The 144,179-nt window shown below is 42.7% G+C and overlaps 1 protein-coding gene and 1 pseudogene across 4 annotated transcripts; one reads left to right on the forward strand and one right to left on the reverse strand.

The window, feature by feature from the left end:
* Positions 1 to 500: 500 nt before the first annotated feature.
* On the forward strand, positions 501 to 118,979 carry PAX3 (paired box 3). 4 transcript variants are annotated; one of them, XM_002712497.6, is made up of 10 exons: positions 13,600 to 14,151; positions 15,316 to 15,551; positions 16,832 to 16,961; positions 18,050 to 18,184; positions 85,239 to 85,444; positions 97,146 to 97,311; positions 98,153 to 98,367; positions 116,740 to 116,986; positions 117,480 to 117,510; positions 117,666 to 117,752. In XM_002712497.6, the coding sequence occupies exons 1-10, from the start codon at positions 14,067 to 14,069 to the stop codon at positions 117,730 to 117,732; spliced, it is 1,518 nt and encodes a 505-aa protein (XP_002712543.2). In that variant the 5' UTR covers positions 13,600 to 14,066; the 3' UTR covers positions 117,733 to 117,752. The 4 variants fall into 4 exon arrangements, with proteins under 4 accessions (XP_089185104.1, XP_002712543.2, XP_017198643.1 ...); XM_089328978.1 differs by lacking the exon at positions 13,600 to 14,151 and adding an exon at positions 501 to 670 and having other exon boundaries at positions 117,480 to 118,979; XM_017343154.4 differs by having other exon boundaries at positions 117,480 to 118,979.
* Positions 118,980 to 138,411: 19,432 nt separating this feature from the next.
* Positions 138,412 to 139,136, reverse strand: LOC100353168 (SIN3-HDAC complex-associated factor pseudogene; annotated as a pseudogene).
* Between the last annotated feature and the right edge of the window lie 5,043 nt (positions 139,137 to 144,179).

A 144,179-nucleotide genomic window follows, 5' to 3' on the forward strand; every position in this document is an offset into this window, starting at 1 on the left:
TAACTAATTATTTGTATCCCTCTTTAATTTTTTAAATTTTTTTGAAAATTTTTAATTGTACATATTTGTGGGGTACAGTATGATAACTCAATACACATACTCAGTGTGGAAGATCAAACCAAGTTAGCTTTTCTATCTCCTCAACCACTAAAAAAGTTATTTTATTACCATTTAATAATCGTGCATGTTCACGGGGTACAGGGTAATCTTCCATACATGCATGCAGTATGTCTGACCTCATTTGGCAAGCTCTGATCTTTTCTGTCATGGGCAGGGTGAGGCTGCGCCTTCCCCATCCTAAGCCATTTCTGAGGGCTTTCCTAGCCCCTGCAAAAGAGGTGTTTTCCATGTTCGAAGAATCTGATCAAAATCTGGTGACAACGTGGGGATTTGCTGGCAGTCATGTGAGTAAACACGAAAGTTTGGAGGTTAAATGAACAAAGGGTCGCCCCTGGCAGCCGAAGAGGAACTCCCAACTAGTTTGCAGGTCGCCAACAGGTGCGCGCGCGAGAGCAGATCCAGCGCGCATTGTCGTGTTCTCAAACGCTCCCTAGGAGAGCCGTTAAATGCTTTTAAAAGACCCTTCGGAGTAGCCGTTCAGCGTGCAAATTAATTCCATGCTCTCGGATCCAGGTGTCAATGGATTTGCTGGGAGGCGGAGCTGCCTGCGGTGAGTGTGCGACTGGAGTTCGCCTGGATTTCTGTCGGTTTGGGCGCGGGTGCGTGGCGTCCGCTGAGCTCAGGGATTCTGCGGGGAACACGGGGCGCATGGGACCACAACGACGGCCGGGGGCTGGGGGCAGGACAGCCTCTGGAACCCTGGGCGCGGCTCTGAGGTCGACTTCGTGGAACCCTCAGCCTGGGTTGGCGCCGGCTCCCTCAACCTCGCGGCCTTCCACGCTGGTCACAACCCAGGGTATGTTCAGCGATCTCCTCTCCCTTGGGCCGATGACTCTTAGATTGTCCCCTTCGTCCCATTTCCCAGCCCAGTTAACTGTGGGCTTGAGACCAGAAAGGCAGGGAGAAATCTAAGGACAAGGACACGGGCCGCAGCGCACCTGGCTGGTGCGCAGGGCGGGAAAAGGCAGTCCCGGTATCCACCCGATCAACATCTCTGCTTAGCTTATTTGTTTTTGTTTCGTCTTTGTACGGAATCTGATCCTCATCCTCCTGATTTCAGGGTGTGACGGGCGTTATGTTAGACCAAATGGTGATTTTACACCCCTGCCTGCCCCACGGGCGGCTGCCAGCGCCCACCTGCCACCTTCGCGCTCCGGTCTGCTGTTAAAAGCGGTACAGGTGCCCCAAATAAGTAGGTTAGGAGCAGCGCGGCGGCCGCAGCGGCACGCACGCCGCAGGCAGTCGCGTTCAAGGCCGCCGAGGTGTGTCCCGAGCTTTGGGCCCCGCAGCAGGGATTCGCAAATCCCAGCCCCCAGCGGCTCCCTAAAACGCTCCCTGAACCCAGAGTTTCCCATTCCCCATCCCCCCCGCCCACCCCCCCACCCCCCCTCCCCCGCTCCCGGAGGTGTGGAGGGGCCAGACGAGTCGGTGTGCCCCTGACACCACCAAGCGTGGGGTTTCTATTGCAAACACCCTGGGAGTCTTGGGGGTTCCGTTTGTAAATTCCTCCCAGCTCGTACCAAAGAGCCGCGCTTGCATGCTCCCGCCCAGGGTCCCAAAACCGGCTTCCGCAGTCGCTCTGTCCTTACCCTAGACCTTCCACGACATCTCCAGGAGGCAGGCGCACTCCACAGAGGTTCCTCGGGACGCCGGGAGGATTCCGCCTTGCAGACCTAGAGCGTAACCGCTACAGCTAGGGGACTACGCGAAGCTGGAGTTCTCTTTGCAAATATTCCCCGCCTACCATGGCTTGTCCCGCCCAAATTAGCATCAGGGATGATGCTAAAGTGTTTCAGGTTCTTCAACCGGAAAATAGAGACCAATGAATCTCCCTGGGAGAAAAACAAAAAACAAACATTTAAAAGTAGGATTATATAATTGAATGTGTTTCAAAGGGGAATTGAGGCAGAATTCAATTCCAAATTCTTTTCTGTCAGAACAAGGTAGGTCGGTGCCTAGCAGAAAAATTAAAGGTAACCAAGTGCTGTTGAAATTTACTTAGAGTTGGAACAAGGCAAACAGTGAGAGGTGGAGAATTTAGGTAGGTTTCAAATGTTATTCCTACTGGGTCTGATCTCAATGATGAAAATTAGGGCTTTCTGCTGAACCCACTGACAACATGACTTAGACCTGAATTTAAATCCTAGCACTGAGGCAGGCTTTGACCCTGTGATACTTGCTATTGACAACTGCATCTCCTATTTCCATATCCGAGTGCCAGGGTTCAATTCTGATCTCCCTCAACTCATGATTTCAGCTTCATGTTCATGTATACCTTGGGAGGCAGCAGGTGATGGCTTAGCAGTTGAATCCCTGCCACCCACTTAGGACACCTGGATTTAGTTCTTGGCTGGAGGTGGGAGACTTAGTGGGTGTTTGGGAGAATGAACCAGTGAATGGGAGCCCTCTCTCACTCTCAAAACTCAGTTGTTGGAATAAGTGAATCTTTATAATATACTGAGAACAGTGCCAACATGAACTAAGCATTCAATAAATATATGCTACTAGTAGTATAATTCACCACCATTGTTAAGCACTGTCACCACATCCTAATTTCCACAAGACTCCTGAGACAGTTTGTTCAGCTTGCTGGGTGGAGAACCCATACCACTGGACCTAGGAAAACCAGGCTCTCTGAGCTCTCAATGTGCCAATTCTAGGACATTGACTACCTTGATGAAGTCAGATAGAATGGTCTGATTCACAGGACAGAGACCAGGACAGCTGCCATGTGAGAGTGTTTGGCAGCTTGGTGCAAAGGGAGTGCTCCTTTCTTCGAGCCTTCTGCCCTAACACGTCCATAGCCTCTATTTTTTTAGAGGATTTTTTCAAGTGTTCACTTTGTTCACAACCACACTTACTCTCATGACTTTGTTGTCTACAATGTTTGTGCTGGCAAGGTCCAATCTCCACATTATTTTTAAAATAAATAAATTTTAAAACCTTGGTAGCAAACCAAACAGAATTATTCTTAAGGCAATATGAGGTACAAGGGTCTAGCACATAGTAGGACTGTAACTATAGTATTTTCCCATCTAATATCTTCTTCCTAATTTCAATACCCTAGCTCTTGCTTCCTCCAAATATACAAGTATCTCCTTGACATATTCTAGAAGAGTAAAAGGTTTAGATTTCTTCTCTCAGTGCAAATGTGTTCTTCAAATCAAAAGGACTCACCCAAGGCTGCCCAGTATCAACTCACCTTGATTTATGAGGCATCAGTTAGGGTTCAAATCATCAGAAATATCGTAGAGGGGTGTTCTAGTATTTGAAGTCTGTCCCTTTTCAGTTTGGAGAAATCCTTTCTCTGAGTTTTCTTTTTCTTTTTTCTTATTCTATCTCTAAACCCAAACATTCTGAGACTATTTCCCTGCCTTTTTAAGCTCAGAAAACTTCTTTAATTTCTGCCTATCAATGTGACTAGCTCCTTGGCTCCTCAGTGTCCCAGGGTCTGGTCCCTGTCCTCCTTGTCATCCTCCCCCAGAGAAACCACAATTCACTCTTCTGAAATTGAGGCTTCTTCCACAACTTGAAAAGTGGAGCATACACACACTGATCAACAAATGAGACCTTGTTCAAAGGTGGATCTCTGGTGTCTGTTATCACGGTGGGGGAGGGGGTTTCTGCTTTGGAGATAGACAGCATGAGTCTGGAGATGTCATGGTGATTTTCTTTCCATATAGACCCTCTCCCCTTCTTCTATAGCTACACTTTTCTGTTTCAATCCCCTCCTAAACTGCTCTGAGGTATGTTGGGGCTTTGTTTGATCAACAGTTTCTGAAACAAGAAACAATCACTCTCTAGCTGAGCAGTGTTTCTGCATAGTGATCTGTTGCCTCTACATCCATTCCATATCTTGGTCCCAAATGTTGAAGTTATTCAAACATATTCTCAAAGCCTTCATATCAATAACTTGTGAAGATATTCTCTCCTGAATGTCCTTGCTGGTTCCATTTCTATTTATCTCACAAAACCACCAGCCAATGAAAGATGTTTCTTCAGGATCTTGGGCACTTCTGGATGCTCTGGGAGGAAGAGTCCCCCTCACTCTGCCACCTCCCATGATAACAGGTGTCAGGAATAACCCAGAAGGAATAAACACAGTGCCTTCAACTTGCCCAACAGTTCCCCAGCCTTGGAGGGAGTCTCCTCCTTTGGGGACTAACAAGGCAGATCCAGGAGAGGATGGACATGGATTGAAGGCAAGCCTTCATTTTCTATCCAATAAAAATGCTATTTTCAGCCCTGGATTTTTAAGCTATAACCACAGGAAAGGAGGAAATTTGGTAGCCTCAAGCCTCTGACTGGCCAACAATGACATCTACTTTACTCCAGGAGGCTGAGGGAGGGACAGAGCTCAAGAAAGCATAAGTTTGTTGGAAGGAGTGTTCAGTACTCCTGTCTGCCCTCCACTAGCCAGAGCGGAAGATAGGGAGGAATCTTGGGAGGAATATCTGGCCCCAAAAGGACCCAGCAGCCACCTCTTTCCATGCAAAACATATCGGTGTGTTTTGGTACCCAGAGCCCACCCAATTTGCCAGCACCTCAGGCTGCTGGGTGCATAGTACAGGGGTTGCAGGTGTCGGAGAAACTTGGCTCCTTCACTCCCTTCTTTTGCTCTTGTCCTGCCTTTAGGGAATGCTGCTTTCCACTCCCTTCTTTGCAAGAAACTATCTCTGCAGAGCCTGTGCACACCTCCCTGGCTAAATAAGAACGCCCTCACCCATACCCCAGCCATACATACCAGTCCACCTCTGACTGCCACCCAGAGTTGAGTCCAAGTCCTACAACCCTTCTCCTGGTAACAATCATTGATGGATGGTTTTCTGCCACTATGGTTTATTTGGTTTACTGACTTAGCAATGTAGCCGCAGCACTTGGAATAGCACTTAATCGAAGCCCATATGTTTCAGTGGACAGAATGAAAAACCATGAGCCAGCACTGCAGTCGACTTAGGGGAGAAGCCTGGAGACAGGTCAGTCTGACCACCTAGCAGGGGAGGAGGAGTTAGATAAAGTAATCAGGTGACCTGAGAGCAGATGAGCCTGAGCCCTTGATGAAAACTTAGAGAGGTGGTGAAGGAATGAATGAATGCTTGACGAAGAACTCTGGGCACTGGGGTGTGCTGAGCTGTGGCAACAGGGAAGGGTAGGGAAGAGGGCGGTGCTTCCGACGCTGCCAGAGCCCTGAGGGTGTTGGTTTCAGGCTAGCCCACGCACCTGTCTGCTCTGTGCCCAATGCAGCACAGCAACGCAGGCTTCTCCATAGGCCGCCGGGTCTTCAAGGCTGCACGACAGGGCTCAGCAGTTCTGGAGAGAGCTCAGCTTTCGAGACTCGACTTTCCGCCTCTTGGGGACGCTCCATAGGCCCTCCAGTCAAGCGCACATAAGACGCAAGGGGCAGTCCTTTATGGCAGCGATGGCGGAGGACGCAACCTCCGACGCCAGACTTGACTCCGCTATTACAATTGCGTTTAAATTCAGGACAGTCAGCCAGAAGGCGGCTCAGTGTCCTTCGGGATCTGATTCTCGCTCACTTGCGCAGCTCCCACCTGCTCTGCTACGGTCTGAGACGGCACTGCCCTGTTGGGCTTGGGCCCTGAAATGAGTTTCCCCCATCTCCCCCCACTTTGTTTGCCTTTCTTAAATCCGGTAGAATATCCTTTAGGGGTTCGAGTGGAGGATTCTCAGATGGGTCAGGCTCTGGTCACAGAGAACCCACGATCTGCCAGGGTAATTTTGGGTGAGTGAGGTAGGGGTAGAGAGGAAGCTCAGGATGAGAGGCCAGACCTTGTCGGGTTGGAAAGGGTAGTGCCTGGGACATCCGCTCCGGGTCCCTGCCTCCCGCAGATGAGAGGACGGAGGGGGTGCCCGCTGCAAACTGCATTTACACTCCCCCTTACCTCCAGCAGCTTTCCCTCTCGCAACACCGAGGCTCTCCGCCCAAAACTGAACGTGTGCCCCGACCCCCAACACACGCACCTGCGCAGTGCGCTGGTGCGCTGTGCCGTTGGCGACTGGGAGGAGGCCGCCTGGACAGCTTCTAAGATCTGCCGCACCGCAGAACCCTTTGGGCAGTTTTCCGGGTAGTCCTCGGCCGACTGGACTAGGTTTTCAGCCTCCGCCGGCCGCCTCGCCCCAGGGATAAATTCAATCTCCCCAGATGGCTGCTCAGCCGGGATTTGAGCCTCCACTTTGGAGCGTTCCAAGGGGAAGCAAGGGGGCTGGAGCTGTGTGGGCCCGGAGAGGGACAAGCGGAGGGAATACACTGTGGGATGTGTTCGCACAGGGTGCGAGTTTCTCTCTTTCTCTCTCTCTCTCTCTCTGGGTGTGTGTGTAAACGTACGCGTGCCCAAATAGGGGATTGCGTGAGTGGGGGGACATTTGCAGGTGCGTTAGAGGCTCTCAGCGCTGGCGGGAGGACGCGCTGCAGAGGCCTCCACGAGCAGTCCCGCGAGCTGCGTCTCCTCTGACCGCCTCTACACCGAGAGCCAGAAAGAAAAAAGCCGGCACCTTGGCTCCTTTTGCAAACGCACTCTGGGAAAAGATTAGGCGCCCCCGTTCCCCCCCACCCCAGTCCCCGCCCTTGCACTTTCCGCTTTGGGCGTGATGGATGCGAACGGCGCCGCACTGAGGGCTGCGTAATTAATAAAGATTACGCCCGTTTTGTCGAAACGTCCTTCTTAATTAATGGAGGAGGGGGAGCGCGAATGGTGATTTATTTGCATTTGGAAAATTCCCTCGGCATCTCGGGCTCCGCGGTGGAGGCAGCCACTGGGACCCAAGACTAATTGGCAATCCACAGGCTGCTGCGTTCTCCTTTGGTTCACATGTACCTCTCCCGGCTCCTTCGCCCCGCAGTCTACCAGGCTCATCCCCTCCCCGGCTCTCCTGCATCCACCCCTCTCGGCGGGCCTACTCCTCACAACGGATACTTCTGGGTCTGGCGGGTGTCCACTCTCCAGCTCGCACGCTTCCACCCGCGCCCCCGGTTCTGCTAACCGTTGACGCTTATGGAGGAGCCCAGATCACCGATCCCGGGTTTGGCCAGAGCTTCCGTCCGTGCCCCGTGGGGAGATGAAAAGCATAGCAGGCTCTGAGTCCACAAGGCCAGGCACCTTCCGAGAAGGCTGAAAATCTACTCCCGGGCCCGTTCATGTCTGTATTTCTGAATATCCGGGAGTGGTACCTTTTTGACAAAACATCACTCTCTCTTCCCGCCTCACCATCCACCTGCTGCCCAGGTCGGGGCGGGGTGGGGGGGGGGGAGTGGAGCGCAGCCTCTCCGTTGAGCCTCCGCGGGGTACTGAAATAGACCCCAGTTTCAACCGTAGACTCCCCCACCAAGGAGAAGAGCGAGTGCCTTCGGCCCAGCAGGGGCTGGTGGTCGGGAGGTGGGGGCGGCCCGGTGGAGGGCCCGAGAACCGGGCCGCGGCTTCAAAGGTTTCGGTAACGACTCTTTGGCCTTTATTTATGTCCCTATTAATACAATATCCATCATGCAGATATCGATCTTTATCCTTTAAACTGATACGCTGGGAATCAATTAGCCATGCAGATTACGTTTCCTGCATATCCAAATGTTAATCTTTCAGACTCAAGGCCGGTGATATATATTTTTGCAGCCAGATAGTATTAGATTTCGTTTAGAAAAGAAGAAAGGCTCTCTGAAGCTCGTTCCTCTTGGGGCTACTTGTCTTAACTCCTGGCCCCGACTGGGTGCTGGGGTCCTGGGGGGCGGGGATGCCCCGTACGGGGTCTTCCGGGGCAAAGGGGCCAGAACCGAAGGTTGCGCCGTGCGCTGGCTGTCCAAGGGGCTTTCGGCGAGACTGCTCCGGGCCCGCGGTCGGTTAGGGCATTTCCGCCCGGTGCTCCCTCCAACCACATCGCTGTACCTCGCCGGCTCCTTCAGATAGGTTTCGGCGTCCTAGAATTTTTCGTGTTTTTAAGGTTTCTCCTCACGATTCTGCCATTTCCAAGCTTCCAAACCAAAGTCATCCCCTTGCCCCAAAACCTACAACTGGCTTATATGTTCATCTGGGGAAAAGAAACTATTTAACCGACTGATTTCCTGGTGGAGACAAAGAATAAAGTTTAAGGTCTTCCTAGGAGGGAACTCAATGCCAGTTATGTCTAGAGATTCAAAGGGCTGAGGCGTCCTGTTTTGGTAGAGATCTTGCCTCCAGTCTCCCCCCCCCCCCTTCTTTTTTTCTCTTTCTTCTCCACCCCACCCACTAACACACACACACACACACCGCTTTTAGAAGGGTGAAGGGTCAGGAGAGCATGTGTCCCAAGTCGGGCCCCTTGCCTGTTCCCCGGTTTGTGCGTGAGGCGCTCTCCGGGCCGCCTTGCTAGGGACCAAGGTCTCCAGGGGGCAGGTGGGCGCACCAAGGCTCCTAAAGTCTTCCTCCAGCCCCCCGCCCGCGCCCTCCAGGGTTGCGGCCAGATCGCGCCTGGCTTGGCTCCTGGAAATCCCGGCCTCTTCCACCTGTTGCCTTTACTCCGCTCGGTTGGCTGCGCAGCCTCTGGCTCCAGGCGCGTTTTTAAATAGGACCGCGGATGCTGGGCGCACTTGCCGTCCGCCGCCTCGGGCTTGCGCGACTCCACGGTGCCCCGGCTCCAAGCTCAGCGGGAAAAGCCTAAGTTTGAACCCTCGTCTCCCAGTTGTTCTCGATCCTTGCGGAACCCCCTCCCCAGTCCCTCCTGCTGAAATCTAGCTCCGGAAGAAACTTCCTGCGGGGCTGGGAAGGGATCCAGGCTGAGAAACGCAGGCAGCACGCACTATGCGGCTCCGGCGCTAGGGCCCCGTGGAGCCGCAGCAGAGGCCTGGGCTGATTCTACCCGAAGACCGGTTGGCGCAGCGACCCGCTCCTTCCCCGGGAGGCTGCCCAAACAGTCGCCATCCCGGTTTCGTGTGCTCAGATTCCCCGGGGAAGTGGTTATTTGCCTACCTTTTGCTCGCAGGATAAACAGACCCCTCTCCGCTTTCTTCATTCTGTTCCCCAGCTCTGCTGTCGCCCCACCTCAGACTCTCCGGCCTTTGCACAAATCAATTTTCCCACCTCCCCAAAGGCCAAGCTGCTCCATGACCAGTCAGTCCTCTGGCTAGGGCCCCTTACCTTTGCCCACCTGCACACACACACACACACACACACACACACATACTGAGCGACTGCCCAGGCACGTGCGTGCGTACGCACAGGCACCGCAGATGCAGGTTTCTCTTTCAAATATCAAATTCCTCCCGAGTTAGCCAGAACATTATTTTAACAATATAGAGGACTTATTCTATTTTTCAAAGAGGTCTTTCCTCTTGCAGAACCGGGCTCTGGCATCTTGCTTGCCTTGTTTGCTTACAAATGATTTTTAGACACAAACATCCACAGAAGGCAAGTTTCTATATTTCGTTCTCTCCCTCCCTCACTGCCTTTCAAATATTTTTTTCTTACATATTTCTTCTTCCTCTCCCTTCTCTCTCCCTTTGCTTTTTTCTTCCTCCTTCCTTTCTTCCCACAAACCATATGTTTTTTATTGGGAACCGGCTCGCACGTTCCCTGGCGGCTGCCTCCGTCACAGGGGCACGGCAGGGGCAAACCCATTGAGGCTGACCCGCACCGCATTTCAATGCAGCGTCCAGATCCTCATCCACTCCCAAATCCGAGCTCATCCCGACTGATTTTCCGTCCGGGAGAATAGCGGCGCCAATGCTTTTGACAAATAACTGCGGGGGGCCTGGTGACGGTCGCCGAGGCGTTGGCTGCGCTGGGCCACGGGTTTAACCCGCGCATTCACCAACCCGTTATCTTCGCTTCCGGCCAGGAGGCTTGGGATCCGGAACCTCCCCGCCAGCGAGGCACCCTGGTTGTGGGATGGTGGGGTTCTCAGCGCTGCCCAACCTGCAACTACATCTGTGTCAAGTCCATACCCGACCACGCCAACCTGTCAGAGCTCGGCCTTCCTGCGGGGGTGGTGGGGGAAAGGCCTGGGTGGCAGACACCACCACCTCTCCCCACCACACACAGACAGACAGACACACAGACACACACACACACACAAGGTCAGAGACATTATTTTGCATGGATCATGGTTTGTTTTTAAGACTAGTGTCTGGCTGGAAGTGAGGTCATTTCTCAGGGGCACCATCAGCTCAGGGGCCATGAAAGGCGCTGGCCAGAGTTGTGGAACTCTGGCAGAAGCCCACCTAACTGGGTTTACAGATGCTTACGTGGAAACCAGCTGGAGGACGTGCCTTCCATTGAGGCGTGCTCCACCCAGGCCTGCATAGCCAGATAGATCGTGATCTAGTTTACCTGAGATGTCACAGCAACTGGGAGCAGAGGAGGAGAGGGGGCAGCACCAAGTTTCCTTCCTTCCTTCCTTCCTTCCTTCCTTCCTTCCTTCCTTCCTTCCTTCCTTCCTTCCTTCCTTCTCTCTCTCTTTTCTCTTTTTTCTTTCTTTCCTTCTTTCCTTCTTATCTTAATTTCCTTATTTCTTAATTTCTTTATTTATTTATTCCTTCCTTCCTCCCTCCCTTCCTTCCTTTGTCAAAAGTGTCTGTTGCTCTCAAAGCTCCGGTTTCATTTTGCATGTCCACCGATAAAGCAGGTGGATGCCCTGCTGGTTCACAAAAACTGTCTTAGGGACTTTCAGGGATGCTGTCTGGGTAATTTGTCAGCCCGTGGAAATCACGCTTCCTCCCAAACGTGGGTCTAGGGCTGCATGCCTCTGGCCCTTGCCTTGCAAGCATGGTCGCTGCCAATTAGTGTCTGCATTGCAGCCAGATTCGGCGCAGGACCTCAAGGGTTACTCAGGCTCCTGACAGGAAAAGTGGACAGGGTGGAGACCTCCAGCTGCAGAGAATTGGAGGCAGAGTGGTTTCTGCTTCCTCAGAGACTTTGGCGAGAATTAAGGGTGGGTGAGCACGCCTCAGAGGCAAAGGGACAGCTGAGAGTATGGAACCAGGCTGTGTCGTCCTTCAAAACCAGTCTGTGAAGTCAGGAATTAGCTGATCCTCTGGCAATCTGTTGCATGTAGTTCTTCAGAGTCCCAGGCTCTGGGGTCTGGTTTGATCTGGCAGTGGGTTGGTGCTATTGATGGGTAGCCTCGACCAACAGTGTACGTAGGACTTAGGAGATACCAGCCACAGGGATCTTGAACTCCCAGGGCATTTAGAAATGCAAATGGACCAGCAGTGCAGATCCCAAGGGTGCCCACCAGTCTCTCCTTGGAGTCTGGGAGTCCATATAGACCTCAGAGAACTGGGCAGTGGAGAGGCCCTGGAAAGACACAAAAATAGGTCACCTTCTGACCTTGGAGCTTCAGGCTCCCAAGCTGCCAAGGTGCTGGTGGCCAACATTTGTACCATTTCATAGCAAGTGGCACGAGTTTGTGAGTGCTACTGCACCAGCACTCATAGGCACTGGAGACACAACTCAAGCAGTAGAATCTCCGTTCCAGGGTCCAGCCGGCTCTCCTGCCTGTGGTCTGCAGTAAGCACATCTCTTCCCAGATCTGCCGGCTTCCAAGGCAAAGAGGAGCTGGCGGGAAAGCTCCGGGATACCCATCCTTGGTTCAAGAACAAATAAGACTCAGCCCCAGACGTTCTTCAGCCACTCACACACACACACACACACACACACACACACACTGAGCGACTGCCCAGGCACGTGCAGGTCTGGGGTTCTTTTCAGCTGAGAGGTAAGCCTACATTTGCCTCTTAACAAGTTCTGGAAATACCTCCCTTCCCCAACAGTACTGGGAACCCCAGCCAGTGCTCTGTGGGCTCCATTCAACCCTTGGGAGGCAGAAAACTTGGGAAAAGCCTAGCATCCAAAATGCTGTATTTGGTGATCCCCAGTCCTCAGGAAGGAAATGAGAACTTTTTTCCCCCTTGACAGTTGAATAATTTCATGTAAAACCAGGTTAAACAGAGCTTCATTTTAAGCAACTTCTTGACTTTGTACAATGAATGCGAATTGCCTCCCCCTTCTCTGCACTCCCTCCCCAGCAATGGGTGGGAGGGAAGGTTTCAGGCATTTTCTGAAGTCTCCAGGGGCCTGTCTCAGCTGCTCCGAGAGCCAACCAAGCCTTTTGACGTCAGGGGAGCGGACCAACGCTGGTCTGTTTGCTCCACTTGGAGAGGGTTTTTAAATGACTAACGTGTGACCTGTTGAGCAGTTCCACTCTCCCCACCCCCCTCCTCCGCGCGCGCGCGCGCGCACACACACACACACCATCTTCTGAGTTTGCCTTAATTAGGAGTTGGAGAAGTAGGGTTGGGGGCCCGAGTTCATGTCAAAACTGTCAAGGGAGGAGGGGGAAGGAGGGACAGAGAGAGGGGTGGAGAACTCCGCAAAAGGGGGAACTTGAAGCCCAGAAGTCATTGTTTCCTTTATTTCAAAGGGAAAAACCTGCCCGATTCTCATCCTTTTGATTGATTAAGGCCCTGAATACCTCCCGGCCCCAGAGTGACAGTCCCTGAATAGACTCAAGCGAATAAAGCGCAGTGCAGAGCGCGGGGCTGGCACTCGGGGGTGTCAAGGAGGCCAGTTCGCTGGCACTTACCAAGTTATAAATAAAAGGCTATGCACAATGCTACCTTCTCTGAGGACAGACAGTCTTTACAACACTCCTGGCGTCACATCCTGCTGGGGACACTTCAGCTCCTAGCCAAGACCCCCGCTCCTTTTATTTTTCCAGCAGTTTCGTCTGAATGCCATAATAAATTCCTGAGAACAAACGCTGCAGCCGGGCAAAACTTTAACATATAGGCGCATCTCTGCATCGGAGATGTGCGTTGCGAACCCCGGGCTTCCCAGAGCAGTTTTCAAATCAGGGAGAGGAGAACGATTTTCTCCCCGCCCCCCCCCCCCCAATCCATCCCTAACCTTCAACTAACACATCCTGGGGCCTAGCCCCTGGTTCTCTGCGCCAACCCGCCCTCAAAGTAAGAAGACAAAAGCAGGTTAGTAATAGTCCCGGGACTCCTCCTGAGAGGAACCCCACTGGGAGAACCCGTGACCGGCCTAGGCTGCCGGACGCTGAGCCCGGGAAGGAAAGCCGGTGCCATCTCATTGGAACTGTGTTTCCTCCAGCGGCTGCAAGCCACGAAAATGAAAAACGAGGGAGCGAGAGAGAAGCAGACACAGAGACAGAATGAGGAGTAGAGTAAGAGAAAGACACACGCAGAGACACGGAAAGAGACCGATAAATAGCAAGTCAAGGAGAGAGAGGGACATTCGCAGAAGGAGGCGGACAGAGATCCCCTCTCCACCCGCCCAGACTGCCGTCACCCTCGGGCTGCCTCTCCCGGTTTGCACGGGTCCACCCTTCTCTCCCGGGGAAGGGGCGCAGCGCAGGTTCCTCTCCGGGCCGGTGCAGGCCTCGGCACCGCCAGGGATGGGAAGAGAAAGTGGCCGCTGTCGCCCAATCAGCGCGTGTCTCCGCCACCCGGGACGGTCTCCCCGTCGGCCAATCGCAGCTCAGGGCTCCTGACCAAGCTTTGGGTGAAAGAACTAATAAATGCTCCCGAGCCCGAATCCCCGCACTCGGTGTCACGACGGGAGGAGACTCAGGCCGCGCTCCTGCCTCACCCCCACCCCACCCCTCTCCGACTCCTCGTGGAGCTCTGAGCCCCCTTTCCAGCGCCCCCAGCCGCGGGGCCGTTCGCCCTGACTCTCAGCAAACTTTTCCGCCCTGGGCTCGGGATCCTGGACTCTGGGGCCTCGCCGCCCGCCCCTTTCCCGGGTTCCATCCCGAGCCTCTGGACCAAGAGCGAGCAGCCGCCCACCTCCCCGCGTCCCTCCCTCTCTCTCTCTCTCTCCAGCCTTTTTTGGGGAGGGGCTTTTCACGCTGCGGAGAGTTCCCGAGGGTCACCCGCGCTCCGCTCGCCTTGCTGTTTCGTCTTCACCTGGATATAATTTCCGAGCGAAGCTGCCCCCAGGATGACCACACTGGCCGGCGCTGTGCCCAGGATGATGCGGCCCGGGCCGGGGCAGAACTACCCGCGCAGCGGGTTCCCGCTGGAAGGTAAGGGAGGGCCCGTGCGCCGGCCGGATCCCGGCCTGGGATCAACCGCTCCATCCCTTCTAGGTCTCCACCGGCCCCCGCGGCGCGCCCAGGGCGCCAGGGCCCCGGACACTCCCCACCCCAAGAAGTGGTAGCACTGCGGGCGCTTTTCTCTCTGCGAACCCCGCGCGGGGCTGCCCTCGGCCAAGCCCTGCGGAGCTTGGCGGCCAGGCCTGCACCAGGCCGGGTCCACTTTGCAGCGTTGTTTTGGAAATGTCGTGGTGGGGAAGGAGTGAAACGGCTTCTGGGCCCTAGAAGCGACTTCTATGCCTTCTGTCCAGCCAGAGTCGCCTCAAAATTGTCCCGGCTGCACCCGCTTTCGTGAAACTCTGGTTAGTGCGGGAAGAATTTCTTCGCCGTGCAAAGTTGGGATTGGCTAATGCTCTGCCGGCCGTTGACACTGGCATTTTTAGTATTCACGAATCAGTCAGAGTTCGGTTTATCCCAAGTGGCATCGTGAAGTTTCTGTCCCTTGACTGGGAACCAACTTTCAGTCGGCCGCGGATTTCTGGGACTCGCGGGCGGAGGGGCAGAAAGCTTTGCAAGTCGGAGCTCTTCCGAGCCGCTCCCGAGGTTTGCGCGCCGGAGCGGGGATTCTGGCTGTACCCTTGGCCCTCGGTCCAGAGTAGCAGGTCACACCCAGAGCGCGCCTGGAGGCCTGCCCGGCGCAGTCTCTGTGGTAAGGCGTAACAGGTGATTGCGCTCTCTGGAGTCCCTCTGGGACTCTGGGCTGCAGCAGCCGAAATCCCCAAGGGCTGTCAGCGGGCCCCAGTGCCTCAGGGAGCGGAGGCCACCAAAGCTAGGGCCTGCAGGAGCCTCTCTCGGCCACGGAGGTTTCTGGATCGACACCTAGCAGCCTCGGGGTCTTGCTCTAAAATGCCAAGACCCTTTGGACCCAAAGGAAAGACAGGTTCTCCGGGGAGTTATCTTGTCCCGATTGCTGTCTTCACACAAGATTCTGCCTAATTATTTGAACACGTGTGATTTTAGGAAGGTCTGAGGCTGGGAGTCTGCGCCAGGCTGTAACGTGCGGATTGGCCGGGAGAGTGAGAAACGAAGTGAGTTTGTCTTTCTGGCTGCCTCCTCTTCTCCCAGAATGATTTTCTTGCCTCTCTTTTCTCCCAGTGTCCACCCCGCTGGGCCAGGGACGAGTCAACCAGCTCGGTGGTGTATTTATCAACGGCAGGCCGCTGCCCAACCACATCCGCCACAAAATCGTGGAGATGGCCCACCACGGCATCCGGCCCTGCGTCATCTCGCGCCAGCTGCGCGTGTCCCACGGCTGCGTCTCGAAGATCCTGTGCAGGTACCAGGAGACCGGCTCCATCCGTCCGGGCGCCATCGGTGGCAGCAAGCCCAAGGTGAGGGCGTGGGCCCGGCCCTGCCGCCTCCCGGTCCCCTGCGTTGGGGAAAAGCGGACTGGGAGCAAGGGTTGCTCTGTGGGCTTTCTTTTTCCAAGTCTGTAGAGCGGCGGCTGTGTGCGCCCGTGCGTACGCGTGAGGAATTGGGGTGGGGGTGCGGGGGATTCGGTTGCTCCCAGAGCCCGAAAATCCTTGACACACGCTAATGCCTTTCTGCAAAGGGGAGAACGCATTTTTAAAACTACCCGGGAACCTTGGAATCCTCATCAAATTATGCTAACAGACGAACCCCTAAAGCCTGCAATCTGCATGCGTCCACCTGTTGCGTATTTCTTCTCAGAGTGTATTCCCAGCCCTGGCCCATCGCACACTCCTGTTCCGAAGGATTCCGAGGAGCCCGCTTTTGGTTTTCTGATAGTTTCTCTCCCAACTTCCGCCCTCGGCTCCGGGAGTGCAAATCGTTTTCCTGGAGTTTTCTTGGTGATGAACCTATGACTTCGTTTTTAAAAAGCAGTTTTTTGCTACCCTTAAATTATTCTGGCTCCCTTTTAAAAAGCCAAGTCAACCCTGGCTCACCGTTGAATGGGAGGAGACAGCATAGGGTCTGTCTTTTCTTCTGAATTTAGGGAAAGGTCTACGTGACTCTCTAATTGCCACAGGGCAAAATCTAAAGGGTTCTGGTAAACCTGCTGTTTCCAAACGCCCTCCCCTTTTCTCCTCCCTGCCGAGACACCCTCGCAACCTCCCTAAAGGTCTTTGGAAATTCTTTGGGGGAGGGAGAAATCTCTGAAATTATCCACACGTGTTATCCTCTCTTTTTTTTCCCCCAAAAGATACTTAGCTCTGACATTTTATTCTGCTGTTCACTTGAGCTAAGAATCTTGTGCCTCTTTAGAGAGACACAAGTTGCAGACCTAACTTGATTTTTCAGTTTCCCTTTCAAGCACTCCTTTTTTAGTTTCGTTTTCCTACGGATTCTCTGTAAGGCGTTGTCTTAATTTCCAAGGATGGGACAGTACAATCTCCATACCCAAGATGTTATGATCATTCTTAATTTATCCTAATTCTCCAACTTCTGTGGGGAGGTGAAGGGGAGGTGGTTGGAGTGTTTTCCTGTCTGGCCCTTTCTAAAGTCAAACACCTCAGAGAGTTGGGGTCCTTTTGTTAACGAAGGGGAACCTTCCCAGAGGATGCAGGATGAGCATTCCAACAGGCGGGGAGGCGACCGAGCGCGGCTGGCCCAGACTACCGGGTACCAACGCCCGCCTGTTCTCTTAAAGCAGGTGACAACGCCTGACGTGGAGAAGAAAATCGAGGAATACAAAAGAGAGAACCCGGGCATGTTCAGCTGGGAAATCCGAGACAAACTGCTCAAAGACGCGGTCTGTGATCGGAACACCGTGCCCTCAGGTACCAGGCCCGTTAGCTTCTGCCCCAGGCGTGACCGTCAGTCCACTTTAATCGCGGCGGGTCCGCGGAGCCATTATCACCCCAACTATCTACCCAAGCCGTGAAGAGGTGGCCCCTGCCAAGGCCCTGACATAGTTACAAACCAGGCATCCTTGGCGTTTTTTTGCAGCGAGGGGTGAGCTGCTTGTCCCAGAGGGCGAAGGCTGCGATCTCCCCAAAGAGCGTTTCTGTTGAGGAGGCAACAGCGTTGATTAATATTGATGTTTCCTTATAAAGAGAAGCAACCGCTTTGGTAGCCCCAACTGAAGGAGACGGGGCAGAGCCGTTTGCGCCCCGGGAGGGAAGCTTCGGTAAACAGCCTCGATTTTCCCAGAGAGTCCCCGGGATCATGCGGCGCCCCCCAGCAGCCTGGAGGAGGCGGAAGGAAAAGGCGGCGAGCGCAGGGCCAGCGCGCGGGCGCGCGGGCGAGTTTGTTTTTAATTAAAAGGAAACTCCCTTTTTCCCTCTTCGAGAACGATATATTTCAGAACTTGGATTTGTTTACCAGACTGGGATCTGGAAAAAATAAATGGGGGAGAGTGCATTTTTCCTTTTGATTTTTTTTTTTTTTTTTTTTTACAATAGGAAACGATCCTGCTGTTGAAACTGAAACCCTTTTAGAGCCTCCAAAGAAGTTGGGTTGTAGGGAACAGGTCCGCTGGGGTCTCCTTCCCTTGTTGCGACCCGCGGGGCCGGGGCCTCAGGTGCAGAGGCAGAGGGCACACACCGGCGCAGTGGGGGCTGGCACATTCGCTGCGATTGGAGACCTACAGTCCGCCGGATCTGTGGAGTCAGGAGGGAAAACTCTTCTGCCAGGAGGAGAGAGGTGTTTTCTGGCCCTTGGGGCTTTTCAGGCTCCGCCATTCTGAACCCAAATGAAGATGATGTGGCAAGGGTTTGAGCGGGAGGGTGGACAGGTGGTGCAGGATCAGACAGAAGAGAGGTGTCCAGGGCAGCCATTCTCGCGCCCCGGCTGCGGGTTTGAGGGTTTCTTCCTACACACCCCCGCGTCTCAGTCCTGTGCTCTCCTTTGCCCCTCCCATCCCCAGTGAGTTCCATCAGCCGCATCCTGCGGAGTAAATTCGGGAAAGGCGAAGAGGAGGAGGCCGACCTAGAGAGGAAGGAGGCAGAGGAAAGCGAGAAGAAGGCCAAACACAGCATCGACGGCATCCTGAGCGAGCGAGGTAAGCGGCGGCGGCGGCGCGTTGGGCCGCGCGCTCCAGGCCTTGGCAGGCATCAGCTCCCCGACGTTGGGGGCCGGATCGCGGCCCAGCCCTCTTCACTCACGCAGCCACCGCGTCTGGCTAAGGGCATTCAAGGGAAAGACCGGAGAGACGCACGGAATTAAAGCAAAAGTCTCTATTCTGTTTGATTTCTACTTCGCACATCTTTCTTCCGCACTACTTTCCAGCCCTGCGGAGCCTAGAACGGTGAATTATGCTCTAAGTGGAGAGGCTGCCCCTTTTGCCCCTTTGCCCTTAGGTATAGGAGGGGACTGAATATCTCTGATCCACTGGGGGGCTGGGGATCAGAGTATTTGAGCCTCCTGAGGTTGGAGTAGCTTCTGTAACCTCAGGAAAGATTCAATTTCCGAGGGAGAGAGACAGAGAGAGAGAGAGAGAATTTTAGGCAGTGGGCCCCCAAAGTGGCCCCGTATCTCTGCTGTTATATATGTGTATGTAGGTTTGCAGACTGTTTTTGATTTGTTCTAAATTGGTTTTCAGATGTGATGGGGTTTAACCTGTGTGCTCCTGGGACTCCAAGCTCTGGGTTACAAATCAAAGAGATCTGGGTTCGAGCCTCATAGTGCTGACACCTTCTGTACCCCAGGGTGCAGACCACCCCCACTCCATGTTGGCTATGGCCTATTTGCTCTTAGAGTAAAATTTCCCCTCAGGGGAACCAGAAATGCAGTGTGCTTCCCTTTTACCTGATGGGAGTCATCTTCAAACTTGAGAAAGAGAAAGGGGTGGGGAAAGAAAAAGTGGGGGAGATGGGTCAGCGTGGGATCACAGCTGAAGGAGAGTAGGATTGTTCACAGAGGTTCAGCCTTGGACAGAGTTACAGCTGTTCACAGGTTCGATGACTGGGAGGAGCCAAGCACCCCACCCACACCTGGAGTTCCCTCACCTGCAGTGTGGACTTTGCTTCGCTCAGTAGAATTTTGTCTCTCCATGTGGGCTTGGAGGGGTTACCTAGTGTGACCAGCTGGGTCTAGCCCCTCACCAGAGTGACTGTGGGTCCAAGTGGGACTGTGGGTCCAGCAGCTGGCGCTTCTTTCCCCTTCATTGTCCAGCCCTGGAGCAGCTGCTTTACCAACCAACACAGAATAGGGGCACAACCTCAAAGGCACTTTGATATTTGGATGCTACAAATCCAAATGCCTTAGTTAAGGCATGCACACAATCAAGGAAAGACACCCCAAACCATAGCAGGTTGCACAGGGAGGTAATGTTAGGCTATTGCCTTCCCTCCCCTAGGCCCTTGGCCCTTTACGGCAGGCGTTTCACAGGGACTCAGTGCAAATCCCTCACTTTTGGAGGGATGTGTTTCTTTCCTCACCTCTAAGAAGATACCCCAGCTTTTAGCCCAGCCTTAGCTGCAGCCGGGAGGTGTTGGGGAAGGAGGAAGGCAAGGAGCTGTACAACTCCAAGTCCCTCCTGGGCTCCTGCAGACAGTGAGGAGAGGAGCCTGAAGTGCTTAGAGGGGCTCAGGAGGCCCACGGCTTTGCTACTTGTTACTGGAGGCTCTGGCAGGGCTGATCGGCTGCTCCCTCACAGCACAGGCAACAGAGGCCCAGGAGACAAAACGTCCCAAATGAGCTGGTCAAACATTTGTACAACTTTTCCAGCTTTTACAAAGAAGGCCTTCTCTACACAATCTACACTTGGAGATGAACTTGGGAGACAAAGCCTGGAGAGTCCATTGAAACTCACACTTTAGCTTGGGCCAGACAAAGCTCCAGCTCGGAGCAGCTTGATGTGAACAAAGGAAGGCAACCTTTTTATAATTCAAGGAGAAAAGAAGAGAAAACAGCCCCACAAAGGGCTGAGAATAGACATTATGGGCTTGCAATGAGGGATGAATTATTCAATGAGCCCCAATAGCTGCTGCGCCAGGAAGTTTTATGGACTCTCCAGCGTGGAAAAAGTGGCCATTTCACCTACAAAATGTTTCTAGTCTTTGGGCCCTCTAGCTGGGCTGGCTTCCATTCAAAGGCAATTGCTACCATTTTTAAAATCAGAGTATTCTCCCCAGTGGGGGCTGTACCCTTGAAAACACAAACACACACACACACACACACACACACACCTCCAAGGCTGAAGCCTAATTTAATTTGGGGTTGTCAAGGAAGATACAGCGGCATCTCTCCAGTGCCTCTGGCTCCTTTTCCGGATGAGCCCTGCAGGGCAAGAGTGGTCCAGAGAAAAGGACGCAGTGAGATGTAATTTGAAGTCTAGAAACCTCAAAAATTCCCTTTGCGTTGTTTAGGCATCCAAAGTCGCAGGCTGCCCCGCTTGCACTGTGGGGTGAATGTTGATCAACAGCTCAGAGCGCCCGGCGGAGGGGGAGGAGAAATCTGACGGAGGAGGGACTTTGGAGTGTCCTGACCACTGCAGCGTGCCCTCGCCGGATGTGCCCGCTGGTGGGCCTGGCGGGTGCTGCTAGGGCTGGCTTTCCAAGGGAATCTTCTTTGGCCCAGGGTCTGCTTACGCTATACACAGGAGGCTAGGCACCCTGAAAGAGGTCGGAACCACCCCTGTTCTTCTCTCCAGGGCCTTGCCATTTCTGCTGGATGGCCCCCTTTACCTCCCCAATTTCCTATTTATTCTCTCCCAACCCAAGAGCAGCGTGCTGGCCTGGTGCGCTCTGGCCCGTGCGTCCCGGCGCTGTGCGCTCCTATTGGAAAACCAGCCCCTCTCTTGCCGGGGTGAATGAAGGAGGCTGGGCAGCCCGGGAACACCCAAGTCCGGTTTTCTTGTTCCCCAGCCTCCGACCCGCATTGACATCGGAGCAACTGCAGGAGCAGCGGGAGAAGCCAATCCCCGGCCGAGGCTTCGGGGGCTGTGGGCACAGCCTGCGCTGCGGCTGCTCAATGGGCGCCTCTGTTCCTCCCCCGGCGCGGCGGAGCGGGCCCGCGGGCGCCGCCACAATGGGCTGGGCCCCCTCTCCTGCGCCCAGCGCCAAAGCACCGCGCCGCGCCGCCCCCTCTTCTGCGCTCCGGCCGGCTCGAAGCTTAGCTCGCCGGGCTGCAGCCGACTCAATTGCCTCCTTTATGTCCTTCTCACTTTCATCTAGACACAGCCCGCCTCCCCCCTTCTTCTCCTCTTTTTTTTTTCCCCCTCTCTTGCCCGAGGCTCACATTAGTGAAATTTCTGCAACCTCCCCCCCCCATTTTTTTTCTTATTTTAAAGAAAGCCCTTAACACAAAAGCGGTGACTAATCAATAGAAACTGCTCCTTCATCGTCATCTCCTCCTCCTCCTACTTCACTCCCTCCTCCTCCTCCTACTTCACTCCCTCCTCCTCCTCCTCCTCCTCCTCCTCCTCCTCTTCTTCCAGCAGGGTGACGCTTTTCCTGTTTGTGAGTTTTGGGAAGCATTTTTGCTTTGTGCCGTAATGGAATTGGAGGACAGATGAGGACTGTAAATGGACACGCGACTGCAAGACTCTCGCTTAAACATTTAGATGCAACGCTACAATTACTGACTTGTTGTAGCGGCTTTGAAGTGGCGACTGGGGAGTGCAAAGGGAGAGAGGCCAGATTGCCAAACTGATGTTTTGATTGGGACTGGAGATACACTTTCACAGGACTTTACCCCCCCCCCCCCTTTAAAATCAGAAAGTGAGCGTGGGAGGTTTGCAACAATTTCAAAGATTCAACTAAGAGACCTCAAGCATAAGGTCGGCCTGGGGCTTCTGTTTCTTTAACTTCCCTCCCTGCCAACTTGAGGGTTGTGGAAGAGTGCCGCCTGTATTATTGTTGTTGTTGTTCTTGTTCTTGTTATTTGAGAAAGCAGAAGAGACAAAATTTTGCTTGTGTCTCCATTTTGTTTGTAAGCTTATGAGCTTTTCTAGAATTCACAAGGACAAATGACTTCAGCTTTTAGGGTGGGCAGAAGATAAAGCAGTTGAAAGTGCAGAGAAAGTTTTAAAAGTCCTGGGAGTATTTCGTCTACCGTGGAACGGTGAAAAGAGCAGTTTTATCACCAAGGGAGTGATGCTGTGGAGGGAACCCAGGGCCGTTTCTCTACACCCCCCCCCCAAGTTAGCAAAGAAGGACATTTTTGCATTGGAGTGGGGAGGGCAACGAAGGCCCAACTTTCCCACAGATGAAAATAACAGGGAACAGGCTGTGTCCTCCGAACTTTTATTAAAGTGGACAGTCCAGCCCATTCTCCAGGTCCACTTATTAGGGTCAGGAATTGGACCTCCACTTCGGCTCCAGTCTTCAGAGTACATTTCCTCTCTTCTCAAGTCCTTGAGGCACTCAAGGAAAGGTTTTTTTTTTTTTTTTTTTTTTTTTCCCTTAAGGATTGGAACTATCACAACTTGAAATAAACTAGAGCATCATGCTGTACTTCTTTGCTCCAGCGTGGCTGTAACGATTTTCCTGCTGGACCAATTTGAAAGGGAACACGGGAGTTCTGCCCGTAGCCTTTTCTTTTTCTCTTGTTTATTTGGTTGACTGCTGCATGCATACTCTCTAGCCTTATTGAAAACATGCAGATTTTCTAATTAATGCTTGAAATCATATGTTTATTTTAGGGTTTGATTTGATTGTTGATACTCCTCCCGAACAGGAGGTAGGGGCTCCAAGTGTGTAATAATTACTGAAGGGTCATTTAAGAGTCCCCAGGGCTGAGCAATAAAACCCACCGGGGCGGTGAGGCGGAACCGGCAAGTTGCATGGACCTCGGTTCAGATGAGTGGAATAGGCTGAAATCAATCAGGTGCATGGGACCACTGCCTCTGAACCAGGGTGGCTTAACAGATGTACTTTGAGGGCAAAACAAAAATCTTCCCTGCTTGTGAGATGTAATGCTTAAGTTGTACATAAATAAATTAAAGTTAAAAGCTGCAACAACAGTCACAAACAGAGGGGGAGGAAATTTGGCCTGGGCCGGGAGTAGAGAAAGTTTAAATTCAGTGGGATTCTAAGTCAAGCTACTTCTTTATGCAGGTAAATAAAGATTAAAGAACCATTAGGAATTTACATTTATAACTAACAAGACACTAAAAGGCAATTAAGCAGTCAGTTTAATGTCTTATCTCCCTGGCTGCTCTGGAGTTGTTTTACAACCAGGAATTAAAATCTGAAAAGGAAGTTTTCAGCAGCTCTGGCCAAATATTGATTAAGTAGCTGTTTGTTGATACCATTGTTACGCATTAAAAGGCCGGGAGAGCGGCCCCTCAGTGGCCATCTTCCATTGTGCGGGATTCTTAACCACCGAGATCAAAGCGGGATCATTTCAATTTATCTGTCTTGGAAAATCCTCCTTTTCCTCTGAAGGCTCTCAGGAGGACTTTTAAGAAATAGGAACTGGAAGCAGTTACATGTTGTAGGTTTGTACAGAAGACTCTTGGGGTGTTTTTAATTATCCGATAGTGATTTCTTGTTTAGAGCTGCGGCTAAGATGGTGAATTTATCATCAAACTGATTCTCATTTTCGGAGGGGAGGCATGGAAGCGACTATGCTCCTCCTTGTTGCTAAATTTCTCAATAAGGAAGTTCCACTATGGTTGCTTCTAAGTTGGGAGTGATGTAAAGAAAAAAAAAGTTAGATTTTTATGTAAAACTAGATGGGTAGTAATTAAATACACAGGAACTTTGGAGTTATTGACAACATCTTTCTGCATTGTTTCCATATTTTTTTGTTTATAGATGATTAGATGATTTGCCTGTAGATTTTTAAATGCTACAGTATAGGAACAGATATCTGTGTGTTTGTACAGTATGTGCATCGTTAGAGTTTATATGTAAGTTGGTCACTAAGAATTATTTTGGCACTGAACTATATCCAATTGCACTAAATACAGGTTTATTTGTCCTGTAGATTGCATTTTCTATAGTCGGAAGAATATGAGGCAATAGCACAGCCTACCAATTCATACTCTAAATCATCTTATGACTTTTCTTTTTTTAGCTGTTGACTTAGATGAAATATTAAACTATTGTTTGCTTATTTTTAAGAGTATGATATATTAACATACATTTTTCTTTTATTATGAAAGCGAAAATTCCTGCATGGGCCTTTTGGAAATACCATCCGTGTGCTTGATTTGTGAAATCCAAAAAATAATCCTAATCGAGGTTCTAAAATTTGTGCCAGATTACTATGTATCATGGATCTTTCTCAGCGTAGAATGTTTTGAATCCCCTTCTCTCTACATTTCAGTACTAAATAATAGTCCTCGTACAGTTTATTTTGATTTTGTTTGTTACTCTTTCTTGTTTGCTCTTGAACAAGATCAGTCTTCACACACATGGCAGACTCATTAGTGGATATTTTCTAACACATTGTGTTATAATAGCCCAATTAATTAATAACCCATCTCTGCTCAGATACTCTGTTACAAAATGCATAGTACGGGGGGTTACAGTGTAGAAAGACCACCTGAAATAGATTAAACTAGAAGTTAAGAGCTCAGATCTGTTATGATTCTTCTGTCTTGGATCCAGGGATAGCATTAGAGAGCTCTTTGTTGCGTGTTTCACGTGTACATGTATATTTCATATACACCTGTAGTTAAAGTGACTTTTCCGCCTCTGGTTTTAGGTCATCTGTTTATGTACTGCCAGGAGAACAAGCAGAATCCGGCTCCAATTTAGGCCTGTTCTTAGCATCAAGATAAAATTGCTGGCCCAAGGACTGACTACTTTTTGCTAGGGAGCTGTGATCTGGAAGGGTGCAGAGAAAGTGAAGGGAGTTTTAGATGTTACCATTATCCTTAAAGATGGCTGCCAACTGGAAACAGAATTTCCCTATGGCCAAACACACACACACACACACACACACACAAAGATATTTTTTGCCCATTCATACCGGTCTTCAGTAAAACAAGACACAGCTCAGCTTTTAGTTCAGTCCTGTGATGTTACACCAAGCCCTGAGTTCCCATGGCATGTAAGTTTTTACTGGAATCAGAACACCTCTCTTCTAAGGAAGCTTCCCTCAAAGTAACTGTGTTCTGAAAAAGAAAAAAATATGTTTCCAGTTTTTAGTTGGGACATGCACAGTTAAAAAATGCTCATTAATATTATAAAACCCCATTCAAACAAGATGAGTTTGAATGTTCACTGTTGTCCAAGTCAGATATGAAAATCATGGATTGTAGTTGTTCAGGACATTTGAGAAATAATAGGTTTTAGGAATTCTTACCTTCGATTTCTGCCTTCTTTCCTTCCTTCCTTTCTGATAAAAACTAACACCGAAATAATTTCTGCTGTGGAAGTGGTCACTTCACTTTTTTAAAAATTACATTTTTGTGAAAGATAGCAGTGTAAAATTTAGAATTTGATTTACATTTCTCCGAGAAAGGAAACACTTGAGAAAGTATTTTCCCATGCACATTGCATAAAATATAGCAAAGTTTATAGTATTTAAAATTTTTCCTGCAGGATTTTAAATAAAGCAAAAACAAAATACTTCTTTGGGGTAAACCAACTTGGTCAAAGTAGTCTTAATTTTTATATCCTCTTACTTCTGTGATTGAAAGATGACTTTCCCTGTTAAAACAGACCAGAACTCATGACAAGCAATGTAAAAATAGTTGTATGTGTGTTTTCTTAAGCCCACTCAGTAATTTCTTGACTGAATTTTCTTTTGTACTTTTATTTGGCCAGATACATTGCATCAACCAGTAAATAGTGTACAAATATCAATGCTGGATGCTAGGAGTCAATTCCTCACTCATCTTGGACTCAGTCCAACAGATTACATTTAAAAATAATTGACCAAAATGCTTTGTGACAAAAATGGGAGACTCTTGTTGGTTGATCAACACCGTATTAAGGGAGAGGAAATACTACTGATTTTCAGCATGTAAAAATTTACAGAATTATGTTGAAAATTCAAAAGTACATAGTCTCAAAATTTTCATAATTGGATAGTAGGCCTATTTCTGGAAACAAGTGCAAACTGAAATACCCCAGGTCTTATGCCATTAAACAGAATGAGTAAGTTAGGGTGTAATAAAGGAAAATTAATTGCTCTGTGTTACAACATGGAATTAATTAGCTTATTTGTTGTGTACTTTCATAGTAATTACTGATATTGTCACATACACATTTGCATTTTTAACAGAAAACCTACATCTGTATTTTGTGATTTTTTAAAATAGGTCCACAGATATGCTAAAGTATAGCCACCAACCATATCCCTATTAATTATGCAAACCCTAGTGTAGGCATAATTTACCCTGTTAAGCATTTGGGCATTGCATGTGGGTACTAATATCTTCATTACTTCCTTTATAGGCTCTGTATTCTTTTTTAACATTTTACTTTAAAGTAATTATAGACCCATAGACTCTTTCCTCAAACACATATTTTTAAATTTTTCCAGTATTTAAATACATTTTCATAAATAGGAACACCTTGGCCAAAGGGTATGTGCATGTATGTGTCTCAATTATCATGGTTGAGCTTAACCTGAACTAAAGAAAATTAGTTGGTCCAATTCATTTTATTATAAGAAAAGCAATAGGTTTCTTCTTTCTGAATCCCCACTTGCCCAGTTTCCCCATTGAGGGGCACTAAAGCAATTGAATGTTTCTTGTCTGCTCTGATTTAGACACACTCTAAAGTACTTGTTGTGTCTTTTTGTCCCTTATAAGAACACAGTATCCTAGGTAAAAGTGGCTTGCTCTTGCGTTACCAGTTTTACTCTGAGATCTAGCACATTTCAGGTGTGACCTGTTGAATTTCAGTTTCAACATCTGTAAGATGTTGATCATCATACCAACACTTCGGGGTTCTGTGAGAATAAAACGAGAAGATCTGTGTTATGTGCAAATTACACCTATCGTAGCAAAACTCAAGTCTTAGGGGGAAAAAACTGGACATGAAGAAACTGACCAGCCTACACGTTAGCAGATGGGCTCTGCCCAAGGGCAGATAAAAGCTTAATTCAGGGCTTAGAAGCAACAATGAAGATCAAACACACACACACACACACACACACACGTTCACTTTCACTACACCAAAAACATTGTTTGTAAGTATTTATTTAATGTAGGAGACTTCACTGATTTAACAGGGATAAAAAATGAAAAATCTACAGTTGTAAAACCATTCAATGAGATGTCAAAAGATATTTCTTAATTACTTTTCTTCCCAGTTTATCAAGTTTACTTTCCTTTCTTTGATTAATCTGGATTTTCAAAACTCTTCCAAATCTAACTTTTCTTTCTTTCTTTCTTTTTATTATTTTTTTTTGTGTGTGTGCAAGTTCATTTCGCTGGATTAGAGATGGATAGGCAAGTTGTTTTGTGAAAATGGGTCTCATACATACGTTTTTACTCCTGAAACTCTGTTGTTGACTTTCATTTTGTGGGATCGTTTTTTTCAGTTTTCTCTGCAGCTCGTTTCGCTGTTCTTAAACATATTCGCCCCTGTGTGTGTGAGATTGTGTAAATTCTTCTTTCTTTGTGCGTGTAATTCTTAATTTCTTCTCCTTTATACCAGAGTTCAGACATAAGGAAATTTTCTAAAGTGTCATTCTTTAAACGGGAGGATACATTTCAATGGCCTTTCTATTTGATTTTCCTCCATTTAGTAAAGGTTGCGGGCTCCTGTGTTATTGGGGTACAATAACAGAATGAAAAAAAGTAGTCTGGCTTATAGGGCTCTTGGGGCCTTCAGAACTCCTGCCCCCCATGTTTCGCCCGTTTGGAGCAGCTTGACAGTGCAGCCCCTGGCTGCAAGGAAAGTTGTTTTCTTATCCCCGCTTGCACTGGTCTGACCTGTCTCCGAAATAGGTCAGGCTGGGGCACAGCCAGTTTATGCAGCTGTTGCGGCTTAGGCGTCACAGCAGGCAGCCCGAGTTCCTTGGCCGGCAGGCCCCCAGTGAACTGATAAAAATTCGTTGGCGAGCTGTGGATCTATGGAGCCTTCCTTCTGGATGGTCCTGGCCCCCTCAAGGCTTTTAGATGCAAGGGGACTCCTGGATTATGTGGGCCAACTATCAGGCTCCAAAGGGAACCATTCTTTTATTTGGAGGATTGCATTCTTGTCCATCGAAGCACTCACGTGAAATGGATGTGTTGTCAGATTTTTTTTAAAATGGTTATTTATTTTTGACTGGGTAAAACATTCACTTAATACAAAATTCAAAAGCTATGACAGATCTTCAGAGAGTTCATGGAAAATGAGTATTATGAGAACTATACATGGATTTCAAATTTTTTTTGTACCAAAATACACTTACCTCTTATTTCATTTCCTGTCAGCTTTTTGAAGTATCCTCCTGGAAATGGATGTAAATTGATACATCTTCTTCCGACTTCTGTTCACAAGTTGTTAATACCTTGTCAGTGTTTCCATAAATGATTACATTGCTCTCTCATTTAAATACTATCTCCCCACATTGTGCAGAAGCAATACCCTACCATGTGAACTATTCTGTACCTTGATTTTTTTTTCCTTTCACAGTAGAATATATCTCAGCAATTATTCAACATCAGTGTCTGATGTTTTTCCTCCACCTTGTTTGGAAATCTGCATAGTATTCCACTGGATTGGCAAATGATGATTTTTAAACAACATTCAGATTCTTGCCAATCTAACAGCACCATTTGGCAAGTGTGTGGTGTGGGTTTATTTGTCAAATAAGGGAATGACATTTGTGATTTGATAGCTTTGGTGGAATTTGGGTTCTGCTTTGGGAACAAATGGTGAAAGAGTTCTTAAAAAGTGCAGAGTAAGGGTTTGTTTGCCTATGAAGCAACACTTGCAGTAGAAAAGTGAGACGGTTTCCTCTATCACTGTATACCAGTATAGAGGTATATTGAAATATACCTGCTTAAAGTTGTTCCACTGACAGTGACCACCCTCAGGAAATTCCTCCAATATTCTATTCTGCCTGCAAATGAAGAACTCTAGAAGCTCAAGGAAAATTTTGCCTTGTACCTACTGATTGCTTAAAAAATTTTTTTTGGTGTTTACTATTTAATTTCACGAACCTCATCAAAAATAGCCTCTGCATGTTAAAAACTCTTTACTGGTTTTTCTTTTTGTGCTGGAAAAATTATGGATCATTTCACAACAAATTTAGAGGCAGCTCATTCTGATTGTTCAGTTACAAAGGAGAAATTGTCTTCCAAGATCCGCAAATGAGTTTTGAACTAGTAGGGAACAGAGTCTGAATAATCAAAAGTGGTCTTGTGCTGTTCCTCACTCTTTGCAGCTGCTGACCTGATGCTTTGGGGGTTTCTCGATTTTTCTAAGGGCTGATTTTCGATTTTACGAATTTTGGGGAGAAGGTATCCATTCCCTTCTATGCACAAAAGACTTTTTATGCTTTTTCACATACCTGGCCTCCCTCAAATCATTTCAGCCTATTTTCCCTTAAATCTGATGCTTGGGAGTTCAGTTGTTGATGCTGCTGGTACCTGGCCTACTAAGCTAGAAGTCAGAGTCTGTGAAATGAGCCAGAAAGCTCTGCTCCAGCTACATGAGAAAAACAACCCTCTCCAAACTCTCCAGAGAAAACTCCAGAGGTAAATGCCAATCAATATGAAACAGTGAAGGTTTCAAGCCATTCCCCCTTCGGAATGGGCCTTTCAGAAGAAACCGGAGACCAAGTTAGGGACTATGAATTTATTTTGAAAAATCAAAATCTTGATTTGGTTTATAAAAATAACAGACAAACAACACAACAAGTCTTCTTTGTGGACCGTTCTTACCCAAAATATGCTGCTCACTGTGTCCCAGGCGGGAGGCTGGGAGGTGATGGAACTTTTTCCTTTGTGATGGGACTTTGGTTTGTACTGAGATGGGAGGCTGCTGGGTGGGTGCTGTGGCGGCCTTCCTACGCTCCCTGGACCCACTTCTGCAAACCCAAAGAAGTCAGTCAGAGGATGTAAACAGGCCTGGTGTTAACTAGCTTCTGCAAATAGCTAAGAAGAATTAAAAAAAAAAAAAAAGCTTTCCCTCCCCCAGCTCTGTGCATAATTTGGAAGGAATCAGGCCCGTAATTTGTGGCATCTGATTACTACCTGTACAAGTCTGCAGTAATCCACGTAGGAAGAAAGGCTAGGGAGGGTTAATCCCAAAGAGGAGGAGTTTTGTTTGTCATGTCGTTGTGGTGTTCTGCACAGACATTTAAGCCATATAAATAAAGTAAGCTGCCTGCGCTGGCAGAGTGTGCAGACTTTAGATTCGTGATTGGGCATCACATTGTTATTATCTGTACAGGTAAAAGGAAGTGGTAAGCAGAGTTGTTCTCCAGGAAGCTGGCTTACGGTTGGCCAGCAGCGTTTTGTTGAGGGAGCTGCCCCTTCACCTCCAGTGTGTAAACTTGAAATCTCTCAAAATAGGAAGGGACCCATGAATTCATCTGGGGGAAATGCTTCAATTTTCCATTTCACGACTGTCAAGTCGACGGGATCTCGGTGTCTGGAATTGGTGGTTGTATTTTGAAAAGTTTGAGGCCTTCTAACTTTTCTGCTCAGACCATTTCTAAAGGAGGCTAGGAGTCCATTTCAGGGCATTGAGCAAATAAATAGTGGTCTCCTCATGGTGCTGTTGGCGGAGCAGCAATGTACCAGGGCAAAATATGATTTGGGAATCTATCCAGTGTGGAAACTTTCCAGGTGGTAGATTCGCTTGGTTTTCATGCAGACGGGGCACATCCGCCACATGTGTGTGTGCAACACACATTTATCAGAGGGCAGTAGAAAAGCAACTTCTATAGTTTCTTACTAGAAGCCAATGTCTGCTTGCGGTCACTGGCTCTGCCAAGCTCTGAATACTTGTTGAATTTGTGTCTAAAAGAAGGCAAATGTAAGACTGGGGACATAGCATCAGATCAGAAATTTCAAAGAGCCAGGCTTAAGAAGGCAAGGGCTAGGGGGATGCCTGGGTGGTGGGCCAGTCCCTGTTACATAGGGGATTGGCTCCAGGTAGAAAAACAGGGTGGGAGCTTAAGGCCTGTTTTATTTGGCATTTAGTTTCTGGGCTTTTTTCAGTGACATTTTTGGGCCTTAACTTATCTGTGTCTTTTCCTAGCCTACAGAAGTTTTCAACTGGTCTTTTCTAGGACATTCTGGAACACAGAACGAGTTGGTAGCTGAGATGGTCACCTTGTGTTCGTACAGGCTTAGTGGTCAGGAGAGAGCAGGTTAGTGCAGCTCTCACGGTGGTCAGAGCAGATACTCCCTATCTGGCATGGCTTTGCCTCATATTGGCTGTCCTTTTTAGAAAACTTGGAACTAGACTAGGTCATTGCACAAGTTTCTATTTCTAATGAGTATATATATTGGTCAGATAAGGAGAGAGACAATTTCTTTATTACAAAATACAATTGACATAGACAACCAAATTTGGTCTGAATCCTTGTTGGCTAACCTTCATTATTTTATTGAATTACTATAATTTAATGTTACTAGTTTAAGCTAACAATTTTTCCCCTGAAATGAATCCTTTCTATTTTTTTAAATGAAAATCCAAATTAAATTCATTAGGAAAGACAATGACTATCTTTCACATTGAAGTTTCTGGCGCTTGGAAATTCCTTTTGGAAGAACTTTAGGAAAAACAGAGCTGTCACTCAGACTGTGATTTATAGGAGATGATGTTACCAGCCCAAGATTAGCCTTTTTCACAGGCATGTTTGGAAGTTGCTCTGTGTCCTAACTCTACTTCCCCAAACCCTTTGAACATCTTTTCCTCCATTTTTCCATGAAAACCTTGTGGGCTGAGCTTAGGTGAAAAGGGAGAAGTCAGGCTCAAGGCTGCTCCCTCTCCTTTCCAGCCTTGTTTCCATCTGCTGTGCACACCACTCCACACACACACACATTTGTGCAGGCATAGGCAGACATATGTGCACACATGAGTACCCCCCAACCACCATTGTATTTCCATCTAGTTCTGCCTCATTACAGAGACACTTGCCAATCTCAGAGATGTATGCACTTTTCAAACAACCCTCGAAGTAGACAACTTAGCATAGAGGAGTGGATCCCTGGTGGTGGGACTTTATTCATGGAGGAAAGCTCTTGCTAGGAGTAAGGAATAGCTTTTAAAAAGGTTTATGAGGCCGGCGCCTCGGCTCACTAGGCTAATCCTCTGCCTTGCGGCACCGGCACACTGGGTCCTAGCTCCAGTCGGGGCGCCGGATTCTGTCCCGGTTGCCCCTCTTCCAGGCCAGCTCTCTGCTATGGCCAGGGAGTGCAGTGGAGGATGGCCCAAGTGCTTGGGCCCTGCACCCCATGGGAGACCAGGAGAAGCACCTGGCTCCTGCCATTGGATCAGCGTGGTGCGCCGGCCACGGAGGCCATTGGAGGGTGAACTAACGGCAAAGGAAGACCTTTCTCTCTGTCTCTCTCTCTCACTGTCCACTCTGCCTGTCAAAAAAAAAAAAAATGGTTCATGAGGCAGAGTTTTGCCACCATGGGTTGAGCTGCTGCTTTTGATGCCAATGTCCCATATGAGAGTACTGGTTCAAGGCCTGGGTATACCATTTCTTCCCTTCCTTCCTTCCTTCCTTCCTTCCTTCCTTCCAGAAAGCTTTTATTTAATAAATATAAATTTCATAGGTACAGCTTTTGGAATATAGCAGTTCTTCCCCCCATAACCACCCTCCCACCCACAAATCATCCCATCTCCTATTCCCTCTCCCATCCCATTCTTAGTTAAGATTAATTTTTAATTATCTTTATATACAGAAGACCAACTTTATACTAAATAAAAATGTCAACAGTTTGCACCCACACAGACACACAAAGTATAAAGTACTGTTTGAAGACAAGTTTTACTGTTAATGCTCATAGTACAACACATTAAGGACGGAGGTCCTACATGGGGAATAGTTGCACAGAGACTCCTATTGTTGATGTAACAATTGACACTCTTATGATGTCAACGATCACCTGAGGCTCTTGTCATGAGCTGCCAAGGCTATGGAAGCCTTTTGAGTACACAAATTCCACCAGCTGGCTATACCATTTCCAATCCAGCTCCCTGCTGATGTACCTAGAAAGGAAGCAGAGGATGGCCCAAGTGCCCCTGCCACCCATACGGGAGACTTGGATGAAGCTCCAGGCTATTGTCTTCAGCCTAGTCAAATCCCAGTCATTGTAGCCATTTTCTGAGTGAACTAGAGGATGGAAGACCTCTCTCTCTCTCTCTCTCTCTCTGATTTTCAAATAAATAAATCTCTCTTTTTTAAAAAAATAAAAGATTTATTTATTTATTTATTTGAAAGCCAGAGTTAGAGAGAGAGAGAGAGAGAGAGAGATGTCTTCCATTCTCTCGTTCACTTCCCAAATGCCTGCAACAGCTGAGTCTGAACCAGGCTGAAGCTAGGAGCCTGGACCTCCACCTAGGTCTCCCATATAGATGGCAGGGCCTCAAGCACTCGAGCCATCATCTACTACCTCCTAATATGTGCATTAGCAGGAAACTCAATCAGATGCAAATTAGCCTGGACTTGAACCATGCACTTGGATATAGGATGTGGGTGTCCCAAGGAGTGGCTTAACTTACTGCTGAGAATAGCTTTTTGATACCCCTCACTTCACACCCCAGAAGAGTCTAGTCTTGCTGTGAGCAGATAGGATCAGTTCTGCCATGAGTCAGCTCCTTGCTGGTGAGCAAGACCTGCCAGGGCATGGTGCTTCACTGAACTAGCCAGATGGTTGCAAGGCCAGGTTAGGCCAAGGGCATCCTCCACCATAGGCAAGTTTACCCACTTCCTTTGTGCCAGGGAAGAGCCTTGGCTTGTGTCCTTTGGGCTCCTTGGCAAAGATGAAGCCCAAAGTCATATGGCCTAGAGACCTAGAACAGGAAAACACAGTGGTGAGGTTACTCAGTAACCCCTGGAAGCAGAGCTCTGATCTGAGCTCTAACACTTCCAGTGGTTCCCGGATGGTTGTCAAAGTTCTGAAGAAATGAGACTCCCGTCCTCAAAAGGGCTAGGGTCCAAGGGGAGTCCACGATGGACCCACCAGCTGGCTTCTGGCAATGCAAGGCAGAGGTTTAAGTCCCCAGAGACTCCTAGACTTCCAATTCTTGGGCCCCAATTCTTGGAGCACATAAGCCAGTAGGGTCTGAGTGGAAGAGCTGGAATTTATCCCACCAATCATGTGGTAGAAATGGTTGTGTTTGTGAACTATTTAAATAATCTTGGGTTCCTAGTGTTCCAAACTTAACAGGTGTTTTATATATATTAGGTCATTAGAGTGAATGCAAGCACCTAGAAATAGCTTACATTCCCCCAGGCAGGGAGTCTGTTGGAAGGAGTTTCTCCATAGAGCTAATGAACCTATGGGACCTTAAATCCAGGCCCTAGGAGGGGCCTTAATGATAATTTCATTGAGTTTTTATAAACATCGCAACATTGAGAAGTTAGTATTTATTTCTCAAGAAGATCCCCCTAAATTGGAAAAGCATCAGGTCTCACAAAACAGTATCTACCCTTGTCCTTGTCAGCAGAGGTGAGGCACAATGGCTCATTCCTGTGGGCAGAGTGTGAGTCTGTGAGTCTGGCATAACCCTGTGTAAGAGTAAAATAATGACCCCAGTGCTTAGGCACTCTCATGCCTGCATGTCTGGAACTTCAGAGCTGCCAGGATGCTTCTCCATTCCTTACACCTTGTCTTGTTCACTCAAGGAGTCAATATGTGGGTCTGGCAATTCACTCATGTGGTCCTTACATGGCATAGCAACCCTGCGCTCCCAGGGAGACTCTTAGAGGGATCTTGGATGGGCTCCTCACAACAGAAGCATCCGCTCACTGGATTAGGGCAGGGGACAAAACCCTTAATTTGGGGTGGGGGACTCTTAGTTCCCTTGGCTATAAAGATTATATCGGGCCGGCGCCGTGGTTCAATAGGCTAATCCTCCGCCTTGTGGCACCGGCACACTGGGTTCTAGTCCTGGTCGGGGCGCCGGATTCTGTCCCGGTTGCCCCTCTTCCAGGCCAGCTCTCTGCTGTGGCCCGGGAGTGCGGTGGAGGATGGCCCAAGTGCTTGGGCCCTGCACCCCATGGGAGACCAGGAGAAGCACCAGGCTCCTGCCTTCGGATCAGCGCAGTGCGCCGGCCACAGCGTGCCGGCCACAGCGGCCATTGGAGGGTGAACCAACGGCAAAGGAAGACCTTACTCCCTGTCTCTCTCTCTCACTGTCCACTGCCTGTCAAAAAAAAAAAAAAAAAAAAAAAAAAAGATTATATTGGACAACATGTAGGTGCTTCTTGTGGGTCTTTGAAGCTGTTGTTGTGACAAGGTTGCTTTCAGTCTCTGGACCTCATTCTCCCCTCCTGTACAGAATGGAAGCTCTGCCCCAGATGAAAGCTATGGTTTCTCCCAGGACTAGCAGCCTGTGGGAGCTGTGGCCATGTCCTGCTCTCAGCAGACCTTGACAAGCTCCAGGTAACTCTCCAGGCAGCCAGGAAAGCAGGTTAAGCCTAGAGGTCCATGGTCCTTTGATGTCCTAGGAGGTGAGCAGCTCCTACTTTGTCTTGACTTTGGGAAAAAGGATGTTTTTGGTGCTGGAAAGAAGTAGAAACAAAACGGCAGGGTTTCTGTGCGGCTGCGCAGGTGCACATGTGGGCTGTAGCCCATCCATGCTGGGGAATGCATGTTCTCCTGCACCTCCTGTCAAAGCTCTGGCTTCCAATAGAAGTGGGAATGGCCTGAGGGTATTGTTTAGGGAGCTTTCCTTTTAAGAGATTGCATGATTTTGTTGAGAAAAAGTTAAGAATTTCTTAGCCATGATGGTTGTGTACCGTCTTTTAAACAATGTGTGCATAGACAGTTTTTTTCTGGGGCCAAAGAGACACGTGGGATTTCTGGTTGCTGAACAAGCCAAAGCTAGAAACTATCTGGGCTTGAGGAGACAGTAGGACAATGGTGTATCCACTTCAGCTGATTCTCAGTGGTGTCTTAGACTTCAGTGAGCTCCCTCGTGTCTCACACTTAGTAGTTGTCAGAAACAGCACTGGGCACCAAGATTATTTTTTTCTTATGTTGTCTCTGAGTTAAATACACACATATACACTCATTAATAAGACATTGTTATTTGAGTCAATGAAAAATTTCCAGACAAAAAAGAATTTGGGAGAAAATTAATAAGGATTAAACAGGAGATCATTTGAAATAAAAAAAAACTTTTATTTTTTTTTAAAAAACTTGGCCATCAGGCACTTAAAGAATGTAAGAAATAATTCTTGTTAGGTTGCAGACAATTCAAGGCCAAATGTCATAGCCTTTCAAGAGGAGATTTTACTGAGTGTCCCCTCCCCCCACCTTTTACCATTTTATTTGTGCAGAGGGAAATTATTTCAAAAGTCAACATCTACCATGTATTGACTTTTTAGCTATAAATTCTGAAAACAGACAATGATTCATTCAGATGCTGCAACCGTAAATTGCAGAGAGTAAATGATGAAATTGACAAAGTAAATAAAATGCATTTTGAAAATGTTTTCTTTGCTTGAGAAGTTTTTTAGTGCATATAAAATATCCAACAAATATTTGCACAAATAACTTTTCTCTAGCTTTGCTGTTTTCTTTATCTTATGGAAATATATATATATGTATATATGATTATGGAAATACACATAAGCAAATATTGCTGTAAAACACTTACTAATCTTTTAAAAAGAGAGGCCAAGCATTATAGAATGAAAACATTAGGAAGAGGAGCTCTATTTCTTTATACTTTCAGAATAATAAATGCTACTGTTTCTCATAGGAAAGAATTTATTTCCATTTTTCTTAGTGATTATCCTATACTCAGATCAAGTATGTTTCAATCTTGAACTTTCAATTGCAAATTAAAATTTTCGTTTGATAAGAGTCAGTCAGTACTTGACCTTCAGATTAGAGAAGAAATCTGATATTCGCTCCTTTTAGGCAACATTAGAATTTTTGTTGAGTAATTCCACACGCATCAAAACAATTCAAATTTTTGACTAACCTTTTTGAATTCATAAACAAATCTCTGATGCTGCCATGTGAATTGGGTTCCAAAAAGGTCTAAGATGTTACATTAGTGAGAGTTTGGGCATAAATTTGTTTAATATAGTTTGAATAGTGAGATAAGCATATAACTTTTAAAACAGCAGGCATTTATAATGCTTTGCTAAGTTTGGGGTGGTGAACAGTACTTGATCTCCGTATTTGATTTCCTCAACTTATTTTTTTTCCATGTTTTCTTAGGGAAGTGCTAGTTGAGATTCGAAGAAGAGTTGTTATTCTGTTTAACTATATAAAAACATTAAAACATTTTAGGGAATGCAAAAATACATGTGCTTCAGGTTAAAATATTGAGACTTCTTGGATATTTTAATAACATTTCCACTCTAAAGTATCGAAAGCAGACTTTTAAAAAAAACTTCCTTTATAAAGAAGGTTACATTTGCTGATTAAAGTAATTTGAACACTTTAGAACACTTGAACTCTACTGTGGTGAGACACTGACTGTTTTCCATGCTATGAAAAGAGGTATTTTTTATTTATAGGCAAAATACTACTATGATCATTTTTGCAGTTGTTCAGAGAGATTTTTAAAGTTAATGTGAGTATAAATTTATACTCATTAAATAAATTAAAATTAACAAATGTTAAAGTGAAACTGTGGAATTGCATTCTATAAAATAAAACAAATATGCATTTCATTGAAAATGTTTATACTGATAAGTAATAATTAAATTCAAAGGTTTTGTTATATACTTCTGTTTGGAATTAAAACTATCCCATTGGGATTTGAAGAAAATGAAACTGTCGCTATTTGGAAAGGATGAGACCAGGACAGCAGAAGGAAGTGGAAAGAACTTAATCTAAATACTCCTCAAACACTGAGGATTCTGTAGGTTTAATTTTGCAAGTCCTTCATGAAGCTGATTTCTCACATATAGGCTTTGAAAGGTAATTTCCACAGGAACCAAATAAATACCAAACGCCAAATTCACTAGCAGGGCAGATTAAAATTGAGACCTGCTTTTATTAGAATGATGGGAATTTTCTAATGAAGGAAATGAAGTAAAAATTACAGCACCTACTCTGTTATGTCATACTTTAATTTTTATTCAATTATAATCTTAAGAGCTGTCAAATTCCTAGAGGGAACAATTATTTTCTCAAAAGGAAAAAAAAAGAAGAAATTATCCAGAAATGCTGCAAGTACAAAGCAATCGTCCCTGCTAAGCTTTGTGTGACTTTGAATACAATGCGATATTAATTCCGTCAGACCTAGTTGACTTAAAAGCTAGGATGGACCAGGAGCTGATTTTTGGCATTCCTTCATTTTTCTATTCTTTTGTTCACTTGACGCACAGCTTTTATACCCTGGCTTTGCGGGAACTACTGGCGTGATCTCTGGACAATCTGTGTGAGGAGCGAAGGGCTCCTCCAACCAGCAGGCAGAGTTTTAATTAAATACTGTCCATCCGGCCTACCTCAAACAGCTGCAGAAATAGCTGTTGGCGTAAAGGTACCAATAAGCTTATGTTTTCTGGTGTTAATAGAGCAAAGAATGTTCTTGGTGGTTAAAAAAAAAAAAAACCCACACTTCAAAATCATGTGATCATTATTATTATTTTTTTTTAAGCTAAGAGAGGAATCCCCATGAAGCAAAAGTCCTGCTCTGTGGCACTAGACGTACCATGTTGGAAGAGACATGCAGGTTGAAGAAATTATTTTGTTTATGAATTCAGCTTCCGCGTGCTGCCAGGCAGGCTGGAGGAGAAGGAAAGCAAGGTGTAACTTTAAGCACACACTGATTTGTTCTTATTATATAACAAAAGTCTATTTCTTTATCATGTTATCATTCAGTTAATAAAAATTAGCTACAATAACAGCATCAACTTAAAAACCCCTCAAAGTCCAGGGGATTTTCTTTCACAATGAACATGAATACTGTTCAGAAATACAAACAGTCAAAGGATAACTTTAGGTCTGAAAGAGAAACCTGGCAAGGGTAATTGAATAAGCCTGGGTCCCCTGACTGTGTCATGGTGAGGGCAGTCAACATGTCATAATTAGGTTTATTGAGGGCCATTCCAACAATCTGCTTCTATTCTTCCTGCCTTATTGTCCACAGCTAGGCAAATAGCCAAGGGACAAAAGGAATCAAGTGCTGACAAAACATGAAAGAGGAAAAAGATTTAGCTGCTTTTATCAAAGAAACTGAGAAGGACTTTGTGTAAATAAAATAAGTGGCTGGCCATCCTGCATTTAGGCAATGCCGTTTTCATTAGAATTAATTCTTGACATATTGGAAGAGTTCCAAGGGAAGGATTTCTACTTCTGACAAGTTTAATTTGTAAATTAAAAACAGTTGGTTAAACATGAGCCTCCATCAACAAAACTTAACCAAAGCCATACACAGTAAAGGCCTAAGCAGGTGAAAAAGAGAATTACTTTGAAAACAAAGTCTTCCCCAAAATTATGCAAATTCTTATTGCTTCATAGCAAATGTTACCCACTGAAGCTTACAGCAGGATGTCTGCTCCTAGAGGTTTGTTTAGATCACATTTTCTTCCCCTTTAAGCCTCTTTAGTTGACATAAGACTCCATTCTTGGGCAACTTGCTGGTGCGTGGGAGAAGTGGCTCCAAGATTAGAAGAGGTGCACTTTCGCTTTTAAAGGAGTAATGCTCAGACAGCATTTCTAACTCTGCAGATTTCAGGGCGATGTGCTCTGCTTTTTTTTTTCCTCCCCCATTGAAAGCAAGAGCTTCTCCTCAGCGTGCCCTTGATTTCTAAGTGGCATAAACAGTGGCGGCTATTGCACAGTGTTACTACATATTCATCAGGTCTCAGGTCAATGGTGTCTGGTAGGACAGTTGCAGGCAATGCGGGCAGCTTTGTGGTCCTGACTTGGGGACACAGAGAAAGTGAGAACCTTCAGGAGAGAGGTCCAGCCACATCTGGACAAGGTGCTCATTTCCTTTTGGGGAAATCCTTTAAGCACATGCTCCTTGTGATCTTGGAACACCTTGTTACATTTTTGCAGCTTGCAGGTTAAGTCTTGGAGGGGAGTCTTTCCCATGGAGCTGAAGGTCAGAAGCACCTCTTTCCTGTTGCAAATGAGAATTGGCTGGACGAGAGAACGCCATCAGGGGTTGATTTATCTCATGGGAATATAAATTTTACTCAGCTATTAAACACCCCTCCATTTTATTGAGAGTTATATGGGAAACCTATGGCTTGAGTAGCTCCAATGAGCCAGGCTGTTTAGGTTTTTTAAACTTCAAATTGCTTTACTTTCCTTGATGATAAGGCACATTACCTTATTCCTTGGCACTTGAAATGAAAGTGAGAAATATCAACTCAAAAATACAATGACATCACGGAGTGGGTGTGAAACATTCTTGAAGAGGTATAAAGCCATAGACAAACGCAAGATTGGAGCACAACCTGTCAGCACGAGCATTACCTCCACCAGCGTGTCATCAATCCCATCACCATGTTGCTGTGTTTGGGATTAAATTTATCAATTGCTGCATACGTACAATCATAGCATCCTGTGCAAGACTGAAATACATGCTCCAGACCATTTTTTATTTTAGTGTTTTGGTAAGCTGGATTTGTCATGCCTTGATGTTGATTCTACTTGTGGATTTTGGTAAAGCAACCACAACACGCGGGGTTCAGCATGCTGAAGTCTAAGTCTGTACCAGAAATAACCACGGCTTTATGAAAGGTTTTGGGATTAAGAGACTTTGGTTTCTGTCCCAGTTCACTCTTTGACTACCTTTGGGACCATGAGTCACTGTCTTGAGCTGGATTGCTTGGAAACGGAGGTGATAATACTTGCTCCACTACTTGTTAATATATGTGAGTGACCATGAACCCAGTAAACGTTGTGACCAAATATAAAATGTGATTTACTTACAACCTACTGTTGGCTTCTGTACTCAGTGAAACAAGATTGGGCAGCTGATAGGTTTTCTTTTATGCATCCTTAGAGTACGGTGCAACAGGGATTCAGCAGCTCTTCCTGTGGTCAGTTGGAAATATACTCTAGACCAGAATTTTGTAAATATGAAGTAAATAAATGTACTTCCAGGCCACACAAGACCTGGTTGCTGGGATAACATTGTTTTATGGCAAAGCACTATGGTGGTGTGTATCTAGTGGAAAACCCATGTGAGAGAAACTGCCCTTAAAGGTTTGGATTTGGGCAAAATAGGTCTTTTGATTTTCATGTAGTTCTGATGCCTGTTGGCTCACGTCACAAGACTGGAAGTCCCAGCAGGCCAGGAAGGAGTTTCTCTGGAAGGAGCTGGAGATTTATGCAGTTTGGCTGGCTCTCTGACATTTATGTGCTGCCCTTCTCTCACTCCGTTTTGGCAACTCCGAACCAGATGGATAAGCTCACGGAAAATAAGGCCAGTGAGGAGACAGGCGATGCTTTTGAGTTCCCCAAAGATAGCAGAGACCTCTCTTTCTATTAGCATAGCAGTGGCAATTTTATAAAAACTCAACTATGTGAAGCATCTGAACCAGAGCCTCTGTCTGTGTCACTGAGAGTACCATAAACTCAGTGTACCAGGGTGTCCAGTGAAGAGATAGAAGTCTAGCGGTCCAGGCCATGGTCCACATGTTGCATCAACCAAAAGCCGCATCATCCAGTTTGTAGCAGGGCACAAAGGTTGCCAGTTGGGGCTTTAGCTAAGATGATAATTCACCAGGACTGAACGCTTTCTTTAGTCATCAGTTGTTCCAAAAGGAGAATGATGGCTAGAGGAAGCGGGGCTTATGGTTTCACTCTGTAATCATTGATGGTTTGAGCTGTATTTTACCTTACGTTGACCTCTGGGGCCGTGGACTTGCTTATTCTCATAGCTGCAGCTACAGCGTTACTGGGGACAATGAAGACAGTAGTTGCTAACTGGTGATTTCTTTGGGAGAAATGTAAGATATGGCCTCAAAATGTAGATACAGATATATAAAATGTTACTATCTGGGGCTCCAACTAAATTCTGTGTTCGGCAAGACTCAAGAAGCACACAATGTTCCTATCAAAAGTAAAAGTATTTATATCTCAAGCAGTGGGATTTTTTTTTTTTAATGAAAGCTGCATTTTAAAGTCAATAACATTTTTCCTCTGTGATATCCATGGTGCAGAATTTCAGACTGAAACTGCTTTATCTCAGCCATGTTGCTGAACTCAGTCTTTGGCATTTCAATGTTGAAATATGGGATTAAAAATAGTGAATGGATTTGCTAATGAAGTGCAGCTTTTTTCCTTTTTAAATGGCAGTGTGAGGGATGTGTGTGTGTGTGAGACAGTGAGCAAGCAGGCGAGCGAGCAAGTGAGAGTATAGCTTTTGAATTTAGCCTTATTATTTATTTTATGTTGTCGCTGTTTGTAGACTTTTTTTTTATTTGTTTACTCTTGTTTGTTTGAACTAATCACTACTTAAGGAGAAGTCCGCTCAGGCCAGCCTCCCCTTCACGAAGCCTTTAGCTACGGTGACCACTGGGGCATAAAGACGTGGTTATCTGCAAATGAATGGCAGCTCTTGGCTTCATTAAAGCCCCTTTCTCTTTTGGCACTCGCATTGTGACCCTTTGATATTAATTCAAAGGGCAATTAAAGAATGCGGTGCATCTTTGAAGTAAGGCATTCAGGGCCAGGCTAGGGAGGAACCTGGGCCTCTGATGGACTGTACGCATTCAACAGGCCTTTTCAAGGCAGTCTGAAGTGAGTCAAAGAAAATGGGCAGGAGAAGGTCAAAGAGAAAAAAGGGGCTAAAGAAACAGTCTGTATTTGTTCGGAGTATTAGCCAAGCAAACTGCAAATAGCAACAAAATGAAACAGTTAATAGAGCAGCCAGACACAGCCATGTCAATCACTTAACTTCAACAGCATTAGGCTTACCAAGGCTCCCTCCACTGTGTTACCTAATTATCTTGGGAAAGGCAGTAACTGGAAGTAATGGTATTGTATTTCTTTCTGCTTACTGCCCAGAAAAGGTGATAAATACTCACTGCTCCATAATTATGCAACATATATACATAAAGGAATGGGGGGGGGGGTGGCGGGGGCCTGGGGGGTACCAGGGCTGCATTGAAGATGCGTTCCTAGCAAAAGGCTGGAATATGGCACAAACATGGCATTTTCAAACATTAGCGTGCTGGAGAATCGCTTAACTCGTTTCATCTGGAGCTGGCTAAAATATGCATGCTCTCTCCTAGAACAACCCTTAAAGACAAACACGTTTGCCCATTCTAGGAAAGTTTTTTTTTCTTTTTTCCGAAAAAAAAAAAAAAACCAACCAAAAAACCCAGCCTGCAAAAGTTGCTGTACTCAAAGAATATGAAGGATTTGGTGAACACTCCTCTCTGCTCCCGCGGGAAAGAAGAGATTCAGAGCGAGTGGGAGTGGAAACCGGGCTCTTTGCTTTGGCCCATTGTGCCTGGCCATTCAGACACCCTTAGGGAGAGGCACCAGATCGTCCACCTTGGTAACCACTGCGGCTGCTCAGCCCAGAGCGCCTGTGTTACCTGAAGCAGGGCGGAGGGGTGGGTGGGGAGGAGGTAGGGCTAGGGGACTGATTGGACAACTGATCGCTTTCTATTGGTGTGGTTCGGAAGGGTATATGGGGATTCTGCTTTCATTGGTCATTATAAAAAACAAAAGGGCATCAACCCGGCACTTCTTTGAAAGTGTGAGTAAACTGATTTTTAAAAGATTTCCAAACGCCCTTGGGAGTGCATGGTAAGAGAGGGGGGAAGCCTGCGCACCACACCCCTGTCTGCAGATTCGTGGGACCTGCCTCTCTAAGTGCCAAGCCCGGCGGCCTTTCCAGGGCCCCTACGGACTCTGTTCAGATTACTTGCAACATGCGCTGTTACAGATTTTTGTTTGATGTTGCATTTGTGCATAATGGGTTTTGTTTGGAGAGACAGTTATAGATCTGAAGGGTCTGTTAGGCAGCTTTTGACATACTGTTCCAGAATGTAACTATTATAAAAGTTACTGCCTTTGTGAAAAGTCCATTACCCAGCAAAGTACTCGTTTGCTCTGAATTGCAGCACACACTCATGTATGCTCCTGCTTGAAAACTTTCCTTTTCTTAAAAGGAAACATCTATTTTGGGACACCCAGGGTGAATTGTTTATAAAACTGTAAAAACAAATGATATGATTTTAACAATGTTCTTGAAACATTTACAAAAAACCATTTAATTGAAAGGCAGAGCAAGGGATAGAAAGACGCTTCTGTCTGCTGGTTCACTCCCCAGATGCCTACAACTTCCAGGGCAGGACCAGGTGAAGCCAGGAGCCAGGAACTCCTGGTCTCCCACATAGATATTAGGGACTCAAGTATTTGAGTCATCATCTGCTACATACAAGGGTGTCTATTAGCAGAAAGTTGGATTGGATGTGGAGGCAGGACTCTGTCCCACATTTTGTGATATGGGATATGGGTTTCCCAAGAGGTAGCTTAACCTGTACCACAAAACCTTCCCAAAATGATATGATTTTTAAAAAAAGTAACTCCAACTATTGGGTAGGACAGCTAATCCATTCTCTCTGGTGTCCAGTTTAATGCTACAGCAGAACAACCGGAGTGGGGTTACAGGTATTGCCACCATAGAAAGAATTAACAGAGTAGCTACTTACTAAATAAGAAGCATCTTTGCAACATTGTAGATTTGCTTGGGTGTTTTTTTTTTTTAGGGAGAAAAACATCACAAAATATCCCAAATAATAAATTTAAACAGTAAATTGTTAAACAAAAGGAAACTAGATGCACAATAAGCTAGGATAATGTCATCAACAGTAACTAAGGAAAATTTTCCACAATGTACATTATTTTTCTTGCAGTAACTTGGAAAATTGTTTTAGTTTTAGAAATACAGAGCTCATCTTGTTGTCTTTTTAAAAAGGTGGCTAAAAAATCATAACATCTGGAAATGTTAAGAAATAGCCATCAACATAGAGTATTGAGAAACTTTTCATATGCAATCAGAAATGAGAAGAAAGATGTACAGCATTTTGCTTTTAATTATGCCTACTGCTTCTTCCTATACTGCTTCTAGGAATACCTACTTTTACCCTACTAATCTTATTTTCATATCCCTTTATTCACACAAGTTCCCCTCACCCGCTTTTTTCCCAAAGAGTGAAGGATATGGAACAGTGGTTAAGAAGAACAATTTGGGTTCCTTTTTGGGTATCATTTTAACTTTGTACACCTTCCTGAACTGTTGGTTAGAATCATAGGTTAAGACAAATTTATCATTTGTTTTACCTTTACTTTGGTGAATTTGGATGTAAGTAGCAAAATCTAGCTTGAAGAGTAGACTTACACTTACCGCATGTAGCTCCTGCTCCATACAAGGTCAATGTGCTCTCACAGGCTTCCAATGCAACAAATCAATTTTGTTCTCTATCTTCCACTTCCCTTCATACATTTCGTTTTGAATCTAACAGGCATTCCTTCAAGGGACAGAGAGATAAGCATAAAGCAGCAATAATGTTGTATTTCTTTTTTTATCAGATGTTTATTTATTTAGTTTTACTTATTTGAAAGGCAGAGAGAGAGAGAGAGAGAGAGAGAAGAAGCTATGAAGCCAGGAACCTGGAACTCAATCTGGGTCTGCCACATGGGTGGCAGGAACCCAAGTACTAGAACCATCACTTGCTGCCTCTCAGGGTGTACATTAGTAGGACACTGGAATCAGAAGTGTAGTTGAGACTCAAAACCAGGCTCTCTGACATGGGATCTGGGTGTACCAAGCAGTTCCTTCATTACTGCACCAAATGCCTGCCTGTGCTTTGTATTTAAAAAAAAAAATTTTTTTTTTTTTTTGACAGACAGAGTGGACAGTGAGAGAGAGAGACAGAGAGAAAGGTCTTCCTTTTTTGCCGTTGGTTCACCCTCCAATGGCCGCTGCGGCCGGTGTGCTGTGGCCGGCGCACCACACTGATCCGATGGCAGGAGCCAGGTACTTCTCCTGGTCTCCCATGGGGTGCAGGGCCCAAGCACTTGGGCCATCCTCCACTGCACTCCCTGGCCACAGCAGAGAGTTGGCCTGGAAGAGGGGCAACCGGGACAGAATCCGGCGCCCCGACTGGGACTAGAACCCGGTGTGCCGGCGCAGTAGGCGGAGGATTAGCCTAGTGAGCCACGGCGCCGGCCATGTGCTTCGTATTCTGTTGCTGGGGATACAGAGATGTCGAGAGGCTGAGTCACTCAGCCAGCTAAGGGCAGAGTTGGACCGAGAATGTTGGTTTGCTTGACGACAGAAGTTGGATTCTTCTCTGCCACTCTAGGTAACAGGTTTGTGGCATTGAGGAAAACAAGTGCCATTCAAAGACTGAGGAGGGGGTGATTTTGACTTCTTCAGTTCACACACATGAACTTGACAGTAGAGCCAGAATTCTCAGTTGATGACTGTGAATGAATCAAACCCTCTACCAAACCATGAATAAAGTAACCTACTTTCTACCTTGTGCCAGAACCCGGCTCAACCAATGCTGAGCTCCCCTTCTGTGTGTAAATCCTGAGACAATTTACTTGGAATGTTTACACAGAAGTACACCTTGCTGCACATTGGTTTCTCCTTCCCACCTGTCTCTCAGAGGGAGGGCAGAGGTCTGCCTGTAAGATACTCCCGGGGCCAGTACTGTGGCATAGCAGGTAAAGCTGCCACCTGCAGTGCTGGCATCCCATCTGGGCAGTGGTTCAAGTCCCGGCTGCCCCACTTCTGATCCAGTTCTCTGTTATGGCCTGGGAAAGCAGGTGAAGATGGCCCAAGTCCTTGGGCCCCTGCACCCACACGGGAGACCTGGAAGAAGCTCCTGGCTCTTGGCTTCAGATCGGCTCAGCTCCAGCCATTGAGGCCATTTGGGGAGTGAACACCCTCCTCTTCTGGAATTGATAGAAGTCTGGCTTGCTAAGTATCCTTATTGAAAAAAAAATTAATTAATTGGAGGGACAGAGACAGATAAGCACTGCCAATCTGCTGGTTCACTCATCAAATGTTGACAATCACTGGGGAGAGGCTGGGGCTTCCACAAGGACCAGGTTTCCCATGTAGGTGGCAGGAGCCAGATTACTTGACCCATCACAGCTATGGATTAGGATCTGTGTTAGCACAAAACTGGAGTCAGGCATTGGAGCTAGCAGTCAAACCCAGGCACTCTGATGTGAGATATGGGCATTTTAGTCATCAGCCTCAACACCTGCTCCTGGCTTGCTACCTGTTCTCTCAATATCCTGAAGGAGTTGGAAGAAAACTCATGCTTCAAGTATAAAGTATCCATGGGAGTCTAACTTAGAGAATTTGTCAGAAAGCAAAGAACCCAAGGAATCAGAATTTATTTTAAATCAAGGATAACACTACCTGTGTAAATGTAGGAGAGATTAGGCTTTGTCCATAAAAATGTTCAGAATGTTTTGTAAGTGTACAACAAAATCCACATAAGCCAGCTATGCTCATATGATAGTTATTCAACAGTGATGGAAAAGCTGTGTCCTCTTCTTTCTCAAAGTCCATAGCTTGGAGGGGTAGACACTTGCCTGAGCCAATCATGTGTTTGGTGTAAGGGAGGATCCTCTGGTTGTCCCTTGGTTCAGGGAATGTTTCCCTGGAAGAGAAGCTCTCAGAACTGAGTGTTAGAGGACGACTCAGAGTTAACCATCACAAGGACTAAGGAGGAAAGACATTACAGGTAGAAGGAATCATACAGGCAAAGGCAAGGAGCAGGCAAACACACAGTGTGTGTGGGAATGGCTAAAAGCTGAAGACAACAAAGGGTACTGTGACCGGTTTTTTAGTCTTTAAAGAAAGCATAGGCCCCTTTTTGATTTTTTTTTTTGTTTCATGATATGTTCTAAAACACAACCACATTTTCAAACTACTAGGTAGGTAACTTTAAGTATTTGCAATCAAGCAAAGAAAATGAAATTCCATGTGCTTGTTTTTTTTTTTTATTGATTGGGAAGAGGAATTTTCCCACTATGTGGAGATGATGTTGCTGAAATATTTGGGGAAGAACAGAGTCTGATGCTCAGACATGTGAAGTCCTCTCATATTTACCAACTTAACTTTAACCCTTCCTTCTTGCTTTATTTGAAGAGTTATTCCAAGTGTAGAGTTATAAGCTGTTATTAATTTTTTCTAATTTCCTTCTTTTTGAAGCTTTAAATTAGTTTTTTAAAAAAGATTTATTTATTCATTTGAAAGGTAGAGTTACAGAGAGGCAGAGGCAGAGGCAGTAAGAGGGAGGGAGGGAGGGAGAGAGAGAGAGAATCTTCCACTGGTTCACTCCCCAGATGGCCACAACTGCCAGAGCTGAACCAATCCGAAGCCAGGAGCTCCCTCTGGGTCTCCCATGTGGCTGCAGGGACCCAAAACTTGGACCATCTTCTACTGTTTTCCCAGGCCATAGCAGACAGCTAGAGCAGAAGTGGAGCAGCTGGGACTCGAACTGGTGCCCATATGGGATGTGGGCACTGCAGATGGAGGCTTTACCTGCTACACCACAGTGTTGGCCCTTGAATTAGTTTTTGGAGTTAGTACAGTGAAACTGTTTTGGATTATTTTTTATTGAAGTGGAATTCATATAACAAAATAAGGCATTTTAAAGTGGTAATTCAGTGGTGACTGGCAAAATCACAATGTAGTATAGTCGGCACCAGTTCTATGAGTTCTATGTAGTTCTAAAACATTCTCAAATGGAAACCCTATACCCATTAAGCAATTGTTCCCCAATCTGTCATCCATTCCCTGCCAACCACCAGTCTACATTCTCTCTCTATGTATTTAACAAGTCTAGTTATGTAATCGAAATATAATCATGCAGTATGTGCTCTCTATGTCTGTCTCCTTTTACGTATTATATTTTAGAGGTTTATTACTTTTTATGGCTAAATAATATTTCCTGGTATTTCTGTCCCCTACTTTGTTTATCCATTCATTCATTAGTGGTCATTTAAGCTATTTCTACATGTTGGCTATTATGAATCATGCTTCTGTGAATATGTGTGTACATGTACATGTATAAATGTTAATTCCTGTAGCCACTATCACAGTCAGGATAGAGAAGAGTCCCTTAACTCCAGAAACCCCCCCCCCACTTTTTTTTTTCTTAAAGATTTATTTACTTATTTGAAAGAAGGAGAGGCAGAAAGGGGGGGAGGATGTCTTCCATCCACTAGTTCACTCCCTAATTGGCCACAATGGCTGGAGCTGTGCAGATCGGAGCCAGTAGCCAGTAGCCAGGATCCAGGATCCAGGAGCTTCCTCTGGTTCTTCCCACATCGGTGCGGGGGCCCAAGGACTTGGGCCATCTTCTACTGCTTTCTCAGGGCATAGCAGAGAGCTCCTTCGGAAGTGGAGCAGCCAGGACTTGAACCGGCGCTCATATGGGATGCTGACACTGCAGGCAGTGGCTTCACCTGCTAACCCACAGCACCAGTCCCAAAACCACCTTTGAAATTGCATCCTTTTCCTACTCTGGGCCATTGGATCTGTTCTCCATCAATATAATTTTATTCTTTTAAAAATATTGTGTAAGTGTACTCATATAGCATGCAACTTTCCAACACTGGGTTCTTTCATCAGTATAACTACTTTGAGATTCATCCAAATCATTGCATTGCTCATGTCATTTTTATTCCTTTTTATTGCTAAGTGGTATTCCATTGAATGGATATGCCAAAGTTTATTTATTCATTCAATTGTTATGGAATTTTTTGGTTACTTTCCACTTTGGGCCATTATGAATAAAATTGTTATAAATATTTGTATAGAAGTTTTGTGCAAACCCAAATATTCATTCCTCTAAATCCCTAGGAGTGGGATTTCTGACCCCAGTGTTAACTGTATATGTTTAACTTTACAAGAAACTGCTAAATGTTTCCCAAGTGAGCTATAAAATTCTGCATTCCAGTCACAGTGTGTGAAAATTCTAGGTATTCAATGTCAGTGGAATGTCTGGTATTGCCATTTTTTAAATTTTATTTTAGCTATCCTAGGATATGCATAATTGTATCTAATCTTAGTTTTAATTAGTTTCCCTAATGACCAGTGGTCTTGTACACTTTCCCATGTTCTTTTTAAAAATAATTTATTTTTATTTATTCAATAGGCAGTGTTACAGACAGAGAGGCAGGTCTTCCATCTGCTGGTTCACTCCCCAAATGCCCACACTGGTTGGAGGTGGACGTATCCTAAACCAGGAGCCAGGAGCTTCTTATGGGTCTCCCATATGGGTGCAGGGGCCCAAGCAATTGGGCCATCTTCTGTTGCTTTCCTAGATGCATTAGTAGGGAGGTATATTGGAAGTGGAGCAGATGGGACTTGAACCAGTGCCCATATGGGATTTCAGCACCACAGGCAGAGGCTTAACTTACTGTACCACAGTGCCAGCTCCCCCATGTTCTTATTGGCCATCCTCATATTGTTTTTGGTGACGTTTCCTTCTATTAAACTCTTGCTCGTTTTTAATGGTTTACTTTTCCCCCCTCATTTAAAGTTCCTTATGTGATTTGTAAATATTTTCTCTCAGTCCCTCCCATGTTTTTTCATTCTTTTAACAGTGTCTTTTATAGAACAAAAGTTTTATTTTGATGAATCCAGTTTCTCACCTGGCCTTGGTCATGAAGATATTCTCCTATAAAATATGGGTTTTATATTTATTTATTAAAATTTATTTATTTACTTGAGAGCCAGAGTTACTGAAAGAGAGACACACACACACACTCACACATACACACACACACATACAGTGAGAGAGAGAGAGAGAGAGAGAGAGAGATCTTCCATCTGCTGATTCACTCTCCAGATGGCAGCAATGGCCAGGAGTGGGCCAGACTGAAGCCAGGAACCAGTTTTATCCAGATCTCCCACATGGGTGGCAGGGGCCCAAGCACTTGGTCCATCTTCTGCTGCTTTTCCTAGGCCATTAATGGGGAGCTGAATTGGAAGTGGAGCAGCTAGGATGCCAATTGGTGCTCCTATGGAAGGCCAGCATTGAAGGCGGTAGCTTTACCTGCTATGCCACAACAGATTTTACATTTATGTCTCTGGATTTTACACAGTAGATTTTACATTTATGTCTCTGGATTTTACATCTATGTCTGAGATTCATTTTCAGTTAATTTTTTTATGTGGCCTCAGGTTTAGGGCAAAGTTTCTTTCTTTCGTATGATGTCCAATTGTACTGGCACCATTTGTTGAAAAGACTGTCCTTCCTCACTGAATTGCATTTACATTTTTGTCAAATATCAATTGCCTATATTTATGTGGGTCTGTTGCTGACTTATGCATGTATATCCCTTTGCTATACTATCTGTCCTTTTTTTAAAATAAAGATTTTATTTATTTATTTGAGAGGCAGAGTTATAGACAGTGAGAGGGAGAGACAGAGAGAAAAGTTTTCCATTCACTGGTTCACTCCCCAAATGGCTGCAACAGCTGGAGCTGAGCTGATCCAAAGCCAGGGGCCGGGAGCTTCTTCTGGGTCTGCCATGTGAGTGCAGGGGCTCAAGGACTTGGGTCATCCTCTGCTGCTTTCCCAGGCCATAGCAGAGAGCTGGATAAGAAGAGGAGCAGCCAAGACTAGAACTGGTGCCCATATTGGATGCCAATGCTTCAGGCAGAGGATTAAACTACTGTGCCACAGTGATCCTTAAAATCTTAACATGTTATTCTCTAACTTCATTCTTGGTCAAAATTGTTATGTTTTCTTATTCCTTTGCTGTTCCATATACATTTTCCATATATTATACCTTCAAGAAATCTCTCTGGAAACAGTTCAATTTGTTTTCGTTCTGAAAAGTTTTTGGAAATCAGAGAGAGATGATAAAAACGAATCTCATTTTATTCAATTGAAATTAATAAAATTATCTACCAAATTGGGGATGTCATTCTATTACAATTTTTCCCTCTGTATGAGTGCTCAGTTTTAGTAAAATGGTTGGCTGTAAGTCAGAGAGGTTGAGCAGAGTCGTGATATCTACACCAGAAAAATACTTTGGATTGCCACGCATGTTTAACCTGCTTTACTCATTTGTCATGCAACACTCAAAGTCGCTCTCCGAGAACAAGGAAGGCATACATAAAACATTAAATGGACATTCATAAAGAACAGGTCAGCCTGCTCATGGCTTTTATATCATTTATTCAATTTATATAGTTTTAAGCATTTGAGTCTTCTCAAAAGCATTTGAAAATGTGCAGTGTTACAGGGCTTCCGGGCCAATGTTCTGGCTCATGAATTAAAAACCAGAGTATCAGGAACTCAGGAGGGGAAGCAGAAGGTAAGAAGTTTTCCTTTATTTTTCCTCTTAAGTGAAGAAAGAAATCTAGCCTCTTCTGTGCCTCAGAAGGGGACAGTGAGAGAGACGTTACAATCCTAACATCCTCTCCTAGTCTAAGATTTCATGGTGAGGTTTCTATGAACTTGGAATGCTGCATCCTCATGTTCTATGCAAATTGACATGCATGCTAGGTATTTGGTTTATTTTTTCTAGTCAATGTTTTTTTTTTCTATCATTTTGAATAGGATCAAAATTTAACACTTACCAAGTCAGTGTGAGTATTGTGAAAATGAGCTTAAAATATAATTAAGGATTCAGCAAGTGAGTCTCAAGTTTGGCAGAGACTGCTTGTGAAACTCTTAGCTTTTTGAGGGAGGGTGCTTTTGGTGAGCTGCTGCTGCCATCCTGGCTGCCCCCACCCTGTGTACACACCACACAAACTATTCTGGCAAAATGGTTATGGCTCTAATTTTGGAAACTTTGGGTTAGATAAAATCTGTATTTCAAGTGACTCCTTAAAAACTGTAAACTGAAATCCATAAGCTTAAAGTTCATCAGGAATGAATTTTTAAAAAAGATTTATTTATTAATTTGAAAGGCAGAGTTGCAGAGTGGCAGAGGCAGAGAGAGAGAGAGAGAGAGGTCTTCCATCCACTGGTTCACTCCCCAATTAGCCTCAATGGTCAGAGCTGCACTGATCTGAAGCCAGGAGCCAGGAGCCTCCTCCAGGTCTCGCACGTGGGTGCAGGGGTCCAAGGACTGGGGCAATCTTTTGCTGCTTTTCCAGGCCACAGCAGAGAGCTGTATCGGAAGTGGAGCAGCCGGGACTCGAACCGGTGTCCATATGGGATGCCGGCACTGCAGGTGGTAGCTTTACCCGCTGCGCTACAATGTCAGCCCCATGAAATGAATTTAAGAGTTCTTCACTACAATGAAAGTGTGTGGTGCTAAATGTTTCTGACTACAACTTGAGTCCATTTTAATCATTTAGACACTCTAAATGACTCTAGGTGATTGTTCAGTGGTTCCAAGGAAAACATTAATTTTTAAATGTTGTGTTACCAGAAAGTTTTCTTTTTATTCTTCTATCATGACCATATGTGTTGAAATGTAGATACATGTAAGTGAAAGGTAGTTGACTTCTTATAGAATGGAAAAATACTTCATTAAAATTATTGCAATCCAGCACTGATAATAATAATGCGTATCTCTCTGTAGTTCTTTTACATGTAGCTTGTATTTGCCCCTTCTGTGTTGATGTCCTGCATTGCTTTCTCCATATTAAAGATTAAGAAAGTGAGGATCAGAGGAGTTAAGTGGTGGCCTAAGGCCATGGAGCTAGGAAGTCACAGAACCAAGCCGATAACCTCATTCTCCTGAGGCTAGTCTTAGATAGCACTTTACCTTTAGGTAAAGCAAGTTCCTTCCTTGTATCTGTGAAGAGAAAGAATGACCTCAAAGTATCAGACTTCTGATTCTAAGACAAAATGTATTACATAGGGTTTGTGTTTTTTTTTTTTTTTGTATTAAAAAAACAAATAACCCTCACTTCTGTAGCATCAACTTTGAACTGTATTTTTTTTTCAAATATTGGCACTTACCTTTTTCTTTCTCTAAACAAAATCAGTGCTATTTCCCCATACAATTTCCTGTAGCACTACCTCTTTTATTTTGATGCTCTTAATTTTGTTGATTGGTACAATGCTATGCCTGGTCCTTACAATGTGTGTGTGTATGTGTGTGTGTGTGTGTGTACACCCTGCAAAATGCTGATTCACTTTGAGTAATCTCTTGATCTTACCTTTTTTTTCCTTTAAAAAATTTATTTAAGTTATACGAACTTCATGTATTTCATATATACAGATTTAGGAACATAGTGATACTTCCCATCCTACCCTCCCTCCCACCCATGCCCCAACCCTTCTTCCTCTTGCCTCTCCCATTCCTACTCTTAATTTTTACAAAGATCTGCTTTCAGTTTACTTAATGATTGTAAGGTAAACCCTACACTAAGTAAAAGAGTTCAACGAATAATAGGAAGAAAAAGACCACCTTTCCTCAACAGAAGAGACAAGGGCTAAACAATCATTGGAGCTCAGAATGTCCATTTCACTCCAATACATTAATTAAAAAAAAAGAAAAAACCTTTATTTTAGAAGCAGAAAGAGCAAGTTCGTATCTATTTCATTCCTCAAATGCCTGAAACAGCTGATTTTAAGTCAGATGGAAACCAGGAGCTGGGAACACAATCTAGGTCTCCCTTGTAAGTGGCAGGAACCCAAGCACCAGAACCATGGCCATGGCCTCCCAGGGTCTGCATTATCAGGAAGCTTGAATCAAGAATCTGAGCATTCCTGTATGGGGTGTGGGCATGCTAGCAGGTGTCGTACCCACTAGACTAGACAACCCACCCCTGTCCTACATTTTGATCTAAATATAAAACAGGCAGCAGTAATGTGATTCCTGCTTTTAGTGTAATATGATTCCAGGGATTAGGAATTCCCATCTTAGAATGTAGCAGGAGGTGAGAAATGGGCTTATTCAAAGAATAATGGTCCTTTGGGTAAGTGACAATTTTTGCTTCCAAGTGTATGTGTGTGTCTGTGAGCATGTGTATGCGTATGTGTGATGTATGTATTTATATGTGGATGTGAGAAAATGCATCTGTGAGGGGACTTCAAAAGTTTCATGGAAAATGGAACAAAAGATAAGTTTATTTTGGTGTGTTATGAAAAATGTACATAAGGATTTCAATTTTTTTGCCTTAAATAAATTTATCTTTTAATACCACTTTCCATGAACTTTTTGAAGTACCCTCATATTTATTTCAAAACTGCAAGAATAGGTTTTTTCCTTTCCTAAGAAATCACTCTTGGATGGTACATCTCAGCTGCTGTAGATGGGGTACAATATAAAATACATGTAGTTTAGGAAACTTGACATTTTAAGATTCATTAGAAAAATAAGGCCAGAAGCCACAGAGGTATAAATCCTGAGGAAGGAGTTTCTTGATTCTGCTTTTCTGGTTGAGGCCAGTTTATCGGCTCACTTCACAGTGTGCCTAGGGGCTTGAGATTTTTATGGCGGGTGCTAAATCAGTGCCATGCAGTCAATCCCAGCTCGGGTTTTAGAGAATAAGACTCAGGAAGAAAAGATTCAGCATTACTAGTAAGAGAATTTTTCTTAAAAGAGCTGAATTTCAGATGTACATGTTTGAAAAATAGAGTCGGCACCTAATAAAACTCAGATAAAAAAATTCTCCATCTGCCCCAAATCTTCTGTAATGACAAATATGCAAGGTTGAGAAATTAAGTCCAGAGGTTAAAGGTTCCTGCTGGCGAGGCAGGGCGGGCGGGGAGAGGTATACTGATGCCTGTCAGTTTCCAGATTCTGGGGTCAAGCTGTTGTTCCTAAAGGGAACAAAGCATCTTCAGAAAAAGTGTGACTATCAAACAACAGGTCAAAGTTTATCTGTAGGTCAATGAAAAAGGAGGGGAGTCTTCATTTGAACTCTGAATGTAGGGTTTGTATCTAAAATAAATTTGTAGCAAGTATTCAGATTTTTTAGACAAGTAACTCTATTAATTTTCTTACATATTATTTAATGATGGAATCAGAAAATTACTCTCACTTCTAGTTATCTAATAAGGGATAAAATTGTAATAAAAATCAAGTTTCCTATACATTGTATAATTTAATCCCGCAATGATGCTATGAGGTAAATATCATTCCCATTTTGCAGATGAAATAATTGAGGCCCAGAAACAATTTTCTCTTCTCAAGTGACTGGGAGAGTTGACAAATAAACACTTCTTTACACCAATGTAGCACCCACCCTCACACCAAAAAATAAACTGGATGGTGTGATTTGATTTCCTGTGAAATATAAATATGCTTGAGAGCATTCTGGACAATCAGGTCCATTTTAGGATGGAAAGGTATCTCTGATAATCCTCTTTGAAGCAATTCCTTTCTTCTCTGTTTCCCCTTGAGGGTTTGCTGTCCTTTGCTGTCACAAAGCTCCTCTGTTCCCTCGCCTGGAGGTTCCCACAGTGTCTGTGTGGGAATGCTGCAGCCGGGACCAGGGCAGTGGTCAGCGGTGCAAATGGTGACCACAGGGAGGCTCCTTTGGGCACAGAACGGCCCTTTTCCTATGGGGCTTTGCGGTCCTTGAGCCTAGGAGGCTCTGACTTCTTACTTTAGCTCTCAGATACACAGGGACCTCCAAACTTCCTGTGTCTCCCTCCCATTTTCAAGGAAATCTTATGGTGGATGGGAAAGCACTGGCCATCACAGGCATTTTCAATGCCATTTAGAAAGGTGGATTGAGATAGGTAGTTAATTTGATGACTTCTACACAAAATGAAGCATTTTTTTTTGGGAGGGGGGAAGCAATGTCTGAAAAACTGGCAATCTTTTAGAAGAAGTGAAAGTTATTGAGAATAGGAGTGTCCATTCGAATCATGATAAAGCCTCAAATAATAATTTTTAAAAACATGTGCAATCTATGGAGTTTGGTAGCTGTTAAGGCAGAAAAATAGTTATTGCAGTACAGTACTGTGCTTAATACATAATAGTGTATTATCAGTTGGCTATATTTGGCTCTATGAGTTCAAAGAAAAGGGAAATAAAATACATCTTGAGTTGTTATGGCATGAAAAGTTCAGTAGTAAGCTTCAATGGTGAGAGTGAGGGATTAGAGACAGAAGCAAGGGGAAAATATGCTGATCCATTTATTTAGCAAATGCTTATTGTGTCCCTATAACTAGTAAGGCACCTAGAGATGATTAAACAAAGGATAGGCAGTTTAAGATGTGAAACTATCCCCCTTTCCCTTACTACTGTCTATCCTAACCACAAGAGAGCCTATGGCATGATGTGCCCATGTGTGACCATTCTGTGAATAATTTGCAGCTTGTAGCAACATACTGATTATATTTACTATCTCAAGTTAGCCTTATTAAACAAAACTATCACACAATTACAAGGTCTGTTTCAGTGATGCAGATTGAGCCCACGTTGACAGTAGCTATGGGTGGCCAAGTTGAAGGTAGCTGAAGGTAGCATTGGGTGGCCCTCTCTTTACTTTTAGAGGTAGAATAGGTCTTGGAGCTTGTCTGTCAGATTTCAAATGAAGCAACTGCTTTCTGAGATGAAGTCAGATTACTTTCCCTAAAATAAGTTGTTTAGTGGAAGGAGAGCATTAAAACTACCATATTAGTTTTACTTTATGATTTTTTAGGAGAAGGAAATAAGATTATTAGTTTAAACATGACGGTTATATACAGTGCTTAATTTTTTATTCATGAGAAAATGAGACTTCCAGGCTACTAATAAAGGGAAGTTAATTCTTTGCAGTAGAGAAATCAAAGAGCAGTTTCCAAGTCTCTTGGGCTGTAGGACTTGGAGGAGGTTAGGGGGTCTTTGTGCCTGGGGGATTGTCTCAGTGGGAGTGGAGAGGGAGAGAGAAGGGTCAGGAAGTGCCAGGCTCAGTGTGAGCCCGAGATCTGGGAGGACCGCAGGGGTCTCCCAGAGGGAGGGATGGCATTAGTTGGGTGGATGAGAGCATCAGGGAATTGTGTGTGCAGTCTGTCTGAAGGGCTGGCTGGAGGGAAAAATGGTTTTCTCTGAACAGAGAAAGTACTTCGTGCAAACTTTGAAAATGCCTGAAAGGATCTATTGGCCAGCCAGTTTGCTTCCTTGGAATGTGATTGATTCTGGCATATTCCAAATAGCAGAGGAAGAGTGCTGTAAGCCCTGGGTGCTTAGGTTTCTAAGGGCAGGGTCTGGTAGTAGCCAAAAAGAAGTGAACCCTCCTCAGTGAAGGTGCTAACAACCAGGAGTAAAGAATAGAATTATACATGTCATTACTGTTATATAATGCGTCTGCCTTCCTTCTCTTCTCTTCTCTTCTCTTCTCTTCTCTTCTCTTCTCTTCTCTTCTCTTCTCTTCTCTTCTCTTCTCTTTCTTTCTTTCTTTCTTTCTTTCTCTCTCTCTCTCTCTCTTTCTTTCTCTCTCTTTCTTTCTCTCTCTCTCTTTCTTTCTTTCTTATCTTTTTTAAAAAAGTTATTTACTTGAAAGGGAGCTACAGAGAGAGGAGGAGAAACAGTAAGAGAAGAGGGGGGAAGAATGAGGGGCGTAAGGAGGGAAGGAGAGAGAGAGATCCATCTTCCATCCTCTTCTTCACTCCCCAGATGGCCTCAATGGCCAGGCAGAAGCCAGTAGCCAAGAGCTTCATCCGGGTCTCCCACATGGATGGCAAGGATCCAAGCACTTGGGCCGTCTTCCTGTTTTCCCCAGACCATTAGCAGGGAGCTGCATTGAAATGGAGCACCCAGAACTGGAAGCAGCACCCTTATGGGATGCTGGTATCTCAGGTGGCCACCACAATGCAGGCCCTAGTGGGTGTTTTTTTTGATGTACATAAGCATCTACTGTAGGATAACATGCATTATCTATGGCCACACAGCTAGGAAACAACAGTCCCAGGATTTGACTCTGTGCGTCTTACTCCAACGTCTAGGTAGGCCAGGGCTTCCCTCATTTCAGGTAAGGTAAGAGCCACACGTGGGAGAACCTGAGTTTGTGCATGTAAAGAGCTCTGAGCATTGGTTGACACTATAAGCTGCTGGATAGGTTGATATTATTGAGATTGATTTAGGAGGTCTTGGTTTAAAATAATATTCTGGGACCAACTTTAAGTCATTTTAATATTTACAGGTCTAGAGTGGGGCCCTGAAATCATAATTTTAAACAACAACAAACTCTGGTGATTCCTGTGCAGGTGTTAGGAGATGATTTCCACAATGACTCTTAATGGAGACCCTGTGGCTGAGTGTTTTCAATGCACTTTACCCCGTGTTTTTGATGCCTTAACCATATATAGGCAAGGAGACAGTTTCTGCCCCACTTCTCAATGGTGGAGCAACCTCAGTTAATCTCAGTGTCAAAGTCAGATCCCATGACTCATATTTTTGAAGGCTACACATTCCTTCCTTCCCAAGTAAAATCTGTCTAGGGGTCTGGCTATGGAACCCAACAAAAATCTCAATTTCTGTTGATGTTGCAATTTGCCAACTGACTCTCTAAGAATGGAAAGCTTAATAGTAAGCTTTTAACATGAGAGAGAGTATATAAATGTTGTGTTGCCGTATTATGTATTTACTTACTTGAAAGGTAGAGAGAGAGGGAGAGGGAGAGAGAGGGAGAGAGAGAGGGAGAGGGAAGGAGAGAGAGAGAGAGAGAAAGAGAGAGAGAGAGAGGGAAAGAGGAGATTTCTCCATTGGGTTCTCTTTCCAAATGCCTGTAGCAGAAAGTGCAAAGCCAGGCTGAAGCCGGGAACTAAGAACTCTATGGGGGTTTCTCAGGTAGGTGGCAGGGACCCAAACACTTGGGTCATCATTCACTACCTCCCAGGTACATTAGCAGGAAGCTGGAATGGAAGTACAGTAGCTCAGATTCAAAGCAAGCACTCTGATATGGGATATGGGTGTCCCAAGTGGTGGTGTAACCCACTGTGCCACAACTCCTTCTCCCTGCCCTCCAAGTTGTTATTGAGACTTATAACATGGTTGTACTGGAGCATGTCATTAGGAATATCACATTATAGAGAATAAGTGCAGGGTGAGTGCTGGGGTGCAGTGGATTAAGTTGTGGCCTGCAGTGCTGGCATCCCATGTAGGCACAGGTTTGCATCCTGGCTGCCCCTCTTCTAATCCAGCTCCCTGATAATGTGGCTGGGAAAGCAGTGGAAGATGGCCCATGTTCCTGGGCCCCTGCCACCCATGTGAGAGACCTGGAGGAGGCTCCTGGTTCCTGACTTCAGCCTGGCCCAATCTTGGGGAATGAACTAGTGGATGGAAGATATCTCTCTCTGTCTCTCCCCCTCTCTGAGAATCTGCCTTTTAAATAAATCAATAAATCAATAAAAATAGACAATCAGTGTTCACCAACTCTCTCTAGGAGATCTTAGTCCTAACTAGCCTCAGTGTTTTCTTGCTTCCCAAGTACTTTTTTTTTTTTTTTTTTTTTTTTTTTTTTGACAGGCAGAGTGGACAGTGAGAGAGAGAGACAGAGAGAAAGGTCTTCCTTTGCCGTTGGTTCACCCTCCAATGGCCGCCGCGGCCGGCGCGCTGCGGCCGGCGCACCGCGCTGATCCGATGGCAGGAGTCAGGAGCCAGGTGCTTTTTCCTGGTCTCCCATGGGGTGCAGGGCCCAAGCACCTGGGCCATCCTCCACTGCACTCCCGGGCCACAGCAGAGGGCTGGCCTGGAAGAGGGGCAACCGGGACAGAATCCGGCGCCCCGACCGGGACTAGAACCCGGTGTGCCGGCGCCGCAAGGTGGAGGATTAGCCTAGTGAGCCGCGGCGCCGGCCCCCAAGTACTTTTGACATCAGTGGAGACATCAGTTTAGAAGCAGATCCAGAGATGGGCTTGAGAGATGCATTTTCGATAAAATGATACTTAGTTCCAATGGGAAACCTAGATTTTCCAAGATCTTTCTGGTCATCAAAAAGCCCTGCATTTCAGACCCTCAGGGTAACCTTATATGCCTGGAGCGTTGGACAATGCTTATTGCAAGAGGAAGCATGTCAGACCAGACAAGCATATTTCAGTACAACAAAACCAATCTACATGTAAGGTGAGAAAAGACTGTGACAGTTATGCTGCCTACCCTTCAGGCAAATCACATATCCACTGAACACAAAATGGGATTAGAAGCCCAACTATTATCTGACTAAGCATCTAACATGTCCAACTGAAAACTTAAAGTGAAACTCTCCATTTAAAAAAGAGCATTTGCAATTGGCATTTCCTGGATATTGAATGTCAGGATTTGTACATTTCCTAGACCGTGAGCTGTCTTCTGCTCAGCTTTCTGTGTGCACTGCTGTGCAAAGAGCTGGGCATTATAATAAGCATTAGGTAAGCGTTTGATCAATACATGAATGTGTTGAAGTTACTGAAACCTTTATTCCCTCCTTTTCCCCTCTAGGAAGGAAAACATTTGTCTAAACTTAAGTCTGATATAGGTAGTTTTGTCCTGTTATCTGGACTCTGCTTATATCTTTGACAACTTGTTTTATTGCCATTTATTGTGGTACATCACCTGGGTTTATTCATGTACAGAGTCTTGGTTAACATGGAGTTTTGAATTTGAATCACACCCTAAAATGTCTTTAGGATTTGACAAAGTTGGCATATTAATGTCAAACCAGGGTGTACATTTCTACTTCAATGCTGTAATTTACTTTTATTTGACATTCTCTAGTACTCTGTATTTTCCAAGGTCCACTCATACCCTTGTAAGTTTTTTCTCCTCTCAGCTACCTTTGGGTTGTCCTTGTTCCTTTACAGATGGGAGGTTGAGAGCCACTCGGTTAAGGCAACTTGCCCAATTGACTGTCAAGTTCAGAATAGAATACTGGGAGAAAAAATGGTTCTTTATTTCATGCTCCTGCTGGTTTTCTTTCTTATCAAACAGGTAAACTTGCTGCTTGGCCATGGCCATTTAGACAGAAATGATGGAAGCAGCTTATGGAGCATGAGGGCACAGGACTGGGAAATGAGGTGACTACTGTGGATCTAATATTCCTAGGTGTGTACTCCGTGGTTCACATCAGAGGTCACTGAATTCCAAGGCATTGAGGTCTAAGACAAGGGACTAGAGTTAAAGCAAAGGTCCACATTGGACTAAGCAAAGCACCAAGACTCCAAACCATCAGAAAATGGTTCTCCATTGAGAGCAGTTTCCTGTTTCCTTTTATCTTTTGTGGACAGAGCAATAGTGTGGTCCTTGGGCATAATTAACTCATGAATTAAGTGTGGCAACTGGCCTATAAAGTTATGTGACATCACAGGGGCCTCAGCCTTTGTGGGTAAAAAGCCCTAGGTTCGTTCAAGCCTGGGCTTTGGAGAACAGTAGCAGCAGGAGATGGAGCAAGGTATGCCTTCATAGGGACCAGGATGTGCCTCCTGCTTCACAAAATAGGAGTTATGAGTCTACATTTTCCCTATTCCTAGGTGATTGGCATGGTGATGGGCTTTGGGGGTGGCAGGGAATGTGGGGATGAAGTTTGGCACAGAATTCATAAACACCAGGATCTACAAGAGAAATTTAATGTCTGTTCTCAACTTAATCACATGCTAGTTAAAAAAATTCTCTGAGCCTCATTTTTTTTGCTTCTGTAAAATGGGGAATAAAAAATTGATTTGAAGGGTAGATGAAAGAAAGCAAGTAAAGATTCATGGCATGGTACCTGGTGCATAGTCAGCACTTAAAAAATGTTGACTATCGGGGCTGGTGTTGTGGCACAGAGGGTTAGGCTGCTGTAAGCACTGGTTTGAGTCAGCAGAAGATGGCCCAAGTATTGGGCCCTGCTACCCACATGAGAGACCTGGATGAAGTTCCAAGCTCTTTTTTTTTTTTTTTTTGACAGGCAGAGTGGACAGTGAGAGAGAGAGACAGAGAGAAAGGTCTTCCTTTGCCGCTGGTTCACCCTCCAATGGCCGCCGCGGCCAGCGCGCTGTGGCCGGCGCACCGCGCTGATCCAATGGCAGGAGCCAGGAGCCAGGAGCCAGGTGCTTTTCCTGGTCTCCCATGGGGTGCAGGGCCCAAGCACCTGGGCCATCCTCCACTGCACTCCCTGGCCACAGCAGAGAGCTGGCCTGGAAGAGGGGCAACCGGGACAGAATCCGGCGCCCCGACCGGGACTAGAACCCGGTGCGCCGGTGCCGCAAGGTGGAGGATTAGCCTAGTGAGCCGCGGCGCCGGCAGTTCCAAGCTCTTGACTTCAGCCTGGCCCAGCCTCGGCTGTTGCAGCCATTTGGGGAATGAACAAGCAGATAGATTTTTTGTTTGTTTGTTTTTGTTTCTCTCTCTCTTTCTCTCCCTCTTGCTGTCACTCTGCTTTTCAAATAAATAAAAAAAAAATCTTAAAACAATGTTGACTATAACACAGACCAGGTGAATGTCTCCTGTGAAGATCCATATAGCAAATGTTTTTGGCTTTGGGGGATATTATTCTGTCATAAGTGTTTAGCTCTACTGTGTTAACACATAGCTATGAAAAAATATACAAATGAATTAGTATATCTATGTTCCAATAAACTTTCTTTGTGAATACTGATTTTATATAATTTCATTATCAATGTTCTTTTTATTAAGATCTCTTTATTTTATTTTATTTGAAAGGCAGAATTACAGAGAGAGAGGGAGATACAGAGACAGAAGATTTTCCACCTGCTTGTTCCCTCCCCAAATGGTTGCAATGGCCAGGACTTGGCCAGGCTGAAGCCAGGAGTCAGGAGCTTCTTCTGGGTCTCACACATGGGTGCAGGGGCCCAAACACTTGGGACATTTTCTACTGCTTTCCCAGGTGTATTAACAGGGAGCTGGATGGGAAGTGGAGCAGCCAGGACTTAAACCCGGCACCCACATGAGAGGCTGGCAGGGCAGATGATGGCTTTATTCGCTACACGACAACATGGGCCCCTGTCAATGCACCTCTTTGTTCAACCACTTAAAAATGTAAAACCATCTTTAGCTCACAGGACACACAAAAAGAGGGAGGTACAGGGGTGCATTTGGCTGACCCTGGTATAACCTGCATGACATTGATTTGGAGGTATTATTTTCTTTGCTAGCACCACTCTTGTGTCCGTGGTGATCCTTATTAAAGTTCTTTTGGTAACCCCTTGTTATATAGCAAAGCAATCTGAAAAATCCACTGTGAAATCCTGATAGGGTGTTGACAGTCTTCTTCAATCACCTCAGGTTGGTTTTACCACAAAATGCTACATTTCTAGAGGATAATGGGAGTGTTGGGGCAGGTGGTCCTTTAAATGCAAATGTGCAGTTTCAATTTTGTTTTTAATCCAGGACTCTTGGCAGTCAGCTAGAAATTTCCCTGTTTAATAAATCTTCCCCAAATGGTAAAGTGTTAGAACTGCTGAGATAAGTGAATATTAGTATTTAGCTTATTTAAAAGTGTGAAGCAATGTAGAGAGATTTACTTGCTAATGAGTCATTTGGGGCAAAGCTGTGTGAGGTCCTGCATCATATGCAGAATTTAAGAATTCGCAGATGAAAATAAAGCCACATTTTCAGATATAAGTAGAGAAGAAATATAAGGTAATATTTAGGTAAATGAAACTCTAAAGCCCCCGTGCCTGAAGTGGCCAGCCAATTTAATCAAAACCATTGTTTTTTCTTGTAACCTTCTAATTGTCACATTTCCTCTACTTCAGTTTCTAGGGCCTTATACTAGTCTATGTCTGATATATGTTCTCCTTCTCATGATAATTTTTCCAAGTTTCTGGGGTACAAATATGTGCAGGTAGGATGTTACAAAGTTAGTTAACATGCATAGAACTTTTAATAGTATATATTATTGTTATTCTGTTTTTTTTTTCAAGTGTAGGAGGGTGCTTGCAGAATCATCTTTAAGATACAAAAAGATTACACATGCTGGCTAGGTTAAATTGACTCACTTGTTTTCACATATGAAAATACAAGTTCTGTGGTTGGGGTTCTTCCCAATAGTGGAATTATTTTCACTATTACAAAGTAATAGTGCTCAGTACAGAAAAAAATATTTAACATGGAATTTCACAGATCATTTCAACTGCATTTCTTTGGAGGTCTACTAAATGTAAGTAACACACATGTGGAGGAACCAGGCTCATGGAGGTTGTCTCCAGCTACAGGTTCCCAATATATTTCTTTAAGTTTAGAAATCAAAACAAAATAGCTGACATAGTGGCTACCTCTCCAGCTTGACCTTTGATAAACTGGGAAACACTCCAATTTTCTCATCAAAGACTAGATAGTTTGTAAGTGTTGGTTGACATGTTGTCTCTATCCTGTTGTATTTGATCATGTGATTTTGTAAAATACACCAAAGGAGGCTAGTTTTATGTTGCTCTTTTTTAAGATTTCTTTTTTATTTATTTGAAAGGCAGAGTTACAGAGGGAGGAGGAGACAGAAAGAAAGAGAGATCTTCTATCTTCCAGTTCACTCCTCAAATGACCACAAAAACCAGGAGCCAGGAGCTTTTTCCAGGTCTCCCACATGGGTTCAAGGGTTCATGCACTTGAGACATCCTCTGCTGATCTCCCAGGTGCATTTGCAGGGAGCTGGATTGGTCGCTAACCAGTGCCCATATAGTGGAGGCTTAACCTGCTACACCACAGTGCTGGCCCCTAATTTTGTATTCTTAAAGAGGAATTCTTCAGATTGTAAAAGCTTCAGGTCCCGCCAAATAATTTTGTATTCTTAAAGAGGAATTCTTCAGATTGTAAAAGCTTCAGGTCCCGCCAAATGTAGATCTGCTTTTGGTGGCATTTTTGGGTTGGGACTTATTTTTAAAAACATCTTTGTTGACAAGTATGTAGGATTCTGGAAGTTGAAGAGTAAGGCCTATTATTGAAGATGAAGAGAGGAAAGAGAAAGATTTGCTCAAACATAGCTGAGGGAAGAATGTTACTGTTGGTGTTTTCCTGTATACTAAGAAAATAACGATCTAAAGAATTTGAGAAAAAGGAGGAGCAAGTATCTTTAGGTCATCAGAAAGGACTTCACCCCTTCATGTTTCTATGTTCTGTAGAAAGTGAAGGGCTTGATAGACTGTCTCTTCAGTTTAATACTGGCTAATAAAGTTTGTTTCATTGTTGCTGAATTTTTGCTGTAACTATAACAGCCATCTGCTGGCTTGAATGATGGTGATAACATGTGTGTAACAGCTTACTAAGTGCCTTTACATATTTTCTCTAGTTGGTAACTGTTAGATCCAGGAAAGGGTCTCTTTCTCTATGGCCTGTGGGTGCCTTTAAAATGAACTGGAATCCTGTGAAAGACTGGAGTAGAGTGGACCTCATATACCTCAGTTGCTTTCCTTATTTTGAGATAATTCCTTACGGTATCAGCAGTTTAGTGTCCCCTGTGTTGTGCAAACAGTCAAGGTAATCATTGAACTTTGACAAGTGAAGCCATTTTTCTTAGAATGGCTAGTAATTTTTTCACTTGCAAAACTATTCAATGGGTAAGCAAAGAACTGAGCTCCCTCAAAACCTGCCCGTTAGTACGCAGTGCTTGCATTCATTTGATTGTCGCTGTGAACTTACTAGTTGCTTTGCTGACCTCTGACTCTTTGACCTTTTAAAATGAAAAAGTACCGCTGGGAGACACAGCTATGCTGATACAAAGTCAAGGAAGTGGTCCGTCAGGGACATAAGTGTGGCTGCAGCCAGCGGTGACCTGTGAGTTTTAGTCAGTAGTTGAATTATGAAGGGGAGGTGCTGAATGAATGGGTAGTACAAAATGCTCTTGCAGTGCAGAGATGGGAGGAGCATTTATGCCTGGGAGGTTGTGGAACTGGGTTTTGGGACTTATGTATGACACTTGGCAAAGCTGGGCAGAAAGGCATTTTGGATAGAGCAGTAGTCAGTGAGGTACAGTGGGAAAGCCAATTATGACCAAGCCTTGGGCCATTTTGGCAAATGCATGCAATTTTGGAAAGTAGGTTTGTTCCAGTTCAGTGAAAAGTTTAGATTCCACTAAGTGAATTTTTATTGGAGTTTTGTGTACATATCCAAATGTCATATCAGTTATTAGTTTTCTCTTTTTCTCTTTAAAAAATTTAATTAAGATTGTGTTTACTTAGAAGTATTTTGAATGTCAACAAAACAGCAACAACTTTTTTTTCTTTGCAATTACAAAGTGGTATTCAGTTCACAGATCAATTATTTCATACAAGCTGCATCAGAGACAGCTGAAGATGAAAGAACTACCACCCCCAAACATAACTAATTTGTGCTGTGCATCAGCAAGAACCTGCTCTACATTTCCACACCAATGTACAACCCCCACACTGTACCAGGCCAGGTCAGTGGCTATTGAAAATACCACCAGGACAGGGCTATCTAAAGACACATTCGGTAGGGTTTAGCTATACAAAAAAGCACACTGTCCAATTTAAAAATAACTCTTACACAGCTGTACATTTCAATTTTTCTCTTTATAAGCAGTGAGTTTTGATTTGTAAGGTTAAAACTTTATAGACACACACATACAAAAGCTGTGCTAGAACTCACTTATTCATCATCGTCTTCTTCATCTTCATCTTCCTGCTCTTCCTTCTTTCTCTTGCTCTGTCCAGCCTGGATGACTCCTGGTTTGCTGCATCAGGTTTTCCTGAAGCTTGGAATACGGCAATACCCTTTCCCTATTTTTCCTTCAGCTTAGCTTTCCATCAGGCTGCTTGCCATCTGCAACAGTGCTATTGCATATCTGTCCTAGTTTCTTTGCAACATCACCAATAGATAGGCCAGAATGTTCTCCTTTGATTTTTGGGGCAATACTCAGGACAGAATAAGAAAAAGGCTGCAGGAGGCCTCTTGGGTGCATTGGAAGCCTTGAACTTCTCCATCTCCCCATTAGGAGGGATCTAGTTTTTCCTTTCTCTTTCATAATGAGTCTGTCTGCCTTTGCTGTGTCTTCACATTTGCCCTTCTCTTTAGCAGACATGGTCTTTCACCTCTCTGAGAACTTCTTAGAAAACTCTAAGCAGTTCATGGCACCAATTGGCTGCTTCTTCTCATGCTTCTGGCAAGGTTGCACAAAGAATGCATATGATGACATTCTAGGGTTGAGATTTAACTGCCACTAACAAGCCAGGTAACAGTGTCCATCCAAAATGTAGGTTTTTTTTTTTTTTAATTTAGACAGTAAAGAGTTGTTAGATGATCTTTAAAGTGCTTTGCAGCTTTAAAATCCTATGATAAACAGCACATTTAGCATAAAACATGAACATCTCTAGCAAGTGGTGAAAAAAATGTTGAACAGTGATATATTCCTAATTTTTCACCTGCAATTTAATCACACTGTTAATTGCCTGAGATTCAGTCTTTCTAGGATTCAGTTGGTTCTCTTCTCTGGCTATTCTGTGCACAGGCTTACACCCAATAATTACATACCTAAACTGTTCTGACCGCTTTTCTGAAGAAGAAGAAAGCCTGTTAACAGCTTACTCCCACTTGCTGACCAGGTAGAAGTAGGATGAGGACTGGAAGGGATGGTCAGTAAGGACACCAAGTCAGGACAACTTATGGGTGACCCAGGCCTTTGGTAAACTTTCTTTCTTTCTTTTTTTTAAAAGATTTATTTATTTATTTGAAAGTCAGAATTACACAGAGAGAGGAGAGGCAGAGTGAGATGTTTCCATCCGATGGTTCACTTCCCAATTGGGCACAAGGGCTGGAGCCACGCCGATCTGAAGCCAGGAGCCAGGAGCTTCTTCTGGGTCTCCCACGCGGGTGCAGGGGCCCAAGGACTTGGGTCATCTTCTACTGATTTCCTAGGCCATAGCAGAGAGCTGGATCAGAAGTGAAGCAGCCAGATCTCGAACCGGTGGCCATATTGGATGCCGGCGCTTCAGGCCAGGGCATTAACCCACTGTGCCACAGCGCTGGCCCCGGTAAACTTTCTTAAAAGCATGGCCTATTTATTATGAGAGTAGAAAGACTTGAGACTGGGATCAATATGTGCTTGAATGTATAACATGAAGACAATGGGAATATAAGTATATTTACCTTGGCCCTTGTAGAGAGATGGGCAGGTATTTATGTTTGTGATTCCCTTGCATGTACAGATGTATCTGAGGAAATAAGGATCAGTGCTACATAGTCTCAGATCTCAAGTTAAAATTTCTACTATTAAGAATACTATCAAACACTTTTTTGTTATTTTTCAATAGCAGGATTAATTTATTCAAATAGTTGGTGGAGGAAAGAATTTTTTTTGTTGTTGTTGTTTGACAGGTAGAGTTAGTGAGAGAGAGAGAAAGGTCTTCCTTCCATTGGTTCACGCCTCAAATGGCTGCTATGGCCAGCGCTGCGCCAATCTGAAGCCAGGAGCCAGGTGCTTCTTCCTGGTCTCCCATGTGGGGGCAGGGGCCCAGGCACTTGGGCCATCCTCCACTGCCCTTCCAGGCCACAGTAGAGAGCTGGACTGGAAGAGGAGCTACCTGGACTAAAATCTGGCGCCCATGTTTAGCTAGTTAAGAAGTTCTTGAAATTGATATTTTGTTAATGATATACAACAAATAAAAGTGTGGAAAGAAAAGAGAGTAAAGGAGTTTGGTCCCTCTCTATCTATCTATCTATCTATCTATTAATCTATTATCTAGGCTCACTTGGCTAATTCTCCGCCTGTGGTGCTGGCATCCCATATGTGCACTGGGTTCTAGTCCTGGCTACTCCTCTTCCAGTCCAGCTCTCTGCTGTGGCTCGGGAGGGCAGTGGAGGATGGCCCAAGTGCTTGGGCACCTGAACCTGCATGGGAGACCAGGACAAAGCACCTGGCTCCTGGCTTCAGATCGGCGTAGCTCCAGCCATAGTGGCCATTTGTGGGGTGAACCAATGGAAGGAAGACCTTTCTCTCTCTCTCTCTCTCTCTCTCTCTCTCTCTCTCTCTCTGTCTAACTCTATCTGTGAAATAAAAAAAATGCAAAAAAACTATTATCTAGCCATCCATCTATTCTAATTCTCTAGTTCAAAATCAATAGTGATTGCTTTGGATTCTGGAAGTCATTGTTTCTTATTTTTAGATCTTGCCAACATTTTATTTTGTAATATAATAGACTTAAAATTTTTTTTTAAAGATTTATTTATTTATTTGAAAGGCAGAGTTACAGAGAGGCAGAGGCAGAGAGACAGAGAGACAGAGAGAGAAAGAGAGAGAGTGAGAGATAGATCTTTCATTTACTGGCTCACTCTGCAAATGGCTGAAATGCCCGGAGCTGGGCTATCTGAAGCTGGGAGCTTCTTCCTGGTCTCCCATGTGGGTGCAGGGGCCCAAGGATTTGTGCCATCTTCTACTGCTTTCCCAGTCCATAGCAAAGAGCTGGATCGGAAGTGGAGCAGCCAGGACTTGAACTGGGTACCCATATGGGATTTTTGCACACTATGCTGCAGTGCCGGGCCCTGTAATATACTATATTTTTATAATATGATTACCAACAGTGTAATTAAATAAGAAAACATAATATGTTTTATGCAGAAAAATTTTCATAGGTGCAATGAATATGTAGTTGGGTGGTGAAGAGTAGAGCTTGAGTTTCAATTGCATTTGCAATAGTTTATTTAAATGTTAACATTTGTTTTATCATATTGATAGATGATTTCTGGTTAAAAATCATCAGCTGGTTTGGGTGGGCAGGATGAGTTGGACTTCCTTTAGTCTACCCAGGAGAGTTCTCAATTTGTTCAAAGCTGCCAGGGATCAGAACACATTTCAGACCCTCATTCCCAACTGTAGATCCTCAGGGAGGGATTTCCTAACTGACAAAGACTTACTGGGGCCAACGCTGTGGCATAGTGGGTAAAGCTGCCGCCTGCAGTGCTGGCATCCCATATGGGTGCTGGTTCAAGTCCTGGCTGCTCCACTTCTTATCCAGCTCTCTGTGATGGCCTGGAAAAGCAGTGGAAGATTGCTCAGGCCCTTGGGCCCCTACCCACAAGAGAGAGACCTGGAAGAAACTCCTGGCTCCTGGCTTTGGATTGGCGCAGATCCAGCCTTTGCGGCCAATTGGGGAATGAAAAAGTGGATGGAAGAGCTTTCTCTCTCTGCCTCTCCTTCTCTTTGTGTGTAACTCTGAATTTCAAATAAGTAAATAAAATCTTTAAAAGAAAAGACACTGGGGCTGGCACTGTGGTGACCATGATGCAGATTAGTCCTCTGCCTGTGGCGCTGGCATCCCATATGGGTGCCGGTTCTAGTCCCAGCTGCTCCACTTCCAATCCAGCTCTCTGCTATGCCTGGGAAAGCAGTGGAGGATGGCCCAAGTCCTTGGCCCCTATACCCATGTGGGAGACCCAGAGGAAGCTCCTGGCTCCTGGCTTCGGATTGGCCCAGATCTGGCTGTTGCGGCCAATTGGTGATTGAACCAATGGAAGGAAGATCTCTCTGTCTCTCCCTCTCACTGTCTGTAACTCTACCTCTCATATTAAAAAAAAAAAAAAGACATCATCAGAGATTTTTTGCAAAAAAGAGTAGTGGTGTTCAGCCTAGTGACTTTAATGACTTATTGCCTTATTATTCTTCTTTGCTGGAAAGGAAAGCTGACTCTCTTCTCTCTGCCTTCTTCTCTTCTGGTCCTTTTGCCTTTCTTGTCCCCATCTTTACATTTTCCTACATCACACTTCCTTATTAATTTCCCTCTAGTTGCAAAAGGTTGTTTCTGAAAAAGCAATGTGAAAAGAAAAGGGAATTATCTGACAATTCATGTAGAAGCATACTACTGTAGACATTCCTGATGCATTTTTCTGGAATTGGGTACCTGACCTATCCACATTCACTGTGTGCAGAATTCAAAATGGTCAAGCAGTCAATTGCTCAAAACTGTACTTCTTTTTACCTATATAGATTTGTATTAGTAGACAGAAGCTAAGAACTGCCTCCAATCAAACTCCAAGCAAATTCCAAGTTCCTTCTCAAGAAAACCAAAATACACCCCATCTATTTAATTTATTTGAGGCAGGTCGCCTGATTTGTGTTAAGCTTAGACTTCTTGTTTAGGCCCCAACGTGTATGGGAGCAATGACTTTATCCACTCTCATGACCATTGATGCCAAAGCTCAGACATGAGTCCTGGGCCAATCAGTGCACTTGGCCTCCAGTTTGGACTTTTAAGGGAATTATATATGGAGCAAGAGCTGAGCAACTTTTTTGGTGGGTACATATACTGGCCAATCATGAGAAGGATCTTTGGAAGAGGAACCCGATGTAAAGTTGGATGGTTCTCATTTCTCAAAGCTGAACTTCTACAAATCTCTTTCCAGTTTGGGTGGTCATTTTTTCCCTTCAAGATACTATAATATAGAGTACATTTCTCTCTTACTACTCCTTTTATCCTGGTAGTGCTCAGAGAAGGAAAGAGGAGATTACAGGATGTACTGTGTGTCAGAGACTGTGTTGTGTTTTACAAACTATTTCCATTCGTTTAAGTCAACCTCAGAAGCAGGTGTTTTAAACCTCATTTCAATGATGAGAAAACTGGTCCAGAGAGATAAAAAACTATGTCTTCCACTAACACATTACACATCTTTTGCCCAAACCTTTGGTATCACTTCCTCTGAGTTCAATGGCAAGAATTGCATAAACACAAAAAGAAAGAAAAAAATTTCAAAGGGCAGCTGTTCCTTTTTGATTGGTTTGCCAATTCCTCCTAGGTCCCAGGGTGGGATGTGACACTAATCTGAAAACCCACTTTATAGGTGGAGCCTCACATTTTTGCAGGACCAAGGGGGAGGAAACACAGTCTTTTCTTTTTCATTATCCCCTTCCTCCCAACCTCTGGGGAAGTACTTCTCACACAGTAGGTGTCCTATGCCTGATTTCTGATATTGACCTTGATGTTGCTACTAATTTGTTTGCCAGAGAGGATTAAGCTCAGCCATCTCTGTTGCCTCCAGGAAGAGTGTCCCCTCTTTCATTTATGTTCAGTTATTACCTTTTTTTCCTATCTTCTAACAAGCAATAATTGACCCAGATAAGATTTGAATTTTCAAAACAGGCTTCCTGTGCTATCCCTTTTCTTCCTTATAGAACCCAATAGAAAAAAGCAAGCAAAAAACAATCTTGAAATGCCATATGGGAAGTGTTAAAGCATTTATGTATTATTGTGATCTCTGTATGAAAGATCATAGGCTCACAGAATCTATGATTCTGTTAATTCAGTTAATACTGTATCTAGGTTTTTCAGCCTTCAGAGGCTATTTAATCTTTCTGATGCCACAGGGCATAGCTGGATTGTCTCTTTTATAAACTGACACTTTCCTCTGCCTTGCCAGAAAGAGTACTGCAGTGAGAATTTTACTTCTTGAGTTTAGGCTCCATGCATGATTTATACTTGCATGTCTGGTGACAAGGACAGCATCAGCCACTGCTTAAAAGCACTTAATAAAGGTTTGTTGAAGTATGTGTGATTTAGGATAACCCTACTTGCTATATTGGGGCTTCATCTATAAAATGAAGAGTTTGGCCTGCACTTTCTTCCAATGATTCTGTAATTTTGTAAATGCTTTGTCTTGGCATTTCAGTTCATGGTCATTTATCGTCTTACCTCTTTACATAGATTTATGGTAGTATTTATCTTTCTTCTTAAATGTACCTTTCTTATAATTTCCAAACATCTCGTGTCATGCTAATCCTAGCAGAGTTAAGCTGTGTATAAAGCTGCTTAGGTTTTGTGTGTCTTTGGGTAGTTATGTCTTAATGCGGGTGCGGAAAGTATACTTTCATTTTCTGCCCCCTGAAAGGCACTCTGTGTAACTTGTTACTTCTTTTATATATTGAGCCTCAGTTTATTTGTTGACTTTAGAACAACTTATACACACAATAGCAAATATGAAAAGTCAAGATGAAGGCAAGGTACTTCTTTGTCTTTGTCAGTTATGTCACAAGCTTTATTGAACACATTGTGTCTTATTTAAAGCTCTGTAAATAAAACTAAGGTTTAGGTTTCATAGTCAGAGTCCTTTCTTAGTAACTGTACAAAACATAATTTTCACATATCCAACCACCAGTGAAAATATTACTCTCCTTTTATACTCATGTTTTCACAACTGGTTTGCAGAGTAGACTTTGATATCTGAGTCCTGTCTCAGTAGACTAGGAAGAAGAAAAGCAAAGATATTGACTACAATTTGTCTTCCAACCCACACAAATCCTACACCTGAAATGACAATGCTATTGAGATCTTATTTTAGGGTAGCCTCTCTGAGTTGTCATGAATCAGGTAGGTTAGATCACTTGAGACCTCATTTTTTTCTCATCTGCAAGATGGGATGACCATACCCCTACAAATAGGATTTTGATAAAGAAAGAAAGTGCACACAAGGGACCTAAACAGGGAGCAGGGGGTGGGTATAGTTAGTAGCTAGGAGGTCCGTTAAATAGCAGCTTTTCCTATACCATTGTTACTGCTATTACTGTTGCTAACTTTGCCCACAATAGTCAAAAAACCATCATAAGAAAGGCTTTGAGAGATCCAGCTTCTGCCTTTAGATAAGTAGTTTCCACCCATTTGTTCTGCATGGCAAAGGATGAAACATGCTTGGATCAAAAAATGTGGTTTCAATTCATATTCAGTTACAAAAATGTAAGCTAAATCCCTCTCATGTAGTTTTTCTTTTCCTATTAAAGAAATGTGTTTTTGTTCCAAAGGAAGAAGGTATATTTGGACAAGTGAAGTATCCACAATTATTCTAACCTATCCATTTTTCACCTGATCATAGATTAAATTACTGATAATTAGCCCAGAATCAACTCTGAGCATTTCTAATATTCTGTAGTTTTGAATAAGATGTAAATGGAAGAAATATCATCACCACATAGGACATGATTTTATGTTTTATCTTGCAGTTTGTTTTTTCACTGTAATATCTAAGAAATTTATTTATTTGTAAGAGATTAAATCACACCCATTATTCCTCCCATTGTTTGCAGTGTCCTATGTTTTTTTTTCCTAACTCAATTCCATTGAATATCTACGAGTTGTCACATTTTTGGTAAGTAATAACTGTGTCAAGCTGTGCTGACAAAATGTCCCAACATAACTGTTAATAAGCATTGTCATTTTAAGCATGAAACAGTTTAGCTAATGATTTATCTCTTATAATGCAGCACTCGAGGCAGCTGTATGATTTGTCTCTTTAGCAAGTCAAGTAATTTCTTTAACAAAATGTTCAGCGCAGATGGGCCCTAAGCTGTCAGTTAACCATTATTGTGTCTGCATCTGCTTGCTTTCAATGCACTGTTTTATGTATTCAGCCAGTTACTTAGCTGCAGCCCTGTGAAAGGCCGAACCTACTCTGATTGGCAAATAAAATGTTCATTTGTCTCTTCTTCCTATTGTTTTGTTTTGGTAACACATGTCAGCAGCTCAATTACCCAGTTCATTAACAGCTCCCACAGGACATGATGGCCAGCCCGTGATAAGAGGGCAATTCTGGCACATATGGTCAGTAATGGCCTCCTCTCTTGGCAATTGTAAATAAAAGTCACTTGGCCCTTTTCCTTTCGCAAGAACTACTGTTGTCCTGGTCCTCTTCAGTGTGCAAATTACCTTTTTGCTCCACGCAATGTGATCCCTGCCAACTAGACCTTAGCTTACCGTTTTTACAGGCTTGGTACCTTAATAAGGAGAGGCATCCTCGCCCTTCATTTTAATTATGACTGGCTTTTAAGCTCTTGAGGCAGGGAAATTCTTATCGTGGGAGTCTATTCTTGGAAAGCTGTTAGCTGATTAATTAGTTAACTAATCAGTTTTCCTAATTGAATAGCAACATATTTACTTGGGGGCTTTAAGGCTCCCCCCCCCCCTTGAAATCCTCTGGTGGTGGTTACCATGGAGTTTAAAATGCCTTTTTATTTTTCCAAAACAAACAAACAAACAAATGCAAATACTTGTAGAAGCTGTTTGCCAGCATGGGTGTGGGAAGGGTGATCTGTGGCATTCTGGCTTGTTGAGAGATTCAGGATGTGCGAACACACACACACACATACATACACACACACAGAGAGAGAGAGAGAGAGAGAGAGAGAGAGACCTCAACACGAAGGTTTAAGGAGCGAGTGGGTTAATTTGGGTCCGTGTCAGGATGCCTAAGCCAGAACAGATCCCTCCACCACTTCAGTCTTTGAAAGAAGGGGTTTAAACAGGTACCGCTCGTTGGGCTTTGTGGCTCCCGGGAACAAAATGCTGCTTGCATCAGGGGATGAAGAGGGGCACACGCATGTTTTTACTTAAATATACCGGTGAATGCAGCTACTAAAAATAATCCCTCGCAGGGCTGCATCGATGAACGAAGGAGAAACAAGGCTTTCTTCCTAGCTGCGTTGTCACAAAGGGGGCCTTTGAAATGACTCAGGGTCAGGTGGGGACCGCTGGAACGGAACTAGGCGTGGAGAAAGGTCTCTCCAGGTGATGTGGGCGCAAAGGCGCCTCGCACCTGCAATCCACAGTGGCCGCAGCCCTGGGAGGCACGGTCCTTGGGGCCGCGCAGCTCCACACCTCTGAGCAGCCGAGCCTTTCCGCCGGCCTCTGCTTGTCAACACTTATCTTAAACAAACACCCACCGGTGCGCGGGGTGCGCAGAACGACTCCTGGACTGCGCCCGCGCCCGCGCCCGCCGTATTCATAACCAATCTGTACTCTCCTCCCAGGGCAGCCGGCACTCGGGGAGTTGTTGAGTGTCAGGGTTTATTTGTGCTATTTTGATTAGCCCCAACCTGGCATGAGCTTATTTTCCTTCTAATGACCTCGTGCTGTGAGACGGCCGCTACGGAGGGAAAGGACTTAGGTCAGACGGGAGGGGAGTACCGTTCCATTTCCCCAGCCAAAAACTGGGGGACTGCTGGCGGGAGCAGGAGTAGGTAAATGGCTAGAGGATTCTAATCAAATTTCGTGTTCTTGAAAGAACCTCTTCTCGAAAAAGCCCAGCAGATCCTTGCCAAAAATTGCCTTTTTCTTTTTTTTGCACTTGCTGAAGAGTATTTTGCTGGCATATTTGGAGGGGGGGAGTCATAGAGGAAATTAAAAATAAAAGAAGATCACTGTACACCCTTCACCCCCATAGGCCACTGATGAGTTTGTCCCCTAGATGATCAGCTAACAAAAGAACAGTCACCAGAATCCTAGCTCTGAATGAAGAATTCAGGAAAGTTCAATTTATTGCTTGATAGTCTTGTTAGGTGACATACAATTTCTGGCTGCATTCTAGAATTTTGTTATAAATATTTGGTTTGTTGCTTTCAGTGCCCTCTCCATATTCTATATATGTATGTGTATGTATATAATATATATATTTAAAAACTTTGAAAATAATGATGCTTATTACTTCTTGTGAATTAATGTGGAAGAGAAGCTTCCAGGTGCTGAAGTCCCTAGACTGGCTTGGATTAACCCCTACTGTGCATCCATTTTCAACCACCCCCTCCTCCCTTCTCTGGAAAAAAAAAAATCCAACCTCCCCTTTCTCATCCACTCTGGCTGCCTTTGTGTCTCCTGCGCCCTGCCAGGCAGGTGTCAGAGCACTGAATGAGGGTAAATGCCCCGTTGATGGATTCCACAGATGGAGCGTGGAAATCGGTAGAATAGGCCTCAGCCACAGGCCATTTCTTGGGATCCAACAAAAGCCTCCAAATAAGTCAACAAAAATCCTGAAGATCACAAAGGGAAAATGTCATTTGTCATTTACTCTGGGCCTGTGAGGAATATCAGTCTTGCTTCACTCCTCCTGACTTTCACCCGAGGAAACACGAGAGAGGTCATTCACATCTCTCTCAGTGTAAAAGGGCTGCTTCAGATCAGAAAACACTGCGTTGTCCCATTGTACCCTTCATGTTGAATGGCAAAGCTCACAGACACAGGGACATTCTGCAATTAGCCAAGTAGGTGCATCAAGCGTTGAGTTGACCTGTCAAAGGCCTCATGGGATATACTTTTTGAAATATTTTTCGTGGTCAGATGTGGTGTGAACGACTTCATGGAACTACCAGGAAGGGTTCTTATTTTTATCTTGTCCTGTGGCCAGCGAAACACAGCCAGGAATGAAAATGCAGACAGGTCCCGCTCAAAAATATGAAAACAGATAAAAAGATTCTGGGATTTGGTGTGAGGCAATCCCAGTGCAAATGGAAGATGACTGCGAAGTCCCACCTCCAGCCATGTCCCACCTCCCTGTGTCTGTAAATCGCATTGTGTTATATCTGGGGCAAACACAGAGTCTAAATGGTTGTCATGTTTTGATTCTTTAATTATTCAAATGAAAGGTCTTGCTGAGCAGAAAGACAATGTGCCAAATTCATGCTTGTGAATTATTTTGTGTCTCCATTTTTTGCCTGTCTCCCAATTCTGAATTATATTTGTCTGGAAACCAATAATTACAGAATTCCACGTGACTAAATCCCTATAAAATTGAGGCAAGATTTCATGTATAATAGTGTTAACGAGGATGAAATATTTCCCAAGGCTACAGAGCAGGTCGCAAGGGGCTAACGGACAAAGACATTCTCTCTAATTCTGTAATTCCTTCTTTAATTAAGCTTCATGGTTAGTCTACTGGTGGGAATACTTTTGCCTGTTCTTCGCAGTTTGATTTGTTTCTCAATGAAGAATTTGTAATCCTGTGGGGTATGACAGTTGCCTAATGCTGCTTCCTTCCTTTCTTTTTAACAAAAAAATCAATTTTCTCAAGTTTAATCTGGGCAATAAATGTGAAATTTTTGGAGTAATCAAAAATTTGACTCCTAAAATTTAGAATAAGCTTTAGCTAGCAAAAAGATGTGATGACCTTTCATAGAAAGCACAGAGTTAAAGCACTCAGGTCTCTGGTGAGGGGGTGACACTTCCCTGTGATCCCACGGGGGCTTCTGCTCAATGACCTATGGATACCATGATATGTTTGAAGTTATTTATTCCTGTACTTTTGTTTAAAAATAAATTACAGCTCTTGATGACATTTTAATAAAAAGTAACCAAAAAGAAAAATTTAACAAATATATAAGATTAGTAAATTAGTTCCACCATTTGTAGTTCCAGATTTCAGACTGATCCTACATTTTAAAACCAGTGGTCTCTGATGGTTCCTACTGGGCACTGCAAATGATCAGACTGACTATTTTGATTTCTCAAATTCATTCAATATCTTGGCAAAATTGATTTCTTAGAGCTTTATTGTTTATAATCTGTACATTGAATCTATAAAAGAGTCAATAGTGTTCACTGAATTCCATTGGAAAATGTTCTGATTTGGATATAATATTGATCCCATTGTAGTATTTTTATGAATATCATTTGATTCTAGGTAGTTTTTGAAAATTAGGGACAAATGGTAGCAACATGATCAGCTACATGATTGACATCTGAATTCTGATTTTGGGTCCTCTCTGTTATTCTTCTTCAAAAGAATGTGTGTGTGTGTGTGTGTGTGTGTGTGTGTTAAAGGAACCAATACCTCTTTATGATATTCTGAGCTAAAAGAGAGAGAAGGCATATCCTCCGGAATCCCATTGACCTGAGTCAAGTCCTGATTTCCTTAGCTGTGTGTCCGGACTAACCTCTTGGAGTCTCAGTTTCTTTTTCTCTGAAGTGGGTGAGTACTTATTTCCTAAGCTGGTTGTGTAGTTACACGGGAAGAGGAGAGGAATCTCCTTCTCCCTGGAAAGGCTTAAGGTCATTGGTGATATGGAGTTAAAATGATATGAAAGTCATAGATTGGATTGTGAAGGGGTTGTGATGATAGAGTCAACACTTTCCAAATCTCCTAACAGCATATGGATTGGGATAAAATTTTCAAGGTGTTGTTATGCATTTTAAGGCAATACATTTGGAAGGGTATGTGTTATATATTGATAACATGCATTTTTTATAACAACTATTCTGGAATTTCAAATTGGGGGACAATTTCTTTTAAATGAATAATAAAGCAAATTTTGTTTGTAAAGGCATCCAAGGAATATGATTGAGCAACTTTAATGTAATTGAAAATCTTCCATTAATATTAAGGCTGTGCAGTAATTATAGTCCCAAGAGAGTTTATTTAATCTAGTTGCTATCTTTTGGCAGTTTAGTAACTGATTTAGACAACAGTCTTGCTAACATTGCCTGCAGTTTCAAAGTCATAGCATTAGCTACTCTGTACAGAAGAAAATACATAATTTTCTTAAGCTACATGAGAGATGTTTTACTTTGTATAATATTTAGGATCAGATACTTTGTATCTATTATTTAGTTTATTTTAGTTGTTTGAGGAAAGCTGAGTATGTAAAGTAGAACTCAAACAAAGGTCTCCTGTGTTCCCTTAAAATGGAATTCAACTTTTAGATTTTTTTCTTGGTAAAAATTGGGTGATTCAAATTCAGGTGATTGTTGTGAATGAGTTTCTGTGCAAATAATGGATTTTATTTCTATTGCGTGATTATATGAATAGCAGTATTTCCATCTTTAGAAATAGCTGGTTTTTCCTAGCTGGTAGATTAATTGTGGGTTGCTGACTTTACATATTTTAAAGCCCACATCCTTTTGGGGTTTACAGATGGGGAAAAGTTAGAATTAACTTGTAAGATTGTGGCTTCACATTGCCAAAAATGAAAGGTTGGTTCAAATAATCTTCCAGTAGAAAAGTCAGGCAAATCATTTCCTCAATATCTTTTGAAATGATGTTATATGGAGGTTTTCCTGGTTCGATGTAGCCTTCCCATTGCTTTTGAATAAACACTCTAGAAATAAAAACAGTGATTTGTTAGCTTGTTAAAGAAAAAATTATTTTTGATGGTAAAGTCTATCCTATTGACCTCAAAAGTTATGTCTTTTTTTTTTTTTTTTAATCACTAGCTGTTGGTAGTTCTTCAACTTAACAAAATTACAATCCTCTTTGAAAAAAGTTTCTCATTATTCTCTGGAAAAAATGCAAGTGTGTAAATAATTGGAAAAATTTTTAAATAATTTTTGAAGGCTCACAAAGTGCATCTAAGTGAATGTCAGGATTCCATAAGAGCAGAGTTTCCATTTTAAACATATAAAATAATAGCAGTGAAAATTAGTGTTAGAGCAAAACTGACATTTTGTCATGCACTTGCATTCATCTAACATGTACTTATTGAGCACCTAAGGTCAGGTTTCTGGAGTGAAGGAGGTGGAGAGGAGACGGAGCTGAAAGGCTTATATTCTGGGAGATGATTGTTAAAGTGAAACACAGTGGTCTTGACCCTCTGGATTAATTCTCTCTGGTGCTTGTAAATCTAACTGGTCATTTTCTTCAGAAACCAGAGAAGATTTTGATTAATTGACCTGACAGTGCATGGCACATCATATTTACTTGGGAGAATTTAATAACCCTAGAGACTCCCAAAGGAAACATGAAAATTTCCACATACTGTTATCCTAATGGGATCACAGTAAGAGAATGTGCAAGCAAAGATTTAAGGCTCTCCAAGGCAGAGAAAGCTTTTGGTCACTCCTGAAACTCTGTTGGGTTTTTCACCTGAATTCACTTTGGAGAGACAGGTAAGGGCATCAGAAACTGGAAACATGTAAGGAAAACATTTTGTGGAAGTACATTTTGATCATAAGGGAATAAGTAATTCATTTCCTTGGAAGCAAATTGTTTATAATTTAAATATACATATATGTGTGTGTGTGTGTGAGAGAGAGAGAGAGAGAGAGAGAGAGACTTTCGGTAAATTATGGCAAGAAGTATTTGATATACTTGGGAATTTAGAGAGGGAAGAAGTATTAATATAGAATATTCCATAGAGGTATTCCTCCAAGTACTGTACATCAATAGCATCAATAGCATCAGCACATGTGTCAGAAAACAAATTAATGCAAATTCTCCAAGTATACCCCAGGTCTACTGAATCTGAAACCGTGGAGAGGGGTGCCAATCTATGTTTTACCAAGGGCTGTGGACAAGTCTGATGCTCCTGAAATGAAGTTGGCAACTATGCACAAATGATTGCTAGTTTCATTTGGCTCACATTCCTCAGACATACAAACAGGTTTAATACTCCCTACAAGTTTTCAGAGTGCATTTAGATGTGTTTGCTGCTCCTCCACTCTTATGGTCTGTCAATGATAGCACTCTAGCCCTCTGGTCTCTGTCCTGATATGGGGTTTCTGGAGCCCTGGTCTGATTGACAGGTTTTAAGTTTGTAATGCAAGGCATGGCATATTTCTTAGCAGGTTAACAATTCTTTAAAATATCTCCATAGTTAAGGGCGGGCATTTGGCTTAGTGGTAATGACATGTCAGTGTCTGGGTTTAGTTCTTGGCTCTGGCTCCAGATTCCAGCTTCCCGCTAAAGCAGACTCAGGGACAACAGGTGATGGCTCAAGTGATTGTATCCCTGCCACTCACATGGAAAACTTGAATTGAGTTCCCAGCTTTCAGCTTCCATCTGGCTCAGTCCTGGCTTTTGTGGACATTTGGGGGGTGAACCAGTGGACGAGAGTGCTTGTGTTTCTCTCTCTCTCTCTCTCTCTTCCCCTCTTCATCTCTCCATCTCTCTCTCCCCCTGAATTTCAAATAAAAAATAAAGTATTCTCTTATTTAAAGTCTGTTTTTCTTTGTTTAATACTAAAGACCATTTATACTGAATTAACATAACTGAAAAGCTAAGCACAATATTGAATACACAGTAGATGAATTGTATATTATAATTTTCTTTTGTTCTTATGTGCAAGTGTTTGTTGTTAGGTACAGTTTCTTTTTATTTATTTATTTATTTTGAAAGGCAGATTTACAGAGAAATGGAGTTACAGAGAGAGGTATCTTCCATTCACTGGGTCACTCCCTAGATAGCCACGGTGGCTAGGGCTGGGCTAGGCCAAAGCCAGGAGATTGGAACTTCATCTGTTCTCCCATCTGCATGCAAGGGCCACGTACTTGAGACATCTGCTGCTGCTTTCCCAAGACTATTAGTAGGGAGCTGGATTGGAAGTGGAACAGCTGGGATTTGACTAGTGATCATATGGGATGCTCTCATCACAGGTGGTGGCATAACCTATTGTGTCACAACACCAGGCCCCATATTTTCTTTTCTTAATTTTTTTTATTAATATAAAGAGGATAGATTTCATGTACTTTATAGGTGCATATCTTCTTTAATTTGTCATTTATACTACTAATTTGCTCTATTGCCTCCTTGTTTGACAGTGTTTAAATGTGAATAAGATGTAATAACATTAAACTATTAGAAAACAAAATATTTTTTATGAAATAATTTTGATACATACCTTTTTGGGCAGCTAATAACTTATACAGAGGTAGAATAAAATTTTACATTCCTGTAGAGAAAAGTTAAGTCTGAGTGTAAGATAAGATAGACATATAGGACATATTGCATTTCTTCTAGTGCCACCTGCATTTCCTCCAAGTCCTACCCAACCAGAGGGTACAGATAAGTTACCTTGACATTGACATTAATAATGTACAGTTTTCCAGCTCTTCTTCCCTGTTTGGTGATCACACATGCCGGCCACTTCTCTAAAGGGTCCCCAGGAATTTGGTGGGGGGTTCAGAGTGCATTTAGAGGTGCTTGCTGCTCCTCCACCCTTTCGTTCTGACAATGATAGCTCTCTAGCCCTCTGGCCTCTGTCCTGGTATGGGGTCGCTGGAGCTTTGATCCAATGCATTCTCAAACCACGTAACTCTGCATAGGCCAACAGGTGCTCTATTACTGGCACAACTCACCTGGTTGTGGGAGCCCACACATATTCCTAGTGGCAACAAGTGGAATCCTGCTCCATCCCTGTTCCCCTCAAGTTCTGTTCTGAAAATGTTGCTACTTGTGCCCCAGCTTTGCCAGTCTGACTCTTCCTGTAAGGATTCAGGGATCTGACTGCAGCAGACACCATATCGCATCATTAACACAATTTCTGCCTCATCTCTCAGCTCCTCTTCTCTTTCCTAGGCACTTTCATGCTACGTTTTGGAGATCCTTTCCTCAGGTGAACAGGTGTAAATACAAGTTTTGTTGGGAGGGGGCGGCAGCAGGGCCAGCTTCAGCGGCATTCATCCTATGCAGCACTCCAGAGCCCCATGCTGGGAAGGGGCCCAGGCCTGAACCAATGCTCTGTTGTTGGTGTCTTGGAATTCCTAATAATTTATGGACAAGGTCTTCACTTATTATTATTATTATTATTTTCACAAGGCTCCTAAAAACAAATGAGCTGTCCTGGACAGTAGTCCATCCACTTAGCAGAGACCCAGAATCTGAAGTTCAATTTAGGGCCAGTTCATTAGACAATGGCCTCTTCTTTTTGGTTCAGTTCTTGAGGTGTATGCTAATAATGTATAAATTCCTTAAAGTATTTCCAAATGTCTGGTAGATAAGATTAAATCTAAGAATGATTTTTCCAATAGAAGCAGTAGAATCTACAAATATATAGGAATGCTACATTAAGTTACCATTATTGGCCCTTAAATTTGAGTTCAATTTTGAAATATATTTTTTAAATATGTATTTTTTTTGACAGACAGAGTGGACAGTGAGAGAAAGGCAGAGAGAAAGGTTTTCCTTTGCCATTGCTTCACCCTCCAATGGCTGCTGCGGCCGGCATGCTGCGGCCAGTGCACCGCGCTGATCCGAAGGCAGGAGCCAGGTGCTTCTCCTAGTCTCCCATGGGGTGCAGGGCCCAAGCACTTGGGCCATCCTCCACTGCACTCCCGGGCCATAGCAGAGAGCTGGCCTGGAAGAGGGGCAACCGGGACAGAATCCGGCGCCCCGACCAGGACTAGAACCTGGTGTGCCAGCGCCGCTAGGCGGAGGATTAACCTGTTGAGCTGCGGCGCTGGCCTAAAATATGTATTTTCAATATCTGTTGACAGATTTCCCAATATAAAGGCTGATGAAAATCTATAGGGAACCAAATTAAATGTGACTCACTCATTAGACATGAATGGAGTACCCATTTAAGCACTAAGTCTAGGCCATAAGAATGTAATAAGGCCTGTCCCGGTTTCTGAAGTTCTCATAATTGGTCTAGAATGACATATTTCCATTGCAAACTCTTCTGTCTGGGGAGAAAGGAGAGATAGATATAAGGTAGTAGAGGAAATTAAATATCATTTGATTATTAGGTACTACTTGGAAGGGCTTGGTGTCCACAGTAAAATATAGAAAATGAATTTCAGACTGAGATTTGAATCATTATGATTTGGTCAGTGTTGTTTTTTGATGCACATTTTATCCATTTTTTTCTCTGTGCTTTTAGCCTCAGCACCTCAATCAGATGAAGGATCTGACATTGACTCTGAACCAGACTTACCACTAAAGAGGAAACAGCGCAGGAGCCGAACCACCTTCACGGCAGAACAGCTTGAAGAACTGGAGCGTGCTTTCGAGAGAACCCACTACCCTGATATTTATACCAGGGAGGAGCTGGCTCAGAGGGCAAAGCTTACTGAGGCCCGAGTACAGGTACTGCTCTCCAGACATTCACATCCTACTTAAATCCAGATAGGAACCAAAGCCATCTTCCCCTCTGACACATATTTTAAACCAAGAAAATAAGTATATGAAGAATGGCATTTCATGTGGACCCACATCTTTGGAGTTTGGTTACTATTAATAAGAGAATGTGGCTATATCATTTAAGACTCTTAGAAATATGTTATTTCATGTTCCTCATCATTTTAGGAATGCTTATTGTGCACTAGGCACTACATGCATGGACTTTGGGGGTGAACACAGGTAACAGCCATCATATTTTGAGTAGTTACTCTGCAAGGTACTCTTTTAAGTGCTGTACATGAATGAACCCATTGCATCACTACCAAACCCTTAGGTTGGATCTATGACTAACCCCATTTTATAGATGAAGACACTGAGACTAAGACTATGTAAGATAAACACCCACAGTCATCTAGCTGTATAGTTAGTATAGAGGTTCCATATGCTTCCTCTTTGTGGCCTTTCCATTAGGAAAATATTCAAAAGTATATCATATAAAGTTCCTTCCTTTAAGGATTTTATGGTCTAGAAATACTTCAAGTATTCATGTTATTTGGAGAAATAACATCTTTTAATTATCTTTTGAACTCTTGAAATTGCTCTCTAAACCTTTTGGAAAAGGCTTCTTACATGGAACAGGTTTCTATTGAGTACAGAATAGTGTTTTAATCATTAATGATGACTTTCCCCTTAAGCTGGTAAAGCAGTGTTTTAAAGAATACAAATGTCTTAGTGTATTTTGGAACTTGTTACTGCCCCAGAAGTTAAATTACTTTATCTGGAAAAGTTGTGCGTTATTCCTGGATACTTGACTTTTATAGTCAAAGTCAGGCTAGAGATGCAGGAGTGAACAAACAGTTGACATGGTCCCTACACTGACCAATGCTCTCACATATGTGGAGCGTTAACTCTCCTATTAAGGATATTTACAGAAACAGCCTCTTCTAGGCTGCAAAGCCTTGTCAGAGCAGTTGTTTTATTTAACTTTCCATATGATCATCATAGTGCCAGGAAAGTTGAGGAAAACTAATATGAATTAAGATATTTCCTCTCAAGAAACTGCCATCTAATAGGGGCAACAAAGTAAAATAAAAATAATTTAAAAGCAAAGCATATGTGTTGTGTGTTGAAAGAGGGAGAAGAAAGTGCAATTGAATTGAGAAGAAGAAAGAATGAGATATTGGAGAAAATTAAATGTGCATAAAGTAGACAGATTTGTGGTGGGCTTTCTTGGCTAGGTGGATATCCATTGGGCAGGAAGGGTGAGGAGACTACAGTGGTAATACAAAATTATATGACTAAGACACAGATTTTGGCCGGTGCCGTGGCTCAATAGGCTAATCCTCCGCCTTGTGGCGCCGGCACACCAGGTTCTAGTCCCGGTCGGGGCACCCGATTCTGTCCCGGTTGCCCCTCTTCCAGGCCAGCTCTCTGCTATGGCCCGGGAGTGCAGTGGAGGATGGCCCAAGTGCTTGGGCCCTGCACCCGCATGGGAGACCAGGAAAAGCACCTGGCTCCTGGCTTCGGATCAGCGCGATGCGCCCGCTGCACCCATTGGAGGGTGAACCAACGGCAAAAGGAAGACCTTTCTCTCTCTGTCTCTCTCTCTCACTGTCCACTCTGCCTGTCAAAAAAAAAAAAAAAAAAAAAAGACAGATTTTGAAGTGTGTGGGTTACATATAAGATGACCTTTCATTTTTACTGTAGTTGTATAAAGGAAGAATGATTGTCGAATTTGATTAGAGTATATGGAGTTGTGGAGTGGTGGAAGGAATATGATTGGGTAGCTAGGTTGAGGACATCTCGTGGAAGGATAACGTTTCAGGTTCAAGAGCTCACTTGATGTGACAGGCAGTGGGGGCTATGTCATGGACTAGGTAGTGGCAGTGGGAGTAGCTATGAACTGTGCAGTGGGGAACACGCTCTTTACCCAGTGAAGTGGCTAGAATTCAACATTACATATGAGTGTTATAAAATATGTATGTGTCAAATCTATTTTGCTTTCATCATTGTTCTGTGATTACTTGGTTTAAATGTGAATCAAAGTCCAATCATTTGTCTATTGAGTGTCCACCATATTCCAGGATTGGTTTCTGCACTGTGTGGCTGGCCAAACTCCCATGTTGGGGCTGCTCTTTAGATCAAATGTTAGCCCTGAACTCAGGTTGAGTAAAAAAGTAAACATTTATTTTAAAGAGATCAGACAAAGAGGAGAATGGAAAACTGAACAGAGAGTTCTGTGCTGCTATCCCTCATTTCTGCCTTTGTCAAAAAAGAGGATGGGGCAGAATAAATTCCAAGCTCATGTAGCGTGTATAGTATTCAAGGATAATAATAATGGCTCATTAACTTTCAGAGGACATGGGATCAAACCAATAAAGAGTGGTTCATATTTTTCTATGCAGTGACCTCCTCTCCCAAACAGGGCCCTCATTAACGTAACAGCTGTCTTAATGTGGCTTTAACCCGGTGACTCTTTACATTCCTTATGGCTTCCTTAGTTCCCTTGAGACACATCATGTCTTGCTCCACAGCTATGATCTACAGCCTAACAAATTCCCTAGAACACCCAGCATATGGATCTTTTAGCTAACCCAGCAGGGAAAAGAAGGGAGTAGTTAATCACTGATTAAAATGCCAGAAGAAAATCCTTAGTTTTTAGAGGGATCTGGGAAAGCAGTAGCAAAACCAACCTCATTTGAGTGACAGTGAGAAAGTATGAGTTAGTTTAATTCAGGGCACCTGAGAGAACCAAACACCAATTTCTACCCCCTGCCTCAAACCCCAAACCATGTCTTTATTCCACATTTTTTCCCAAGTAAAAATATTTCTAAAATATTTCTGGGCTTTTCTGGATAGAGATGAGATTAAAGTTATAACTCAGGCATTTGTGTTCATAAAATTCATTTGGATAATAGCTATGTTGTGTTTATCATAGCCAAATCTCAACACACAAAAATTGTTGTACACCAAAGATTATGTGCCTAATAATAACACTGCAAGTTAAAAAAAAGACTTTTTACTGAATTTATCAGGGTAGCTGTTAACAGGCAAAGAATGGCAAGCATTTATGTTTTGAGTGAAAGAATTATTGCAAATATAGTGTGCAAAAGTTTTAGTAAATATTCCATTTAAGAATTCCACTAAGTAGGCAAGTATCATTCTGTTTTACCACCAAGATAATGGAAAACAGGAAAGGAAACTACTTGTGGAAATAGCATGAAACTGGGAGTCAGATGATGTGGGATTTGGTGCTAGCTTGCCAAATGTGTTTTGGTGACCAAGTTGCTTAATCTTTCTGGACTTTCTTTTTCTTTTTTTTTTTTTAATTTACAAATATGAGGTAGGTTACATCAGATGATCTCAGCCTGGGTCCACAGCCAGGTTAGCCTTGGGATCTGGGAGACTCAAGACTTGTACACAGAACTTTATGCCTATATGCATGTGTGTGTGTGTGTGTGTGTGTGTATGTGTGTGTACACAAATATAACTGCAAAATGGGCCTTTGCCTTTCATCTTCTCAAACACCATCTTTCTCTCACCCCCAAATTAAAGGCTACTGGGTGCATGATTTCACAGAATCCTTATAGCATGAGTAACTTGAGATTCTCAGGGAAGCCCAATGCTGACATAAAGCCACCTAACAGATTTGTATAGTTCAGAAGTAAAAACAGTCGTATAGTTCAAAAGTAAAAATAGAAGTAAAAATTATGAACTCTGCAGTGAAGCAAGAAGCTGGCCATCCTGCAGCTCTCTTCAGGGATTGCTTTTGGGTGTCTCAAGGTCTAGTTGAATATGCTTTAGTGTGTGTCACTGGTCCTTTGACCATGCGCATGTCCTTTGACATGCCTGAGAACATGACATCCCTTTTTGTCAACTTTACTCACCCCCTTTCTCACCTGCTCTTTATACGGTGGCCAAAGCTAGATAGCAGCAATGGTAGGAGGGCTATGGAGAGCATGGCATAGAAAGGGAAAGGGGATGAGGGTAAATGAGACAAGGTCCACAGAAAGAGCAGCTGTCCCAAATTTGCCTACCTGGACAGTACTATACTTGCATGGCAGCATTAGTGTCCAGTGTTTAATCAAGCATCTTATGATCTTGTGAATTTTCTGTATAAAGACTCATTATTATATCCTCTGCCTATTATCAAATTTATTTGAGGGGCAGGTCATGTGGCATGGTGGGCTAAGCTTCTAACTGCGGCAGCAGCATCCCATATGGGTGCCAGTTCTAGTCCCAGCTGCTCCTCTTCTGATCCAGCTCTCTGCTATGGCCTGGGAAAGCAGTAGAAGATGGCCCAAGTGCTTGGGCCCCTGTACCCGTGGGGGAGACCCAGAAGAAGCTCCTGGCTCCTGGCTTCAGATTGGCTCAGCTCTGGCTGTTGCCACCATTTGGGGAGTGAACCGGCAGATAGATGAAAGACCTTTCTCTGTGTCTCTCCCTCTCTGTGTCTGTAACCTTACCTTTCAAATAAATAAAATCTTAAAAAAAAATTTGAAACAACCCATCTGGAATAATGCAGGTTATTTTGAGGAGGATAGCAGTAATGTGAATCAGTAATTAAAAAAATTCTATGTATTTATTTTCATTTTATTTGAGAGAGGGAGAGGGAGAGGAAGAGAGAGAGAGGGAGAGGAAGAGAGAGCGCGAGAGAGAAATTGATTTTTCATTCGCTGATTCATACCCTGCGCACCTGCAACGGTCAATGTTGGGCCAGGATGAAGACAGGAGCTAGCTGGGAATACAATCCAAGTCTTTCACATGGGTGGCAGGGACCCAGGTACTTGAGTCATCACTTGCTGCTTCCCAGGACGGGCATTAACAGCAATCTAGATCAGAAGTAGAGCAGCTGGACTCAAACCAAGCTATCTGATATGGAATATAGGTGTCTCATGTGGTAAGTTGATCTGTATGCCAAGTGTCGCTCCCCGTCTTTGTGGAGGAACGACACAGGACCCTGCGCTGTTCTTTTGTCTGCTCGGCCCTCCCCAGGTTTGCTGCTGGTTCTTCCCGGGTTGGCTACCGTCCCTACCACCTCTGTGGAAGGGCGGTTCCCCCTGCCACATTCCCCACTTCTGCGGGGGAGCGGCACACCGCCGGCCGGCTCTCTCGGGGGCTGCACAGGTGTTACTTCAGATAGATGTTCCCCTTAGATGTTCCTCGTGCATGCTGTCTCTCTCCTCCTTTATAGTCTTCCTCCGCCAATCCCAACTCTGCTGCCCACACGCCGAGTACGCTGCTCTCCTCCAATCAGGAGCAGGTCCTACAGTTTATTGGTTGAACTGGAGGCAGCTGTGTAGAAGCTGTTTCCCTTCTCAGCGCCATATTGTGGGAAAGCAGATGCATAGAATAAGTCTTAATTCCAGTAACTTAGTCTAGTCCACGTTGCTCCCAGTTGCTCCCCACACCAAGCACCTGCCCTTAACCATTAATTTATTGATGGCAAAATTAGGTTTATACCATGGGACAACAAGCAGCAATTCATGAAACTGGGAAGCAAGTTTGACCTAAGCCTCCATTCAAGTCAAACTGACTTTCAGTTCTTGAGGTGTTCTTTGGGCACTTCCTGGTTACTCATTGGCACAAAAAAGCTTTAGCTGCAGACCCAAGAACAAAGGAGACAAAGCAAGGCTTTAATTCTTTGTTTTCTTAGACAGAAGTGCCAATGTGAGACTTATTTAATAGCTGACATTTATTGAACACTTAATATCTCCTGGTATTCTTTTAAGTGCTTTGATTGTACTGCTGTTTTTAATTGCAACATAGTTTTTTGTATTTCCCATTTACCAGAAGAGAGAATAGAGGCCCACAAGTATTAATAAAATTGTTTAAGGTCATAAACTTAGTAGGCAGGGAAGCTGAGGCCCAACTTTTGCTGGGTCTGCACTGCAACTATGTGAGTTAAAAGAATTATTCTGTCTTTACAGTGGAACATATGAAGTTTTTCTCAACTTATATTGTTGAGAGTTGGAACACTTGATTACTTACTTTAAAATTTATGAAAATCTTATTCTTGTGCCATGCATTGTTTTTTTTTTTCTTACTAGTTATGCTTATTTAGAGGGCCTTTTAAATTTAAATTTTGCATTGGGGTGGCTGTTTGGAGCAGCAGTTAAGTCGCTGCTTAAGGTGCTTACATTTCACATCACAGTGCCTGAATTTGAATCCCAGCTGGACTTCCAATTCCAATCTCCTGCTTCTGCAGACTCTGGGAGGCAGCAGCTGATGGTTCAAGTGGTTGGTAACCTTCTAGCCCATGGAAGAGTCAGCTTAAATCCAGGCTCCTGGCTTTGGCTTTGCACAGCCCTGTTATAGGCATCTGGGCAGAGAATCAGTAGATGGAAAATTTCCTTCCTCCCGCCCTCTCTCTCTTTTCTTTCTCTCTTTCTTTCTTTCTTTCTTTCTTTCTTTCTTTCTTTCTTTCTTTCTTTCTTTCTTTCTTTCTTTCTTTCTTTCTTTCTTTCCCTTCTCTCTCTCTCTCCCTCTCTCTTTCTCCTGTTTCTCTTTCAAATAAAATGAAAATACATAACAATTTTAAAAATTTTGCTTCAAAAAAATTGGGCATCATTATACTTCAGGAACACACTTAAAGATCATTTTCCAAAAGGTAAGAATATACTATTATAGAAAGGGTCAGTAGAGAGACCTGCACATAACAGAAATTGACAGAGTCAGATGAAATTAAACAAGGCTGCAGTTCATCAAATGAAACAAAAACTTTGAGGAAGTTTTAATATTGTGAGATTTTACATGCAATTAAATACTCTAATACTAGGTCACTAACTAATCTGTTTCTCTTGTCCTCACTTCCTTAATATGCTGAGTGATGTGGAAAGTCAGGTAATGTGTGGGGACAATGAAATTACAGTGAATTATAGATTACAGTGACATTAACAGGTACATAGCCAACTCTGTAAAATTTGTTCTTTCTGCCCCACCAAAAAAGTGATTGGTTGAAAACTTATGTTCTCTCCTGGATCATCAATTAAAGTCCAAATTGTCTCTGTTAGTGATTTTTTTTTTTCAAAAGAAGGAGAAACTTCTGGTAATTTTAACCATTGAGTCATAAAAGTGCTTTGTCTATTTTAGATGAACTTATTCAGTCTTACACACTCATCTGGGTCACTCTAGATTATTCACTGACTGTTAGAAATTAGTGATTCAATATTGAAAAAGTTATCTAAGACTTCTGAGTATTAAGAGCATTTCTTTTAATTAAATATAGGATGCTAACAGCATTCCAGGGTCTCTGTGCTTATTCTGTTTGGGCATTTAGAATGAAGGTTATTTCAAGGGCACCTGTTTTTTCTTTCCTACTCAAAGTAGAGGGTATGTCTTTTCTGAGTTTCAGAATAACAAAGGCAAGGACCACATCTCAATTTGTGACTTCAGTGTATTTTCCCTTTAATCTTCTTTGTGGCAGACTCAGCTGGTTTTAGGAAGTACAGAAGGTTGGCAATGGTAAGATGGTTTTAAAAATCTGGATAAATGGCCCAAGACAGGCAGATCAGTACTCAGAAATGCTGGTTGCTGGTTCTCTCTGGATTTATTTGGTCTAAATTTAAACATTTAAATTCCTTCCTTTAAGAAACTCTTGAACCTCCTGCTGAAGGTTTGTTTTTCAGTAAAAATTTGCTTCCCAACTATTTCTCTTTATCTTTTTTGTTGTAGATATCATGCATACTATATCATAAATATAAAAATTTTAAAATCCAACTCCTGGTGTGTTTCCTCAATATCTTCAATAGTTATTTGTATCATTTTGGAAAGAATGAAAACAAAACCAAAAATCCCTATACCTCTAGTCTGTTTGAATTCTATCTTTCAAAGGCATTTATAGGAAGTTATGATGTTTCTTCTTTATTGTTAGACAAAGATTTTTTTTTAATTTAAAAATTGGGTCATGGTGGAATTGGAATGAACCTTGAATCAACAGTAGGTTGAGAGCAATAGAGAGTTCAGGCATAGCCACCCCCTGGGCAAGTCAATCTTGATTTACTTATCTAAAGGTTACAGAAGGAAGTTGGCACAGAGAGACTGGCAACATGCTCTGAGAACAACCCTAGTGTCAGTTTTTGAGTTCTTCACAAAGCATCTCATCAGTGGAATTGAGGTTAGTGAGTCTGCATGAGTGAAGTCATATCAGGACTTGTTGGAGTTCAACTCTCTTCCCAGCCTCATACATAAAGCTGAAGGTGCACTGCACATAGTTGGTCTAGACAGATGTGGAAGAGCACTTCACCTGGGTCAGGAGTACCTCTTGAACCTTGAGGTTTTATAATGTAAAACATGATTATGGTGTATGGTGCTGCACACAGTAAACATAGGGATAAATATCACCCAAAATTCCAACCCACAACCTCCTTAGGCTAATGCAGATTGTTCCAAACACTTTCTTGAAAATAGTTTTCTTATCCTGAATCCTCTGGAAGTCATAGTAACAGGCACTTAGACTTACAGTGAGAAGACACAATTGGTACAGCCTGAACTCGAGTGCTGTTCATGGTTCTATTATCCCAGGTGGCAATTTATTAAGTTAAGTAAAATTCTAATTCAATTATGTATCAACATGGGAAAATATTGACTTACCTTCTTTTCCTGTTGGTAACTTAAGGAGTTTTACATGTTAATATGTTGAGGAAATTCAAACAGCTTTTCTTACCAGTACCTTGCAACAATGGTTAGGGAAGACAAAACTCTTTTCAGACAAATGGTCAGAAAATATTCATTTATCTTCTCTTCTGGTTGGAAACATAAAAAAGTATTATATGTTAATATTTTGAGGAAGTTCCAACATCTTTTCATATTAGCGTCTTGCAAAATAAAAGACTTTTAAAATACTTGGGTGAGTAATAAAAATTTGAATAGATGTCTTAGCAAAATATTTGCTAAATTGGGCTTTCCTGCTTCAGAAGGGAGAAATCTTTCTGTCTTTTAAATTATATGACTTTAAAAATCACAATGAAGTTGTATTATTATTAACCTTGTTCCCTTAGTTAATCAAGTCTCACATTTTTCTTCGACTGATATTCTGGAACAAGACTAGTATTTCTATTCTAGTCTGTCACCTCCATCTATAGTGATCTCTCCTCAAAATCATATCCAAACTTAAAATGAACTGAAACTTTGAATCCTGATCCTATGCACATTCAAACACAGAGCCCACACCTCTAGTGAACAATTGTTTTGGTCTCCTTGTCTCTGTGAACTCTATGAGGACAAGGCTGTAGGCTATGTGCGTGTGGGGACCCTACCTTGTTCCTCACTTATCTCTCCATCTCCAATCAAGAGTGCTTTCTCCACATTACGTTTCAAAAAGCTTTTAATTTAGGAATTAGAGTATCTTTAATTGGTAGAAATCTTTTTTCATTTTAAGGAATATACGTGTGCACTTTGAAAAAAAAAAGTCACTCCATGTTCTACACTTAAATTCTATAGATGGGGGCTGGCACCTTGGCTCACTTGGTTAATCCTCCACCTGTGGCGCTGGCATCCCATATGGACCTCGGCTGCTCCTCTTACAGTCCAGCTCTCTGCTGTGGCCTGGGAAGGCAGTGGAGGATGGCCCAAGTGCTTGGGCCCTGCACCCTCATGGGAGACCAGGAGGAAGCACCTGGCTCCTGGCTTTGGATCACCCCAGTTCCAGCTATTGCAGCCATTTGGGGGGTGAAGCAATGGAAGGAAGACCTTTCTCTCTGTCTCTCTCTCTAGCTGTCTATAACTCTACCTGTCAAATAAATAAGTAAATAAATTCTATAGACGTAATATGTAAGGGCAAGATTATGGGTCCATTAAAGGCCTTATGTCACAATTTCTCACCATTTTAGATGCTCTGTTACATTTCTTGCTGCTATTTTTGCCCTTTACTTTATTGACTCATACAAAATATTTGAGTTTTGAATTTCTTGAAGGCATTTTATTCAATTACACCAGATTTTCTTAATGTACCTTCTTACCATAATTCCTGACAGGGTGTTAATAGATGTTAAAGTTGTCATTTTTTTTTAACTTTTATTGAATGAATATAAATTTCCAAAGTACGACTTATGGATTACAATGGCTTCCCCCCAATACCGTCCCTCCCACCCACAACCCTCCCCTTTCCCACTCCCTCTCCCCTTCCATTCACATCAAGACTCATTTTCGATTATCTTAATATACAGAAGATCAGCTTAGTATACATTAAGTAAGGATTTCAACAGTTTGCTCCCACATAGAAACATAAAGTGAAAAATAATAGATGATTTTTTTTAAATGATGATGAAATCAGATCAGACCTACTGTCTTGTTTAATCCCAGTGAGAGTCAAGTTGGGAGTTGATAATTTCCTTTTTTTTTTTTTTTTTTTACAGAAGATCAGTTTAGTATACATTAAGTAAAGATTTCAACAGTTTGCACCCCCATAGAAACACAAAGTGAAATATATTGTTTGAGTACTCGTTATAGCATTAAATCTCAATGCACAGCACATTAAGGACAGAGATCCTACATGAGGAGTAAGTGCACAGTGACTCCTGTTGTTGACTTTACCAATTGACACTCCTGTCTATGGCATCAGTAATCTCCCTATGCTCCAGTCATGAGTTTCCAAGGCTATGGAAGCCCTCTGAGTTCTCCAATTCTTATCTTGTTTAGACAAGGTCATAGTCAAAGTGGAGGTTCTCTCCTCCCTTCAGAGAAAGGTACCTCCTTCTTTGAAGACCTGTTCTTTCCACTGGGATCTCACTCACAGAGATCTTTTGCCAGAGTGCCTTGGCTTTTCATGCCTGAAATACTCTCATGGGCTTTTCAGCCAGATCCGAATGCCTTTAGGGCTGATTCTGAGGCCAGAGTGCTATTTAGGACATCTGCCATTCTATGAGTCTGCTGAGTATCTCACTTCCCATGTTGGATCACTCTCCCCTTTATTTATTCTATCGGTTAGTGTTAGCAGGTACTAGACTTGTTTATGTGCTCCCTTTGACTCTTAGGCCTTTCATTATGATCAATTGTGAACTGAAATTGATCACTTGGACTAGTGAGATGGCATTGGTACATGCCACCTTGATGGGATTGAGTTGGAAGTTGTTAATGAAAGCACAGAACTAATTGTTTTAGATTAAAAAATGCTTTCCTTTCATGAAAGCCTCACCTCTTTGGGATTTATTTCCACTGAGATCAGTTCAGTGTCTCAAAATTATTCTCCTATTCAATTTATAAGACTGTCCAGGTGCAATACCCATAATGACCATAGAAATTCAGAGATAGACTGATAAGAATATAAAATACTAGACTTTGTGTAATGGGCAAGGACAAATTTAAGACATATGCTGTGTAAGGGTCAAAGGTTCCAACACATGAAGGTGGGTGGGTGGGTGTTGATGGCAGTGCTGGAGAGTTCCTGTTGTACTTCTGCTTGGCGGTCCCTCTCCACGACCACCACAAGATTTATGGGGGCTACTGCAGGACCCTGGAGGATCCTTGAATCCCTTCTACTGACTCCACTCCTGGCACTTAACTCTGCTTTCACCCCTGACGGTATACCAGACAACATAGAAGGCAGAGGCACTTGCATCTATTTGCCCTGGCAGTAAAGAGACTTTCATCTGTTTTAGCATGCAAAATTCATCAAGAATGTGCTATTAATTCATCAGTGAAATCCTCAAATTTTACATTGTATCCATAGGTCTGGTTTAGCAACCGTCGTGCAAGATGGAGGAAGCAAGCTGGGGCCAATCAACTGATGGCTTTCAACCATCTCATTCCGGGGGGATTCCCTCCCACTGCCATGCCGACTCTGCCAACATACCAGCTGTCAGAGACCTCTTACCAGCCCACGTCTATTCCACAAGGTACAGAGGAAGAGTAAAAGAGATTAAAATGTAACTTCCAATTGCTTTCTCTGGTGGATATTTTATACACTGAGATCCTTCTGCAATGTTGACATTGATGCTTGTTTGCAAATCAATTATATTACATCAGGTTGTCCTGAATGTACCTGTCACATTTCAGAAACATAGTTTGTTGTCTGACATGTCTGAATCTCTCTAGATAAACTATGTGGTAACATAATACCACTGCAGTATTTTAAAACAAAACAACTTTCCTAAACAAACCTGGGATTTGCTTTTCTTTTGTTAAAATTTTACCACTACATTTGTACTCCAGTTTGCAAATAACTGAAGTTCTGTGATGGCTACCAACTGCAGTAGTCACAGAGGAAAGCTCTTTGGTAAAGTTACTATTTGTTAGAAGCACATAGAGATCAATGGGATGATATTAAATACTAAGCCTCAATTATTTTGAGTTATGAAAGATAGCATTCCAACTAAATGCTTTAAAAACGTATTTGATAAGAAATTTGAAACTTGTGGTTCCTTTATTGGCTAATTCTTGTATCGATTAATCACATTCACTACCCAAATAGGCTTGTTAGCATTGTCAGTGTGATTTCTGCATCCATACTCTGGGCAAGTGTGCTATGAGAGTACATACCTAAATTATGTGTCTAGAAATAGGTGCAGAGAGGGTGTGTGACTATTTGCTAGGAATGATTCTAAACCTACATATTAAGAGACACCTTTGACATGAACATTGGATCTGATGAATGTGTAGTACTGATGGCTTAGTGCACCGTGCTGTCTGTGGCCGCCTGCACAGAACTTAATGGCTGACAATCTTTTTTCATTTCAGCTGTGTCGGATCCCAGCAGCACCGTTCATAGACCTCAGCCACTTCCTCCGAGCACTGTACACCAAAGCACTATTCCTTCGAACCCGGACAGCAGCTCTGCCTACTGCCTCCCAAGCACCAGGCATGGATTTTCCAGCTATACAGACAGCTTTGTGCCTCCGTCGGGGCCCTCCAACCCCATGAACCCCGCCATTGGCAATGGCCTTTCACCTCAGGTCAGTCTTGTGTTTCTAGACAGATGACTTGCTGTATACCAGAACCAAATAGTCAATTCCCCGAGGCAGTAGTATAATGAATTGCTAGATTTAAACCATAATGTATTCTTTATACAAGCCACATGATTTCAGTTTTCTAGTTTCCTTTCTCTCCACCCTTCCTACTGGCTGCATCAAAAGTTGTAGCTTAGGTTTAACATCCAAATGATTTCCAATGTAATCACAGAGACTCTGTTTAGACTTGGTTGTCAAGGCGTTTGTCATGTGTTGTCTTCTCCAATCCTGGTTCTGGGCTTTGACTAATGTTCACAAACGTTGGCAGGTTGTGTGTATGTGTGTGTGTGTGTGTGTGTGTATGGTTTTTGCTTCAAATGTTATTTGGTCAGCTGGTAGGGTTGTGGGCAAAATCACCTTGTATGAAAACATGAAAGGTTTGGCAAAAAAATTGGAGAGGAAGCAAACAAGTCGTGTGGAGAGAGACACAGCTGATGACCACAGAACTCTGGAATAAATGAGTTATAAAGGCACAAATTAGAAAAATGACTGCTCTTTGGGAATATATAAATATTTGAATGTTGTAATTGTTTTTCTAATTTGCATTGGACTGTGAGGTTTTCTTGGGAGATCATATTAATAAATGGCCTTGATAATTGCATGTCAGAGGGTTGGTTAAATTTCCTACACGTGGCATCTGTCTCAGGTTGACATTATTAGCGGTTGTTTAAATACAGATCGCTTGATTTTATTAGGGAGCACTTGGCCCAGGTGGTGAGAAGAGCTGCCCACTAAATTTGGAGAAATGTCATAAAGGGGTTGCAATCTATAATTGCAATCAGGAATCTCTTCAGGGCTGAGAGTGAGAGTTTTAACAGCTTTATCTTTTCTCTACCTCCTTTTTCCTCTTGGTGGTTAGAAAAACAGAGAGAAGCTCAGAATGACACAAATGAAAAGTGAAAAGACAATTATACTCAATTACACACTAATCACTGACTATCACCACTGCCTAAGCACCAAGAGGGCATTCTAATAGGCAGAAAATGAGATTTTAATGGCACAAAGGGTGGCCAAAATAACGACTCATATATCTTTGCCTTCTTCGTTTTCTTCAACTTGTGGTGTGTGTCTTGGGAGAGAAGCTCCTGGGCTCTGCGCAATGGTGATAACTCTGAGCAGCTGAAAAGTTCAAAGCCGCTGGAGTTGAAAAGAATGGATGGCAAAGGCAATGAAATAAACATTTCTGCCTAAAGGCAAAAGTTCATAAATCCTTTTTTGTAACAGTAAATGTAATTAAGTTTCATAGATTCCTATAGCACATCCTGGGATTAAAAAAAAAAAAATAAGAGGTGGCTTTAAACCTCAACCGAAAAATAACATGAAAACAATGAAAGTGCTTCCTGTAGGACTTGAGTGCAGTTAGTTTCCAAGTACTGGCATTTGTGGGTGTGATTTCGCATGAAAATTGTGGACTTATATCAATAGAGTCATATTTAAAATACCCAAGTTCATAGCCTATAAAGTTATTCCACAGTCTACAAATAACATCTGAAGTAGTTGTTGAGGTTTTTAACATTAGCATTTTGAGGTCATAGAAAAAAGCTCTTTATGAACATGATTCAGTCACAAGTTTTAATAAAAGTAAACTTCAATCTTAGCCAGTTCTGTCAGGCAAAGTCTAGGATTCCATCAGCATTTCTTAGTACCTTATTTTATTCCATCATTATAAAAATCATAATATGAACCCCGGTTCTGTAAGTGAAACTGCAAGTTTCTCAAATTTTAAGTGTATGATCTTGTATAAGTGTATTATATAAGTATTACATAAATGGATTCACTGGCACTTGATCTTCAAAGTGCTAATCCTTGACTTTAAGGAACCTGGCTATGGTTCCAGAGTTGGTGGTAGGGCGGAAATCATACCAATATCAAGCAATGGAAAATTCCACAGACAATTCTCCCTGTTTTTCTTTATTCTATTTTACATATTATGTTAATTCCTTACTTAATACATTGTAAATATCCAGAATCTTTTGCATTGCTTTTATACATTTCTGCCTCAAACCTCCACTGACAATCCATGTTGCATTAGTTCTTGTAGCCTCCCCATGAGTTAGCAAAGAGACGTATAATAATATTTCCTAGGCAAAGTGAGAGACTAGAAGACAGGAGTAGATCAGTTTTTTTGTAGGACTTATTTACAAAACAATGGAGTAGGAGAATTGGAATCAGATCTCAGATTTCAAAAGCCTTTGGAATTGACTACTGCTTAAGAATGCCCCTATTTAGGTAAGAGATGTCTGCAGTACTTTTAGTAACATTATAAAGAATTCCGTAAAGAAAAATTTAAGTCAAAGGGCTCATGTCTAACAATGTGATTTACCTGTTAACTGTAGAAAAGACCAAAGAAAGGATAGTGATCTTTTAGTCATTGCTTATTCTACAGAAGTGCTTATTAATATATTGGGTCATATAATACTAGCAGCAGAACTAATGTTGTGATTATCATTTCTCCTCTTCCTCTCTGCATCCTCACCTCCATCCTCCACCTCTGTATGGTCATCTAATTTGCAGGAAAATCAGTTGAGGCCCAAAGAGATTATGACCTGATGCAAACCAAGCAACTGATTGGAGGGAACAGGGTCTAGCACCTAGGACTCTTGATTCCTGCTCTATGGTCTTGTCCACTTAACACACTGTTGACATGACAAAAGAGAGGTGGAAAGTTGTAGTCATATTTTCAAATGATTTAGTAGAAACCAGTTTTCTGAACTTTTGGGGTTAGATTAACTTGCATTCTTTTTGCTTAACCTTTCCATTTTTCTTTTCTAATAATCAAAGTACTGCATGTTTATTGTAGAAAAAGGCACATTTAAAAAAAGTATCTTTAGAATAGGAAAAAAATTCCTTTAAGAGAACCACTATTAATATTTTTTTGTATATTGTCTTCTAGCTCTTTTTGTATCACGCCTTTTTGAACAACATAATTGGGGTAGTGGTGGGTATTACTTTGTACTTGGCCCTTTCTCTACCTGTACTTGTTGTCCCTGGCCTTTTCCTACTGAAGAATCAAAGCTGGTTTAAGCTGGATTGGATAAATTGAGTCATTATGGTTAAAACCTTGTACATCTCTTCAGTGGAGGCTATTTGCCATGCTAAATATATTTTTGCATTTTATTTGACTTTTCCCCCTAGTGTCATTGAAATGAATGTGTTGTTTACCATTCAAACTTGAGAAGCACATACTAGAATGTGTGTGAAACAGTGTAGAATGTGCTTTCTAGTTTCTGGTCTAGGAAAGGAATTAATAGGCAACCACAAGGAGAGGAAAATCACTGCTCTGTATTTGTCTGTCTTCGTTTGAATCAATGTCATTGGACAAGTAGGGCTTTGAAGATGCCCTTGGTGCTTTCCTTAGCCCAAGGGTGGGCGTGAAACAGTGACTCAGAAGGGTAATGCCCATCCAGGAGGTCAGACAGCATAGCAGTAGGCTCATGTGTATTTATGACAATTTTATTTTATTTATTTATTTATTTTTTGACAGGCAGAGTGGACAGTGAGAGAGAGAGACAGAGAGAAAGGTCTTCCTTTGCCGTTGGTTCACCCTCCAATGGCCGCCGCGGCCGGCACACCGCGCTGATCCGATGGCAGGAGCCAGGAGCCAGGTGCTTTTCCTGGTCTCCCATGGGGTGCAGGGCCCAAGCACCTGTGCCATCCTCCACTGCACTCCCTGGCCACAGCAGAGAGCTGGCCTGGAAGAGGGGCAACTGGGACAGAATCCGGCACCCCGACCGGGACTAGAATCCGGTGTGCCGGCGCCGCTAGGCGGAGGATTAGCCTAGTAAGCCGCGGCGCCGGCCATTTATGACAATTTTAAACTCGAAATACCTACAAAACCCTTTTAACAGCATTGATCATATCCTTCCGTGGGTCATTGAAATGAATTGATGGACTACCAAATAGTACGTTTTGCTTGTTCTGAGGGAATGAACACCTATATTGGGATAATCCCATTTTACTTGTGGAAAAACTTGATACCAAGGTAGCACCAGCTTCTTCTTCTTTTTAGATTTTATTTATTTATTTGAGGGGTAGAGTTACAGACAGAAAGAGTTAGAGACAGAGAAAGATCTTCCATCTGCTTGTTCACTCCCCAAATGGCCACAATAGCCGGAGCTGAGTCAATCTGAAGCCAGGAGCCAGGAGCTTCTTCCGGGTCTCCCATGAGGGTGCAGGGGCCCAAGCATTTGGGCCATCTTCCATTGCTTTCTCAGGCCATAAGCAGAGAGGCTTAGCCCACTATATCATAGTGCTGGCCCAAGCAGCTGTAATAAAGTGAATCACTATTAGGGAGAAGAACCAAATCTCTCACTTGAGTTGTTACTGATTCTTTTATGAACACAAATAACACATTTCAGTAGCTGGTATCTGCCAGAGGAACATATTGTGCTAGGGAGTTTTCAGTGGGCTCTGGTTGAATATTAGACCTGACTTTCCTGCAGGCATGGTGGAATGGCTTCAGAAATGGAGGGCTGGCTTCCCATTCCACTGAAGGCTGGGTCTGTCAGAGAACTTGAAGCAAGAGTCTCAGTGATGGGTTAGAAGGGGTATAAGCTAACGACTTCAACATTTCTCTCTTTTCTGAGTGGCTGCCAACCTGAACACCCCTTTTACGGGGCAGTGTCTGTATGCTGAGAAGAAAGCCCTCCAGCTCGCTCCAGTGAGCTTTCCCCTGCAATAGCTGACGCTTTTGGAAGTTTTGTTTTCTTCCTGCGGAGAGCAGTGTGAAACAAGGGGAAATACTGACCGTTTATTTCCTTTCCATCACAGACACTCTGTGACCAGCACCTTCCTGCATGTGCAGGAGGGAAAAGGAATGCTGACTTGGAATATGAAGCGCCAAGGAAATATTACCATATGTTCAAGACGTGAGAGTAATTAACATTTGGCTCATGTTCTTCCAATTAACTTTCCTTCACAAAAAATAATACTTTCCTGCTCCCCACTCCCAAAACATACATAGCCAGCCTCCTCTCCCTGCAAACAAGACCAATTAAATTAAGGCCCTTTTATCATTGCATGCTCCACCCTGACCCCACTTCTACAAGCTCCACAATTCTTGGGTGACAGCTTCTAATGATTTCTTGAGTGAAATTCAGTATCAGTGGGCAACATGGCTTCCAGGGAGATTTTCTATTGTTCTGCAATGTACAAAAATGGGCCAACTTGGCTGCATTTAGGGTTCATCAACCATTGCAAATGATTCTTCAAATGTTTTGGGTTTGGTAAAACCTAAAACACATTTTTGCCAAGCACTTTTCCTCCTTAATTTTTCAAACTGTGTATTTTAGGGAAAATTTGATCCATATGGTTTTGATTCATTTACTCTTATATCACTGACTTTTTTTTTTTCCTATGGAGCCATTTGATATCCAAGAAGCTTTCTGAGCCTTTCCTATGTTCATTTTGAACATTTTCCTTCTTAAAAAGAGGAAGTCCTGTTTGCAACCTCAGGGGTCATAAATTTTGAGTACCTCTCAATTCAGCAATACTTACAAATACATTTGGTATAAATCTGGATTATTATGAACACATTTTATGTTTAGAGCAGATGGGCAGATTTTGGTTTCTAGTTTATGAGTGAAACCAATGACAAAATAAGAAAATAGGCTTAAATTACAAAAAAAAGTTTTGTTGTAGAGAATGTTTAACTGTTATTAATAAAACCCATGGTAAGAGCTATGCTCAGAGGCCTTATTGCAAGTTTGGTTCAGGTCTTGGGTAAGATGTAATTGAATAACCAGTACACCTGTCCTATTTCATGGATAATCTACTGAGGAAAGGAAAAAATTCTCATAAAGATTTGTGTACCCGACTTGGAAATGCTTGCATGTTTGCTCACCATTCAGCACTTCAGGAACAAAGAGTTGGTCTGCAGATCTCATCAAGTTGATCCACCGTTCATCTGTTAAGTCTGGCTGAATCATCACAACCTTCTGATGATGAAGTACCACTTCTGAAAGAGACTCAGAAAGAGTGGACAGATCTTTATACTTAACAAGATTGTGGTTAATAGCATAAGACGCCAGGATCAACTTTTGTTCTTATTCACATCTTACAAAAGAAGACCTTTAACTCAACCACCCACCCAGTTGCTTTTAAAGAATAATATTAAAATTGAGATTATTAGTGTGTAATGTATGTAAATTGCATATTTGGTGTCAGCTACGCTTATTAGGCAGCGTCTCCATTTCATGCATATATGTATTAGACTATCATGGTTCCATTTCAAATTAGATTTCAATTGCTCAGCACAGTTTCTTTTGACAAACATTTGTTAATCCTGAAACTTATTAGGGAAAAGCATTTAAGTGTTAATATGTGTACACAAAATTCAAGGCTGCTTTTGATTTTGCTTGTCATTTTTGGGACCATATTGTTAACAGTGATTTCAGATTCTTTAGCTGCAAGACATGAGAGTTGTTTGTCCATCCAAGGTCTAAGGACTTACTAGAAATCTGATTGGTATGTGTGTGTGGGAGTTGTTAAAAATGGTTGTGATGGGCACTTTTCTATTTCACCTGTTATGATGAAAATATTTTTCACCATAGCATGGTAATTCCTTTCCCTTCTTTTGGACCATAAGATTTACTCTGATGGTACAGCCAGCTCATATTGTAAGAGATTGAGTTTTCTGGACATTTTCAGGCACATGTCTGAAATATACTTGATGCTAGTCTTGCTGATAAGCCATTTGTCTTGTCCATTTCACACACAGGTTGCAAATCTGTGTCTTTAGTCCACTTTCTTTTTTTCGTTTTTTTTTGTTTGTTTGTTTGTTTTTGTTTTTGTTTTTGTTTTTGTTTTTTTTTTTTTTTTTTTGACAGGCAGAGTGGACAGTGAGAGAGAGAGACAGAGAGAAAGATCTTCTTTTGCCGTTGGTTCACCCTCCAATGGCCGCTGTGGCCGGCGCACTGCGCTGATCCTAAGCCAGGAGCCAGGTGCATCTCCTGGTCTCCCACGGGGTGCAGGGCCCAAGCACTTGGGCCATCCTCCACTGCACTCCCGGGCCACAGCCGAGAGCTGTCCTGGAAGAGGGGCAACCGGGACAGAATCTGGTGCCCCGACTGGGACTAGAACCCGGGGTACCAGCGCTGCAGGCGGAGGATTAGCCTAGTGAGCCGCGGCGCTGGCCTAGTCCACTTTCATCACAGTAAAGAACCAGACCAGCAGGTGGCCAGCCACCAACCCATTCCCACAGGGTGTGTTTCCTTCCCTTTACATGTTGCAGAAATTCATCTGTGGAAGAAAAAGGAGTGATTCGGATTAAAGTGATTTGTTGGGTGTCAAACAAAGCTGGGACAGAGAGACATTCCATATACAAGTGACAGCCTCTCAGGAGCTCGCACGTCTTCCTGTTTCTTTTCTGAAGCAGTTCATGAGCTCATTAGCAGGGTTGCGGAAATCTCGTATGTTTACGAAGGCTCAAGCATGTTTGTGATCATGCACGAGCCAATTTCAGCTACACAGGAAGAACCATGGAGATTTGTGAGTTTGTGTTCTGCCATATTGGGCTTTTGAGATGTTCTGCTTCGTGGTGACAGTATTGCTGTGAATCCATTTGTTCAATCAGTGTAGGTTCTGATTGACCTGGTGCCTTTGGTTTCTTTCTCAAGACTGTGGTTGCTACCCGTAAAGAAAACGAGGAGAGCCCTGGTTTATTTCAACTCCAGCCATCGCCTTGTGAATTAGTTAAATTTGGATAATTGTGGGAGAAACAACTACTTGGCCAAAATCTCCTTTTTAAAGAAAGAAGGGAAGCAGCAGCCAATGACTGAATTTTGTGTGTCACTGAAATGATCCACACACACACAAAAAAAACCCTTTCCTGTTGAATTAAATTTTTTTGTGATTTCTGAAATGTTTTAAATAGAAACTCTGTCAACTATGTTCTCCAGAATGTTGGACAAATCAAATGCAACAACCTCTAGGTTTTTAGGCCATTTGAATTTCTCCAGCCATTAAGGGGAAGAAAAATTGAGTGTGATTGCTTCATCTCAGAGTAAACTGTTAGAATAAAATGTTTTTCTTTATAGTCAGCAGTACACGGGAAAGTTGTGCTAAATTCTAGTGTAAGGTCAATGGTCTGAATCAACCCTTTATATGTGGTTGGAATGCAATGTAAAGCTTTTAATTTATTACTGCATTTGCAAAAATGGCAATATCTACAGAAATCTGAATACTTGCATATTTATTCAATTAGGGGCTGAATGTGCGCTTTGTACTGCAGGCACAGAAGACTGGATTCAGTTATTAGTTGTGTACTATATATTTTTTTGTTTTTTGTTTCATTTTTCCTAAAGAATCTGTCTTTGCTGAACAGTCTGGGTTTCATCAGAGGTGTATATTTTTCCATGTATAGTATAATATTTTAAAACTACCCTTGACATTTAGCTGGAGGTCAGTAAACTAGAATTTCTGAGATTAGTGATTGCATTGTCCTTGTTGATCAATGAAAAAGATGGCAAATTGGGGGACCTTTTGAGACAGTGCACTTTGCAGAACCACAGAGTAGTATTTCTGCATTGAAAGGAGTGTTTTTTAGCTGTGAGATGACTGTGAGGCCAATCCTCAGCACTAAACTTACGAAGGAGGCAAGCATTAAAGAAATAGTTATCCTTATTCTCCACCATGATCTATTGATGTCTCATTTTGGGCAGCAAAAATCTAGTTAAACTATTGCAACTGTTCTGAGATTTACAAATATCCCCTGTAGAGCTGATCCTCTGTCTGACTCCCTGAGAAAAATTCTAGCTCAATGTCAATGCTTCCATGACTCTTTTAGGCAGAATTTCTTGATTTAGCCTCTGTAGATGCCACATTACTGTATTTACACCTTGTTAAGTTCACATACCACACTATACTACACTCTATTATAATATGTCCACTTATTTTCTCTTTGACTATCGGCTTTGGAAGCAACGGTATTGTGCTTTAATCATCTTGAATACCCAGAAATTAAACTGAGCCTCATAATAAAATTTGTTCCCCAAAATGAGCTTGTTGGAACAATAATTTATGGAAAAACATCCTAAATGAGTGATTTGGTAAAAGATAATAAATATCCATATCTAAAGATCAAGATTAGATATAGATATCTTTCAGTGCCTCCTTGCACATTATGCTTCCAGAGGCTCTGACAAGTCTTGGAAACATACTTAAGTGCATTTAACTCAGTGTTCTCCCATTGACCGTGGAGCCCCTTTGTTGAATACCAAGCTATCAAATTTTGAGAACATTTCCTAGCAAGTACTGGATGACAGAAAACATAGGTGGAGATCTAAGTTGTTATCCATCCTCTTCTGAAATGGTTCCCAGCCCCTGCCCCTCCCAGGAGAACCTTTCTAATTAATGTCTGCTGTTATCTTCTACATCAACGCATTGTCAATCCTCTATATAGAAACTTGGCTTGTATGGAAGTTTTTAATTTTAAAGAAGAGGTTCTAAATTGCTTAATGATGTTTAAATAAGGCAAATAAGGGAGTAAGGAAAGAAAGAAAATTCCTGTTTAGTGGGTTGATTGTGATGCGTATGTAACTCACCAGTCCAAAGACAGCCCAAGGTCAAAAGGACTAGGTGGTGAGACTTCAGACCCTACTAGCTGTGTGTCTTCAGATAAGTTGTTGAAACTGTCTTCTGTTTTACCTTCTTCTCAAACTTGCAAGATCTAAGAAAAGAAGGGTCTTCTTGAGCTCTGTCAAGGAACCTGGTCCATAGGAAATTTAACTGCTTTTACAAAAGTAAGAATATTATTGCAATGGCTTTCATTATTTTTTTAACATAAAACTTTTTATTGAATTGCTAATTGATCCTCAGTGCCCAAATGGGATGCTGGCACGACAGGCGGTGGCTTTACCTGCTGCACCACAGCACCAACCCCTCTTTTTGTTTTTTAAATAGCATATGAACCTCTGACAAAAATATATGTTTGCTCTTTCTTGACAAATAAAGCCAATGTGGAAAGTGGATGACATCAAAGGAAAGGCTGTTTCTTGGTGGATTGGGGTATTTTCAGATATTCCACTTAGACAATTTAAAGAAATAAGGACTTATACTGATTACCTTTCAGGATGCAGTAATTTTAATATGTCTGGATAAGATAGTCCCCAAAAATATAATGTGCTGAAATTGGTCTTGAGTAATTTGTATCATAATAACAGGAAAATCAACTACAACAGAAAACAAGAGGCAATCATCTTTCATTCCATGAGGTTAAGAATGGAGAGGGGAAATGGTTGTCCTACTGTTTTCTTATTTTTTTTGACTTATTGAAGTATAATATCAATATGAACACACTTAAAAATGATTTAGTTATTTATTTTCATTTCACTTGAAAGATAGGGGTGGGGTCAGAGAAAGGAGACAGAGAGCGAGAAATAGAGAGAGAGAGAGAGAGGCAGGCAGAAGCCGTGAGATCCTCCATCTGCTGGTCCATTTCCCCAAATGTTCACAATAGCCAAGGCAGGGCCAGGCAAAAGCCAGGACCCTGAATCTCCATCCAGGTATCCTGCGTGGGTGGCAGGGATTCAAATACTTGAACATCACCTGCTGCATCCTGGAATGTGCATTAGCAGAAATGCATAATCAGAAGCAGGGTAGTTGGTACTCAAAACAGGCACTCCAGTATTGGATGTGGGCTCCTAAGTAGTGACCGAAGAGTTGTGTCACATGCCAGCCCCCTTTTCTTTAAAACAAATTATTTATTTATTTTATGAACATGAATGCGTTTAAAAATATAGTTTTCTACAATGCTAGATACTGGATAAATTGGAAGCATTGTACTTACCTCACAGTAGAGGAATCTGATGCACTCTCACTAGCAAAGGATAAAGGTAGAAACAAAAGGTGTAATGGAAAGATTTTGAAAATGAGGGACACTAACTAATTTTGAGTCAACCAAATGAAGAACATCCTTTTAATCACTAGATAATAAGGACTTTATTTTGTTAAAATCTGCAGAATCAGAGTTAATTTCCATAGATCAAAGAACTATGGCTGTCACGTCACTGTGGGCTCTGTGTGTTGCCAGTCTTCATCAAGCCTCCTGTGCAACAGGAGACATTGCTACTGCACAATTAATGATCAGAACACCAGTAAGCTTCCCTATGGAAAAGTGAATTTAGCATCATTCTTGGTACACAGTCCCCGGGGTAGGATAAGCAAGGGAATTGAAGTGGATAGGATTTTAGCTTAGTGGTGTTGTAGGTTCTGTGTTCTCAGATTGGCTTCTGTTTGTAGAGTTGCTCATACATCTTAAATTAATGTTTATTCTACTTTACCACAAAGCCTGTGAAACAGACCAGAATTTCCTAAGGAGTGGGTTCATCCTTAGATTTCTGCAAAACTATCCTATACCTTCCCATGATTAACACAGATATTTTTCTGGTACCTACTCATCAGTGTTACATTGAAATCAGTATCCCTTGATCTTTCCAGCTTTGTCTTTTTCTAAGGACAGACCTTACTTTGCATGAAGGCAGAAGAACACTGCTCTTCTATAGTCTTCAAGCATTTGGTAGAAGGGTCTTACGATACTGCTTTTGGGCATCCACAGAAATATTTGCCTTCATCACATGATCTTCTTTAGTATACCGATCAGAATGGCTGCCTTCCAGGTTGTTAGAATGTTGAGTGGAGTGGAAAATCTTCAGGGAAGTCCAGTATCACTCTGCTTGGCAGCGGCGGAGTTGAAGTTCTTCTTGTTAAAAGATGATGTGCATGTTTAGTTTGTTTAAGTTAGTGTGAATGTTAGACAGAGATGTACATCAGGGCTCAGCAAGGTTTGCATTTATAAACGGTTATTAGGGTTAACTCATCTTGGGTTACCTTAAAATTAGAAATTTTAAAATGCTGTCTCATTGGAGTATTGTAGGATGCTGAAACCTAGAGTTTTTCCCTTTCTATATTTAGAATCCGAAGTCCCCAAGGGTCAATTAGTATTTAGTGAACGTGTCCTGAAGTAGTCAAGAAATGAAACCAAGATATATGTTTGATTTTTCACAGTCATGTTTTCAGACAGGTTTCTGAAAGGGTGATATGTCTGAGTGCACACTGTTTAGATGACTACTGTGGTTATGAGAAATTTCCTGAAACAAGAAGAGTTAACAGCAGGTAATGCCATTCCTCCCCTAAAGAGTTTGAGACTCTCTGTGTTAAGTGATGAATGAGGGTATCTGACCCACATTTGTTTTTCATTAGAATGGAACATTGCCCTGACATCGTTAGGAGCATTTGTCAAGATTCCCTGGACAGAGCTTCTGTAAATTACATGCTGCAAATGTGTCAGGGTCAGATAAGAGGATATCATTAACTCCCCCAAGTTTACTCAGGGCTCTGTCAGTCCATCTTAATATGCTAACAGCCAGCAATATTCCTTGAAATGTTTTGTTATATTTTTCATTCATAGAAGAAAGAACCATGTATGCTATACCCCTTAATATTACACATGTTCTTTTCTCATAAATCATATTAATTATAGACATGGTCACAAAGCATACTAAATGCAGGCATGCGTATATGAATTAAAACATATGAGAATTTTATTACGCCCATGATGGGTCTAACAGTCAAATACCAACTATATTAACTGGCATACTTTTTCATTTTTCTTAATGGGCTTATTTTATTAATAATAGATGGACATGGAACACTATTGCTCATCATTGGCTAACAGTAAACTATCTCTACATATACCTCTTGCAAGCCATTTTTATGCTAATTCTTTGCCTAGATTTATATTTTCGACATCAGGCCCTAAAGAATATCGTTATCAGTTTAACAGTTTAGCTCTACTGAGAAATAATAAATGGTCTATAGAAGTAATAAAATGTTACTTCTGTAGTTGGTCACAGGATTGTAGATGAAAGCATATGTAGATTTTAGAGTTTAACTGAGACAATACTTACTGTACTCATACGCATATGAACCACACTTGTTTGGCATGCATACTCTTTCAACGTGCATTAAGCATAGCTACCTACAAAATATAAGCTTAGGATTAGAATGCAACACAAGACATATTCAGCAGGACATTTTACATGCATTAGTTTTCTCTCTGGTTAGGTAAAGGTCAGCCATGTCCTTTCCATAACTCTCAGGATGGGTGAGAAGGTCACTCTACAGACCTTAAGAGAAACTTCTGCCTGCAGGCAACTTCCCCCTTACAGCTTTCAAACAGACAGGCCCCCAAATCTAATTATTTAGATGCTAATCAACTGCAGGATAATTCCTACGGCATTTGAATCTGAAGACATTTTCAGGCAAGTCTTGCTGTTTGAGGCTTTTCAGCCTCAAAGAGGCAGTCCTTGAAATTTAACCATTAGCTGACAACAGTAAGCTGATATTGACAAAAGACATTTGATAAACATTTGAATATTTTTTTTTGGTTTTAGAAATAAAATATATCTAAATAAAAAATAGGCAGTCAGTTGACTTTTGGAGGGAAGGTTGCAGGGCTTAAAACAAAACCCTTTCATATAAAACCGTAATTCATTTTTTAAAAAGCAACTAAATGTGTGTTATTAAATGTTAAGTCAGAAGAACTTACTTAAGAACAGAGAAGAAAATAAAGACAGGAACCAGCATTTCTCCTAAGGAAAAAAGAAGCTCCTGGATATACATCGTAATTTGCTAAATCATTTTAGATTTCTGATAAGCTCAAAGAACTTTCAACTGACAGCAAAACCATAATGCTTGTGCCAAGACAAATATTTTCCAGACACATCATTTTAAATGTAAATCTTAATTTGGCCGATGGTTTTTATCTTTTATATTTAATCTTACAATAGGAAAATTAATTCAAGAGAAATATGGCATGAAGCAATTGTAAAGAGTTAGTTTTTCCTGAACCATATAATCTTCAATCAAGATATAAACAACCTATTTGGAATTCTGAAACTCGAGAATGAGCTAAAAGAGATCTTCAGCAAATGTCTCTAATAATGCCAAAGAAGTGTGGGCATGAGATTCTGAGGCTCTGAATGTGTTCTTAAAGTTTTTCTGTAAAGCAATTTAGAAATGGTGTCTGGGAAACATTTTGGAGGCGACAATTTACAATCTGCTCAATAGATTTTTTTTCCAGATGTGTCACCTAAGAATTGTACACAACTAGAAGTAAAAAAGTAGTGCTCATCTCCCTTTCTTTAAGCAATGGGACAAACCAGAGAACTTTCTTCAAGAAAAACTTACTGCATCTCTTGGATTTACCCGGCATTTAATGAAAATGTGTGAGCATTCAGGAGATGTAGCTGAGTAGCCTTGAATTTCTTTCTTTTACTGGGAAATTGGTGAAAACCAACGGATTGTGCTCCCCCACCCCAGTCCCGAATTAAAAGAAAGGTGATAGGGTACAGAATTCATCCCTGTACTAGAAATAGTTTTCTCGTGGTTTAAGAAGGGGAAAAATCCATTTTACAACAAATGAAGATTTTCTTCTAGGCTTTGAATAATAACTTGCTATGGGAAAAGCATGTAGAAGAGGAATCTTGACATATTCTTGAGAAGAAAATATGATTGGAAGACAGCCCGTGGCCTTATGGAGGGAGTTCTGTTTGTTTACCTACTTCTTTGTGCACCAAAAGCAATTTCCATAGCTACCATGGAACCACATGAAGCACAGAACAGCTTTTAAAGGAACGTGCATAAAAGTGTCATGCGACTCTTCCACAGAGATTTGAGGTTTTAAACTATGTTAGCGGAAAGTAATGCATTTTCTATCAATATACTCACTTTTCCCCCTCAACACACATTTTAAAAAAATGTTTTAAATGACAAGTTATTAAAAGCATACATTTTCCAAGTTTTCTCAATGTGCATTTTTGACATAAATGATGTTATATTTACCAATCTCAGTTTCAACCAAATGTAGGAAAATGTTAGTGCCTCATCTCCCCCATCCTCCCTGTTTAGGTCTTGAGATCATGATTCTAATATGTGGACACAAGAACTTGTGGAAGAAAGCCTGCCTCCTGGCTCTATCAGGGAAGTAAAAGCCACCACAGATAACTGGTCCCTGGCCCTCTCTGTTGCCTCACATCAGCCACTGAGCGTGTTGGGCACTGAGCTGTGTGGACTAAGGCTAATGCAGGAGCCCTTAGTTGGGTCACATTCTGGGAGATCTAAAAGGCATTCTGGTCTACAGTCTTTGAGAATTTACCTCTCTCTTGTGCTAGAACATGAGCCTGCAGGCAGTACTGTGTGTCCTCCATCCTCTAGGGATATATTTCAAGGTTGTGGCGTTAAATCCTGTCCTAAAAGTTTGCTGAGGCAGTGACTGCAAAATGTTGCTGCCTGAACATTATAAGCTGATGTTTGCATATGGCAAGGACTTTTTTTTTCTTCTTTAGGATCTTCCTGGGTCCCCTGCCCCTGCCCCTGCCCCTACCCTTCTCACAGACAAGTTATTCCTGGCTTCAAAATTATGCATACAAGTAGTTATGGCCAGGGATTTTAAAAAAGTTTATTGCAAAAGTATACACATAGTTCATGGAAAATGTGCATGTTTTGAATAAAATTCTGTTTTGAGCATTTCAACGGTTAGCTGTGCATAGAATATTCCCTTACAATGCCATGCCATTAACTGGGTCTCAAGTAAGGAACATCATGAAGGACTTTAATAATTAAAAATATATGTTCCTTTTTATCCATTATCACTGGCTCTCTTTCTTCTCTGAACTGGTGCAGTTGCAAAATTTGTTTTTTCTAAGGGCTTGTTTGTTTTTTAGTTAACACAACATATTTCTAGTAAGAGACTTTCTCTGTATCTGCTTTCATGAAAAAGTCACATTTTTGTACCTTTATTTTGCCTGTCCATTCTTGCTCGTCAGACTGGAGCACAAAAATGTACTCTTGATTTAAAAGGTGTGTGCTTCACACCGAACAACTTCCCCTTTAAAGACTTTTCTCTAATGCATATGACTAATTTGGGGTGAAGTAAAATACTCAGTAGATTAGTCTGTCAATTGAAGTCTATGAATTTTCCAAGTTTACATTTTAAAATCATCTACATAAACTCAAAGAAAGGTGAAGAAGAATAAAAATCCACATAGGTGGAAGAACATCCAGGAAATATTTCCATGCCTTCTTAGCTATGTTCAAGTTTTTAAAATGAGGAGGAGAAGAAATCATCTTACTATAAACAGCATAGAACCCATATTCTGGCAACACTCCATCTTCCTGGAGTTTGGAGTTCTAGTGATTCTTTATTTTTGACTTTCACTTTCTCCAAATCCCCAATAAACAAAACCATGTTATATGACAAATCTTGATTCTCTTAGAATTTAACTCATTTTCAGAGAGTTAAAAAAAGATATTTCGCCACATATCACAAGGAAATTTAGATCCCTGGGACCTTTCAAAATTTGGGCATTGCTGGGGCCAGCGCTGTGGTGCAGTGGGTGAAGCTGCTGCCTGTAGCTCCAGCATTCCATATAGGCATTGGTTTGAGTCCTGGCTGCTCCACTTCCAATCCAGCTCCCTGCTAATGGCCTGGGAAAAGCAGCAGAAGATGTCCTGAGTGTTTGGACCCCTGCCACCCCTGTGAGAGACCCAGAAGAAGCTCTTGCCTGGCTCCTGGCTCAGTCCTGGCTCAGTCCTGGCCATTGTGGCCATCTGGGGAGTGAACCAGTGGATGGAAGACCTCTCTGTCTCTCCCTCTCTCTGTGACTCTGCCTTTCAAATTGGTAAACTTGATAGGGAAGTTGGGCATTACAGTGTTGCTTCACCTACACTGGCCCGACTTTGCATGCACACACAAACACACACACACACACAGCTGCTCCAAGGAAAGGGAGATAATGAGAGGAATACTGAGGAAAAAATGATGAACTGTCTTGCCCTCTGTCTCTCAGCTAACTGATGATGCATCAGTTGAAAGCGTTAGTTCAAGATTCCTTGGTTTTGGAATATGAGGATACAGGCCAGTTCCTTGTGCCCACCCCCAATGCTCCCACCTTGCTGGAATCCTTACATCCAGGATTCTCTGGTCTGAGATTACCCTTGAGTGAGACCTGCTTTGCCATTAGCACCAAGGCCCATAGTCAGGGCTTGATTTTTACTTCTGCCCTCTCTTCTTGCTCCATTGGCTTTAAACTTCCTCAAATAAATCAGGACTGTTCTGGAAACATTGTGCATTTAAATACTTCTAAAGTAGGATACTTACTGAGTAAATATTTAAATATTTAAACAGAGAATTTAAATACTTTGTAAGTAGGAGTGCTTTGTGGAGACTTCACCCAGCAGTGAGTTTTTCCCGCAAAGGTTTTTGAGCCCTGCCACGGACATGTACAAAGTAGAGAAAAATCACTTTCTCTCTTATGTGGCAGTTTTCCAGCTGCTACATCAATCACCCACTTATTTCCATCATTGGGTGTTGGACGGGTCAGTGAGCTTGAGTTTGCAAAACATTCACCACGCTGATCGGAAAGTTGTTCTGTTAACACTCTTTTTTTTTTTTTTTTAAAGTTGTTTTACTCTCCAGAGTTATTTATGAAACTGAACTTTTGAGAACATGTTTGCATTTCAGACTTGTCTTTCTGTTTAACACTTCTCTATACAAACTGTTGTTTTAGAGAAGAAATGAAAGAATAAATAATAATGGCAGTCACTTGGAGATTGTTTAGCTTTCATTCATTTGGCATGAAATCTGTGCCAACTACTGTGTTAGGTACTGGGATACGAGTTACTCCTCTCCAAGTTCACGCAAGTCAAAAGAGGAGACAGAAATAACGATTCCACAGTGAGAAGGGCGAGAAAAGTGCGTGGGACTCTTTCTAATTACTGAAGGATGGTCAAGATAAGGAGACAGGACACCATGAAAAAAGACATAGGGGTCTCAGGATCCACGGAAAAAGAGCTTGCTTTTGTATCTATTTAACTTTTTAAATATGTAAGCAAATGCCTGTTTAAAATCACATGCAAAACTCCCAGATGGAAGACATGATTAAACATTTTTTTTCTATATGTGGAGATAAAATTTCTCTCCCTCTCCATCCCTTCTTTCTGCTTCTTTGAAATTCCAGTCTGATTTTATCACTGGAGACATGGTGTAATCTCTCTCTCTCTCTTCCCCTCTCCTTCCTTCCTCTCCTTACCCTCGCTTCTCCCTCCCCTTTTCCTTTCTCTGAAACTGCAGTCAGATGTTATCTCTGGGCATGATGTAATAGCTCTGCCGCTTTGCATCGAGGTCACAGTCTTTCGGAAAACTCTTAACGGATTTCCAGAGAAACAGTAAATGAACTGTGCAGTTATTCATTCAACTACGGGCTACTCTGTGTTCCTCCCTGAATTTTAACTTCTTCCTCATTGGCCTGTTTGTTTTAGGTAATGGGACTTCTGACCAACCACGGTGGGGTACCTCATCAACCTCAGACGGATTACGCCCTCTCCCCTCTCACTGGGGGCCTGGAACCTACCACCACGGTGTCAGCCAGCTGCAGTCAGAGACTTGACCACATGAAGAGCTTGGACAGTCTGCCAACATCTCAGTCTTATTGTCCACCCACCTATAGCACCACGGGCTACAGTATGGACCCCGTCACAGGCTACCAATACGGGCAGTATGGACAAAGTAAGCCTTGCACTTTCTAGGGGGTGACTTCTCCTGGAGGGAAAATAAATTCAACTCATGCTTCAGCAAGGGGAACTGCAGGCATGATTAAGCCTTACCTCCCAAGATCGTTCCTGTGGCAAAGCCAGCCGACTGTTCCAGCAAGGCCTCCCTTGTATAATTATTTTCTTAGCTGATGTCAACAACATCTTGCGGTTATTAATTGCTGAGACGTGAAACCTGATTGCCACGAGGTAAAACACAGGGGCTGGCCAAAATGCAATAACCCCTGGCATTGGAAACACATGTTCTTAATGAGGTCAGCTCAAGGATCATATGGAGTGTAATCCCAGGGACACAGACTTGTGTCAAACTTGTCTCGGGAATAAAAATATTAGTCTCAATCCTTTGATACTATGGTATTAAATATGACATTGTCAGCCTGTAGCTGATATTGCCCCTTACTGTGAATTGTCCCAGCTTGACCTAAAAAGCTGCATGTGTTTCCTTACAGGTGCCTTTCATTATCTCAAGCCAGATATTGCATAAGTGAACTGTCCACTTGGAGCGAAAACTGGCCCTGTTTCTGGTCTCCACAGCTTAGACATGAAGAATCTCAGAAAAAAAAAATCAACCCTTTGGGGAGAGGGCAGTCCCAACAGGAGACAAAGAAGAGTGACCGATTTTCTTTCTCCAGTAGTTGGTTTCGAATTCTCTCAAACGTGTTGGACAAAAGCAATGGAGAAGAGGAAGAGGTGGAGCAATAAAAGACAAATGCAACATTTTATTGCAATGGCTATGTGTCAAAATATCCCAACTCTTTAGTGCTGATGATCAAGGAGCTAAACATTCCATTTGCATGCACCCACACATGTATGTGCGTGCGTGCGTGTGTGTGTGTGTGTGTCTGAGATTTACCTTGACTTTTAAACTGTAGAAGGACAACACCCTCTCACATGTTTGATGTCCAAGCCTGATGCTTCTACAACTTCAAAACTGCTCCCTAATGAAGCAAGAATGGAGGACTCCTTAACTTGTACACACTGGAAATTGATATAAAAATAAATGGCACCATTTTTAGGAAGCTAGATTAGATATAAAGGACCTCCTAAATAAATTATTTGTTATTATATGCTCATTTGTAATCTAGTTGTCAATAAACGTCCCAGAGAAGATATGGGATCCCAGGAAGGAAAGTTTGTCTTCTTTTCCATTGTTGGGAGAGGTGTGTGGCATTTTCCCCAACCACATTCACTTGGAAGCCAATCTGGGTGGCAGTGAGGGCCTGGTGGAGAAGAAGTGACATGAATTCACATATCTGCTTATCAGTGTGCAATACTGTGTACCTCACAGATGCTTTGGCATGGCCAAGGTGATATAAACTAAATCAGAACTATATTTTTTGCAGGTGCTTTTGTTTTTACAGCCCATAACTCATTACAGTAGAATGCAGTGATGTTTGCCATTTGCTGGACAACAAACACTTGGCACGCTCCTTTTGGCTAGAGACCGTCAGAGAAGAATACTTTTTAAATGATTACGTTTACATTCTTCTCTTTCCTATGAAAGACAGGGCAAGAACATAAATGTCCACGTGGCTCTCATGTGCTTTTAAATTATACAATGATATCCAATATTAAAAGATTATGGGAACTGAGGTTTACAGACATTTGTGTGATGACATTTTAGAATGTCAATAAATTCGTTTTTTAAAATGTTAAGAGGAACAAGAAGGTGGAAGGCAGTGTTATTTATTTCTTTCTATTCTTGGAACCATGAATGAGTTAGGCACAGATACATTCCTTGTAGCATTAAGATCTATGATGTAGTGAGTTAGTGAGACTAGACATAGTACCAAGTTTAGTTCATGCATTGGTCTTAGAGGGTGATGGAACAGAAGTGCTATCTTTGTGTTGCAGCCTCAGCCAACAACAATGTGTTGTAAAAATGTCTTTCATGTAAAAAGTGCAGTAAATATTTACTATTTATAATGAATAAACAGTTATGAAAACTTGCTAAATACTGCTTTTTTAGGGGGGGAGAGCCTGACAAATGTAATATATATAAAATCTTGGATATGGGAAGCTCAGTAAAACATAAGGTGTCACTTCTAATGATATGTTTTGGATGGGAATATACCCTGGACAAATACAGTTACACAACCAACAATTGTATTCTCTTGCAAAGCTTGATTGGAGTTTGTGTTTTTCCAGGTGTGGAATCTAGAACAAACCTTTCCATCTACCATCCACCCTCTCTTCTTTTTCTCCCATAGCTGTTAAATCTCACCTGGAAATGTGTTTTCCCCAGAGTAACAGGCTCTGTATTCCTTTCCAAGAGTCATCTTCAGTGAAACTTTTATTTAAACCCTCCATATTTATTTCGAAGATTTCACTCTTCATGAAAAATATTACTGCCTGCTTCATTCATTCTTTTTCTCCACTCTCTCACTCTCACTTCCTCCTTTTTCTCCACACTTATTTGATAAAATCTAAATGTGCTAGGCATGATGCTTAACACTGAAGTTATCCCAGTGCACATAGCCTAGTAGGTCAAGCAGAGTGAATGCATAGTGCCAACAAGTGTGAACACTGCTGTTACAGGGAAATAATCGTAAGACCCTTTGAAACTCTTTCCTGGACTTGCTCATTCCTCCCAATGTCTCATGTGAGGCAGATGATGTCACTAGCATTCTTTTATGGATGATAAAACTGAGGCACAAGGAGCTTATCTGGGATCAAGCTTGTAGCAGAGCTGGGATGAACTGAGGCAGTCAGGTTTCATTGCCTTGGTGCTTAAACTCGGATTCTTAAGTCTATATTGGTGTGGGAGAACCTTACAGCCATGAAAATCTAAAGGGACCCTGTCCAATTCAGTAGCTAGCCATGCATGACTATTTACATTTACAGTAATTAAAAGCAAATACAATTAAAAACTTAAGGTTTCACCAGCCACATATCAAATGTGCCACGGCCACCTGGGGCCAGAAGCTGCTCTCTGTGGAGGTATTGCCGTAAACATTCCATAGCATCATTGCTGACCCAAGGACTTGGTAAATTTTCCAAATTTTTAAAATGCTTTGACTCTTTTTAGCTCACAGACTTCCCTTCTGATCAAGTCTGTTGCTCTTTGACAATTATCTATTCTGAAAATAGTGTAAGACGAGGAAGAAAGGTAATCATCACTGAACACTTATTTTGCTATATTGTTTAATCTTCACAGAACCCGGAGAGGTAGGCGTGATTTGCCCCCATTTACAGATGAGTGGACTGAGGTGCAGAGGTGTTAAGCTGTGAGACCACCATCACCCATAGCCAGGAATGGGGACAGGCTTTGCTTGCCCAGCGTGGAGCTAGCAGCTATTCTATGTTACCCCTTCAAATGCTGCATGCAATACCCACTTTATTGCGTCAACCCATCCTCATGCTAACCTCAAGTTGAAAACTGGCATTTAAAGAAATCATTTATTCCCAAGATATGAGGGAAATGCTACTAGTATTCCACTTCTACAACAGACACTGATCGTAGCTTGTCACTTTCTTTTTTGTCTCCTGATCTCAGACCTTGCCCTGTGTGGTTTATATCTCTTTTTGATATATTGCTGTATGCCCTTCTCTTATTTCTGCATGTCACTGAAATTGCTTGCTCTGCTCAGATTTCTCATGTTGAAAGAAGTCTCTGCAGCTCTTTTCTCCTCCTGACTTTTTTTTCCCTGTGGAAATGGGGATCTGACATGCCAAGTCGGAATCCCTACTCTCTTTCTCTGGGACATTCAGCCATAAGGGCGCTGAACCCTTGACATTCAACCAAGTTTGAACCTGAGTGTGTGTGGAGGATTCCTCCTCGTCCATATAGTTATTCTATTCCATCTGAAAAATTCAAAATAAAAAATGGAAAACAGAATTCAAAATCATCAAGTTGTGGGTGTACTACGGCTATTCCATAGCAACAATTTTCCTAGGCATACATATCATAGTTTACATCTGTGATAGAAACAGACACCTTTTAAAAAAGATTTATTTTACTTATTTGAAAGAGTTACAGAGAGAGAGGAATAGACACAGAGAGATATAGAGAGATCTTTCAATTTCTGATTTACTCTCCAAATGGCCACCACAGCTGGAGTTGAGCCAATACAAAGCCAGGAACCTAGAGCTTCTTCTGGGTCTCTGATGTGAGAAAAGCAGTAGAAGATGGTCCAACTCCTTGGGCCCCTACGCTGGAGTGGGAGACCTGGAAGAAGCTCCTGGCTTCTGGCTTTGGATAAGTCCAGCTCCAGCCATGGTGGCCGTTTGAGGAGTGAACCAGTGGATAGAAGACTTTTCTCTCTCTCTCTTCCTCTGCCCCTCTGTAACTCTGCCTTTCAAATAAATAAATAAAATCTTAAAAAATATAAGAGCCACATGATCCAGCTCAGCCTTGGCCAAACACTCATGGGTCTGGAAGTCAATATTAAATTGAAGAATAAGAGTAAAGAAGGAAAGAGAGTGAGGACAGGGCTTCTCACCAAATACCAGTGACATAAGCTAGCTCTACCTTTTTCATAGAGACTCCCTTGGGTATTACAGACCATTAGATCTCAAGTGCCCAACACCAGGTCTGAAACATATGAGTACTCAGTACTTTCCTATTGAATAAATGAATAAATAAATAAATAAAGCATGATTATTTTATACTTTCCCCATATGATCTTCTGAACAAGGAGACATTTGGCTCACTCAAGACCAAAGCACACGGATCGTCTCAAAGTTGGCTTAGTACAAGGCCTTAGGGAAGGAGAACGATGCAAGGAACTTAACAAAGCACTGAAAAAAAATTCCTTGTGTTTCCAAATGATGCAGAGGTCACAAGGTGGTGATTAGTTGGATTCACTAGGTGGAAGATTAGAACAGAAAAGGGAATTGAAGGTTTTAGGACTGCTTGAAAAAGTTGCTGTTAGCCCATATGTATAGGAATCTTCAGGATTTAAAAAAAGAGATCAGTGACTGGGTTCACCCAGACCACTGGATTCAGAATTCACAGAGGTAGGTCCAGCAAGGGTGGACAAAGCTCTTACAGGGAGAAGATTTTGCTGGGGAGAAGCCATGGCCACACCTGACCAGGTAAGTTCTCTGGGGTTTGAAGCAGTGGTCATGGTCATTCAGCACAGCACACCTGAGGGGAAGAAGCCATTTGGAATGTACAGACTCTTTAGCCTTGTCTTTCCCCTATCCTCACCATCCCTTCTTTAGCCAGAGAGTAAGATGTGGACACACAACAGTTCCAGCAATGCTGCAAGAGCAGGGGTCGTGGAATTGGGAGGAAGTGCCAGGGGTTGGTGTCATGTGTGATCCTGTCATGTCTCCAGCTGGAGCCTTCAAAGCCCTGCCAAGCAGAAATGAGCGTGCTTGGGCTTTTCCCTAAGAGGCATGGCGACAACTTGTTCCCCAGGCTCTTGTGATTCTGTGGCATTTGGTGGAGTTTCTAGGAATTAAAAAGTAACTGCCCTCACATTCTCTTTTTCTGGCTTTCCCCTCTTGATGAAGCTAAGCATTCATATAGTTCCTGAACCTCCACCAGTGCTGGCTATTTTCACCTCTTGTAGGGTGGGGAGATGGGCAAGGATTTTCATTTCCAAGTGAATTGATTTACATATTGTTCCTTATTGGGCTCTTATAGTAGACTGGGCAGTGGGTCTATAATGGTGAATAACACCATGTTCCTTCCGTGAGAAGACCATGACAGGGGAACAAGTTGAATCAATAAACAGAGTTGGAACCCAACCTGATATGTGAACAGAAGTTAGCATGGGTGGAGAGGACGTAACTCCATGAGCACTGGAACACTTCTCAGAGGAAGTGGTCCTAGAGATGAATCTCTACAGATTAATAGAAAGTGGCAAAGGGTATGCCAGCTCCACTTGTATGTGATGCAGCTGTTGGGTTGCCAGACAAAGGAATCAGGGAGGTCAGACAGGACTGGGCCTTTCAGATTTTCTTGTAAGAAGTGTCTACATCCAGACTATTCTGGGACTCTCAAGACATTACAGTCTAGCAGAAGATGGGCAATTCTTTTCTTTCCTAAAAGCGTATTGAAAGAGTCTCAATCTCAAGGGTCAGTTAAGAATGTATAGGAGAAGGAACATATAGCTGCCATAATTATTACCTTCCTAAGCTGACTTTCAGCTGGTGGGGGTGTAACACCAACTTTTAGTGGAGGAGTTTTTATTCTAGATCTGGAAACTGCTGCATGCTGGCCCCTGGCATTTGCCTGTAAAATTTCAATGGTTTCGCTTACCTCTACTCATTGCCCCATGCCAACTGGGCTGATCATTCTTTCCAGTAATTGGGTGTCTGCTGAAGACGGTTCCAAGGCCACTTTGCTCAAACTATCTATTTTGTAAAATTACAAAAACTTCTTTCCTACACTATTTCTTTTCTCTCCCTGTTTAAGCTCCAAGTTTAGATTCTTCTTTGGAGCAAGCTATGTTCCTCCCCCTTTCCAAACACTATGGAGAGTATTTTGGTTGTGAAAAAGGAAAGAAAATATCTTAATCTAGGATGGAGAGTCAAGTATATGTAGACATATATACACAGAGATGATGAGAAGCTAAGCAGCTTGTGTAAGGGTGTCAAAGGCTGTCTTTGTAGGTAGAGTTCCATTTTCAGATTAAATTACTTGTAGAAAACCAATTGCTTCTTTCTGGACTTGAAAAAGTAGAGACCTGTTCAAGGGCAGTAAACTATTTGCAGAAATGGAGGCAGATGAGGCCCGCACTGTGGCGTAGCAGGTAAGCTGCCGCCTGCAGTGCCGGCATTCCATATGGGCACCAGTTCAAGTCCCAGCTGTTCCACTTCCTATCCAGCTCTCTGCTATGGCCTGGGAAAGCAGTAGAAGATGGCCCAAGTCCTTGGGCTCCTGTACCCACATGGGAGACCCAGAAGAAGCTCCTGGCTCTTTGCTTTGGATTGGCGCAGCTATGACCGTTGCGGCCCACTAGGGAGTGAACCAGCAGATGGAAGACCTCTCTCTCTGCCTCACCTTCTCTCTTTGTGTAAAATAAAGTAAAATAAATAAATCTTAAAAAAAAAAACAGAAATGGAGGCAGAGTGTGAGCTCCTGGAGAAGTGTTTGGGTCTGAGAGAGCTGTCTTTTCAGGCAACTGTGGCTTGAATAAGGGCCCCAACAGAAAACAGATGCCACAATTGAATTGGACATTTAGAGAAAGGTTTTTAATAAATAAATTATTTTAAAAATTTGAAGTGGTGTAAGGAAATCACAAAAGACTGTTTAGAAAGATAGTAACATAGGCAGGTGTTGTGTCACAGTGAGTTAAGCTGCAGCCTGTGACACCAGCATCCTATATGATCACTGATTCAAGTCTTGCTGATTCGCTTCCAATCCATCTCCCTGCTAATGTACTTGAGAAAGCAGCAGAAGATGGTCCAAGTGCTTGTCCTTTGCCTCCATGTAGGAGACCAATTTGGAGCTCCAGGTTCCTGGCTTCAGTCTGTTCCAGACTTGGTCATTGTAGACATTTGGAGCATGAACCAGTGAATGGAAGGTCTATCTCTCTCTTAGTTTTTCCCTCTCTGTAACTCTGCCTTTCAAATAAATAAATGTATCTTTAAAAAAATATGGTGATAGCAGAAGAGCTTCTATGAGTGGGAAGGATGAGCTTAGTGGAATCTGGAAAATGAGAACCTAGCAGAGCAAGTGGCTCTGAGAGCAACCTCTGATTAAAGAATGCAAACCTCAGAAGAAACTTCAAAGGAAGTAACCCAGGGGACAAATATACTGAACTCATCTTTCTCCTCTCTAATAAGTCCTGTCTCCCATTGTTTGAAACAAGTTAAAATCAGAAGGCACAGAAGCCAAGCGTGTGGTCCACACAGCAATCCTTACAGCACAGAGAAAGAGCACGGTTAAGAAGAGTGGAGACAGAGCTGGGGGTGTGGGGGTGCAACTTGTGTCTAGGTTCAAAGTTTCTGTTTTGCCTTCTTCTGTGGTCTGAATGTTTGTGTACCTCCCTTTCCTCCAGTTCATATGCTGAAATCCTAACTGCATGCAGTGATGGTACTAAGAGGCTGGGTTTTTGAGAGATAATTAAGACTAGGTGACATCATGAGGATACATCTCTCATTGAATATTAGTGTCCTTATGAGAGAAATGAGAGAGCTTGCTTCATCTCACTGCCACATGAGGACACAGCAAGAAGTTGTTATCTTGAAGCACGAAGTGGGCTCTCACCAGACACTGAAGCAGCCAGCACCTTGATCTTGAACTTCCCAGCCCACAGAATTGTGAGTAATAAATTTTTGTGGTTTATAAACCCATACAGTTTGTAGCAGTCTGTTGTAGCAGACCAAATGGACTTTGTCTTGTTCCCATTTTGAAAGGTGTTAGACAGCCTTAGCTATCATCCTGAGGAATTAAAATAAGGGTCCATGCCCATGGTGGGGAAAGTTTGGTGCCACATTAGCAGATGCTGCTTGAAGAAGGCTGATTTGCAGTGGTGAAGTAGGTGTCATGCCCAGCAGCCATCCAAAGGCATATGATTGACTGAGATGACAAGCACAGTCATTTTCCAGGAATTCCCAGAGATGTCTGTGGGAGAGGATTCGGATCAATGATTGTACTTCTTGTGGTTAAGCACTATAAGAACTTGGTTTAAAAAAGAAAATGAGAATATTACTTTTTGGTGACCATACCAAGAAACCCAGGACATTAGGCCAATCCCAAAAAACAACTTCAGAAATATTTCTGATATGCCTATCTTTTAAATAGTTTTGGGGTATGGATTAAGATAGCAGAGTAGGGAGTGAGCTTGCTGCTTGAGTGTAGGAGAAGACAGTTTAAAAAAAGTGGAAAGAGTACAGTCTCAGGGAAGAGTTAGGGAGAAAACAGCAGAGGAAACTACGTAAACTGGAGGAACACAGTGGATCTACACTGAGGGCGAAGACATGCACAACTTAGTACTTCACCAGTCAAGAGCCTCCACACCAGCGTTGGAGAGCAAGATGAGACCAGACCAAGCCACTGGCAAAAAAGCTGCAGGAAGAGCCTAGAGGGAATCTACCTTGGAGCCCTGTGGGGGATAGTGTACCTGCCAACTTAGAGGAGAAAAAACAAAGTGGGGGTATGTGTTCCCTCTCCCCAGTCATCCCTCAAAGGCATACAGTAACAAGCTGACAGAGAGCAGGCACCATTTTGGACACATGTAACTACTGTGCTAGCTCATGTCCACACCTTCAGCCTCCTGAGTCTGGTGGGGAGAACACTCAGGGGACCGGGTACTTGTGACTATGGGAAGCTTGAGGCCGGGACTGTGAAAACACTGAGGCTGCAGGGGAGGACTCAGGTATGGCTGGGACACTGAGCAGTCACCGTGGGAGGCTCCACACAATCAGAGCTCCCTGGTTACCTGGCAAGAGACATTGCTGGGGAATCTGAGCTTATACTGAAGATTGCACAGATAATTTTTGTGGTCTTTGTGGCAGAGTGGATGAATAATATACTCACTGGGGCCAGTGCCCAGGCACTGATCTCCTTTGAGGAGAGGAGCTCAGCTGAGTCTACACCAACAGACAAGAAGTAGCCTCCTCAGTGATAAAAAAAAAAGAGAGAAAGATTTACCAGGCCAAATGTGGGTTTGTCACCTCAGACATGCCCTTCATCCTGGAGGAATGAACAGAGCTCCCTGGCCACTTCTACCACATGCCTCTAGGTATTCCCTGAAAGCAGACTTCCCACTAATCCAATCAGACATAGTCCAAAGATAAAAGCCACCAAAGCACAAAATGAAAGAAGAAACCAACAAGTATCACCACAAATGCCAAATAGCAAACACACCAATCCAAGAAACAAGAACAAGGAAGGCAACATGACAACCCCAAAAGAATGCAACACCTCAATACTAGATTGTGAAGATTATGAGATTGAAGAAATGCAAGAAATGTAATTCAAAAAATTGATCATAGGATTACTTAGAAGTAATCAGAAGCAAATGCACAAACTGATGAAATCCATACGTGACATGAAAGAAAATTTCTCCCACAAAATTGAGATCTTAAAGAGAAAATGAAATCTTGGAAATGAAGAATTCAATAGAACAAATAAAAAATATAGTGGAGAGCCTTAACAACAGAATTGGTGAAGCAGAAGAAAGAATATCTGACTTAGAAGATAAAGCACAGGGAATTATAGTCAGACCAAACACAAGAAGAAGAGAGAGTATGATCTAACATGGGAAGCAGACCATGCAGCAGACTCAGAATGGCAAGTACCCTAAACTGCACTCTAGCCTCAGAATCATCCCTTAAGGCATTTGGATCTGGCTAAAAAGCCCATGAGAGCATTTCAAGCGTGGAAAGCCAGGACACTGTGGCAAAAAATGTCCTATATGAAAGATCTCTATGAGTGAGATCCCAGTGGAAAGAAGGTGCCATCAAAGAAGGAGGTACCTTTCTCTGAAGCGAGGAGAGAACTCCCACTTTGCTTATGGCCCTGTCTAAATAATGACAGAGTTTGTGAACTCAAAAGGCTTCCATAGCCTTTGCAGCTTATGACAAGAGCCTTGGGTAATCACTGATATCATTACTAAGAGTGTCAGTTGTTAAATTAACAACAGGAGTCACTGTGCACTTGCTTCCAATGTAGGACCTTTGTCCTTAATGAGTTGTAATATGAGAATTAATGATAAAACTTATCTCCAAACAGTACCTTATGCTTGTATGTCTGTGTGGGTGCAAACTGTTGAAATTTTTACTTAATACAGAGTTGATCTTCTGTATATAAAGATAATTAAAAATGAATCTTAATGAAGAATGGGATGGGAAAGGTAGTAGGAGGTGGGACGGGAGTGGGGGTGGGAGGGTGGGTATGAGGGAAGAACCACTCTATTTCAAAAGCTATACCTATGAAGTTTATATTTATTAAATAAAAGATTTTTTTAAAAAGAGAAGATGTTAGAAAACTAAAAAACACTGTTGATAATCTACAGGCTACTATCAAACAATTCAACATACAGGTTCTAGGAGTTCCTGAAGGTATAGAAAGAGAGAAAGGATTAGAAGGCCTTTTTAGTAAAATAATAATAGAAATTTCCCCAATTTGGAGAAAGAAAGGGAGATCTAAGTACAGGAAGCACATAAAAATCCTAATAGACATGATCAGAAAAGATCTTCACCATGACATATGGTAATAAAACTCTCCTCAGTAAAACATAAAGAAAAGATTCTAAAATGTGCATGAGAGAAATGCCAGATTATTTTCAGAGGATCTCCAACTAGACTCGCAGCAGACCTCTCATCAGAAATCCTACAAACTAAGAGAGAATGGTGAGATATATTCCAAGAGTTAAGAGATAAAAACTGTCAACCCAGAATAATATACCCTGTAAAGATCCCATTTAAGAATGAAGGTGAAATAAAGACCTTCCAGGACAAACAAACTGAAAGAATATGTCACCACTGCTCCAACCCTGCAGAAGACACTAAAGGGTATGCTGCACACAGAAACACAGAAACATGGTCATTACTACAGAAGAAAGTAAAGGGAGGAAATCTCTCAGTAAAAGTACAAAGGAAACCCAAAATAAAAAAACCAGGAATATTTATGGAAAGATGGCAGGTCAAAGTCATTACTTATCAATAGTCACCTTGAATGTAAATGGCCTTAACTTTCCAGTTAAAAGACACAGACTGGCTGAATGGATTAAAAAACAAAACCCATCTATTTGCTGCCTACAAGAAACACATCTCACTAATAAAGATGCATGCAGACTGAAAGTGAAAGGATGGAAAAAGATATTCCATGCTAACAGAAACCAAAAAAAGAGCTGATATAGCCATCCTAATATAAGACAAAATAGACTTTATCACAAAAACTATTAAAAGAGACAAAGAAGGACACTATGTAATGATTAAAGGATCAATGCAACAGGAAGCTGTGACTATTATAAATGTAAATGAACCCAGTTACAGGGCATCTGACTATTTAAAAGAAATGTTAAGGGATCCAAAAGGAGACATAGACTCACATACAATAGTAAGGGGGGATTTCAATACCCCACTTTTAGCAATGAACAGATCAACCAGAAAGAAAATCAGCAAGGGAAGAACATCGTTAATCAACACTATACACCAAATAGGCCTAACAGATATCTACGGAACATTTCATCCTACAGTTGCAGAATATACATTCTTCTGAACTGTGCCTGGAACCTTCTTTAGAAGGTTTTAGACCATAAAACAAGTCTCAGCAAATTCAAAAAAATCAAAACCATACCATGCATCTTCTTTTACCACAATGCAATGAAGCTGGAAATCAGCAACCCAGGAATCCCTAGAATATATGCAAACTCTTGGAGACTGAAGGACATGCTCCTGAATGAACAGTGGGTCATAGAAGAAATCAAAAGAGCAATCAAAAAATTTCTGGAAACAAATGAAGATGACAACACCACATATCAAAACTTATGGGATACAGCAAAAGCAGTGTAAAGAGGAATATTTGTAGCAATTGGTGCCAACATCAATTATTTGGAAAGGCATCAAATAAATGAGCTATCAATGCATCTCAAGGATCTAGAAAAACAATGGCAATCCAAACCCAGAACTAGTAGGAGAAAAGAAATAATTAAACTTAGAGAAGAAATCAATAAAATTGAATAAAAAATACAAGAGATCAGCAGAATGAAAAGCTAGTGTTTTGAAAAAAATAAACAAAATTGACATACCATTGGCCCAACTAACCAAAAAAAGGAGAGAGAGAAGACCCAAATCAATAAAATTAGAGATGAAAAAGTAAATGTAACAACAGGCACTACAGAAATAAAAAGAAACATCAGAAATTACTACGGAGAACTCTATGCCAACAAACTGGGAAGCCTAGAAGAAATGGATAGATTCTTGGACACATACAATCTATCTAAATTGAGCCGTGAAGACATAAAAAACATAAACAGACCCATTACCGAGACAGAAATTGAATCAGTAATAAAGCCTTCCCAACAAAGAAAAGCCCAGGACCAGATGGCTTCACTGCTGAATTCTACCAGATATTTAAAGAAGTAACTCTACTTTTTCTCAAGTTATTAAAAACAATTGAAAGGGAGAGAAGCCTGTTATACTCCTTTTATGAAGCCAGCAACACTTTAATTCCTAAACCTGAAAAAGATACAACAGAGAAAGAGAATTACAGACTAATTTCCTTGATGAACATAGTTGCAAAAATCCTCAAGAAAATTCTAGCCAATCGAATCCAACAACACATCCGAAAGGTCCTTTACTGGGCGAAGTGGGTTTTATCCCTGGTTTGCAAGGATGGTTCAACATTCACAAATCAATGTGATACCTCACATTAACCAACTGAAAAACAAAAAACATATGATTATCTCTGTAAATGCTGAGAAAGCATTTGATAAAATACAACACCCTTTCGTGATGAAAACTCTAAGCAAACTGGAACATTCCACAACACAATCAAGGCAATTTATAACAAACCCATGGCCAGCATCCTATTGAATGGGGACAAGTTGGAAGCACTTCCACTGAGATCTGGAACCAGGAAAGGATACCCATTTTCACCATTGCTCCCCCCCCCACTGGCTCTTTTTTTTTAACTTTTATTTAATGAATAAAATTTTCAAAGTACAGCTTATGGATTACAGTGGCTTCCCCCAATAACTTCCCTCCCACCCACAACCCTCCCCTTTCCTGCTCCCTCTCCCCTTCCATTCACATCAAGATTCATTTTCAATTATCTTTATATACAGAAGATCAGTTTAGTATATATTAAGTAAAGATTTCAACAGTTTGCACCCACGTAGAAACACAAAGTGAAAAATACTGTTTGAGTACTAGTTATAGCATTAAATCACAATGTACAGCACATTAAGGACAGAGATCCTACATGAGGAGTAAGTGCACAGTGACTCCTGTTGTTGACTTAACAAATTGACACTCTTGTTTATGGCATCAGTAATCTCCCTATACTCCAGTCATGAGTTTCCAAGGCTATGGAAGCCTTCTGAGTTCACCGACTCTGATCATATTTATACAGGCCATGGTCAAAGTGGAGGTTCTCTCCTCCCTTCAGAGAAAGGTACCTCCTTCTTTGATGGCTTGTTCCACTGGGATCTCACAGAGATCTTTCATTTATGTCATTTTTTTTGCCAGAGTGTCTTGTCTTTCCATGCCTGAAATACTCTCATGGGCTTTTCAGCCGGATCCACATGCCTTTAGGGCTGATTCTGAGGCCAGAGTGCTGTTTAGGACATTTGCCATTCTATGAGTCTGCTGTGTAACCTACTTCCCATGTTGGATCGTTCTCTCCCTTTTTTGTTCTATCAGTTAGTGTTTTCAGACACTAGTCTTGATTATGTGATCTCTTTGATTCTTAGTCCTATCATTATGGTCAATTGTGAATGGAAATTGATCACTTGGACTAGTGAGATGGCATTGGTACATGCCACCTTGATTCACCATTGCTTTTCAATATAGTCCTTAAAGTTTTAGCCAGAGCCATTAAACAAAAAAAGAAATCAAAGAGATTCAAATTGGGAATGAGGGAATCAAACTATCCCTATTTGCAGATGAAATGATTTTATATTTAGGGGATTCAAAAGAGTCCACTAAGAGACTATTGGAACTCATAAAAGAGTTTTGTAAAGTAGCAGGATATAAAATCAATACACAAAAATCAATAGCCTTTATATTCACAGACAATATCTTAGCTGAAAAAGAACTTCTGAGATTGATCCCATTCACAATAGCTATAAAAAATCAAATACCTTTTAATAAATTTAACCAAAGATGTCAAAGATCTCTATAATGAGAATTACAAACATTAAAGAAAAAAATAGAAGAAAACACAAAAAGGTGGAAAAAATCTTCCATGTTCATGGATTGGAAGAATTAATATCATCAAAATGTCCATTCTTCCAAAAGCAATTTACAGACTCAACGCAATACCAATCGAAATACCAAAGACATTTTTCTCAGATCTAGAAAAAATGATGCTGAACTTCACATGAAAGCACAGGAGACCTCAAATAGCTAAAGCAATCTCATAGAACAAAAAAAAAGCTGGAGGCATCACAATACCAGATTTAAAAACATACTACAAGGCAGTTATAATCAAAAAAGGCCTGGTACTTGTACAAAAAAGACAGATAAATGAATGAAACAGAATATAAATGCCATAAATCAATCCAAGCATCTACAGCCAACTAATCTTTGACTAAGGAGTTAAAACCAATCCCAGGAGCAAGGACAGTCTCTTCAACAAATGGTGCTGGGAAAATTGTATTTCCACTTGTGGGAGAGTATGAAGCAGGACCCCTACCTCACACCTTAGATGAAAATCCACTTAAAATGGATTAAAGACCTAAATCTATGAACTGATGCCATTAAATTACTAGAGAACATTGGGGGAAACTCTTCAAGACATTGGCATAGGCAAAGAGTTCTTGGAAAAGTCCCCAGAGGCACAGGCAATCAAAGCCAAGATCAACACATGGGATTACATCAAATTGAGAAGCTTCTGTAGGGCAAAAGAAACACTCAGTAAAGTGAAGAGGCAACTGACAGATGAGAGAAATTATTTCAAACAATGCAGCTGATAAATGATTAATAACAAGAATATATAAAGAGATCAAGAAACTCCACAACAAAACAAAAACCCAGTCAAGAAATGGGCCAAGGACTTAAACAGATATTTTTCAGAAGAGGAAATCCAAATGGTCAACAGACATGTGAAAAAATGCTCAGGATCACTAGCCATTAGGGAAACACAAATCAAAACCACAATGAGGTTTCACCTCACCCCAGTTAGAATAGCTTTCACGCAGAAATCAACAAACAAGAAATTCTGGTGAGGATGTGGGGAAAAAGGTACCCTAACCCACTGTCAGTGGGAATGTAAACTGGTAAAACCACTATGGAAATCAGTTTGGAAATATCTCAGAACTCTGAATATAGATCTACTATATAGACCCAGCCATCCCACTCTTGGGAATTTACCCAAGGGAAATGAAATCAGCAAATAAAAGAGTTATCTGCACCCCCATGTTTATAGCAGCTCAATTCACAATAGCTAAGACATGGAATAAACCTAAAGGTTCATCAGCTGAAGAGTGGATAAAGAAATTACGGGATATGTACTCTATGGAACACTACACAGCGGTTACAAAAATGAAATCCAGTCATTTGCAGCAAAGTGGATGAATCTGGAAAACATCATACTTAGTGGAATATGCCAATCCCAAAGGGATAAATAGCATATGTTCTCCCTGATCTGTGATAACTAACAGAGCACCTAAAAGGAAATCCGTAGAAGTGAAATTGACACTTTGATTAGCAATGACTTGAACAGCCCTTTTCTTGACTGTCGAGGAGGAGTATTTTTTTTTTCTTAATGGAGAATGGGACTGGGGATTGCAGATGGAGGAGGAGGTGGGGTGGGAGTATGGGTGGGAGGGCAGGTATGATAGGAAGAATCACTATATTCCTAAAGTTGTACTTATGAAATTTATACTCATTAAATAAATAATTTTTTGGGAAAATAGTTTAAATTTCTACAGGGTAAGGTCATCTTCGCATTTCCATTTTATTTTGTGTACTGTCAACCTGCTTTTCCTGTTTATTGATGAAGTTAATTGTTGCTTACCATATATGCTTGGTAATTAGGCAGCACACAAATAGTTCTTTACAATTTATGCAGATTAACTTGTTTTCAACTGCAATTTGATTTTTTAAAGGTTTACTGGGGCTGGCACTGTGGCGTAGCAGGTAAAGCTGCTGCCTGCAGTGCCAGCATCCCATATGCGCACTGATTTGAGTCCTGGCTGCTCCACTTCCGATCCAGCTCTCTGGTATGGCCTGGGAAAGTGGTGGAAGATGGCCCAAGTCCTTAGGCCCCTGCACCTGCATGGGAGACCCGAAGGAGGTTCCTGGCTCTTGGATCCTGGCTTTGGATTGGCCGTTGTGGCCGAATGGGGAGTGAACCACCAGATGGAAGACCTCTCTCTCTCTTCCTCTCCTTCTCTCTCTGTGTAACTCTTTGAAATAAACAAATAAATCTTAAAAAGGGTTTGTTTACTTTATTTGAAAAGCAGAGAGAGGGAGAGACAGAGACTGAGAGATCTTCTATCTGCTAGTTTCACTCCCCAAATGGCCACGAAGGCTGGAGCCAGGCCGATTTGAAACCAGGAGCCAGAAGCTTCTTCTGGGTCTCACATGTGGGTGCAGGGGCCCAAGTACTTGGACCATCCTCTGCTGCTTTTCCAGGTCATTAGCAGAGAGCTGGATCAGAAGTAGAGAAGCCAGGATTCAAGTGGGTAGCCACATGGGATGCTGAGGCCACAGGAGAGGCTTAGGCTGCTACTCTACAGCACCAGCCCCTGTGGTTGATTTCAATATTAAATTCTGTAATAGTATTTTAGTCTTTACGGTTTTCTGATAGTGTGCATAGATGATCATTTACAATTAGAAAAAAATTATAGACTAGGACTTCAGTGAATCTATTGTATCTGCTCTAGGCCCCAGGTGTTGGAAGGGTAAAAAGTCAAAACAAACAATGATTCCTACATTCAAGAAGTTCTGATTTATGGATGAGTTTATAACATAGCTTAAAAGACCATTTGATGAAATCTAAGTTTTTGTCTATTTTTCTATTAGATGTGAAGAAAGGATTAGCTGAGAAAAATGTGTTATTAGCATGATTATACTGGTAGTAATAGGCCTAAATAATAACATCAGGCCTGTAAGGTCACAGAAAGAATCACTTAGGTGTTAGTAAAGCTATGTGGATTTTATAATTCAGGGGAGCATGCATTTTATAGAATTTAAAGAAATTTATACTTGGCCATGCTCCATTAGTTGATAGCTTAAGGTTACTCTATATATTTGATAATGATAAAACTTATTTTAGTAAAAAAGTTCTATTAACTCAATGACATTTCAATCTTAAAAAAAAAGACAAGGGCAGGAGTTGGGTCTAACAGTTCAGTTGCCATTTAGGATGCTTGCATCCCACACCAGAGTACTGGGGTTCAATTTCCAGCTCTGCCCCCTGATGCCATATTCCTGCAAGTACAGATCATGGGAGGCAGCAGTGATAGCTTGAATACTTGGGTTCCTGTCTGTCACATGGGAGACCTGGCCTGAGTTCCTGCGCTCAGTTTTGGCTCCCCTTCAGCAGCTATTTTGGGTATATGTGGAGTGAACCAGTAGATGAGAGCTCTCTTTCTCTCTCTTTCCCTTTCTGTCTTTCCACCTGTCAAATATAATTTTTAAAATATTACAAAGGACAATATTCCAATTTTATAGAATATTTAACAAATATATTATTCCACCAACATGAAAAATATTTTTAGTTTTGCATATTCTCTTGTAATCTTTAGCCAAATTTAACTGTGAACTTTTATAATAATTCAATCACTTTCAATATTTTGAGCAAAAATTATGACTTGTGCCAACCCATACATAATCATTTAATTTCTCCAAATATCCACTATAATTTGGGAAAATTTTATCTAAATTAGGTTTTTTATGTATTCTATATCCTCTGCTTAGACTTAACACTCTACCTACATTGTACAATAAGGGAAGAATTAATAGTAGATATCTTAAATCTGATTTGCTTTGTTTTCAAAATCTAAGCACATATTTTTATTTGTTTTCTCTCCCCATTTCATTTTGTTTAATTCTCTTCTCTTTTTTCCTTACTCAAAATAAAAGTTATCTTAATAATTGACTAAAGGAAATACCTACATATGTATCTCTATATTTGGAGATTTTAAATTTAATTGTAAACATGAAAGAAAACTTGAGCAGTAGCATTATGTGACTGTGAGAGTATACACTGCACCTTGCAATTTTAAGAAATACTCAAATGCATTATGTTCTCAACATCTTTATGAGCAAGGCAGCTCAAGATCCTCACTTTACAAGAATGCTATGCTGTAGAAAAATCAAATGATTGTCCAAAATTTCACACTAATGGTAATTACTAGTAAGAGTCAAGACTGCAATTCAAGTTTTCTACTTCTCAGTTAATAGTCTTTCCACAACACCATGTTTCTATTACAGTCTGTTCTCAATTTTTTAAAATTTTCTAACATGAGTAGAGTTATCCAATACCCTAGTAAAAGTTTTGATTATAAGTAGCCAACAGTATAAAAAGTACAAAACAGATCTGTAGCTGTCTAATATATTGATCCCAAGTGCATGACTACATACTGTATGTCCTACAGGCAAAGGTGGGGGGAGAGGATGGTGGCTGAGGTATAGCAACAAATAAATAACTACAGAAATAGAGATGACCCACGTTATAGTAGATGCTACCACCAGTACTGCAGCCAAAATATACAAAAAGAAAAACAACAAAGCCGTTCTGTGGTAACTCAGGATGGAGGACGATAACCACCAGTGACCATTCCTGTGGTCCCCTCAAAGGCCGGGGCGTTGGTGTGTGGGGGAGCCGGGAGCAAGCAGGCTTTTTTGCTCTCAAGGAAGAAATACAACATGTTAAGTTCAGATAAGAACTACACAACTACAGGGCACCCATAAAAAGTGGCTCACTCCCAAGTTACACCCCAAAATTTTAAGCTCCTTTTTTTTAAGATTTTTTATTTATTTGAGAGGAAGAGAAACAGAGGGAGAGACTGAGAGGTCTTCCACCTGCTGTTTCACTCCCCAAATGGCTAAAATAGCTGTAGCTGGGCCAATCTGAAGCCAGGAGCCAGGGGCTTCTTCTGGGTGTCCCAAGTACATGGAGGAGCCCAAGCACTTGAGCCATCTCCCATGCTTTCTCAGGCCATTAGCAGAGAGCTGGATAGGAAGAGAAGCAGCCAGGACACAAACTTGTGCCCATACGGGATGCCAGTGATGCAGGTGGAGGCTTAGCCTACTACGACATCGTGCTGGCCTCCTAAACTCCAGTTTAAAAAATAAGCACTGGGTCCCAGTACTGAAAGGCAAGCGGGTGCTCCTCCTCCCGGCTGAGACGTCTGAACAGATTTTCTTTGTTAGTTTTTCCTAAACTTCTAGAAAAAGAGGCAATGAAAGTGCTCTGGTTTGGATTCAAGTAAGCAGCTTTTAAAATGAGGATTTTCTAAGTGAAGAGCCCTATGGCCAGGATATCCTGAGAAAGCCAGACTGCCAAGTCAAAGCAAAACCAATCCTCTTAGCATGAACACACACCTCTTTTCTTTTAGCCAATTTACTTTAAAGGTAGCTTAAAAACCTTGAAAAGCCATAGTCCGATAAAACAAGTCAAATGACAGCTCAACACAGATAAAACCTTCACAAAGGTCCAAGAAGATAAGCCAGGGCTAAAACGGAATGGTGCAGATTATCAGTGATGCCACCCAACAGTGCCGATCACAAGCCGGTGATGTACACACCCCGCAAGCCCTCTGAGAGTGTGCCTGCAAAGCAGGACCCCTTGTTTTGTGCCTTCCTGCAGACTTGAATGTTCTGTTTTCCAGCTGGTTTAGCATTTTTAACGCAGGGTGCCCCTCATGTGTGTTTGCATGGGATCCACGTCCCCCCAGGAAGGGCTCTGAGTCTGCCATGAAATCGCACATACATTAAAATCTTTATCAAATATCAATATGAGAGAGGTGATGCAGGATGCAACATATACAGCTAAGTGACCTCTCTGCAGAGAAAGTCCTGCCTCCTGAGGCCGGCACTGTGGCATAGTGGGTAAATCTGCCACTTGCAGTGCCGGCATCCCATATGGGCGCTGGTTCAAGTTCCTGCTACTCCATTTCAGATCCAACTCTCTGCTATGGCCCGGGAAAGCAGTGGAGGATGGCTCAAGTCCTTGGGCCCCTGCACCCACATGGGAGACCCGGAAGAAGCTTCCGGCTCCTTGCTTTGGATTGGCGCAGCTCTGGCCGTTGAAGCTATTTGGAGAGTGAATTAGCAGATGGAAGACCTCTCTCTCTCTCTCTCTCTCTCACTCTCGCTCGCTCTCTGCCTCTCCTTCTCTCTGTGTGTAAATAAATAAATCTTAAAAAAAAGTCCCATCTCCTTCCTGGAATGTGCTCCCTCAGGTTGTCTGTCCTACTTCATCATCAGTAGCACAGGTTGAGCCCTCAGAACCTGGGCCAGACCTCAGGATTTCAATGCAAGGGGCCAGTCTTGTAGCTGAGTTATGACCAGTTTATTACTGGGAGGGAAACCAAGAATCACTAGCCATCTTAAAAACTGCTCCCGAAAGACAAAAACTACATAGAGTTATCACACAAAACAGATCCCATCTCTGGCCCCTGAAATTCTCCCAATTCCATTCATTGGAAGGGAAGTTAAAAAAAAAAAAAGACGTAAAGAGCACTTGACAGCAGCGTTCAGCTTTCCCATCTTAAATATTATGTCCCCTTACTGTTTCAGTAAGCCAGACACTGGCTTCAGAATGTGTCGAACGGGGGAGGAAATAACCCATTCAAAACTATTCTAGAAATTGTCTTTTGGCAAAATAGCAGGTATCCACATGAAACCTAAGAGGGTCAGTTTGCCGCTTTGTGGTCTTTTCAGAATTTCCATTGCTTTGCTGCCCTTCCCCGTGAGCAGCGATCCCCACTCCTGAGTGGCCATGGGCAGCGGCTCAGGCTCCTGGGGCACCGGTGGCTCAATGGCCGCCTATTTGCTGTTGCTTGAAGTGGTGCGTGTAGACACGGACTTCCCTCAAACGCCCTCTGTAGAGGATCCCACAACATATCTTCCGCCCTTTCCAGCATGTGAGGTCTAAAAAGGAAAAAACAAACAGAAAAAAACCAAACTGGTGTTTCGTTAGAGCCAGAATCTATCTCCATATGTGAGCCATCATGGGACTGGTTACTGACAACAAGGAGACTGAGCTGGGGTGCCACTGGAGGTGGCATCAGAGTTGTGACGTGTAAATTCCTTCTGCAGTTTGCTGATCTGGTTGCTTTTCTTCCAGTTTTCAGACAGACTCTTCACTTTCTTTGGTTTCAATGTAGTCTTTAGACTGGGTCCTGCCCTTGCAACTACTTTTTCCATCTTTTCACAAGCAGGATGCAGGGATTACAACCCAAAACAGCTCTGGAAGTCCTTCTTATAGCTTTTACTGTCCATGAATCAAGAACTGGAGGACTTGGCTCTGCAAATGCAGCAGTCCTCTATCCTTTGTACATCTTTGGCTTGTGAGAACCAAACATTTTCTCTTCTGGTCAGGTCTTCCCAGGGCAGCTGATCCACACTGTTTTCAGGCTCCCTGAGGTGCCTTGTACACGCAGGCCAGCTCCCTCCAGGTGCTCCCTCCTCCTCCTGCACCTTGTCTAGAAAGGTTGTCTCCTGCAGTTTTCTCAGTGGGTTCTTGAATACATGCTTACTGTTATTCTGTGCACATTATTTTGACTTATAGGAAAAACTGGTCTTTTGAGTTTTATAAGGCATATGAATCATTATTTGTTCCTCTAATATAAGACAGACATTACCTGATGGCTCAATCCTTAATATATTGACAGTTCTAGAACAGATGGGGAGTGAAGAGAAGCAACAGTGATGGGAGAAAAGGGGTCTAAGCTGCATTTCAATCTTATTGGTAAATATAAAATCAACTGACCATGTGACAAGGTAACGGAAAAGGAGGTCCAATAGAGATACTCGGCAAACTTAATCACCTACCCCTTATAGCAAGGCATTCCTCAGCACTGTCACTGTCTCAGTCACATACCATTTCCCAGTCTGTAAATAAATGACTCCTTCTTGGAATTCCAATATCACTTGGTTTCTTATTCCATTGTGCAAACCTTAAGAGTCCCTTGATGGGCATCGGCCATCACTTCCTTCACCTGCAGAAGTGCATTCCAGAATTAGGAAACCATGAGTGAATTAATATTTATATCTCAACTGGTAATGGCTGGACACAGAGGGGAGGCCCCTAAACCACCAGGGCAGCATGATTCAAGAAGGTCTAGGAGAGGGGACATTGATATAAAGAAAACAACCAGGTGTAGAAGCTTTGTTTGGTTGGGATGTGAGGGGGTGAGTGTGTCATGGAAAGAGCTGGACATGCTTCGGGATCTGCTTTGAAGTGAGATTGTCAAGAAGCAGGGAAAGATGAACCTGGAAAGATAGCCAGGGCCCAGTCACAGACTTCCTTGCAGTGTATCTTATTGACACATTTCTATTTTATTTTCAAGGTAAAGGGATGCCAGAAGACTGACAACTTAGATTAGCACTCTAGAAAACTACTGTACAATTCTAATAGTTATATTTGACCAGGTTTGAAAAAAAATGGCTTTCTCAGAGTTGTGAAAGGGACTTTGTGTATTACCTAAATGAAAATCCTCTTGACAACCCAGCAAGGTGGTAAAATTATCCAATATTCACAGTTTAAGTAACTGTCCAAAAGTCAGCTAGCAAGCTTTGCTGCCCAGGGAGATGAAATCTTACCGGCTCTCCCACTTTCCGTGCGGCATCAAAGATACACATTCATGCTCTCTTTGAATTTGTTTTTCTTCCTCCTCATCATTATGGTTCTTAACAAAAATAACAAACACAGAGTAAGTTTCAAAGCCCCCAAGTTAGTGTTGTGCTTGCTGGTCTATGGGATGTAATCGTCTTTAATGTGTTATCTGAGAGTATCGTGGAGCAGAGACTGAATAAGCTTGACAGAGGCAGGAAGTCCAGTTAAGAAGCTGCTGCCAAAGTTTAAAGAAAGATGAAGAGGACTCAGACCAGTGCCATGGAGCAAGGAAATGGACTTGGGAGGTATGCAAATTTCTGATAGGTCTGTGGATAGACTTGTTGCATGGGTGAAGAACAGAGAGGAATCTAGGATTTTTTCTAGTATTCTCACTTGAGGGATGGGCTTGCTAGTGGTTCTACTTACCAAGACAGGGAAATAGGAAGAGCCATGTGGGGAAGTTAATGTGTTTCTTTTAAGCATGGCCAAGATCAGCAAGCAACTCTGGAATCCCTAAAGGAAGCTGGGTAGTTATTGCCTGGATATATAAATCGGAAGTTGGGCAGTGATGTCTGGATAAAGGTATTTGGGAGTCATAGATGACTGGGAAAACTAGGTATTTGCTTTTTAGTGAAATGGGAGCAATTGATTCTTGATTATAGATGTAAAGGAATAGGTTAAAACAAGGGAGGTTGTTGTGGTTTGAATTGTGCCTTCCAAAAAGATATGTTCAAGTCCTAATCCCTGATCCCTGTGAATGTGTCCTTATTTGGGAGTAAGGCTTTTGTGGATATAATTAATGTGTAAGTCAAGATGAGGCCATACTAGAGAAAGGTGGACTCTTAAATCCAATATGAGCAGAGTCTTTCCTAAAAGAGAAGACACACACACACACACACAGCACAGGAGGGGAGAATGTATGTGATGACGGGGGCAGATACTGAACTGCTGCAGTGACAAGAGGTGTCAAGGAGGGGCCAGCGCTGTGGCACAATGGGTTAAAGCCCTGACCTGCAGTGCTGGCATCCCATATGGGTGCTGGTTCGAGTCCCTGATCTACTTCTGATCCAGCTCTCTGTTAATGGCTTGGGAAAGCAGAGGGAGATGGCCCCTGCACCCACATAGGAGACCTAGAAGAAGCTCCTGGCTCCTGGCTTCATATTAGCTCAGCTCTGGATATTACAGCCATTTGGGGAGTGAAGCAGAGGACTGAAGACTCTCTACCTCCCTTTCTCTTTCAAATAAATAAAATAAATCTTAAAAAAATAGAGCTGTCAGGGATTAAGAGGCATGGAACAGACTCTCTCTCAGAGGACTCAACGGAACTCACCCTGCAGCCACCTTGATTTCAGACTCCCAGATTCTAGAACTGTGAGAGGTGAAAATTCTGAGTAGATTTTCACAGGCTAAAGTCTGTGTCCATTTAACTTCAGGGTATGGGATGAGAAATAGTTTACTGTTTGACTACTCAGGTCAGGTCATTTTTATTTTCATATTTGCTAAGAGAATCTTAATTTTGTTCAGATATGTGGCAGCCATATGTCGGATAGGCTCAGGGGAATATCTGGAAAGAGCAGAGAAAGGTGGAGGAGTTGTGTTCCAAAGAGACCATTGACAAACTCTTGCAGATGAGTGAGTCAACTACTAAATTATGGCACAATTGAGGGAGGTTTAAAAGCTCTTTTATTTAATGGAGAGAGAGAGATCTTCCGTCTGCTGGCTCATTCCCCAGGGCTGTGTCAGGCTAAAGCCAGGAGCCTAAAATTTCACCCATACTACTATGTGGGTGGCAGGAATCCAAGCATTTGAGCTGTCATTTGGTGCCTTACAGGGTATGCAGTAGCAGGAAGCTGGAATAGAGGTGGAAGAGCCAGGACCTGAATCAAGCACCTTGTTAAGGCATGTGGTCTTTCCGAGCCATGATTTAACCCTCTGTGACACAGCACCTGCCCCCAAATTACCTTCTGAATGAGCACTACAAAGTTGTATTAACAATTAGAATGTGAGCTGGGAGTCTGAGACCTGAGATCTAATTTTGAAATTAATGTCTTTGTCAAAAAAATACTTGGTTCCCAGCTTCTGAAGCTCAAGTGGGGAAGATAGATATATGTAGACATAAATAAAGAAGTAAGCTTGTAGTTAGATATTATGATAAATGTTAGGAAGGAAAAGAGTAAGATGCAAAAAGAATGATGGGCATGGTCAGTGAAGGTCTTACAAGGACTCAGAAGATCCCTGAGAAAGACATAGAGAGATTTTCCAGATGGAAGAAACAGCATGTGTAATAGCCCATTGGATGTCCATCCTCCCTCGAACCTGCTGGGAAGTTGGTATCATGACACTTGGCCTGCACTTATAGTACTCAAAGGAGTATTTCTTTAAAATCAGACACACATTTGTATCCTGATTTAATCTCTTATTATTAGTTGGCCTATGCGCTCAGCTTCTCTGACTTGCTGTCTTCAAATCTATCAAGAGAAAATTGAGGGCTAGCACTGTGGAGAAGCTGGTAAAGCAGTCGCCTGCAATGATGGTATCCCATGTGGGTGCCGGTTCAAGTCCCAGCTGCTCCACTTCCGATCCAACTCTCTGCTATGGTCTGGGAAAACAGTGGAAGATGGCTCAAGTCCTTGGGCCCCTGTACCCATGTGGGAGGACCCAGAAGCTTCTGGTTCCCGGCTTCAGATTGGCACAGCTTCGGCCATTGCGGCCAATTGGAGAGTGAACCAGAGGATGGAAGACTTCTCTCTCTCTCTCTCTCTCTCTCTCTCTCTCTCTCTCTCGCCTTTCATTTGTCTCTCTGTGTGACTTTCAGATGAATAAATAAATCTTTAAAAAAGACAGAAAATTGAGTAATACTTAGCTCACAGGATGGTGAGATTTTCTTGGTTAATTTTATGTGCTTTAAAGTAGTTCAGGAACATATAGTAAGCTTCCAAAAACATTGATTTCTTTTCTTTCTCCTCTGGGTATAGACAAAGGGCTAGATACTCTGCCTCTCTGTGAGGAAGAATATGTGGCATAGAGGTCAATGCTTTGGTGACAATTAAGACAGAAAACACATTAATCTTTGCACCAGAGTGTGTGTAATGGCGGTAGCGATATCTGTTGGAATTTACTTCAAAACGTCAAAATTCTGTTTTCAGTGTAAAAATGATAAAAAGCTCATTAAGGAAAGCATTGGAAAACAGACAAGTTGAAAGATGTAAAAGAACTCATCTGCAGAGCCACAATCCAAATACAACCACTGGCAGCATTTTTTTTTCCTTGTTAAGAGACAAATGAAGCATTTTTAAAAAAGATTTATTTATTTATTTGAAAGTCAGAGATACAGAGAGAAAGAGGGAGAGACACAGAAAGAGAGAGCTCTTCCATTCACTCATTCACTCCCCAGATGGCCACACAACTGAGCCTTGGCCAGGCTGAAGCCAGGAGCCAGGAGCTTCTCGCAGGTAGCAGGGGCCCAAGTACTTGAATCATCTTTTGCTTCTTTACCCAGGCTATTAGCAAGGAGCTGGATTGGAAGTGACATAGCCAGGACGTGAAACAGTGCCCATATGGGACACCCGTATTGCAGGTGGCAATTTTATCCTCAACACTACAATGCTGCCCCCAAATGAGGTAGTTTGCAAAGTTTCCTAATTTTTTGGTAAAAGATCCTGCAGAGGTATTGTGTCTTGCTTCCATTGCAACTTTCAAAATGATCACAACAGTGATGCAATTAACATTGAAATACTGGGATCTTCTTTTGGGATTGATTAACCATTTAGAATCTCAAATATTGCCCTAA

Source organism: Oryctolagus cuniculus, chromosome 3 (genome assembly GCF_051225735.1).
Source record: "Oryctolagus cuniculus isolate XC-2025 breed Fujian yellow rabbit chromosome 3, ASM5122573v1, whole genome shotgun sequence".
In the NCBI taxonomy this organism is placed as follows: domain Eukaryota; kingdom Metazoa; phylum Chordata; class Mammalia; order Lagomorpha; family Leporidae; genus Oryctolagus; species Oryctolagus cuniculus.

What these genes read in the sequence shown, in the direction of transcription:
- PAX3 (XM_002712497.6), top strand. Translation starts at nt 14,067, where the DNA reads ATGACCACACTGGCCGGCGCTGTGCCCAGGATGATGCGGCCCGGGCCG. An exon ending in TCGGAACACCGTGCCCTCAG is followed by an intron (nt 16,962 to 18,049) that starts GTACCAGGCCCG and finishes TCCCATCCCCAG; the next exon opens with TGAGTTCCATCAGCCGCATC. An exon ending in TTACTGAGGCCCGAGTACAG is followed by an intron (nt 85,445 to 97,145) that starts GTACTGCTCTCC and finishes TTGTATCCATAG; the next exon opens with GTCTGGTTTAGCAACCGTCG.